The sequence below is a fragment of the Dermacentor variabilis genome, chromosome 4 (genome assembly GCF_050947875.1).
Source record: "Dermacentor variabilis isolate Ectoservices chromosome 4, ASM5094787v1, whole genome shotgun sequence".
NCBI classification, from domain to species: domain Eukaryota; kingdom Metazoa; phylum Arthropoda; class Arachnida; order Ixodida; family Ixodidae; genus Dermacentor; species Dermacentor variabilis.
This window is the reverse complement of record NC_134571.1, coordinates 59,965,267-60,108,982: the sequence shown is the minus strand read 5'-3', so window position 1 is coordinate 60,108,982 and position 143,716 is coordinate 59,965,267. Positions and strand designations below refer to the sequence as shown.

The 143,716-nt window shown below is 47.4% G+C and overlaps 6 protein-coding genes across 7 annotated transcripts; all 6 read right to left on the bottom strand.

Moving 5' to 3' along the window:
• Positions 1–5,296: 5,296 nt before the first annotated feature.
• LOC142577779 (hexosaminidase D-like) lies at positions 5,297–6,966 on the bottom strand. The gene has a single exon (XM_075687232.1). The coding sequence runs from the start codon at positions 6,919–6,921 to the stop codon at positions 5,332–5,334; it is 1,590 nt and encodes a 529-aa protein (XP_075543347.1). The 5' UTR covers positions 6,922–6,966; the 3' UTR covers positions 5,297–5,331.
• A 33,865-nt stretch (positions 6,967–40,831) lies between these two features.
• Positions 40,832–45,670, bottom strand: LOC142579235 (leukocyte elastase inhibitor-like). Its single transcript, XM_075689233.1, has 2 exons — positions 44,807–45,670; positions 40,832–43,102 (listed from the first exon to the last, which is right to left on the bottom strand). The coding sequence occupies exon 2, from the start codon at positions 43,077–43,079 to the stop codon at positions 41,895–41,897; it is 1,185 nt and encodes a 394-aa protein (XP_075545348.1). The 5' UTR covers positions 43,080–43,102; positions 44,807–45,670; the 3' UTR covers positions 40,832–41,894.
• Positions 45,671–56,818: 11,148 nt separating this feature from the next.
• LOC142578214 (uncharacterized) lies at positions 56,819–107,642 on the bottom strand. The gene is made up of 5 exons (XM_075687617.1): positions 107,480–107,642; positions 105,800–106,697; positions 103,154–103,460; positions 92,406–92,533; positions 56,819–58,668 (listed from the first exon to the last, which is right to left on the bottom strand). The coding sequence occupies exons 2-5, from the start codon at positions 106,684–106,686 to the stop codon at positions 57,444–57,446; spliced, it is 2,547 nt and encodes an 848-aa protein (XP_075543732.1). The 5' UTR covers positions 106,687–106,697; positions 107,480–107,642; the 3' UTR covers positions 56,819–57,443.
• Positions 107,643–112,729: 5,087 nt separating this feature from the next.
• LOC142579234 (iripin-1-like) lies at positions 112,730–119,143 on the bottom strand. The gene is made up of 3 exons (XM_075689232.1): positions 118,983–119,143; positions 117,357–118,222; positions 112,730–114,072 (listed from the first exon to the last, which is right to left on the bottom strand). Exons 1-3 carry the CDS (start codon positions 118,995–118,997, stop codon positions 113,757–113,759), a joined length of 1,197 nt encoding a protein of 398 aa, XP_075545347.1. The 5' UTR covers positions 118,998–119,143; the 3' UTR covers positions 112,730–113,756.
• A 3,457-nt stretch (positions 119,144–122,600) lies between these two features.
• LOC142579233 (iripin-1-like) lies at positions 122,601–130,341 on the bottom strand. 2 transcript variants are annotated; one of them, XM_075689230.1, is made up of 3 exons: positions 130,183–130,341; positions 128,993–129,861; positions 122,601–123,483 (listed from the first exon to the last, which is right to left on the bottom strand). In XM_075689230.1, exons 1-3 carry the CDS (start codon positions 130,261–130,263, stop codon positions 123,168–123,170), a joined length of 1,266 nt encoding a protein of 421 aa, XP_075545345.1. In that variant the 5' UTR covers positions 130,264–130,341; the 3' UTR covers positions 122,601–123,167. The 2 variants fall into 2 exon arrangements, with proteins under 2 accessions (XP_075545345.1, XP_075545346.1); XM_075689231.1 differs by having other exon boundaries at positions 130,110–130,325.
• Positions 130,342–136,016: 5,675 nt separating this feature from the next.
• Positions 136,017–143,362, bottom strand: LOC142579232 (iripin-3-like). Its single transcript, XM_075689229.1, has 3 exons — positions 142,231–143,362; positions 140,039–140,915; positions 136,017–137,719 (listed from the first exon to the last, which is right to left on the bottom strand). The coding sequence occupies exons 2-3, from the start codon at positions 140,905–140,907 to the stop codon at positions 137,401–137,403; spliced, it is 1,188 nt and encodes a 395-aa protein (XP_075545344.1). The 5' UTR covers positions 140,908–140,915; positions 142,231–143,362; the 3' UTR covers positions 136,017–137,400.
• Positions 143,363–143,716: the final 354 nt, after the last annotated feature.

Sequence of the window (143,716 nt, the reverse complement as noted above, 5' to 3'; positions counted from 1 at the left end):
AGGTGCTCCCGCGGATGCGCGACATGGCGTTCGCGCAACGCTGGGTCTAACGACGTTGGCCAGTGAGTGCTCCCGCTTAACTCATGATTACCACGACTGCTATGAATTCCCTAAGAGGCTACTACCCGACGGAGATGGACTTCAGTCATGTACCAACATCCCAGCAGCAGCTGATGCCGCCGCAGGATCTCCCGAAGGAAGACAACAGCCATGAATGGAACATATGGTCCCAGTGCAACAACAAAAGAGCGGCGCAAACTAAATCCACAGCTCCCAAGCAAGAGCCGGAGCAGAAAGAACGCCGAGAGCCTTCCGCACCGAGACCTCCGCGTCTACCGAGTTAAGGAATTTTCCATACAAGGCCATCATCCGACCTAAAACCACGGTGGATCTGCAATCTGTGGATCCACGCTCCTACGATCTCGAATTAGGGATCCAGGCGGCCCTCGACATCCCTCTACAAGAAAAGCCAATGCTGCGCGTTGTTAGCTAGCAGAACATTATAATGGTGTGTACTTACTGTGAGGAAGACGCGTTCCGACTGGCCAAGCTTAATAGTCTGCACCTCGACGGCAAGAGTATAATGGTCCCCGCCTACGTTGCCTTGCCAGAGGATGTTTGCAGGGGTGTGCTACATAATATCAAGCCTGAAGTGGATGAGGACTTTATCTTCCATGACGTCTCCTCACTCAGCCATACAATCCTGGGAGCGCCCCGACTGGGCAAGACTACGTCGGCAGTCATCGTCTTCGCCGGCCAGAAGGTTCCATTCACGGTGAACTACGGGTGGTCAAAGCGCGGCTGCTTCATCTACTGGAAAACGAGAGCGGCTTGCATCAACTGTGGAATGCCAGGTCAACGAGCAGACGTCTGCCCGAAACCCAAGGGCGCTGCTTGCCAGAACTGTGGAACGCTGAGTCCAGATGAGACGCACGACTGCGCACCCGTTTGCGCGCTCTGCAAGGGCCCGCACAAGACTTATGCAAGGGACTGCAAGGAGAAATTCCACAGACCGCTGAACAAGAACGCTAGTGCCACGTCATCGAATGCGGCATCAACAACGGAACTTGAATATGAAGAAGGTAGGAGCAGGCCGAGACAGAAGAGGCAGCCTGCACAGCGACGGCGAGGAGCGTCGTCATCAGTCTCCCACTCTCGTTCCGCCTCTCGCGGCCGTTCGAGCTTGAGACGCCGGGAAACCGGCTCCAACCAGAACGCCAGTCACGTGGAGGCGGGTAAAGAACAAGGGAAGGAGAACTTCACGAAGACCACCGGGGCGCTGAAGAGGACGTCCTCGGGTCAGCTCTCAGATTCGAAGGCGAACTTTGCAGAGTGGCCTCCCCTCCCCTCGTCCTCCCCGCAGAATAACACGCAGTTGGCAGCACTCAAAAAGAGATAGAAAGTCTTAAAAACAAGTCAGCGCGTTAACAATCGAAAACCAAGAGCTTAAGCGAGCCACTACTCATGGAATAACGACGGTAACTCAGCCGACTCCTCAAAACCAAACACAGCAGGTACCTAGCTCCCAGCCTGCCTTAGGCGAGGTCTACCAACAAATTATCCAAGAATTCCGATCCTTCAAGGAGGAGTTTCGAGCCTTTCCAATTTACGTGAACGTCCAATTCCAAGAATTTCGAGGGCGGATTGCAAACAACAGACGATACACGGAGACGGCAAGTTCTGCACTTCGCTAGGAACATGCGGATAAAAGACATAAGTCCAAATTCGCTCGTACAATGCATCTATCTATGCATCTATCTCAGGAATCTTACCCACTGGCAGCTATCCTAATTCAAGAACTCCACCTAATACCTATTAAACTCCAAGACTATGTCACTTATCAGCACGACCAGTTAACGGCCACGTTATTGCACAAATTATACGCTGCCATACTGCACGACCCTTTCGAGCCGGATATTGCGCACTGCTATATTACTATTCTTCCTCTCCAAAGAGGAGCGACAAGCACGCATCTATCGAATGTTTACAGCCCTCCTAAAGACAGGCACGCAAGATTGGGTTCCCTCATAAAGAAATTTCTGAGCTTAGCGGGTCATGCCCCCTGCATGATTGGGGGCGACTTCAACGCACCGCACCCTTCATGGGGCTACCCGGCGGCGACACCAAAAGGCAGAAAACTGAAAGAAGTAGTGACGCAAGAAGGGCTATCGATCCTCACCGATCCCACTTATCCTATGAGTCTGGGAAACAGTATTAGTAGAGACACATGTCCGGACCAGAGGTTCACCAAGAACATAAACAGCGCCGTTTGAAAGAGTACAGAACAGCACCTGGGAAGCGATCACTTCATCCTCTCTCTGTAGATAAGCACAAACGTGTGCAAATGCAAAATAGGTATTGCAAGAATTACGAACTGGGACAGGTGGAGACAAGCCCGGGCATCTACTGCAAACCCTATTACAGATCTAGAGGAATGGCTTAAGGGTAAGGTGCAAACTTTGAAAGCGTTTACGAAAGACGTCTGCACGATAGAAGATTGCCCAGCGGTCGATCCGCACCTTCTGCATTTATGGTACGCAAGACGCTCATTGACAAAGAGATGGCGAAGACAACGGCTTAACTTCAAACTCAAGAAAAAATAAAGGAGATAAACAAAAATGCAGAATCCTACGCCATATCCTTGGCCAGACAGAACTGGAATACGCTCGGCGATGGTATTCATTGAAGCTATATGTGTCAAAGACTTGGAATCTCCTGCGTGTACTAATCGACCCCAGCAGCAGCAAGTCGGCCACTAAAGACAAGCTCGCGAATATTGTACACAGCATCCCGCGTACCGACACAGAGTTGATGGAAAAGCTCAAGACCAGGTATCTGTGCACGGCCCAAGTCGTGGAACAACCGGAGTATTCTGGGCTGCCGAATGCCAAGTTGGAGATCCCACTCACGAAAGAAGAAATCAAAGCAGAAATCGCGGCCATGAGAAAGAAATACAGCTCCAGGTCCAGATCAAAAAACAGCAAAGCTCTTATTTAACCTCAGCGATGACACCATCACCTCGCTGGTGGAACGCTTCAACGAGCAGCATTGGGCTACAGGAACTCTACCAATATCCTGGAAGACTGCCGAGGTTCGGTTCATTCCGAAGCCGAACAAACCCCTCAAACTGGATAATCCTAAGATCGATATCGCTGACCTCGTGTTTGGGGAAGCTCATAGAGAGGGTCATCAACACGAGACTCAGTAGATACTTAGAAGAGAACAACCTCTTATCTAACACTCAATTCGATTTTCGCCCTCACCTATCGACGCAGGAGGCCCTCTTGTACCTGTACAAAGATCTCCTTGAGACACCTCCCAAGCCACAGACAAGGGCCATCCTGACACTTTATTTGAAAGGAGCGTTTGATAGCGTTCTGCATAAAATATTCTGCAAAGTCTCGCCCACACCAACTGTGGCGCCAGAACCTACTATATCAAAAACTTCTTATCAGCAAGGTAAGCCACTATAAACTTCGGTGGAATAAAATCAGATCCCATCAGTCTAGGCCCGAGAGGAACTCCGCAAGGTGCGGTACTGTCACCCCTTTTGTTCAATTTGGCTATGAAAGATCTCCCAGGCCTTCTCTCCGAAATCCCGGGTATCAAACACACATTGTATGCAGATGTTATCACTGTCTGGTGCAACTTGGGAAGTGACGCCGAGATTGAGGAGCGTCTTCAAGCAGCAGCGGGCACAGTGGACCGGTACGCCAGGGAGAGAGGCCTCCAGTGTGCGCCGGAAAAGTCCGAGTTGCTCATCCTGAAGAGCCCGAGGTCACCCCTGGCGCAGAACATCACGATGTATATAGACAACCACTCAATACCGACACCCACGGAGATCAAGATCCTAGGGCTGTATATCCCGCAGGGGCGACAGAACACCGCCACTAAGAAGAAGCTTACAACATCCACGGAGAAAATCCTCCGGATGATACATCGTATCAGAAATAAGCACCATGGCATGAAGGAAAGGGACGCCATCCGCTTAGTGCAAGCTTTCGTGATCTCTCGGATTATGTACGGGACGGCATTCCTTAACCTCTCCAGGTCGGAAATTGAAATTTGGAGACACTGATCAGGAAAGCCTACAAGGCGGCACTGGGGCTACCAAACTCCACGCCAACGGCAAAGCTCATGGCTCTAGGAGTACATAATACCCTCAAAGATATGTGGGAAGCACAATGACTCTCACAACTCACTAGGTTCGCACTCACAAAACCAGGTAGAGATCTGCTCGAAAAGATCCATATTAATCTGCCCTATACGATATACCAAAGGGAAGAGGTACCACGTGATGTGAGGAGACACGTCAACGTGTACCCCAGTCCACGGAACATGCATCCCGCATATAACATCGAAAGTAGAAAAGCAAGAGGGGAAGCTCTGCAGAAAAAATGGGACGAGTAACCTAACACCCTTTACGTGGACGCCGCAGGACCAAAGAGTGGAGTGATGACTATTGTGGTCTCAACGCCTTCAGGATCAATGGTGAACTGCGCCTCGATGAAAACATCCAACCCCACTTACGCAGAGGAAGCAGCTATTGCATTAGCTATAGCATCTAACCACAACGCCGATGTGCTCACTGATTCCCAGAACGCCTGTCGCACTTTCAATAATGGAATAATTCACAGGTCAGGGTTGTCATTGCTCATTAAGCATCCACCCAGCCAAGCCTCAGTCATTTGGTTTCCCGGTCACCTGGAACCACCTGGAACTACCAGGAGGAAACGAAGCCGCTCACAGCCATGCCCGAGCTCTTCTATACCGGGCGTCTCCCCCTGATGACCTTGAAGAGTGCTGCGACCTAACTGCTTTAGCAGTGCATGCTGACAATCTGGCACCATACAGAACAGCCAGGTAGGAGTGCCCTACAAAACTTAAATCCATCAATAAGTTAAAACGGAACACCCTTAGGAGACTACAAACCAATACATACTCAACGCCAGCTAAGTTACACCAGTGGCACCCTACACTATATACTCCGCAATGCTCACACTGTGGAGAGGAAGCTAACCTCTACCACATGGTGTGGGCATGCCAATTCAATCTCATAGTTGACCCCATTCTAAATCCTTCAGAAAAGCAATGGGAGGCTGTTCTGCTCAGCGATGATCCTGACCGTCAGCACTGGCTGGTGGTGGCCAGCGCAGCAGCAATATCCAGCGGACTATCGGACTAGGCGGCCCACCCACGAGTTCTATGAATATTCAGCAAATAAAGATGTTTTCAATCAATCAAATACTAGCTAATTTGCACCCCAAACAAGCACAGCAACAATGAATGACTTTTCTAGTTTTATTGACACAGTTGTTTTGGGCGCGTTTTTCATCTCTGAATGTGTGGGCGGCTGCGCTCGATAGCATCAGCTTGTGATCTTCTTGGCCACTTTGTTTTCCTGTACCTCGTTCCCGCCGTTGACCGAAGGTTACGAAGCGAGCCGGACGTGTCCAGGAGTTTTTGTTTACGCTTGATGTCCGCCATCACAGTACCGATCTTATCCGTCACATACTCGTCGGCGATGTCCTTGCTGTAGACCTCCTGGAGAGCCGTTCTGAGGGTCGAGTTCAGTGATGAAAGTTCCACAATTTGGGAATTCAGATTCTTGACGCACTCCTTGCTCTCGTCGTGGGACTCGTCGTAGCTGGGCTTGCAAAGCGGCAAGTACGGCAGAAGATCCAAGTGGTGTTTCAGCGTCTCCAAAGCGTGCAGCTCGTCGACAATCGCTGCTCCAGGAAATTTGCAGTTCACACCCTGCATCTTGTAGTCAACGTTCAAGTCAATAGTGCGGTTGCACTTTAGGATCTGTTCGATCGGCGATGACCCGATGTTGACAGTGGGCAGCTGACCAGACTTGCGGACTACAGCAAGGCAGACAGCCAGAGATGGCAAGCTAGTGGGTAGCAGCTCGCGCAGGGGCGAGTCGTGACTTGTTCGCTGCGGACCCATCAGGGCAACACCCGGAAAACGGACGTGGTCTTTCCACTCGCTCATGGCCCCAACCCAAGTGACGTGACTTTTGACACGCTCCTTGAGTCGGGGGTAAACGACTGGAGCTTCGCCAACGTCTTTGAATGAGGTAGCCACCCACAACGAGTCGCCGAAACGCGATGCGAAGTTCAGCCACCCGCTGAATTCCAAATCTGTTCTGTAAGTGGCTACCATGACCTCCACGTGCAGGTGAATGGGGAGGAGCTGGTACAGTTCGTTGGGGATCTTCGCGAGGGTGTCGTGCCAGACGATCGTCTTGACGCCGTGGTGCTCTTTCAGGTAGTTGGTAATGAACTGAACGTAGGACATGTAGAGCATGTACTTGTCGTAAAGGCCGAAGCGCCCGCCGGAGCGGGAGTTGCCCCGCCGGGCAGGCTCGAAGCGCCTCGCGGAGCACCGTCCGCACAGACCGAGCGCGGCCACGTCTCCACATCCGATGTGCACATAGTAGAGCTCCTTGGAGTGGTGGAAGTTCAGTATCTGGTCCAGGATGTCTTGAATGAGTTTCGCTCCGGCGGGGTTAGAGGGACACAGCGTGTCGGGCACGCTCGGGCTTTCGCGGTACTTTGCGAACTGCGGGTGCTTGAGAATGTACTCGAGCTTGTCGAAGGTGTTGATGAGTGGCACCACCGTCAGATCATAGTCTCTAGCGGTGTCCAAGACGGCGCGCAATTCCTGACGCGTGTAGGCCCGCGGTGACGCGAGAGCGTGCAGCGGCTGGCCGACGAACGGGAAGCTGTCCTCGTATTCGATCAGCAGGCCCGTGGCGCCGAGACTCTTGAGGATGGGGATGAGCGTGATCAAGTAGGATGCCTTAGGCGGCGCCCCCTTCAAGTCCAGGTGAACCAGGCGGTGAGGCGGAATCACGTTTATGGCCGCCAGGACGACCTGCGGCAGCAGGACGGCAAGCAGAGCAGCCCGCGCCATGGCTGCCAGAGACCGAGGCTTCTACTTCTTCTTCTGCTGTGTGGCAAGCTTGCTAAATAGCACGTGGGGCATTCAATCCTCTTTCTTTTCTGTATGCGCAAAGACGAATGTCCTGCTAAATAAATTTTTTATTTCTGTACTTTTAAATTAATTATTACTCATTCGATATGACTTTCCTGATATTATTTTAACAGCTAATTCTACACTATTCAATGCTAATTCCATAGATATTAGAAAATTTATGCTCCATATAATTTGGAATAACCACCCTATTCTTGGCCAATCCCCCATCGTGGGTAGGAGCCACACATGTGATGGGCAACAACAACAGCTCCACGCAGACAGTGGCTAGTGGCGCTACTCCACTGACCTAACAGGGGCGCTTCTAAGTGCTCGAAAAATGCTCTTGCAAGCGCTTACCCACATCGCTTTCTTGGATCCTAAGACCTGAAGGCATCTGTTCTCTCCGTATTATTTTGGTTGTTCAACGCGGCATTGTTTTCCACTACAAACTACGAGGCCGTTACCGTATAGGAGTGGTTGCAGTCTTGGATGCACGACAGTTTATGCTGCACAGCGATTCGAGGCCTGGCCGGTGACGTCATGAGGATTTCTGCAGCTGAAATAGCTCTCTCCTTTGCCCGCAAAAAAAAAACAAACAAAGAAATAAAAGGCCGCATGCTTTTCCCTTTTCGCTGATTCCAGGACTATGGTTTGTGTACGAGGGCTGTGAGAACCAATTGGCTCTTCTGAACCAAGCCCAGCCAGCCGCTCGCGCCAGTGGGGCTCTGGATTAGGGCCTCAACCATCGTGCCTTCTTTTATTTATTTTCAATAAGTTTTCTTCCCTCACTCACGACTGCCGATTTGAGTACGGTGTTCACGCTCGCTGTGTAGGCTTGTGTTGTCGAGATCAGACGATTCGGGTCACGATGCGAACCTTAATTGAAATCACACAAAATGCATAACCAAGAGTTGACATCGAAGCATTCCTTACCCTAATTTAAACCGCTTCTTAGAGACATAATGCAGTATACGGTATGAAAAGAAGCTGTGGCGTAAATCAGTATGCTGTATAAATCATCCCTTTGACGAACCTGTATAGTGGCCGAACCAGTATAATCCTTCCTTTGCTTTAGACTACGACAACAAGATGCAAGATGGTGCACACGAACCATGTGCGGACTACGCGAACATTTATACCCTCGGCTAGAGTGAAGCAGCGAGACAAGGTCTTTATTTGAAGGCAGATATTTGTTTCCGGTTACGTATGCCCGCTGACATACTATACTGCATATGAGGATACACGGATGGATTGTAAACTAGGATTAAAGTAGTAAAACAGTGTGAACAAGCGTGAAAAAAGAGTAAAAATAATGGCTCTGAGTAAAGTGATGAACGTATCTACAAGGGATACGATGGCGCAATTTCAGCCGCTTCTTAACCATGAATCGAACTCCGGCTACAGATTTTCGAGAAGGCCGATTTTCAAGATGTAAGAGAGCCTCGAGACCTGCCGTTGTTTTGAAGGGCAGGGCAGGAGACATAAGATTGCCAAGTATCATTAACGGGGGCGTAACAATTCTGTTATATTTCGTTCTCAAAACTATAATTTTCGTCATGATACGCGGTGCATTGTAGTTATACATATGACCACGATTTCTAAACAACAAATATTGCAGCAGAAAGCGGGGATTCACCCTGGGCGGCACAACCTTGTGAAGGCTACGTTCAGTTGAAGCTGATGGTTACATTATCTACGATTAACGACAATGTAACCGAGCAGGTTTTGATTTTCCCTGGGTCAACCAAACGCAGGAAGTTTACCTACTGAAATTATAAATTTCGGAGGCAACGCCTTTTAGTCTTCGTATTTATAGTAAGAAAGATTATTCTCAAATTTTTTGAACGGAAGAAATTTTCGCTGCGCGTGTTCGGGTAGGCGGTAAAGCGGATCGATATGTGTGCAGTTTCAATCGCCTTCGTTTTCCTAGATACCGCATTGGCCAGGAAAGAAAATACCGCATGAAAATCGTGCGCAATATGTGAAGCCTTCTATGAAAAGTTTAGGATCGGTTGAATACTACTCGCACATATATTCCGGAGCACATTGGAGGATCCCTGCTTCAGGCATACGTCTCCTTTTTTTATTTTGCACTGATTCCAGATGTAACATAGTCTGATTGGATGAGAGTGTCAATCGCGCGCTCTACCGTATTTCAACCCGAATCTAGGCAGACAGACCACTGACGGCCTTCACAAAGTTATAAATCTAGTAGATATTCTTGCAATAAATTCTTAATTTTGTGCCTTCGCGTGAACGACATGCCAGCTAGATATTGATACACAGCGTCTTTTGTGCAGGCAGCAAGCCAAGGAACAAGAATGCGGCTTTCGCTACAGTCCACAAGCAGGGTAAGACCTTCGGGGCATCGATGCGCATCCACATACAGGTGCTTCATGCTGCCTCCAGTTTCCGCTGGCTCGTATAAAAAATAACTGTTGCAGTGTCGTCAGACATCAAGAAAGGTTTGTTCAATGTGAGCCTTATAGGGTTGCACCATTGATCGGCAATTGTTACTCCACCCCGATCTGGCTGACATTAGCAAGACACGGAGATGCTAGCAAAATTTTCTCACTTAAGGTTATGATGAGAGATTTTTGGTGATCACCACTCCAAGAATAGTATTGTGCTCGCACATCTTGAAGAGCGTGAACGCCTAGTATTAATGAATAATGTTTTTTTCGGCTTTCATGAGATAGTCATGGCAACGCTTCTCTATGGATGAAACTTAGACACGTTGAGCTAAGGCAAGCCAAGAAGTTGACCGACGCTCTCTCGAGACATTGTCGGGTGGTAGGGTGAGAACATGCAGTGCTTCAAATACAGATATCGTCAGCGAACAATTATGCTCACAAGCAATGCGGCAGGTTTCTCCTCAAGTCGAGGTGTTTGTTTAAAAAATTTGCGGATCCCACGCACTGTAGGAATCGATGTAAGCGAAGCTTTGTATGCTGTTTGCATTGATTGGCGATAATTAGCGGTGATATTGGCGGCGAATGTGTAATTTTTTCAGCGTTTAGTCTGATACGAAAGTGATGACTTATGTTAACCGTTAGTTCGCGTGCAACACTGATGTTTGCGTTCCACAGAACACACAGGGAGGCACGTTTGCTTGAGGCGTTGTTGTGTGTCATTGCTCACGATCTCTGAGGGGGTTGAGCATTATCGTTGCCTCACATGGCACATAGCATCATGGCAGAAGTGTTAAACATTAAGTTAATTATGGGACTGCAGGTAATACAATTAATTATTGGAATTGTATGTATACATTATATACATACATTCACGGTCTGCATCGCATTTCGCTGCGTAGCGAAGGCGCTCCTGTTCCGCGCGACGCTTCTTTCGGGCCTGAGTGTCCACGACGTGGAGTGCACGCTCTGGAGACATTTTGCCTTCTGCATACGTGGCCAGCACGCTGTTGAGACGCCAGCTCCAAGCGCTCTCTTAAGGACATGGACTGTTGTAATGTCCACACGGTCACAGCCCAGTACGCGACCTTCACAGCCCAGCACCTGCATTTTTGTCGCATAGGAAAGCAGGCAAATCACGCGCAATGCCCACAAACCGTGAAACGCTGCCGCGGCGGTGCCGGCCACGTTGCGCCGAGGCGAGCCCCATCTGGTAGTGTTGCAAGAAACCCAGGGGTGTGCACGAGCAAGACCACAGCAGCAGCAGGAGCAGCGCCCGTAAAGTCAGGAGAAGAGGCATAGAAAGCTTCGCTTTAATAGTACTACACTGAACAAGGTAAAATGTTAGGCTAGCTGGAATGAATGCGCACTTGGAATCGGCGCAGAAAAAAAAGGATGTCAGCACGAATGTAAGGACACTGCGCGAGCACCAAATTTTGTTCGGTTAAAGTAATGCTTTCAACCACACGCGTTACATTACAATGTAATGAGAGATGTTAGGTAGACGTTCCGTAATGTATTGTTTCGCTGTTGTAGGCGCTCATTTGCGCAGTTGTTAGTGGTTTACACAGCACTCCCACACTGTGTGCTTTTTTTCGCGTTTCCGTCTTTTGGCGTTGACTTCAAGTATGAAACTCAACATGGCTTCTTGAGATGGCTCGTCATTAACAGTCTTCCGTTGTGAAAATGTGATCTCCCGAAAACTTTATAAAATGTTGTACTTTTCAAAGATAATAGTTTCATTAAAACAACCATTAAGATAGTAATTTACCTGAAGTGGTGGCATAGTGGCTTTGGCGTTGCGTTGCGAAACCCAAGGGCGCAGACTCGAATCCCAGTCGTGGCGGTGGAATTTCGATGGAGGCGAAATGCAAAAACGCCCTTGTATTGGGTGCACGGTAAAGAACACCAGGTGGTCAATATTAATCCGGTGCCTTCCAACTACGGCGTGCTTCTTAATCAGATCGTGGTTTTGGCAGGTAAGATACCCGAATTATGTTTATTTTAAAGTAACCATTCGAGACAAGCTGTCATTAATCTTTTATTCCTAGTGGTATTATGTGATTATTGTTAAGTGCTTTGACAATATAAAAAAATCATAAAGAGAAGGAGGGAAGGGGCAGGCTGACAACTGCCACCGGGAAGGGGAACAACGCCTGCGTATTCTTCAGAAAGGAAGAAATACAAGCACAGAAATGGAAGATAGGAAGATGGAAAGGAAAGAAAGAAGATGACAGATCGCTACAATGACAGAAAAAAAAATGGAAAATAGATGGCATCATGTATGGGAGCAGGAAAAATAGGAAATGACACACGAGGTCTTGTCACTCGCAAACAAAGAAAGTATAAGCTCTAAGCACAAAGCCAAATCAGTTATATCCAGAAAAATAAGCATAACGCGTCAAACATGGTTACGTCGAGACGCACAACCACTGGGATACATGCATTCATTGCAGGCCTAGTTGATAGTCCCTCGGAGGGACGTACGCTGCACAAGGAAATCAGCGCACACCATTATTAGGTGTTCCAAGTTCCTCGAAGTAACCACAAGAACATGATGAACTGTTCACATGTCCTTGTCGGGGTAAACGTTAACAAACCAGGACACAGCCAATTCCTTGTTTGAGTAGTCTGAGTATTAGAGCCTTAGCGCGACGAGGCAAGCTGTGACCACCAACACGGGGCAGAAATCGGCTGCTGGTCGCGGATATAGCGATTAATCAGCAGACCAGTATCGTCACGCTAAAACAAATTTTCAAATTGATAAGTGATAAGTTCAAGTAAATAAAAAAGCAACCTCATTTACACGAATACTGCATTTCCTCAACCAATTTCCCACCTACAGTACATGCCGCCCCACACGCCTTACCTGCCGCTCTTGGCCAGTCACCTCAGCGTAAGGCACTCTTAGCTTCGGCTCACTAATTGAAGATCGGCTTTTGCAACTCCTATAGACTAGCGTCGTCACAACGGTGCCACAAATAGGCGGGCTGTGACGAGCGTCCCAGCCCACTTCGAACTCATTCCTTATATGAGCTCTTAAACCAGCCCCGACGGAGTCGCGAAAGTCGTGGTAAATATGTATTATGGGTCAATGCTTCTTAATTTTTCGGCGCACTCCCACCATCCAGCACCATTATACCTAAGCTAATAAATGCGCATGAAAAAAGGCTGTCTTGACGACGTGCGAAACATTTATCCATGATAACCGTACGCGAGTTGATGTGGGTGCATTACGGCACGGTCCATAGGTGCCGACTACGAGGAGGCTCCGGGGCCCGAGCACCCCCCCTCCCCACCTCCTCCCGACCGATGCGCGAAGCCTACGCCTCCCCCCCCCCCTAATGTGTCATTACCAGAGTTTTGTCACCCACATCATTTGAGGTTTCTCTTGACTTGCCTCGACCTTCTCACTTAAAATTTTATTGTGGATAACAGCTTACTGCATCATTGTTGGCGCGGGCGTGCACGGATTTTAATTCATACTTCCCTTTATTTCTGCAAATCCTGACAATAGCAGGACAAGCGCACTAGAAGTACTAGCAGCGGCTGCCTCCTCCGTATTTTCTCGATTCTACATGCGTTGTTTTAAATTTCCACGGTAAACACCACGCACATACGCGGTATATTTAAATATACACACAGGACAAAGTTTATGATATCTTTTGAAAGAGAAGGAAGTCGCCAATTAAAAATTATTTCTAAAGGTATGGATAGCCTATTCTTAGAGCATGAATATGTTGCTGTGTGTTCACCTCATTTCAAATTGCTTTGCGTACTTTTCGACCCAGAAAAAAAAAACTGCAGGCTTCAGTGACCCCTTCGGCAGACTCTTTTATCAACGGCGTGTGAAATGCACGTGAATGATATATGTCTCAGTATTGCTTCTGTTTTCATTAAGCAATGCTAACGACTCATGAAAAAGAAAAACTCTTCTCATAATTTACAACATTTATTAGGAATGGAAACATCGTCGCTTGCACGCAGAAGTCATAAATATGTACGGCATGTCCCAGTTAACTATCATGCACTTAATTAAAAGAAGAGTGATTGCGTTACTCGAAGAATATCTAGTGCATATTGTTTCCGGTACAGTAGAGTAGCTGCCAGTAATTTTTTTCATTACTGAGATTTGTTTAGGTAATTGTAATTAACTTTCTCACTCAAGATGTAATATCCTAATTACCAAAGTGTCAGTGAGGCATTTGTAGGCACAGCCAAAGGACATCTGATTGCGGTAATTTCAGCAACGTACTAATTACTGACTAATCTTTTCCAAAGATAAATAAACCCCGCGAAATATCAAAAATACCACGTGACTGCGCTCCCACCTGCATCATAATGAAGCGCCCTCGCACCGGCTCCTTCAGAGTTATCCAGAACGAAATAAAGGAAATAAAGAAAAACATCGTGATCGAGATATAGTGCCTTATCTGCAGCGCCTAGGCCGAAGTAACACGTCGCGTTTGGTGTTAGTTGGAAACAAGCTGGGATAGCTGTTGCCTTAGCGTAGATAAAGTGGGCGGATGGGTCCTATCTCTTTTTTTCTTTTTACTTGTTTTTTTTTTTGCCACAAAGCCTATCACCACAAAAGCGAATTCACAACGTCAGTGCAAATGTTTAAACGAATATTTCGCTTCGACCCAGTCGCCATGTCTTTCTCTAATGAGCAGATGGTAAAAATGATCCTTGCCTTGAGAGCTGCAAATGACAAGAGGAAGGCCGCAACTATATATAAGTCATGGGAAGTGTGGCGGTATACCAAACGCGTGGACTATCATCAGAAATGACGAAAACTTGAGACAAAACGGCAGCTTCAAGAAACAGCGGCGTAGGATTCCATCTTTGAGTCCTAGCTTACGCTCGGATTTGCTAGCATTTATGGCCTCAAAGCTTCATGCTAGCGTGTGGGACGTCGACGCCCAGGGGCGGCTCGCCCGAACATTAAATAACGAAAATAATAACGAATTTAAGAATGCTTCTAGTGCGCTCTAGACATTGTCTAGGGAGCATTTAGGAACGCATTCTTAGATTCGTTATTATTTTCGTTATTAAGTGTTCGTGCGAGCCGCCCAGGTACCAATTTGCAAGTCATCAGTTTGGAGGATTCTAAAGGACGGCCTTTCACTCATACCACCTCAACCAGCACCAATGCTTGGAAATAAGGGACCTGCAGAATTGTCTAGGTTTCTCGAGTTGGATCCTCACAAAAGCCGATGAGACACCGGCCGTTTTCAGCAACATCACGTTGACTGATGGAGCCAATTTTTGCAGAAACGCCCAGGTATATTTCCATAATGCACACTATTGGAGTGACTACAATGCGCACTGGGTAAAGCGCAATCGCCACCAGTACCAGTTGTCGTTCAATGTGAGGTGCGGAATTTACGCTTGTGTTCTAATCAGTCCCATCTCCTTCGATCACACACTGACTGGACAGCGTTACGTTGACTAAATCGTTCAAGGAATGGTGGATGAGTTTCTCAGCGAAGTGCCGCTGTCACGTCTTCCACTTCCTTGGTATCAACAAGATCGAGCACCAGCACACAGCAGCAGCCGAGCACGAAACTGGCTGTATGCGACTTTTCATGCGCAATAGATTGGAGAGCACGGGACTGTAAAGTGGCCCGCTAGGTCACCTGACCTCTCTCCACTCGATTTCTTTCTTTGGGGTTATGTGAAAGATCGTGCTTACATAATCGAGATGGACGTCAGATTAGCTCAAGACAATGATAATAGATATCTGCTGTAGAACTTGAGCGTCTGTCATCAAGAAAGCCACTGAACATGGGATAAAGCGGACTCAGTATACTGCGTAGCTGCAAAAGGACACCTATTCGAACACGTCCGCTAGAAGAGGTGTTCAGTGACGCTAAGAATTCATAGATAATAAGGGCACACAGAAATCTGATGTATTTTTGTTTGTTTTTCGTGCAGTCGTCCCGACTGCCAATTCTGTTTATTTAGAAGTGGTTATTCTTCTTTCTTGAATGCATTGGCTTTGCCTTTTCTCAGCATGTGGGTCGCTTCCCGGTCTGTTTATTTCGCCTTTATTTTATGCCATGAACCTGTTTTTGCAGCACGTATACACTCTCATGAAAACTAAAACCGTCACATTAATTTGGCTTTGGTCCGAAGCAAGTTTCTGGGGCGAAATACAAAGCCGGGATTTTGAAACATGCTGTGCCTATTACATTGCTTTTTGCCTTTCGTGCGTGGTCAGAGCGGCGCTCCGGCCGCGTTATCGAGGGGCTTTTAATTGTTATCAATGTGACCAGATGGCCTTGAGAGACAAATAATAAGTGTGGCGTAGCGAGGGAGGAATAAATGCGAAGCCGCGGAACCTGCTGTTGGTGCTCCTCCCGTACCATTATCAACGTACGGTTTGGTTAGGTAAAGAAACACGTGCGTATCTCTCTGGCCACGCTCGCTCGCCTGCAGTGACGATACAGTGGCGTGAAAGGTGCATCTCTGGGTTTGCCATCCACATGTACTGCAATAGGTTTGGCGTGTAAATGAAACAAAATGAGAGAAAGCGGCCGCCAACCAGTGGTCGCAACGAACCCGGTGCTTGATTGGACTGGCAGATGTTTGGCGAAAGCGCTTGACTGAAGACGTCGCTGCATAAACAAGTATTTGTGGTATCTGTGACTGGTTATTTCGAACAGAGCGTGTGTATTGCCAATGTGTACGGTTTACGGAGCGCTTAGAGGTCGAACTTATTAGCTGTAGAAAGTAAATTAACCTAGAAAAGAACGACAGTCAACGATTTTAACGTCTTCGTGCCTTTATTTTGGCTTTACGCTCTTCGTGAATTTCAGCGTTTGGAGTCGCTGTTGATGAAACCACATAAAAGGCAACTCTACCACTGTATAGCACCCTCATGAACACCTATATCGTCACCGTGGCCCGTCTAGGTTGGTTAAAACCAGACGCGCTGCGCTGACAGCCTCGACGGCTCGATTAACCAAGCAAAGTTCTCATTCTAGCAGTTATGTCCCCTTCTAAACGATTCATTGAATTTAATGAACGCACACGCACGCACGTTGCACAACGAAGGAAGTGTTGTGTTAATATCCGCCAACAGGCGTCATTACCGCGTTAGGGGAGGAGAATGAGGTATTATTCAGACTGCAGTAGCTCAGAGATAAAACGTTGACATTTACAAAGCCCGATTGCCGTAGAAGGCATCGAGAAAAAATTTCGACGGGTTTGCGAAGTACTATCACAATAAAACAAAAGAATAGACATATTGTTTAAACATTGCGTAAATTTTGTAAAGAAATGCGTAAGACTTGCGTAAATTGAAAGCGGCATGTTGCCAATTGATCATTCTAAACGTATCAATGTCTTTTCTAAAGTTCGAAGCGCGAATTTTTTCGAAGAATGCACGTTTTTCATCAATAGCGTTTCGTTGGGCCGCGCTCGCAATTTAAGCTTCGCGTCATTTAACTTTCAGTGAATTACGCTCACACCTACGCGTTATATTTCGGACACCCATTTGGTATTGAGCTCCCCTTACTCCCACGACATAGTTATCAACCGCCGCGAAAATCCTATTTGTTAGCTACCGAGAGCTGGAGAAAGGAGGAGAGTCACCCCGCCATATACTGCCTGCTCATTGTAACCTGGCAGAGTTCTGCCTGTCTCCTCTAGAGAACGGTGCTCTCTTCTCCTCCTATCCCTGCTATCACTTCCGCGTCCCAGGGGAAGTAAAGGCAATCACCGAGACACGGCATCTCTCCTGCACAGATATTTCCAGCGTCCTTATTTCGTGCCTCAATCCACGCTACATTCCACGCAGAGATGAGAATGGCGGCTAACTCGTGAGCTGACATCGCCGTGACCGCGTTGGCTCTGTCAGTGGCAAGCAGGCAGCTCTGGGTACATGCAGTTTGATGCGCTCGCGCGTCGCTGCTGATCTTTTGAACGCGGGGGCCCGTTTGTCCAGACTGTCCAGGCTGCGGCAGCGGCCGGCCACGATTGGTTGGGTGTAAACCAATTAGGGGCCGCGATGGCCTGTGCAGCACCTCGCACAGGCGATTCCCCATCGCGGCGCGGAGGAGTCTCGAAAGGCGAAGGTGAGGCGAGGCGAGGTGGAGGGCGTACGTTAGAGGAAAGCCCGGATAGCGTGGTGGTGCGCGCGGTCCGAGAGAGCCAAGTCGTTCATCCACAATTCATGGCCGAAGGCGTTCGGTATAGGCGCTCGAGGAGCCGTGGGTCGTCATCGCGCGGTCTGCGGCAGCGGCGGCGCCTGGGCCTCCCCCTTTTTGGCGCTTGTAAACGGCCGCTATCGTAAAAACGCGCCGCCGCGAGAAGCACAGCGCGCGGCCGCGAGCAAGCGAAGAAGGAGCCAACAGCAAGGATGGGAGGCCCGCTGGCTTCTGCGGGAGCGCCGCACCGCCGGCAGGCCGGCCGCAGCGCTGGCGCGGAATTATTGATGAAAGAGCTAGACGGGTAGATTCATTTCAGGGAGCCCCCAAATGTTCGTGGCCGCGGTCGTAACGGGAGGGGGCGCGTCATTTTTCTTAATGTCGCGGAATGGTTTTCTGGGACACATCGACCGACCGACCAACCGACGCGCGCTTCTTCGGCCAACTCCGGCAGTAGTTGGCGGAGGCGAGCAGTGAGGGAACAACGCTCGTCGGCGACGGCTCTCTCTCTCTCTCTCTCTCTCTCTCTCTAGCTTTGCCAAGCAAGTGTGCGTGTATGCGTTCCTTCTGTTGTTTCGTTGCTCGAAGCAGTGACCACCTGCTAGAGCGAACACACGCGTGGCGGAGTCGCGCACCACCGGCGGGACCTGCGAGAAAAGCATCGCCCGCTGAACTGCGAACGCGGGTCCAGAGCGCGAGTCGTATACACTTCTGGGGAAGAAAGAAAGGCCGGGGCCGACCCCTGGGGTCCACGGGGACGTCGCTCAGGTGGCCCGGCAGCGCGCCAACGAGCGTTTCTCTATATAATTCAGAGAACGGTGGTGTCCGATATACACGAGCAAACGCACGCTCGACCGCATTTCATGCAATGTAGGCGCGCGAGACGGTGCGAGACCTCTTGATGGGGCGCCGGGGTGCGTATCGATGAAAAGGAATAGCCCGCGTGCCGCGTTTGCCGAGCGATTTCGTCTTTTTGCTGGGTTCATCTGCTCGCGCACCGATGGGCAGCGTTCAAGCGAAGCGCAAGCGGAAGGCCTGAAGCGATGAAGCGTTGCCCGTTGCTTTCTCTTGCCGAGGAAGCAACCTGTTGGAATGCTGTACGCCTATCACCATAAGCGGTATTTCTATGTGATACCCCCGAAGAATTTCACAAGGTCTTATGACCGAGGAAATCTTTAATAATAATAATAATAATAAAACCAGTCGACGCTACTGTCACATTCTTGAATTTGATATTTTACGAAAGGCTGGGCGGTTTGGTGGAGGCTTGAACCTTGTAACCGCAGCGCTACACAAAACGAAGGAAAGGAAAGGAAGACAGGAAAAAATAATTTGAATAGGAGCCCTAATGTATCGCTTCTATTTTCGATGTCGCACTGACTGTTACAACAGTGTAACCGCCAGATGGTCTGTGCGGTTTGTCTACTCACGACCTCTGAGTCAATACATGAAATTTAGTAGCCAGGTCCTGCTTTCTAGGTTTTCTGCATAGGCCACTCTCATTCGCCGCTTTAGATATTGACTAAATTGTTCAAAGCCTTATGATATCACCGCCCGAATATGTCGCGAAACCGGCATCCACGCTCATCCGCGACTGCTAAACTCCGCGAATTTTTAAAACTATATATTGTTAATATGATACGATATGCTCAGATGGCATAGCTAGAGATGCAACATTTTATGGATGTTTCCGGGGCGTGAGAAAAACTGGTTTTATCATGTTTCTTTTCTTTAAGAAAAATTTAAAAAATAACAAGATGATTGCGCACAGGGGAGCATAAAAAACCCGACACATTTATTTCTCTAACCCTGAAAAGAATATAAACGTAACATTATTACATCATATAAGTCCTAGCAGAAGTTCCGGGTTCAAAAATGTAGCAATATTTCACGTTAAGGCATTGATTTCACATCAAAGACCGACATCTGTATCAATCCGCGTCCGATTCATCTCCGCTTGACGCTCCAACGCTTCGCTGTGCAGCGGACGAAGCCCTCCGGACACTGAAGTTCGAGTGCACGTACACAAGTTTTTGAGCGCGATTCCCTGGGAGCCTGTTGCGTAGCTCGGTGTGCACATTTCCAATGTCGGACTAGTTTCTTTCACATGCCACAGAAGTAGCGGAAACCAGCAGTACGCGACAGGCGAGGATGCTCAAGGGTTGGTTGAAGCACAGTCCTTGCCACCACCTGGATGGATCCAGGTGCTTGTAAGAGTTGGAGTCGGCATGTAAAAAGTGGTAGCTCGCCCATGCCGTCATCCGACTCATCCACGCTGAGGACGTTGTTGAAGGGAGGAACATGTTCTCATCGAGAACGAAGAGTACTGGGTTTATTTACAATATCTACATGACGAGTGAAGAACCTTACGTCTCATCAGTCTAGCATGACTGAATTTAAGCACATTGAGGAGCCGAAAACGACCGCTTAAGCTCCCTCTGTCCTCCTTAGATCCATAGGTCAGGTAAATCTGCCTTCCCACCTTCGTCCAATCGGAGCGTCCAAAGTCGTCGAACAATCCGCGATTGAGGGCGAGGGTTCACACACTCCCTCCCGCACCTTTGTTCGCTGAACACACAGAAAGGAGGGGAGCTCCGTAGACAAGGATTGACTTGACTACGCTTGACTCAAACTGAGAATGCCTGCCAAATGCACCCCAGCCCATTCTTATTCTTCTGATTATTTCCGTCTCATGATCCGGATCCGCCGTCATTACCTGCCCTAAGTAGATGTATTCCCTTACGACTTCCAGTGCCTCGCTGCCTATTGTAAATTGCTGTTCTCTTCCGAGACTGTTAAGCATTACTTTAGTTTTCTGCAGATTAATTTTTAGACCCACTCTTCTGCTTTGCCTCTCCAGGTCAGTGAGCATGCATTGCAATTGGTCCCCTGAGTTACTAAGCAAGGCAATATCATCAGCGAATCGCAAGTTACTAAGGTATTCTCCATTAACTTTTATCCCCAATTCTTCCCAATCCAGGTCTCTGAATACCTCCTGTAAACACGTTGTGAATAGCGTGTATACAGGAGGTATTCAGAGACCTGGATTGGGAATGGCGCGTCTTGGTTCCTGGGATGACCCAGCGGTTAGCTGGAACGTCTGTCAAACGAAGGTGGTGGTTACCGGAGTCCGTGCGGAAAACCGTAGAACGGCCTTTTCCAGGAGTTTCTTACTCCCATCGTCCGTGACGGCGACAGTGAACCAAGGAAAACACTCGATCCGCCAAACGTGTCTCGCCTTCTTGCTGCCGCAGGCCTGTCCGAGTGGTGCGCATTGTTAGCTTCACTAAGCGATTCGTCGCAATAGCGCAGGAGGAGCTGGACCCTCGCTAGCCGATCGTAACATGCTTCGCAGCCTCCCAAATTCCTTCGTTTGACCAAACTTTTAGGTACGTCCAAAGGAGTGGCATCGCAACAGAAGAATTCTGCGGGGAAGCTCTGTTTTTCTCTTTTTTTTTCTATTTTAACCTGGTTGAAAAAGAAAACAAAAGAAAAATTTTTCCCGAAAGTTTGAATAATTTTTTTCAACCGTTTACATCTATCTCTATGCATAGCTCACGAAACCAATACACTTGGCTACCTTGTGATTGTTAAAGGAACACAATAATACCACTATTGTAATGATGCCCGTGAATACTTTACCTAGCCACGCTATGGCAACAATCCGCAGAGCTACCTTGGGTTATGCATTACGGCCGGTTTTCGAACATATCCGATTCCCTAACCCTAAGTTTTGAAAGTGGACCCTTAAGTTTTGCGATGCTTCAAAACCAGTTGACGAGTTGCGTGCCTTCACCCGTTCCTCGGAAACGTGGCTGATATTGGATCAGTTTGACTCGTCCGCTGTTACCGAAGTTCGCACAGGCATACCAATAGCCCCAAAATAAGATGGTGGATGGTCTGGCAGAATGGCAATGCTGAAAATGACTTTGCTGGGACAGCCGTGTTTCGCCTTGGGAAAGCGAGTTTTTCCTGCTTTTGTTATGTATTTATTTTAATCCCTCAGAAGCTCCAGTGCTTCGCTCTTGTTCTGTTTTAGGCTAGTTTCTTTCTTATTTTAAAAGCTGTCGATTTTACTGCAAATCATTCCCTGGCTCATTTCAGGCAGTTGGCGGGAGGTAGGTTCCTGTCTCGCATGTTTTCTGCCTCTTCCGTAAAAAGAAAATTACTCTCTGATGATGGGAATGAACCACCTACTGTCTTTCAGTACGACAGCCGGAATTGTTTGGCCATAACTTTTTTTCTTTGTTGATGTGAGGCAATTAACCAAAAAATTGTGGCCTAATGTCTCGAACATCAGGCTGTTGTGCTGAAAGGCAGTAGTTCAATCCCACCAGCGAAGAGTACATTTTTTGGGGGTGCAGAGACATCGAATGAAGAAGCAAATCATACTATTAAGATTATGCATCCCAACACAATGCACGCAGCTTAAATCAGGGGAGACGACGACGAAGTTACTGTGCTCGGTTGCTGGTTTTCTTCTGGTGCTGCAGTTTTTCTCTATTTACCTTATTTTCGTGCATCAGTAACAGGCAACGACGTTTGTGCTGAACCCTGCAGTCTTCTACTCTGCTGGGAGATCCTCCCCGCGGAGCTTGCCATGGAAGATATGGTCTTGGACACGTCCGGCGGTCAGCATAGACCGCCCGCGGCTCGGAAGCGGCTCAGTTCGGCAGTAGGATCCGACGCTACTGATTCCGAGCTTTCTGACTCAAGATCTGAAGATTCGGATGCTTTCATACCTGTCAAGCACCGCCGTCCACGACGGACGTCACCGGCATCGTCCTCAAGTGAAGGGACTGTCATATACAACACCATCAAGACTACAACAGTAGCTTTCATTCCCGTCGACGCGATGGTAAGCCTGAATGCTATCTCTCGACAGAAACTTAATGATTTCTTCTTCAAACTTGCCCCTGGACTAATCCAAGAGGTTCGCGTGAACCCCTGGAAAAATGTCATTGCTGTTGACACAACTGATGACAAGATGGTGCAAACTCTACTTGGTTTGTCTGAAATCTGTGGGGTCCACACTCGTCCCTACATACCACAGGGTACAAATATAGCAGCTGGTGTCGTATCTGATGTGGACTTGGATCTCAAAGACGACGTTTTTAAGAACATGATCGTTTGCACGCCACCATGCAAAATAATTAGCGTTCGAAGGCTAGGCTCGTCAAAGTGTATGAAGATACTTTTCGCCTCTGGAAAGCTGCCTAGTCATATAAAGGCTGGACTTGTGCGCTATCCTGTTCGACCTTTCGTACCACGGCCTTTGCAATGCCATAAATGTTTTAAGATTGGTCATGTTCAGGGCTTTTGCACCAGAGATTTGGTCTGTGCCAAATGCGGTGGGAATCACCATGTAGATTCCTGTGAAAGTCAGGCATATCGGTGCCCTAACTGTAATGGTGAACATTTGGCAACAGATAAAGGATGTCCCTCATTGAAGAATGAACTAAAGGCACTAAAAGAGAAAGCCAAAAAGAAGGCAGCAGGAGATGAAAGCTCCCGTCGCCGTAGTGCTGCCCCAGCGACTGGAAAGGCAGCGCGTTCAAAGAGTGACAAAGACACAACGCATCGGAAAGTAGGGGGGCGGAACTTCTGCCTCTCAGACACATCGTGGCCAGCGCTTCCATCGAAACCGTCGGAACAAGTATCTACAAAGACTTCGACCACGGTGGAAAGCACTGCAAACACATTACCTAAACCGGTATCAGCCAACGACGATGTGCAACTTGTCAATCTTCTAAAGATGCTTGTCAGCGTCATCAGATCTCTAATCGCCGGTCGCCAGACACCAGCAGCGTCAGCAGCAGAGCAACTTTTGGAGGCACTCGTTCCTGTCCTCGACGGCCTTCGCTAGACGTTTTACCGGAAACAATTCCAACAGTTGTCAGCAGCCTCGCCCCTTTGTGCTGCAATGGAATGTCAGGTCGATGCGACCGCGGCACGCGGATTTAGTCCTTCGACTCATCGCTATGAAGACTCCACCAGACGTTATAGCGCTTCAGGAAACTAACGTAAGGAAAGACGAATATCGATTGCCAGGCTTCGTGGGTGTCCACAGTAACACTCGATGCGCGGAACCAGCTTGTGGCTCTTTCCAGTGCGTGGAGGAGGCGCATACGCGCAATGCTTCAAAAGCATCAGTGTACGTTCGTGCTGACTTGGACTTCGCGGTTATTGACACAGACGGCATCTGTGACGATGAGTTTGAGTGTGTAGCTGTTACTGTGAGCCTCAGAGGTGTGTGTACGACGGTGGCAAGCATATACAACAGGCCTACACGTTCTTCCGATACCTCGCTACTTGACAGCTTATTGTCTCGGTGTGGGGCATCGTTTGTGTTATGCGGAGATTTTAATGCCCACCATCCACGATGGTGTAGCCGTCCCCAAGACAATCGTGGGACAGAGATTAACGAGATCATTATCAAGAATGATCTCCAATTACTGAATGACGGTTCACCTACATTTATAGGTAGAGGAAAGGAGCATTCCACTATAGACCTTGCGATATCAACGAGAGATGTGTGCTTAGCCTGGTCATGTGAACCCGACCCGTGGGGCTCAGATCACCTTCCCATTTGGTTAACACCAACACATACTGCGGGTCGCCAGGATGTCGTTTATACAGTGACTAACTGGGACAAGTTCCGACAGCTGATCTCAGAGGCACCATCTCAAGACAGCCTATTTAAACTTATGAGTGAGTGCTTACGGAAAGCTACAGTACAACGACGACGGAGTATCGGCAAACCAAATCCCGATCTAAAGCTTTTGCGGCTCCGCGCATGTCGACGGCGCGCTTATAGACGGGCACAGCGCTCTAAACGACGCACCGACTGGACTATATACAATCGCATTGATGCAGCCATACGGCGGCATACAAAACAGCTTCGTCGAAAGTGCTGGGAAGCTTTGTGTAGTTCGTTGCACACTGGAAGTGGTTTTGGAAATGTATGGCGCATACTGAAGGCTCTCCGCACTCCTCAAATCTGCAAGAATCCTACGGCTGCATTGAGCATAGCGACTAACCAGTCACCAAAAGTAATAGCGGAGGCATTCGCAGACATTTTCGTCTCTTCTGCATCCAGTGACACCACAATTAGCGACCTTCGTTCTTTGACAAGTCACAGCACCATAACCGCTTCCTATGGTCCAGCCTGCCAGATGGATGAGGCAGATTTCACTCTTGAGGAGCTGCGACACGCGCTGAGCCTCTCCAAACGCCGCACTGCTCCAGGCGAAGATGGTGTGACGTACCAAGCATTGCGGAACGTTGATAAGAGTTTCCATGACCGTATATTGGACGAGTATAATGAAGTATGGAGAGCCGGTGTAATCCCTGCTGAATGGAAATCGTCCGTGGTAATACCAATTTTAAAGCCCGGGCGTCCTGCAAGGCACCTAAAGTCCTACCGACCAATATCCCTAACTTCAAATGTCATCAAGTTAATGGAGCGAATGGTCTTGTTTCGTTTAGATGTCAGGCTAGAGGAGCTGAATTTTTTCCCTGATGTCATGAGTGGCTTTCGGCGCCGCCGTTCGGCTCTGGACAGCATATCAGACCTTGTCTCAGCACTCGAATTTGCTAAAGAAAACAAGCACTCTGCCTACATGCTCTTCCTAGACATACAGCAAGCTTTCGATTCAGTTCCGCATAAGGCGATTATTTTTACTCTTGCAACCGCGGGAATTTCGGGTCGTCTGCTACAATTTGTGCATAATTTTCTATCGGAGCGCCGTATGAAAGTGCGTGTCGGAGGAGTAACTAGTGAATACCGATATGTGAAGTGCGGTGTGCCACAGGGCAGCGTATTATCGCCGCTTTTGTTTAACACCGTACTCGCCGCACTTCCAAGTCGTTTGCCTCGGGACACTGATTTCCCTGTGAGCATAGCTGTCTACGCAGATGATATTGCTCTGTGGATAAGCGGCCCTTCGCACCTTGGTCCGCGGCTTCGTGCAAGCTTGCAAAGAGCTCTCAACGCTACTTCGGAGTATTTGGGTGAAGTTGGCCTGCTCATATCACCTGCTAAGTCGGCTGCAATAGCATATCACCCTAAACAACGCGCTCGTCGAACGATGAGCCGACTGTATCTTGACGAAACGCCTATAAACTGGGTGCGACAACACCGTTATTTGGGGTTAATTGTGGATGATCGCATCTCTTGGCGTCCTGCCGTTAAATCTGTACGACGCAAATCGCACTCCCTCCTTAAGTATGTGGCTGCCTTGACTGCTCGAGGTGCTGGCTGCGACCAAACAACGGCTCTTCAGGTGTACCAGTCATCTGTACTCTCAGGCATGCTGTACGCATTACCAATTTTGAACATACCACATAGTTTGATGTCCCAACTGGAGCGAGATCATCGCGTTGCCCTTCGACTAATGCTTGGATTACCTCGTGAGGCGCAATCTATTGCATTACTCACTGAAGCGCATCAGTTACCCCTGAGGCTGCAAGCAGATCAGAGAGCTCTGTATCATATTGAGCGTCTGCACCGCGCATCGAATGGTCAATCGCTCCTTGATCGTCTCATTAACCGCCCGTTATCTCGAATGGGAAAAATGGCGGCTTTATTTATGAATATCACTACCATTTCTGAACATGCTGCTTCAGATACGTCTCCGCCTCCAAAAGGTATCACGAAACACGTACTTCCCATTTACCTCACAATCCCTGACATGCACAAAAAGTCTGATATGGCTGTTTCGGCAATATTCCAATTGGCTCAGTCTCACATGTTCGAAAAGTTTCCAGATTATCTTCAAGTTTTCACAGATGCATCTGTACACAACGACGGTCAAGGCGCCTCTGCAGCTTTTTTCTGCCCTTCAACTAAAGTACGACGTATATTTCAAATACCTCATCCAGTTTCTTCAACAACTGCAGAACTAGCAGCGATTAATGTTGCATTGAAATACGTGCAAGAGGAGTTAACTACATCGAAAGTTGTCATCTTTACGGACTCCCGTGCTGCCCTTAGCAGGTTACAACGCAGTGCGCTTGATTGCCCACTTGTGCGCAGCATTACTGACTCTGCGAGCAAAATTACATCACGTGAGGTATCTGTCGTCGCTCAATGGATACCTTCACACGTAGGAATCGCCGGAAATGAAGAAGCTGATCGGCTCGCTTCCAGTTGCGCTCATAACAACTGTGACTGCCCAGAAATTCTGTGCAAGCTTGATGACGCTCGTCTCCTGATACGTCGCCACCTACTTAAGCAGCATCCAGATCAGCGTGTCGCAAATGGAACGTTCCCGCCCCGTGTTCGTGGTCGAGGCTTGCCTCGTCGCGCTAGAGCACAACTGCTCAAGCTGAGGGTTGGTTGCGTGAACGTGCACGAACGTTTATACAGACAAGGGCGTGTGGCAAGTCCATTCTGTGCGTCTTGTGGCTGCTACGAGACACTTCAGCACCTTATATTTGAGTGTCCCGCTTTCAGTGCGCAGCGCATGTCGCTAGTGAGAAACTATCACCTCCTTGGCCTGCGGTGTGCGACACTCGAGGAATGCTTATACCCCAGTGGTTGTGCATCTAAACGTGATCAGGCCCATCGCGCCCTACTAACCTTTCTGGAGCTAACTAACTTAAGTTCACGTTTGTAGCGTGAACGTTCAACATTCTGTAGTAGCGTGACCTTCAGTGACCGGCCCTACTGTGTGTGATCTGTACTGTGTCCTAACGCTTCTTCCTTCGAAGATGGGAAGTGGCGGGTTTAAACACCTTGTAGTGTATATTGTGAACCGACTACCAGTGAAACGGTGATTGCGTGCAGCTATACTTGGCGTCTCATCGTGGAGCGCACAATTAGCCGCGTAGCAAACTAGCCATGGATGTGATTGATAATTGTGGAGGCTGTTCGATGCGGCGTCACTTTAATTCCGGCTGCAGAGTCGAAACTCGGCGGAACAACGAGCTAGTGTACTGTGTTCTACTTTAGTCTTTAGATTTGTCCTGTTGCTCTTCCTTTCCTCTTTCCTCCCTTCCTTCCTATCTTCCATTTCTGTTTTGCTGTCACCTCCCTTCAGAAGAGTAGGCAGGCGTTGTGCCCCTTCCGGTGGCAGTTGCCAGCCTGCTCCTCACCTTCCCTTTCCCGTTAACTGTATATATGTGTATATGTGTTCAAAACAAATAATAATAATAATAATAATAATAATAATAATAATAATAATAAATCAAGTTCCATCCTAAAACCGCTAACACTGTGTGACTGACAAGTTTTAATTAAAGTTTTATTTACGGAGAAGCACTTCCATTCCAGGTACCCAGTGTGGTGGACATGTCTGGCATATTGTGCACTTCCAGGGAGCGGAACAAGTATTGACTGAAGCACTCGCGTAACAGGTCGTGTGGCAACATCTGCATGTCTGACAGCCGTTATAGCTATCCCATCAAAGTTACAGTGTCTAATATAGCACCTTCTACTTTTCTGCTGAGAAGTACCGAATACTATGAGCTTTAGGAGGTAAGTTTCTTGAAAGATCTGCGCCCCCCATGAGATGTCCCAGAAAAATTCGCTATTCCAACATTATCGAAATACATGCTCGATGGTATCCGGTTTTCGGTACAAGATACAACGCGTCTTCTTCGAAACCAACATACTTCTTCGACGATGTTTTAACTGGCAGTGTTACAATACGCAAATTGAAAAAAAAAGAAGGTATTCACACTTACGGGTAAAACTTATTTTACACGCTTTAAAACTAGGGGCGGGCAAATATCCGAAGCTTAGAATACGAATCGAATGTACACGCCAATTATTCGTATTCGTATTCGAAAAGAAACTATTCGGTATTTTCGAATATTCAAGGCTAACCAAATATTTCGCAACAAAAGGCTATGTCTTGTCCCTGTTCTCCGTCTGCTAGACAGTGTGTCGCAAGCTATCAGATGTGAGACAAGGACAAATGATTTTGAAGGAACGCAGAAAGAAAATTGGTAGTGCAAGCTATGTTCCAGGTTTTGTGGCTTTAGCCTACATGCCAACCTGTGATTTTTGTATCTAGACTGTCATTTAGTGTTTCTGGGAGTCTAGTCATGTAGCACTTTTATTTTTTGCGCTACGACCGGGGATGTTTTTCTTGCAACGGGCCCTTTTAAATGTGTTTATGGCGCACAAGTCCTTCAGCGGCTTTTCTTTTTAATTTTTCCAGAACTTTTGATTGTTTTTCGGCAACAGATTATTTAGCGTCCTTCCATGCAGCAGTAATTCACTCTTGTGAAGCTTGTTTCGAATCAGACTCTAAGAAAGTTGAGAGGCTTTTCATGCATTTTCTTTAATGAGTATGAGTTACCTCGTGCTTAAAGTTTATAGTTAACTCTCATTTTTTAAAAATTAACAGTACAGACATGGCACCTAATTATATAGAAATCAATATTCCGAGTGTAAATACGTATATGCATCTGCGTTTGACTATTCGGTATTCGGTTCAATATTCTCTACTTGCTGTTCACATTTTATTCACATTCCAAAAATATATTCGCCCACCACCAGTTAAAACGTTTGTGCCAGCAAGGTATCGGTGCGGTTATTTGCGTGACACAGGGCTTAAATGTTCCAATGACAATCGCGGCAATAAAAGTCAACACGATGCAACAACTTCCTTGAAGTAACCATAAGTGGATCCATGTATGTATAGTATAGAACGTACAACAAACTCAGGCAAGTCTGCCTTAACTCACTTGACGAACCACTCTCAGAAAAAGGCGCCGTTTCTTGCCAGTGTTGATCGCTGTGTCCCTGTGTATTTCACTGGAGTTGTTTGCCATTGCATATTCACGAACACGCTGAGTGTCAGTTCATGCTCCACACATACACACACACACTCGCACCCACACACATGCACGCACACATACACGCGCACATATACAGGCACACACACGCGCACATACACGCACACATGCACAGGCACACGCACACACACACATACACACAGGCACGCACATATAAGGACACGCACACACACCCGCACATACACACACACGCACCCATTTAGACACACACTCACACGCATGCACACATACAGACACGCCTTAAACATACAGACATACATACATACATTAAACATACATACAGACACCTTAAACAAACACGTTGATCCGATAACACTTTGCTGGACCCCAAATAATGCTTAACAGCCACCTACCTGCAAAATGCTTTGCAGAACATTGCTTCCCACAGTGCGTGCGATTAGAATCATTTTATATTTCATTCATTGCGAACCACCGTTCCTCCTGCTGGATCTCGTCAGAGCGAAGACCACACTCTTAAAAAAGTTTGCATTCTTTGTGGCTTATCTTGTCCCACAACAATAATCGTCATCTGCCTTGCTTGAGTTTCCTTTCTTGAAAACTCGGCGCTCACTACTTTCCTGCTGAGGATGATGTGGCAAGTTGATAACGCGCAAGCCGTTCTTGACTAGGATGTACCGGTCTCGCAGCGTTAAAGAAAGGAAATGTGGGCAAGAGAGATGACGATTATTGTGGGACAAAAAACAACCCAAAGGGGGTAAACATTTTTAAGAGTGCACACTGTAAGATTTAACTCGCTGGCCATTACGACAGTAGAACGATCGTTTGTCGTAGCGTGCAATTCTGTGCACCTGCAGCACGACGCTGACTGCCAGTGTCGCCATCGTATGGATCCTTTTGAGAACTGCGAGACTAGTGCAGACGTTCAGAACCTGGCCCTTTCAGATTTATGTGACAGCCTTAACAAAAAAAAGCGACTGGGTATTGCGGCAAGCCACTTACCTCATATGCCTACATATATACATCAGCTGTCAGAGAATCTACATGAGCTACTGAACGGGGAAATAAAAAATAAGAAGTGTGTTGCACCGTGAGAGCTACTGTCTTTCTACAACGATGATCGGAGCAGCAGCAGACAGTTTCCCATAGAATAAACCGTCGCTGTAGTCGCTGTGGACAAGTGGCAAATAAACGTACGTTATCGTGGTAGTGGCTCTTCATGTAACATAAAACCAATGACTTAGCTTTAGCTTGATTTGTTGAACTTCTTGAGTCGTGATGCCACTGCGCATTTTAAAAGGGAATCCGCAGTTCAAAGTAATTCTAGAACTGCTTTGTTGGCCTCATATGAATCGAAGCCAGATTTTTTGGGGAATAAACAAGGAGTCAATGGAGGGAAGTTCGTGAAGAAGCAAGCAGTTGGAACACGCTCAGCAACACAGAGCGACGGCTGCTCTAAGCTAAGCGTTTCATTGTTCAAGGCAGGAACAAATGTTCGGCCCAAGTACATGTTGAGGCAGGCGACCTAATACGTAAATACACCCGAATGCAACTCAAACAGAAAAGCTCCTGCGCTGCCAACGGAGATTGGTGAAGGGTGCCATCTCTTGACGACACGTTCATCAAGGTACGAGCATACTGCCTCGTCACTATTTGTGCCCACTACACCCTGACGGGGACAAAGACGACGACCGGGCCACTCGAGAGTGCGAGCACGAAAAAGAGAAGACAAAGACGTTCTTTTGTGCTGGCCTGCATCCTGCAATCTTAACTGGCAGCCGTATATTGAATCATCATCATCATCATCATCATCATCATCATCATCATCATCAGCCCGGTTGCGCCCACTGCAAGGCAAAGGCCTCTCCCATACTTCTCCAACTACTCCGGTCATGTACGACATATGTACGTCATATATTGCGACAAAAGGAGCTCGTACAATGGGCTTTTTTCCGCAAGTTAAGCAATCGAAGAACAGGTATGCGAAGAAAATCCCTCTTGATGGTAGATAAAATACACGTTCGTCCGGTGTTAGAATTTGGATGTGTTTTATTCTCAGGTGTTCCATCATACAAGCTTCGGCTGCTAGTTTTGTTAGAACAAGAGGCACTACGTCTGTACTTAGGCCTTCCAAAATACGTTGCAAATGCCGTATTATGCCTGGAAGCAAGAATCCCCACCATGTTATGCCGATTTCACCTTCTGACCGTTCAGACTTTCTTAAGGCTATATGAATTCCCATTAAACCTTCCTCAAATAAGTTTAATCTCCGATCCAGAATTATTTTTTCCTCTTCATTGGCCCAGGTTTCATAGACCACATATTATATTTGTGCAAACGTTGCTTGAACGACTAAATGTGCAAATTCGCGATGCGCTTCCTAATAATACGCGTTCAAATTACGCAGAGATCAGGTTCGATGACATTTTCCCAAACCACGCGAAACTACTCCCTTACGGCATCTTAAACATCATGTTGCAAGACCACCTAAGCACCCTAAAAACAGACATTATCATTGCAGCAGATGCCTCAAAGTGCGAGGAAAAAGCTGGCATCGGAATATTTGGTCCTGCACTCGACTGGCTTTTTTTCTTTAAGATTGCCTGATTTTGTGCCTGTTTTCCAGGCCGAGTTTTTAGCAGTAATCCTATCCTTACGTAAATTAGAACAAATGATTACACAGCTGCTATTCTTACTGAATCCCTTTCTCTATGTTCTTGCCTTACCGCTACTAATGAGTCACCCATGCTAAAACTCTTCCACTTACTAGTTCCTGCCCATGTGCAATCTGTTCATTTCATTTGGGTGCCTGGTGATAAAGGTTTGTTTTTTAATTAAACTGCTGATTCACTGGCAAGGACATCACTATACGGCCCTGTTCTTCCTATTCTACTAGTGACAGCACAGATCATGGCGGCAAGATTTAATATGCGACCAATTAGATTAGCCTTAACAAACCCACATTTGACTTCTTTTCCAGATTATAAGCACCTGGCATTTCCCTGGCATAGCGAATCCTGTTACACAAAGATGCTTGAGGTGTACCTCACCAAATTACCCTGCTGCATTCCCTCCCTGAAATTCTATTTACAGAGGTCGGGTTTGGTTCCCTCCCCCCTTTATTTTATAACGAAGAGGAGACGATGCAGCACTTTCTTCTATCTTGTCGCCGCTTTACTGTGGCAACAAAAATATTGTTGGAAATACGTTTTCGAAGAACTGGCCTGGACTTGACAGAACCTGCTATTCTTTCGTTCGGGCTAAAGTGCAAACGCGAAGCTGAACGCAAAAGTGATATTATCAAGGAAAATGACGAGCGTTTTTAAAACAGTTCACTACTGCTTCTTGGGGACTTCAATGACCCTCACACCAGCTGGGGTTACCAAACAGACACCCCCAAAGGCCGGGAGCTCGAGCGAGCGGCCGAAGCATATGATATCCAACTCATCATTCTCCCTCAGAACCCGACGAGATAAGGTAACAACGTCAGTGCAGATACATTTCCAGATCTCACATTCGCAAATAATGTCGGCGAGGTATTCTGGACCAATCTAGGAGAGAATCTAGGCAGTGGCCATTTCATCATCAGCGTGTCGGTAGGCTCCCCGAAAATTCAGCGACCCTGTGGCCAGGTGGTAATCACGAACTCGGTAAATTATCGCAAAATCCCCATGCCGGAGATATCCCCTGAGAACGCTGAAGAGTGGGCAACGCACATACGAGACGCTCATAAAGAAACATCCAAGCGGTTAGCGCTCACAGCGGAAACGCCGGTAGTTGACAACCATCTGCTACATATGTGGGAAGCCAGAAGGGGGCTGGCTAAACGATGGAAAAAACAGCGACTTAATCGCGAACTGCGCCACAGAATAGCTGAAATATCCGAGCGGACAAACGTTTACGCACAGAAGTTAGAGGCAGCGAGTTGGGCGAGTTTTTGCGACTCACTTCGCAAAACGTTACACACCTCCAAGACATGGGCGATACATCACAGCATAATGGAACCAGGAGAAATCAAAACGGCCAGTAACCGCACCCTTCAAGAACTTGCCGGAGAATATTCAGGAACAAATCAAGCCCTCCTCACTAAGCTTAAAGAGAAGTACGTAGGAGCAGTAATCACTCCCCCATGCACCTTGCCATACCATGAAAACGCGGTGCTACACACCCCGATAACTAAGGCAGAACTCTTCGCGGCAGCGCAAGCTGCGAAGAGAAATGCTGCTGCAGGACCAGATCTGCTTACAAATGCTATGATCCGGAACCTGAGCGACTAGCACCTAGAACAGCTTACTCGGTATCTTAATGAACAGATATGGGAGAGGGGCGTAGTTCCACAACAGTGGAAGGAGTCCGAAATCGTGCTTATTCCGAAAGCAGGAAAACCTCATGATCTACAAAATCTCAGACCGATATCACTAACCTCCTGTCTTGGCAAATTATTTGAGAAGGTGATTCACACACGTCTCACGTCTTACATTGAAGACCGCAAGCTATTTCCCACAAACATATTCGGCTTTCGCCAACATTTGCCGACACAGGATGTTTTCCTGCTACTTCGCGAAGAAGTTTTTTGCAACACCACGGTTGGTGCAGAACATCTCGTCCTAGCTCTTGATTTGAAAAGCGCATTCGACACGATTTCACATGAACTTATCGAGCTAAATGAAATCCATTGTGGACAAAGAATCTATGACTACGCCCGCTCTTTCCTGACCTCTCGCATCACGACTATAGGCATCGGCACTACGCGCTCAGACCCTTTTCCCATGCCCAATAGAGGTACACCGCAAGGGGCGATACTCTCCCCCCTTCTTTTCAATATCGGCATGAGACGCTTAGCCAAAACACTCGACGTCATACCGGGGCTGGGGTACGCGTTATATGCAGACGATATTACCCTATGGGTAACCAGCGGCTTGTTAGGACAAAAAGAACAAACCCTGGAAGAAGCAGCGACCGTTGTTGAAACCTTCGCTCGCAGCAGCGGAATGAGCTGCGCTCCAGATAAATCAAAATTTATCAAAATCCGAGGTCGAGACCGTCAAACTCACGAACCGGTCAACCTCTTGCTAGGAGACAGCCAGATAAGGGAGGTCCAGAAAATGCGAGTCCTCGGACTGTGGCTGCAAAGCAATAAACGAGTAGACCACACCATTAAAACCCTTAGAACTACGGTGAAACAGATCTCCCGTATGATTCATAGAGTAACTTATCACCGAAAAGGTTTCAAGGAAACAGAGACAATCCGGCTCGTTCAGGCTTTTGTGCTAAGTCGTCTCACATATAGCCTCCCTTTCCAGGACCCCACGAAAGCAGAACTAAAGGCCCTAGATGCGTTGATCAGAACATCGTACAAAGCAGCTCTCGGCCTACCACAGGGAACCTCTACTGAACGCCTGCTGGCCCTCGGAATTCACAATAACTACGAGGAGCTACGGGCAGCTACGCTCATATCTCAACGGGAGAGGCTTAGCTTAACCTCCTCTTGCAGAAAATTGCTTTGCCGCGTAGGTTACCCCACTCGTCCACAGTATGCGGGAAAAGAACTCGAATCTCTGCCCAAAGTCCTTCGTGAAAGGATCGTAGTAGCCCCAATCCCTAAGAACATGAGTCCGAAATACCATCGGGGTCGTAGAAGTGCTCGAGTGCGAAAGTTAATGCAGCAATTCGGTGGAAGCCCGGATGCAGTATACACAGATGTCGCTCGATGTGGTGCTTACAAGCACGCCCTCACAGTAGTAGGAGCGGCCGCAGGTCAAGGGCTTGTGACTTGCGCCACGGCTAGAGTTGCATCTGCGGATGCCGCAGAAGCTTCAGCCATCGCGCTAGCTATTAAAACTAAGGACGCTCTGGGACAATCGTCGATAACTCTCACAGATTCCCAAGTCGCATGTAGGCTCTTCCTCACCGGGAGGCTACCACACAGCACCGCTCACCTATTAAAGTCCAACCTAACGCAGAAACACATGATCATCTGGTGCACGGGTTACGCAGGACTCGAGGGCATTGAGAGAGCGGACGGCGCAGCTCGTGCTTTTGTCAACCGAGCGGCCAACCACTCTGACGAAAACACCTTCTTACCACGAGACATGCTTGAGCACCAACGGCGCTAGCGAAGAAAGTACAGTCAACCACAGCCTGACCTATCCACGCGGGACTCTTATGACTGGCGCTGAATACAGGCGCACACATTTCCAAACCTTTATTTGAAACATGCCATTCACCCAACGCTGTACAGCGCTCGCTGTCCTTGGTGTGGAGGCCGGCCAACTCTCGCCCACATTATGTGGGATTGCCAGAACAGGCCACCCAAAATGAATACACCGAAAATAGCCGGCAAACTTTCCGGGAGGGAGCAGTGGGAGACTTGGCTCGCCAGCGAGGATCGGGAGATGCAACTAGCGCTCCTCGACCAGGCACGGCGAACCGCTCAAGCCAGTGGGGCCCTGGACTAGGGGCTCCACCCACTCGCTTTCTGCACTTTTTTTTTTCAATAAACGTTTTGATATATATATGCCAGTGAAACTAAAGCACCGATTTCAAGTGCGGCCTACGAGTCGGAACAGTGCAAGCATTTTTAACGCTAATTTAATGTCTATATTTCCATCTAATTTGGCTAGAGCAACCTTCCGGACGATTCTTTTACTGGTAGGCAGATCAGCAACTACTTCTTGCGTGAAAGAAGATGTAAATTGTTGATATGGGCACTAAATATGTTTCTTAACCAAGAGATGCACAGCGCACAACGCTGCTTAATGATCACTGTATGCAACACTCGCTATTCCTTGATCCAAATTCACCCGCTTGCAAGGTGCGTTGTTCATCATTTGCCAGCTCCGGCATTGTTGTTTTATGAATCGATATGACTGAACATGGACATGCCGGACGTTTTCCACAGAGAGCTTGGCATCTGCTCCTCCTCTCACTGCCTTAAAAAAAGCGGGTAATGAAAGCAAAAGAAACATGCATACCCAAATAAACACCCACGGCAGCCTAGTAAACCGAAACGGCATATAACGCTATAGTGGCTGGTTATATTTAAACACGAATTCAAGACTTCTGGTTGTTATGGATCACTGTATATTTCTCACGTATGTTACTTACTGGGACATGATTTATTGTTTTGTTTCTTGCATCTTTCATATGAAAAACGGACATTAATTTGCGAATTCGCCAGTTATCTCGTATTTTCAGCATTACTTTGAAAAACAGGACGTTTGGCGCAATGTTGGAAAGCTAAAAGGAACCGGCGTGTCTATCCAGAACGACTATTCTGCTGAAGCAGTGAGAAGGCGTAAATTACTTTGGCAGTGTGCAAAAAGTGAAAGCGGTAGTGGCAAGAAGGTTTCCCTTATTCACGACAAACTGCGAATTGACAACACCTACTACGTGTGGGATGATGCATCCAGTACGCGGGCGTCAGTACCTATCAGCAGAGTTGATAGTTCTCAAAGGTAGCGGTTGCAGGACCAAGCGTAAGAACTACGGATGTTGTCTCTAAATGCCAGAAGTATTACGAATAAAACTAACGCCCTTGAACTACTACTCCTTTCCTATGACCCGCACATTCTTGTTCTTTCAGAAACATGGTTACATGATCCAATAAGTAACGGTGAGATTATTCCCCCTGGCTATCATATCTTTATAAGGGATCGTGGTCCAAGGGGCGGGGTGTCGCAGTTATTATGAAGTAGTTTGTCTATGTCAGTGTCCTTGACCAAATTCCAGATCACGAAAGCCTGTTTTTAAATGTGTCATGTTGGGGCTTGACCTTCTTATTATGCGCGGTTTATTATGCTCCTGAGTTTCAATTAATATTTCTTGAAAGCTTATATGATCACTTGTTAACCAAGCTTGAAAATAATGTGATTATTACGGGGGATTTCAATGTACCAGGCTTGGACTGGAGCAGTTTAGCTTACGGGAGCTGTGCGACCGGTGATGTAATTATGGACACCATGTTAGCTTTAAATCTTAACCTAATTGTGCGTGACTGTACCCGTAAAGATGCTGTCTTAGATTTGTTCTTTGTCAGTGAATTGTTCTCTAATGGTGAACTCAGAGTTGAGCGTGGCACTTCTGATCACCATTTGCTCTTTTTTTTCTTGTCGTACCGGTTGCGTTGAGAGTACTCGAAATTTGTCTGTTGCCTACGTCCATGATTTTGATCGCACTGACGACGCTTCTATTATTGATTATTTGGATAATGTACTGCTGCGTACCAATGAGGGTGATGTACACGGCTTATGGAAACGCCTCAAGAAAGGCATCTCATTTTCTATCACAAACATTGTACCTCGACGGAGAGTGAGACGTAAGCGTCGAAACCCTTAGGTGAGTCGTGATATTATTCCTTTGAAGCGGATATTTAAACGTCTTAGGTGACGTCATTCTATATCTTCTCAGTATTTGCAGAATTTAAAATATGAATTAGCACAGAAACAGTCCACTTCGAAATCCCATTATTTTAAGGTTATTCTTCCTTCATTCACAAAAATAGATCCCTGGAAATTTTGGAGTTACTTTGGTCATTAAAAAAAAGGTCATAAGAGAAATAACAAGTGATAATGGGAACCTCATTACCGATGAGAAGGAAATTGTACAGCTCTTTAATCGGTACTTTAAAACTGTTTTTGAGGGTCTTTTAAATATGGTTTTTGAAGCATCGAAACGATCCGTCGATCCTTGCTAAGTTCCTGTGATTACCACCTTTGCTTCGTAAAATAAATATTCGGAAAGGCCATGGTCTTGATAGCATTCCAAGCGTTTTTTAAAGCGTTATGCGGACCAGATCAGGGAGCATCTTGCTAAAATTTTCGCTTTATCTCTACAAAACAGTGAGTTGCCTAAGGATTGGAGGAAGGCTCGTGTTGTACCTACCCATAAAAAGGGGGATAAGTTACTCGTGTCTAATTACCGACCGGTATCAATTATTTCTACATCCTTTAAACTTCTAGAGCACCCCCCCCCCATCGTGGCCCGCTTTATAAATAACTTTTTAAAGGAAAAGGACATCCTATCACCTTTTCAGCATAGATTCTGGAAGGGCATGTCAACCACTACTCAACTAGTTACGACGGTTCATGACTTTCTCAGCGTACTGGATAACTCGGGACAGATCAATATTCTTTTTCTAGATTTGGCAAAAGCTTTTGTCAAGGTACAGCATTCAAAGCTTCTTTATAAATTGCAGTTGATTGGTCTTCCGCTGTAGCTTGTAGAATGGGTCAGAAGCATACTTAAGTGGTAGAACGCAGCCCTTTGATGTGAATGGCGCCCTCTCTGAATCGCTTCCTGTTACTTCCGGTGTTTCATCAAGGTAGTGTGTTAGGAACATTGCTGTTTTTAATATATATAAATGATTTAACAAATGTAATTCCATGGTCAGTGTCAATAAGATTTTTCGCAGATAACTGCTTTGTATATAAAAATAGCATCAATAGATCAATAGCAGACCGTCAATTGCTCCAACAATTTTTGCTCAAGATATATAACTGGTGTGAAGAATGGAATATTAATTTAAACATTGATAAGAGTGTGCTTTTCCGAGTTACGCGAAAAAAAAATGTTAGCTGTTACCAATATTGCCTCCCCAACGGTCACATGAGCGAGGTCTCACAATCTAAATATCTTGGAATAACTCTTAACAGCCGATTAACCTGGGGCACTAATATCTCTGAGATCTGTTCAACTGCATTCTCGAAACTCTGTTTCTTGAGGCGAAAATTAAAGCAAACTCCTAGCCATATTAAGCTCTTGGCTTATAAAACTTTCATCAGGTCCAAACTAGAATATTCGTCCGTAATTTGGGACCTGAACACTAAGAAAGACATCTATCGATTAGAGCTCGTTCAGAGAAAGGCAATACGTTTCATTTTTCATAAATAGAAAAGGTCAGACTCCGCAACACAGCTTATGAAGACAATAATATCCCGTTGCTTAGCACACGCAAAAAATTGAACCGCATTTCTTTCCTTCATAAAATGTTGGCAGTAAAGCTTAGCATTGCTCCCCCCTCATTTCTCAGGCACTCCACTATTCGAAGGACCCGTCATAATAGGGAACACTCATTACAGCCTATTTTTGCTAACACAAACTCATTTAAGCACAGTTTCTTCCTTCAAACAATAGCTGATTGGAACGCGCTTCGTGAATCGGTTTTTCACTCCCCTGACGTGGAACAGGCCCCTCAAACTTAGTTTTTTTTCAGTAGAAAGGAAACAATTTTTTATGAGGAATTTCAATATTAATTGCTTTTTGTTTTTGCTCTGTCATCTTTTAATTTTTTATTCTGTTGTATGTCACATGCAATTTAATTTTTTTTTTTGCATGTACGTGTTGTTATGATTTGTGTTTTTCTGCGCCTCCTGCTTCGGCCAATCTGGCCTGGAGTATTGTGAAATCATAAAAATAAAAATAAATAAACTGGCACTTACCTAATGGTGGTATCCGAGGCGAAGTAATTCTGGGACAAATGTTCAAAAATATATGAAGTGAGCGCACATTTCCCGGGGAAACGTTACTCGTAAGGTTAGTCCCGTATTGACAGAGCTGAAACAACCGCACGATGGAAATTATTTCATCGCGCATATTATAATGCTATAATTGTCGGATACTTCGTGAAATTACGGGTAAAATTCCCGAACTGTCATTGGCCAGCTACCTTCGTGGAAAATCTGTTCCCTATCGCGATTGGCCAGCGTCTGTTCTTACATTCTCTAAAGGTCATATTTCTCTGTACATTCTCAAAGAAACCGATAAGCTATTTTGGGCGATTCTCAAGAAAAATTCCTGTGTGCTCAAATTTTGGAACGTTCTTGAACAAAATTCACGGCATTGCGCTGCAGGCAAATCTTGATTCTGTCATGTTATTGCAATTATTGGTACTACTTGGCATGTTTAATTTACCCTTTTTCTTCTGTGAAAACTGTTCTAGACTTGCGAGTTTTGTTCAACGTAGGTTGATGCATGACGTAACAGTCGCAATCCTAGTGAACCGACGTAGCGAGGATTAATTGCGCCTTCAATTTACCATTTCTCTGTCTCTTTCATTAAAAAGAAAGCTCGCACATTAGACTATGAAATACCGGGGTAAGAGTAGAGATTAAAACGCCCAGAAGGTGCTAGAATGAGGGGTCATCTAGCGATCTCTAATATCAGCCGCCTGCAGTGCCGAGATCCGCTCACAGCTCTCACTTGGGTAAAGGCGTAGTAAACCTGGTAGCAAATAAAACATAATATGAAGCTAGCGCTCAACGTTATGTGGTGCTTGGACTCGTTTGTGGTAGCTGCATTTTGGCGCCAAAATGCTGTTCGCACTGCTGCTACTGCGCTACTATACGCGACTACGGTACCTAGCGCCCTCTCTTGGGGATTTATGTAGGCGAGGCGGAAAGGTATCGATTATTTGTCTTCGTCGAGGCTGCGCGAGGTGTCACTAGCTCCTCACTCGCATCGGCACCCGTAAAGGTACGCGCGGAGGTAAAATAACAAAGCAGAATCCTAAACAGTAAGTAAGGATGTATGCAAGCCTTTATTTACGTCTAAAAACGAGCAAAACACTTTGTTCGATTAGTTGATGAGTATGTAAGAAATGAGACATGCATGGATGAAAACAGAAGTGTGCGCGCCAAATGGCTCAGTGCATCAAGCCGTAGCAGCAGAACTATATTAACGGAAAGATTGTCCAACACACGTCCTCTATGGTCCAACATAACCAGCGCTGTGAATCTTCACTGCCATAAATGTTTTTTTTTTCTGCATAAAGTCTTACGTGTGAATCTCATTTAACCATTTAAATAATACGCATAAGAATACGCATAAAGCAAAGTAACACCGTAAATAACACTCGTATATACAGCTCTATCCTCGCACCGTTTTCCGCCTCCCCCCTTAAGTCTATCTGGAAACTGAAGTTCGTGGAGGCTCAAGTCAATAAATATGCGCGAGAATTTTTAAATCCTTAAAAGTTGTCCTGAGCGAAGAAATCGAAATCAGCTGGGCTGCATGAAGTAGTATTCAAATTTCATGTCTTCATACTGATTCCCCTATCCTCCCCCATTCCTCATATATTCAGTATTACGGTACTTGGCTCTTTGAGTTACACATTAAGCTGCATGTATACGCGGCATCGTTTGTTGTCGCGATTTATGGCGGACACGAGTCATGTCCTGCTATTAAACGAGGATCGTAGCCGTGACATTGTCACGGTTTCCGCGGTTTCGTTTTGAAATCAATAGGACAGCCACGAGTGCTCTTTGCCAACTTGCTGCTCAGTCACCGTGCACAGACATGATATATGTTTCATTAGGCGCTGTTTTCCTCATTTACGTATAGTGTAGTATAGTGGAGCGAGGTATAGTGCAGCGAGTAATGTTCAGCGCGGTAATTTACTCTCGTACACAGGGACTGAGTATATGGCAGAACTGGAACCGCGAGCATTCCTCCTCTCGCGAGCTTTCACCTTCAGCGAGTACTTGTGTTTCTCGCACGGCCAGCTGCATGCTGGGACGTCATGATTTCGGTAATGAAATGTGCGAATGTATGCTGTCGCTATGAATGTCACTCACAAGGAGCATCACGTTATCGGTAGCTTGTTGACTTGTCCCATGAAAAGGATGTCGTCCTGTCGCCCAGCCGTAACAGCGAATATGAATGGGTGGTCGACGACTACTGACTCGCCTTCTTCGGCAGCCTTTCCCGAGACCCTCAGGAGCGTTGCGCTGTCAGCCTCGCTGCCTTCTTCGTCCACCCTCAGTTTCGAAACCTGTTCGATCGCAGAGACGAAAAGGTCCCCTGTCCCTATCATGCCAGATAGATCAGCTTTGTCGGTAAATATCTTTTTGATACCGAGATACTCCAACGGCTTCATGAGGTTGTACTTCTTGGAGACGGCAAATTTTGGCATCGACAGAGCTACGCTCGTATTCCTCAACGTTCCCAGGATGCGCTTCCATTCAGGTGCAGTCAGTAGGCTGGCCAGCGTCTTTGCTCCTGCACGTTTGAGTGGAACCAAGAGGATGAACCTTGCCTTGACGTCCCTGTAGGGAAGTGAGATGACGTGGGTCTTCAGGGTGGCATCCAAAGCGTACTCGAAATGTCTCCTTTTGAACATAAATATTATCGGCGTATCGCTTCCGTCATAGTTCTTAAAGGTACCGTTGTAACCGAGCCGTTTTTCAAATTTCTCCTTCCAGTCACCCTTGAAGTGTATGGCGTTCACTAAGAACATCTTCGCATCGTCTTGTGTACCATCGCCATCTAGTATTTTGGTTATTTCTCCTTTAGTCTGAGTACTAACCCATTTGTTGGATCGGCTGGCCAGGTTGTCGTCCAGCTCATCGACTAATGTTAGGAAAGGTCCACCACCACCGAGGAACTTTAGAAACTGGGGCAGCAGTTTCGACTTTAAGCCCTTCTTGACTACGAGCAGATTCCCGAGTGACATTGAGGATTTTCTTCCGGAAGTCGAATCACCTGCGCACATTTCTTTGAACACACTCTCGATGTCCCGTTTCACTGTGGCGGCATCGGAGCCGAACGCACTTTCGATCTCCTTGCCCGTGTCTCCTTTGGTACCAGCTGAAAGGATTGCCAGCAACGCAGATATGCCGAAGGGAGAAAACAGAACATTGTCGGAGGTATCAGCTGAAAGCTGCTGGAAGAGGCCCAGCGCCAAGTTTGTCGAGGCCGTCACTTCGCCTCCACTGCACAAGCGCGTCACACACGTCCAGCAGAGAGGCACAAGGATTCCTAGCTTCATTGCTCGGGCTAGGCGTCTGGATCCTGTAAAGAAAGAAGGTCGTTTAAATCGGGAGCGCTGTTTCGAGGCGATTTCGCCTAACAGAAAGTCTGAAGTCCAGACGTGCAAGGTCTGCAAAACTGAATCAGCAACACTCCCCCACATGCTATGGGAGTACAAACGTCAATACCCAGACCTTAATCCCGTGACCCTCTCGTCGAGATGGCACGCCGCCCTGCGCAGCTCCCATCTCGACGACCAACTCTGGGCGACCCAGCAGGCCTAGAAGCGGCAAAGAGGCAAGACCTCGACGTCCCATCGTGGGAGGCCTAGGCCCAGTCGACTGAACTGCTGGTGCTCATTAAAGTTCACTCTCTCTCTCTTCTCCACGTGAGTTCATTATGCATGATGTCGGGAATGCATTCCGCTCGCTGGCCTTCTTTATTGTGATCTGATCCCGTAGAACAAATCAGTAACGTGCAGGGGATATTAAAGCGGCGTAATAGCTTGTCATTGTAGTCAACATGTTATTTTCGTTTTCTTTGGCCAGTTCCGATTCTGCTATCCTCAACGTGTGCAGGCTTGTATCAAGCATACAGTTGTATTTATCTTGCATTGATCTACATACCTGACTTACTCAGAACTTATATTATTCAAAGAAATTATTCGATGACGCTTCGCCTGGAAAACCGCTGATCATCCGAAAATGCTTGTTTTTTCTTCAGATTACTATTCTTCTCCTCTTCAAAAGTGCCCCTTATTATCTTTTGTGTCTGATCTCCTACGGTATTAACACTGGATCAGAAACAATCAAAAGTAGCTTGCATCTACGATCAAAAGCACCCGTCTTCTTTATTTGTACGAATTTCGGTCTGCGCGCTGAAGTACGAGACTCCTTTTTCTTTTAACGGCGCGTAAAGTATTTTGCAAGGATAAAATATTTTGCATGTTGCCACCGGCAGCTGTGCACCTGCTGAAGTATTGCATAAATAAACCTGCACATTGCACGAAAATGTGAAGATTACGAATAGTGGATGTCTCAAGAATTTCCTACGAAGGTCATGACATGGCGTTAGGGGCGCCGGCATAAGATCGTACTTCAGAAAGTTGCTGCTTTAAAGAAAAAGCTTGTCAGTGTCCCACTTGTGAGGATTTAGCAATGTGTCTGTACTTTTCTTTTTTCCTTCTGAGAGCTCCGCTTTCGCCATTTCGGCGCTTGCAAGGATTCCACTCCAGTCATTCCCTTTCACCGCCTTAATGAAAGTGATGCGTAAAACCACCCATTGTATTCTTCGGTATAGTATCTTCACCGTCACAAAAATTAGCAGCTATGAATTCTGGTAGCCCAATAATTGAGAAGCGCTCATTGACGAATATTCGGAGATTAAACCTCTTTTGAGTGGTCTTTAGATGAATATTTTCAACGTACAAAATAATGGAAAACCATGACGACTATGTTAAAGTAAGCATATAAAGAATAAAATATGTTTACCATACTTGCGTGTATACAATTGATTTCTACAGAATTCCCCAAACTACTGTCATGCTGCAACATACATGAGGTTGCCAGGACCCTTCACGCTGCCTCGACAACATTCAACCTGGTCGTTCAAAAACTTTTCTGAGCTGAAATTTAACAGCCATTTCATATCCTTCACAATTACCTGGCGCAGGACATACTCGCATCAATGAAGGACACACAACTCCAATCGTCCATCACGAGGAAAATCGTGGCACCAGACACTCACTCTCACACTTGCCGCTGACACATATCCATGATTTTTCGGACGTGTCTCTGCGGCGAGCCGACCTTGAAAACTTCACCACCGAACACACTGTAGCACCGTACCAGCCTTCACTTTTGAGCCACCTTTTTTCGCCGCTGCGAAGGGTGGCACGTCTACGAACCACGGCGGTGTAGCCGGAGCACGGGGAAACCACACTATCGCAGTGGCGTCTTCACTTTCGAATCGAGGGCCCACGCTTTGAAGGGCCGCACACCTTTCCTTCGACGGCTGAAATTTCGTGGGCGTTTTACGACGATTCTCGCCGCAACACGCTTGTCTACCTGCTGGAGTGGCCAGCAGCAGGAGCAGACCACGAGACAAGAACTATCTTCCTTTCTTAGAATGGAGCTGGGTTGTTGCGACGCGTCCAGCTGCTCGACGGCAAACGAGCGTGCGTGCGTGCGGGGGCGAAAGGCAAAAAATCCCTGCCGTTTGCCGCCCGGCGATAGTTCTCGGAGGAGGGGCCGCCAGTAAGCAACAGCTGCCTGCTGCGCGTCATCGTCGCCCGTGCGCTGCCGCCGTGGAAATAAGCTCGCGGGGCAGCCGTCGCTCAAGTCAACGCGTCGGCGGCACGCTGGCGTCGGGGACGCGCTTATTAGATTTTGGTCGTGAAAGGAGACTTGAAACCCGGGCTGAGTAAATTGGAAGAACTCTTCGCACTGCGACGTGCCAAATCTATTTATTTTTTTTTTACTTCTTACACCTTTGTCTTATTTTCGGCCGCGATTTTCGCCCCTTCCACGCGGATGCCTTGCTCCATTGTTCAGCAAGGCTTGTACGTGGAACCAGAAACGCACAACGTTCATTTGAACGCACCACTTCGGACGGCGTTCTGTTTCTGGTTTCCTAATTATGATTTCGTTCAGTTATCGATATTTTTTTCTTGCCTTACCTGTCGGCAAAAAAAAAAAAAAAAGGGGGGGGGGTAGATGGGAAGCCATCACCAAAGGTCGAAAAACTCAACTCAACTTGCCAGATATAAAAGTTATGAAAAGATAGTAACAGAACAACAAAGACAAGCAAAAGTATAAATGAAAACAAATCAGTGAGACAGAATTACAAAATAGGCACTGGCACAGTCAACCGCCGAGCGTCTTGATGCGGGCTGTCAGGTCTCTTCCAGATATGTCGCCAGCGCAGCGGGGAACTTCTTCGCGAGTCCACGTCGTGCCCCCAGGAAAGAGCACCGCTGTCTCGGAGTCAGCGGTAAGGCCCAGGCTGCTGGAAGTATACACAAAATATGGCGGCGCGCAGGGGTGTGAGGCACGCAGCGAAGAAACAGGATCTCGAGAGTGTCCTAGCTGCGAAGTTTGGTCGGTACAGGCACTGTACGTCGCATGACCGAGCCGATGCAAGTGGGTGCCGGTCCAGGCACACAACCCGTGCGCAACTCCTCCAGCATGGCCCGCTAATGGCAAGTGAGACGACATCGACTGGTGGCTGAAGGTGATTTCCCCGGCGTCATGGATGCGTGGGTGGCAGGCGACGGGGCACACACGAATCGCCTCGTCATCGTCGTTCGTAGGTTCACCGCAGAAGCGAGGCGATCGCGTTTGCTCTTTTAATGCGAAGGATAGTTGCGATAAGTAGGTAGGTTCCTGTCTCGCTTAGCTTTAATGAAAAGAAAATAATATGTGCCCGACGGTGAAACCGAACCTCTGCCGTCGAGCGCAGCAGTCATGCGCTCTATAACCGTTAGGCCGCAAACGCTTTTTCCTTTCTTTATTGCTTGCTATGGCTCAAATACAGTCGTATGTGTGTTGAAAATAGTAAGAAAGATTTAAAGATGTCAGCCAATCGTTCGCCGATTCAGAAGTTTTGGAATTATTTTAAGCCTTCAAGTGGCTCCAACTGGTTGAGCCATTCTGGTACAGGGTTTTACTGTGCACATAAGAAATCTTGCATTAAATTGAACGCACACTTCTCTAGTTCCAAAGCCAGCCAACTGTTTCAAAGGCTCGGCGCGTGCGTCCTATATATATTCTACGTCTTCGTCCTCTTTTCTTGTGCCAGCTCGTGCTGTGCGGCGCCGTGTTTGCACATTGCAATCTCCGGGACCGGCCCACTTCCCTCAGTTATTTTCTCGTAGCACGCTACGTAAAAATAGTGTAACGTTCTACCGACTTAATGATCGGCCACGTTAATCACGGTTCAAGATTTCTTCTCCGGAATAGAAATGTCATCGTCGTTAACACTGGCGTAATGAGAATGATTAGACAATAGTGACTACCCGCCGTGGTTGCTCAGTGGCTATGGTGTTGGGCTGCTGAGCACGAGGTCGCGGGATTGAATCACGGCCACGGCGGCTGCATTTCGATGGGGGCGAAATGCGAAAACACCCGTGTGCTTAGATTTAGGTGCACGTTAAAGAATCCCAGGTGGTCAAAATTTCCGGAGTCCTCCACTACGGCGTGCCTCATAATCAGAAAGTGGTTTTGGCACGTAAAACCCCAAATATTATTAGACAATAGTGACTAGCGGGATTCTGAACGCTTTCAATGAGTTGTACTACTGAAGTTTGAGAAGTGTCCCAGGTGTTGCCTAAGTATACTCTAGTTTAGAGCCAACAAGTGTCTTGTATAGGTTAGTTTGAGTTCACTCGATACAGGCTCACGGAGAAGGTATATTAGTGCACGATTGGCATTGTTAATCACGTAGCCCATGTGTACGTTCCACGTAAGCTTATTGGCGCTATAAAGCTCAATATACTTGTGTCAACATAGTCTTGTACCATTGTTGGTTTCTACCTATGTAGAGACCAACAACTGCCATGTCGTAAGCTTGTGCAGAACGACAAACGAAGAAATCATGCCGTCGCTGCCGTACTATCGTTCTCAACGCGCTCGTCGTCGTAGTAGCGGACTGCTTGTGCAGATTAAACGCGGGGTGGGAAACGATGGTTGCAGCGACATTTACTGTTCGACCTCTGTTATCCACTTCAGCTTCCATCTTTGTGCGAACTTCTGTCTTCTATGAGAAAAAAAAATCCCCATAGACACTTAAGACTGCTTACGTGTGAGAATTCGAAAGCATTACAGCCCCTTTGGTGAAGTGTTTTCGATTGACGTTTTCGACACGCATTAAAGTTCTTGCGGCTGATTCGCTTTGTGTGTTTGCGTATACGTTGGCCACAGACCGCAAGAAGTCGGACCATTTTGCTGCGGAACGATGAATTTTATTTAAAGCTAGACAGTCGATCCTCTCTGTCTAATGGTAGGTCTGTCGTGATTAGGTCATCTTCTTCATCATCATCTTTCCATCGCAGTAGAGACAGCACCGATGAAATCCGAAGAGCAAGTGACGCGCTGGAGGCAAGCCCGCACGCTTTATACACTCATGACGTGGCGCCACCTCCTACGAATTGACTGCGCCGTCATGTGCCCAATGACGTACGCAGTAGGCCACACCTTCAGTCGGCTGTGACGTGACGTGTGCAATGACACGCGCACTAGGCACACCTTTACTAAATCAGAACCGCGCAGCCACCGTGGGCTCGGTGAACCGTGCTAGTCTCGAATCCCGGAGGCCTGGGTGCGATCATCCCCCCCACTCACCTAGCGAAATGTCCCAAATTATCTCTTCAAAACCATTAATTTACTTCGTTCACAGAACAACCCTGAGAAATTTGACGTCAATTCGTGCAACCTTTTTAGGCGTTTTTAATCTTTGCGCCGTCGGCCATTTTCGGCACCATCACTAATATTTTTTCGCGTAATGGCGCATATAATGCTTTCGCATTATAAACCTTGAAAGCAGTACGCCCATAGCTCAACTCCGGCTCTTCCCGCTGTCTCGCACATGTCGATCTCGTTAGGCCCTTCCAGTCAAACGCAAACTAATGAAGCCGTCGGCTATCGTCTCATGCAAACGCCTCTCGACGGAAATTCCTCATTTCTCTGCTTCGGTTAGCGCTGATAGCGCTGCACGCTGAACCCGCCGGTCGCTCACAACAAGCATCACGCCAACGTCACTGGAGCGGGAGTAACAAAAAGAAAGAGCGTACAGTCGTCGTCCTTATCGCGCTGCGGCGGTTACGCGGGGCCGGACGAGCCGGCTTCTCGCTCAGCACACGTGCACATCCTTTCAACGAACTTGCGCTTGCTCCATTTTATCGGTGCATGTCGTTGTTCGCGTGCTGCTTACACCTCGTCCAATTAGGGCAGGATGCCGGCGGGCTCGCATGTGCCAGGATATTTGGCAACGTCGCCGCCTTCCCGAGAAACTTCGAACAGGCACGGGGCCGTGTTTCTTTTTATTATTAATAATATTAATATGTTTATCTTTGTCTTTCTTCATGGTAACGTTGCAACAGTCTGTGCGGGTCAATACTCAACATTGCACTTAAGGAACGCACCGTCATGTATTCGGTCTGCAAGCCGAGCCAGTTTAACGCCTCGGTGACGGAAGCGGTGATTGAAGGTCATGACGACTACAGTTGCAATGTCTTTGTTTTGTTTTTAAAGCACAGGATGTTTCGACATTTTGCCCTATACTCGCCTAATCTGTTTTGGCGATTTTCAAGACTTTATCACACATTAGCACACTTGAAGAATGAGAGACAAGCTCATTCAGGAGTTTCTTGAGAAGGAACATATTGGAATCGAAGAAGGTGGGTTAAAGTATATCCTAAATATAGGCAGCTCGCACCATCTGACAGACAAGCTCTGCCTGGAGAACCATTGACTGGTGCCGACCTTCCAAAGTGTAATTGGGAAGGATAGTGAAGAAAAGTTTCTATTTCACTATTATAATTGTCCGAATTGAAATAAATGTCTGATAATGACTGAATTATTACATGTTCCTGTTAGGCACCATTTGAATTTTTTCGCCATTATGCAGGGAGAACATTGAAGTTAAGTCGAGCTTAATATAGACACATTGAATCGTGCTATTCCCGGGATACTTAAACCATGTCGTGTCCAACTTTCTAGACAAGATGTAATTCATTCAGAAGTGCCATTGTGTATAAAGTGTCAAGGACCTTCCATCATTTTCGTACCAGCATTTGTTTCGGAACACATGGGAACAACGTCTCCTCAGAAACTCTCTCAGTTACTGCATAGAAAAATCTTGTTTACCGAAATTTTCGTAATGCGTTTGAAGGAAAAAAAGTCAGTCACAAAAGACAAAGGACAAGAAGAGATGTTCACACCACAATGACTAGTCCAGTCGTTGTGGTGTGAACATTTATTTTCCTTTGTCGTTTGTGACTGTTCTTTTTTTTTCTTCAACTATGTACCAACTGGGCCCGGATGTCAACTCTTCCGCAATTCATAATATAACCCAAATCAGCGTCTCTGCAGTGCGTGCTCATTTTGCGCATTTTTCGCCAAAAATTGTTCATAATCGTGTACCTCAACTGAACGAGCCTACATCATCTAGCGGATGGTGTTATGCAGAGTGCTTTAAGCAACGGCCGTGGCGCTGTTATAGCACTTTCGATTCGTACGCAAAAGTACCGGGATCGAATCTTCAAGCAAAATCGTAATTTTTGCTAGCGTGTGGCTCACTTCAAGTGCAATCATCGCCTACTACGACAGCAACGCCATTCCAATATAGCGAAGAGAGCCCATAACGCTTATCGCAGGCAGGCACCTCAGCATGAAGGCCATAGCCTAAAAGAACAAAAAAGAACTCTTTGCAACCTCACTTCGCATTGGCACAGGAGTCATTCAAGGTGAACCGTATCACGTAAGAAACTTGTGACGCCTGGACGTGACAATACAATGAGATCGTGGTTTTATGGCCCTCAGATGCATAAGCAACGGGCGCCGCCTCTTCGCCTACCTGCTATGCGAGCGCTGTAGCAGGATCCACGAAACGCGGAGTCAGTTCAGCCTGTACGCCACAGTTGCATGCGTGTTGGCAATGGACGGGGAAAACAAGTTGACATTCAATCACGTGCCTCGCAAAACATAGCCCTCACGTCGGAAATTCCGCGGTCGCAACACGACGGGCAGAGTTACTGGTTGGCCAATGCTATAACCCTTTTATTTTTTGTCAGGTTCGCCTTCTCTATGGTCACGCGCACACTTCATACATGCCCAGCAGCAACGCAACAAGGCGTATCCTACTCAGACACACATTTACGAAGAATGTTTACTGCCTTTCCATAGGGAGACATTTTACTTTGTGACTGTCCAAAGGCTGCGTATAACAAGGCCGCTACGAGCGACACCGGTGACACCCTGCGCAACGTGACAACCATGCAGCAAACGTTCAGCGTCTCGGTATATTCTGCTGGAAAAAAGTCGTAGAGATGCTTCATATTGCTTGGGGGTGGCTAGCTCAACTCCGATCCCTCCCTGTTGTTGGAGAAAATGAAAGTAGGGCAAGATACTCGTATGGTTACTTGCATAAAGTACAAGGGGTGGTTATGTGTGCCTGTGGAAGCGTTACCACATATGGACGCAATAACACGCAAGCGGTCGGGCGTAACTCGCGACTGGAGATATCAAAAAAAAAAAAAGAAGACGTGTACAACCACGAAACGAACGCCAAGTACACCTCTATTAATTCAGCAAGTCAGCAACACGCTGATTTTCACCTCTTTCCCGTTGTATAGCCTGAACTTCCGAACTCCTGCAGCGTTTCGTACTTAGAGTGTTTCGTACGCAAATAACTTGACCAAACTGTGGCGTCGTAATTGTGCAGCCGCTGCTGGAGACACAGGTGGTAGAGAGAAAAATTGCCGTCATGGCGCATTGTAACCGAGAGTCTATTAAAGAAACGTACACGAATCAGCACACCTTCACATTGAATCTGTTTTTGTAATCGGTGCTAATGGCAATAACACCTTCTCTCTTCATACTCATCGTTCCCCTTCATCTCAAGTGAAAGATACCAGTCAGGCCAGGAGAACATGATTAACCTCCCTGCCTTTCCTTCCCTCACTCTGCTTCTCAGACGCAGCTTGAAGCGGCGACTCATCCACAAAGAATAGCATCCCTGTACGCGAGATGTGTGGTTCAGCTTACAGGATCAAAACAGTGTTGTAACGCAAATCCATTCGGATGATCGGATATACGTTTTAGTCGAAAGTGCGTGTGTGTATCATCCTCTCTCCTGACATTCTTGTTTCTTATGTATATCAATGATGTTGTTGAGGGCATGGATGGTTCTTCTGATAAAATGAGATTAGACGCCGGTGACTGCGTGCTTTACTCCAGTGTTTGTAACCCAACTCACCATGAGAAACTAAACGAGGCGTACTCACTCTCCTGTGACGGGAGCAGGAAGTGGCAGATTGCTATTAATTTTAAGAGAACTGTATCGGTAACTTTTACAAACAAGAAAGAAATATCTGAGCTTGATATACGGTTATAACTGTAAGGTACTGGTCAGTGCTATGTGAATATAAATACCTAGGAGTAACCTTCACGTCTAATTTGGCACATAGACCTAATTTGCACGAAAGCACTGCGAAAGTTAGGCTACATAAAGCGAACCCTTAAGAGCGCACTTAATGCACACTGACCGCCTACAAAAACTTGGTAGCACCAATACTGGAATACGTGTCCGCTGTCTGCTCTCCTCATCATGTTTGCGATGTACATAAAATTAAATCAGCGCAAAAGAAAGCAGTTTTATTTATTTTTCGCCGCTATGACCGCCTCTTCTTGCCTATCTTTTATGCAGCCGAACTATCACTGCCCCTATTAGCAATCAGACGTAAACACGAGCGCATTATTCTCATGCAAGAAATTGTTAATGAACACTCCCACATTAAATCCACCGCTGTTTTCACACGTTGCACCTTATACTATTGCTTTATGTATACTAATATTCTTATTTTAAAGAATTATGTACTCACTCCTGCTATGTCTTGCATATGCAAGATGACAGTATCTATAAATAAATAAATAAATATATAAATAAATAAATAAATAAATAAATAAACAAACTCGAATCAGTTCGCGCCAGAATAATACGTAGAATGAAACCAGGACCATTATCCCTATGGAGGTATCTGTTCGTCCTGGCAAGCCGATCCTTTGTGGTTGCCTGCGCGCTTAGTACCTCTTGTAGCGTGTGCCGAGGTATGCGTGGCTGACAGGAGGTTTGGACCCCACTTCACGCAAGAGTCAGAGACGAGGAGAGATTGCTCGGTGAAGAATTTTTTTATACAATAGTTTACATGGTTTGGTGGTAACACGGAGGGCCAAGACAACAGCTGCAAGCTGCTAAAATAACATTTTTACATCCCCAGATTCCTTGGACTGTCCTTAAGGACGAAGAAAGGGTGAAAGAGAGAGACAGTGTGTGTGTGTGTGTACGGGCAGCATTCCTCGCCCCAACGCCACTTTCGCTGGTCGACACTTCCAGGAACCGCGCAGTGGCGTCGTGCTGATCTGGCGACCGGTCAGAGTAATGCGCCTGGCGTTGTTTATGGCCTGGCACAGACCAAAGGAAACTGTCACAGACCGGGTTGAAACTGAGCCTTGGTTTGCCGCAGCGGGAGTCCTCCGTGGGTGCGGTCGCCACCAAACGCAGGCGGGGGTGCATCGCTGTGCCGGCCCGGGGAGGAGTCGAACGGCAGTCCTCCGTGGGCATGCGGCCCCTTCCGTCGCGGACGCCGTGCTGCGCCGAAGAAAGCTGAGCCCCTGCACGCAGTCGCTCGGCTCGAAGCGGGACCATGCGGAGACGAATGCGACCTCCATGGTCGCCACACCCTAACTTTGGCCTCCCGACAAGTAAACCCCTTGGCAAAAACTTAACGTGGTTGGCGAAAAACGATGCTTTCTCGTGACACTGCGGCTTTTTTCAGCATACATCCCCGTAGATGCGTTAAATGGCTACTGATGTTTCACTTTCGGCGAGTTTCACACTTTGGAAATCCCCAAAATTGCTTAAATGTTACGTATATGGTTTCTTTCTCTACCAAATTCATGCGTGCTATTTTGCGATCTTCTACACGTAGAAAGGGATGGGGTGTGTGAAAGTGCTTGATCTGCTTGCTCTGATCGCGAATGTTCCTATATTGCACAGTATAATGCCGTCATTCCTGTGAATCAGTGTTCGTGGCTAGCATCCACATAGCCATGAACCACAGTTTCTGAACAGTAGAGTATTCTGCAGATTATTCATGGCACGCGACTTACTCATCACGATTTTTCTTTCTTGTCTTGACGGCACAAAAGGTACTCCGCAAGATATTGCTGTCCACGCCACTTTGTAGATGCTGAGCCTCTTGTTTACAGCCCACTGCCCTCAGAAGTTTTGAAATAGCAATTTCTGTAGCAGTGTACACGTATACTAACCTATAAAATACTATGTGAAGTTTTTAACTAGAGCTAAATGTGCAAGTGAAACTTTGCACGCGTGCGAGATCCCCTTCTAAAGCAAGCTACGCGTGTGAAGCAATTCATCAGAATACTGGAATATGTGGTAGCTTCTGACGCTAAGCAGCATACTATGGGAACAACTCCCCCTTTCGGTGACTGAAGTTCTCATTCCACTTATCAGCTAAAAGTGTTCTTAAACACACTAATTATATTATCCGAGGAGATAAGGTAGCCTGTGAACGATATTTACCTACTTTCTTCTCCTTGAATTCTCTCTCTCTTTCTTTCCTGAAAAGAGGTGAGAGTTCTTGAATAATTTGTGGTTTTGTTGACAAGACGTGCGGGGGATAAAGTCGAAGAAAGTGATGTTGGAGAAAACACTAATAAACTTGAAGTGAAATACGCAAAAAACTATGCTTAGTTTCCTAGAAGTATTTCAATTGTGCGGGAGTCTGGATGAAAAGTTTGGTGTAACTGATTTTAGGTCGCCGGACAGTTAGCTTCCAAGTTACAAAGGTAAAAAAGTTATTCGCGAATATCACGCCTTTGTTACTGGACATTAATAAGGTTGCGGCAACTTAGTGTGACTTGTGCGAACGGGGCAGTCAACTTACACAGCTTTCACTAATTCGTGCTGCTATCGCACAGGAATGGTTGAATCTCTTGCTTGAGCTCAATGAATATGTGAAGAAACTAGCACTCGTCTTCTCTTCTGACTGTTGCCGCTTCGACAAACAACGACAGACTCCCTGGTGTGCCTTGATCACATTGGACGATCGGTTTTTCATAATGACTCTTAGTTCCTAGGAGCCTGCCTTGTCCCAGTTCATTAGTATAGAAAACCGCACGAGCGGTTGTATAGTACCTGAAGGCAACGGGCTTTAATATCCGGCTTACTATAGACACGGTGTGCCTTGTCTAGCGCACGTGATTTGTCCGAACCTCTTGTGTTTTCTCTCACTCTCTTTCTTTCACTCTTGAGTCCTCCTACCCATTTGTTAGGTTAGCAAACTGGACAGTCTGCCTAACGTTCCTGTTTTCCCTTCCTTTTTTTTTCTCTCACTCTCTCAAACACACACACACACACGCCGCACGCACACACACACACTCGCATACTCAGCTGCACGCAAGCACGCACAGATAGAGAGAGGGATCGAACACGTATACTTTATTCCCGGTCACGTTTAAAAAAACAAACTATTTGAGGTAGCCGCAGGATGTAGAACGTATTCCATATTATAGATGTGAGCCATTGTATAAAATATGTGGCTGCTGCATACAGTAGCCAACTGGTTAGAACAGGATCTACATTGGACTACGTCAAGGCAAATAAAGCGTCCCTCATATGTCGGCCTCACTACTGTCACGAGATGTGTCGGTGCCGCGTAACGGATGCAAATAACGTATAGTTGACGCTGCGTATGTGGGACTGGTGTCCTACGGGGCAGCCATAAATATGGGCCTGAACTGTGTCGTATATTTATGCCCGCATTGTAAGGCATCTTGTGAGTGTAGTTAAATTCAACATGCTCAAATGCTAATTGTAAATTGATAAGGGAAGTTTCAGCCAATACAAGAACCAGCATAAAGATATTTTCCTAATCCAAGAAGTCCGTGTGCACTTAACGCAGATTATGATTACGTGAGGCGTCTGACATTATGACCGGCATGTTTCATACCATTAAAGCTTTAGCATATCTCAAATCATGCTGCACTAATTGTAAGTCGTCAAAAGGAGCAATAACAGAGGCCCTGTATTTTTGACAAAATTAACTGCTGGGCATGCATATACGACGATCAGACTGCGTAACTTCATGCATGTTGGTTCAATGCTTTTTGTAGTATTCAAGTTACGCTAAATCTTAATTGCCCATGGTTCGCAGTGCACTTCGCTACGCCAAATGCATAACGACACACGTGCTTTGATGCCGCTTGCATTCCTCACGTTTTTCTTCGTTAATGTTTCCAAAGTTGTTTTGCCTGACAGTCACCAGTGGTGACTGTCAGGCAGCGAGAAATATTTCCAGAATTTACGTGTAAACGCTCTCCTGGTTACAGGACTAAGCTAAAATGTCAAAGAAATGTCAATGAAACATTCATCAAAATAGATGTATGCGTCCGACCTGCGCAGACTCGTAAGAATCACTATGCTGCCAACGTATACACAATGTCTCTAACATCTCTTCAAAGCATGCACCCGCAAGCTTCATACCGCATCTTGCGGTCTGTATCATCGCGGTGCCATTCTCCTATGTAAGTAACTCACATCTGTGTAGGATCAGCTAACGACCCACAGATGAAAGTTATGCATGATTGTTTTGGTATTGAAATTGATTGTTCTATTTGCAAGAGCCCTACGCGTGTGCTAACACAAGTAAATGATGCAAATGAAAGTTCGGTTAAGCAGATATATAGCATTCACTAGGTTATGTGCACGCTCAAGAAACGGTAGTGGGCCGTAGCAAATATCACGATGTAAAGCATTGCGTTAAGCTACAGAACATCGCTTTCCCATACTTCTCACCACAAATAGATGGTGCTACTTTGCCCAAGTCACAAACCTATACCTGCTCCAGAACGCAGTTCTAAAGAACACTACCGTTCAGATGGAACTATTCACTTCGCCTATACTTCCAGTTCATGATTGTCACACCACGTGTTATAGGGAATGCAGAAACAGCACACTCTGTAAAACGAAAGATAGATACGCATTTTATTTCACAGCATTGTCGCAGCATTGTGACCATGATCTGTATATTGACCCGTAATTGTCCAGATGCATCGCTGTACACATATGCTATAAACACGCACGGACATGAACATTTTCACAACATCGTATTCTTGGTATTCTTATGATTATGAAGGGCTTGCAGAGACGACGCACTGAGGGCGGATGGTGAACCCCTGCATGACATGCATTCAAGACGTGTGCCGGAAGACTAGACTAAACCTTTTGGCCCTGCATCGATGCTGAAGCTTTGGTGCGCATTATAAAGCACGAGGAAAGATAAGATAAGTATATTAATAAGTCCCAGCGTAAGTAATATCAGATACAAAAGGAAATTCAAAGGGACCATCAAAGTATTGCCGCATCTAATGAAAGCGTGCCCCTTGAGAAACAGGCTGTGGACGCTAATGCTATTGAGGAAAGCAGTCACAGTTCTTATCTATAATATTTTGCACTCAGCACAAGGAAAACATACCAAGGTCGTGGTTAGGTCCAGCGGCAACACTTCACGTCGTCACCAGCGAAGTCCACAAAGTGAAAGAGAAATGGCACGATATGATGGCTTAAGCGAGTGGGACGCGGTGACTTAGAGGGCGTTGATCTCTCCCAGGAACATGATAGTGTTGGTGTTGACGTTTCGGATGAGGAATATGAACGGGTGGTCGACGTACACCTTAGGCAACGGCGGTGGCGTTACGAACGCCGCCGTGCGTAGCTGGATCACAAACCCGGTCACGGCCGCGGCCTCGCTGCCTTCTTCGTTGACCTCCAGCACAGCCTTGTGCAGCACGTCCGAGACGTACAGGTTCTTGGCGCCGCTGATCCCGGACAAGTCTGCGTCTGCGGAGAAGATCTTTTTGATACCCAGTGACTCTAGGGTTGGCTTGAGTGTGTATTTGGTGTCCAGCTTGAACTTTGGCAGCTTGAGCTTCATGTCTTTCGGGTACATCCTGCCTACGGCCTTGTTCAGGTTCTGAGTGGTGAGCGCCGACTTGAGGTGTTCGATGCCGTTGCGCTCACTGGGAAGCAGGATGGTCATGGCAATGTCGCCACCAACGTATGGCAGGTCCACGACGTCTGCGTTCAGCGTCGCGTCGAACGTGTGGTTCAGCGTTGACTTCATTTTCATCATGGGTACCAGGACCTTGGTGACGCCGCCGTTGTAGAAGGAGCGCGGTTTGGTCCGCAGTTTGTTGAACTCGTAGAGCCATGTACCCTTGTAGTAGACGGCGTTGAGCAGGATAAGCCGGGTGGAGAAATCCGGCGGCTCGTCGAAGAGGCTGTGAACTTTGCCGTGCGTCTTTTCGCTGACCCACTTGTTGATCTTGTCGATGGCCTCTTGCCCCTTCTTGCTGAAGTCGGCCTCGAGGTACTCGGCTCCGAACGAGCTCATCAGAGCCTCCGTGTAATTGGGTAGGACACCATAACCTTCTTGAGCTACCGCTGCGTTGGCGATGTCTAGCGTGTATTCGTGAGGCAAGTCGCGCGCCGCTTCTAGCTGCTCCTTGAACAGTGCCAGGACCTTCTGGTCGTTGAGTTCGTCGGCGGCGTAACCGAAGTTGAGCGTAAGCTGTTCCAGTGTGTCACCTCGAGCGCCAGCATAGGCCATGCCCATGGCCGTTGCCACGCTGAAGGGTGAGAAGAATACGTTCGTATTGGCGTTGCTTGGCAGGGCCTTGAGTAGGTTCAGGCCGAGGAAATTGTTGGCGCGGGCTAGTTTCCATCGATCCTCGGGCTCGGGATCAGCGGCCGTCGCCATCACGGTGGCAGTAGCAATCAGACACAGCAGGCGGTACATGGTGGTTTCGTTTCTGAAGAGAGAGAAAAAAGGAACAGGAGAGTGTAACGAATTATGAGTGTGCGGCAAATGAGACTTGGAGCCCCGCCAACGTCCTGCAAAGTAGGCACGTCCTGGCACTCCTACTCCTTTCTTTTCTTTCTTTGCTCCTAAGAGCGCCATTGGGTTCGTCTGCGAATAACGTTTCGACGCATGTCACCGCTTGAGAACTTCGATAAGATGTCACCCGTTTGTTCGGTCGTCATCAGCCGTCAAGAGCCGTTTTGTCAAGAGTCGATGGCATGCCTCCCAAGAGTGGCACGACGACCATTTAGAGCCCTAACTCGCCATTAAATAGGTGGCTCCAATTGACTGTCCACGTCGCGTTTTTTTTTTTTTTTTTATTCATAGAGCTCGGGCTGGTCTCGTAGGAAGCCAGCGCACGCGTGCACAGGCGCCAAATAAAACTCACGCCCGCTCTGAAGGAAGCGGGCGGCCTGGCGATCGAAAGACAGGCTCCAGCTGCGCGTCTATCAAACGGGCACCTCGGTGGCTGGCTACGCACGCGGGATCTCACAATGCCTGGCCGGAGCCTCACTCTGTTCGCGAGAAACGCACGAGACACGCCGGCTGGTGCGGTTCGTAAATCAACGCCGCTGCGCTCTTACCTGTCGGGTTGGACTGGTGGATCTCTGCTGCCGCTGCGCTCTTCACACTCCCGTGCGGGGGGCCTTCTTTTCTAGACGTGCCGGGAAATCCAGCTGCGGATGTCGTAAGCGTGCCCGCCGCGCTCGCGCCGGAGGTGACGTCCCGTGCCGACGGAAAGCGGACGCCCTCCCTCCCTCCCTCTCGCCTCCTCAGCGCCCCCCTTGCGTTGTTACTTCCCGGACAGCGCGTGGCGCCGGAACCTTCCTCAGCGCGCGCTCGACAGCGGCCACCCGAGCTAACCAGAGCCGCTTGCCGCTTTCTCTTTCCCTGCTTGACGTAGTTTCTTCGCGGCGACTAGCGAGGAGGCAGGTTTTTTTTTTTTCGTTCGTTTTTTTTACGCTCGCTCGTGGCAAGCGGGGTGCCGCCGCACGCACGCACGCGAGCGATTCTCTCCTCCGGGCGGCGCAATCTCCGGACTTCCCGATGCGAGCTGCAGCAGCATCGCCGACGACGCCGCGCTGACTCCCGCGTCAACCGTAGCAGCTCTCTTTCTCTCTTTCTCACCCTGTTCGGCGACTCCATGTGAGAACGGCAGCCCCGGTGCGGGCTTTTTCGCGGCCAACGTCAGTTGTTGTCATGTCATGCACCGCAGCAAGCACGCCGAACGTGGGAGGAGCGTCGCCCGCGCGTACGCACGTACGATGGAGGCACCGCAAGCGGCACCGCTATGCGCTCGCCCCCCCCCCCCCCCCCCCATCGCCTTATTTCAGCAGTTCCGGAGAGCACACCGGATACCGCGTAAATGGAGTACCGTGCTTTTCACATGTAAGAGCAGATTGCACTCCGCCATTCCGATATTAAGCGAACACTTATTTTGACGGCGCAAAAGTAAGAAAGAGACATGACATGTGGCTGATGTGCCTCCGGGGAAATTTAAGGGCTTGTAAGTGAGAAACTACAGCTTTCGGCTATCCGACTCCTCATGACAATGACAGCAATAAAACAAACGAATTGCACGTTACCAGATGCACGTAGACCGTTGTGCTTCTTGAAGGAGAGAAGAAGTACGCTGCTGCAGCACAACACATCGTTTTAAAGCGATGCAAACATGCTGAGACTGGCTAAAGAATAAATCTTTGCCCCAGTCCAGACAACAAATTCTTTTACAGGCTGCCTAACAGCAATAAATTCTTATTAAATGACTGAAAGATAGTCATCTCCACGTTATCTTCATCTTGCCTTCGCCCGAGAACTTCGCGCACTATCGTGATGCAATATGATGATTCGGAACGCCAGTAACTTGCATCGATCTCTATCATACGGAACCCTCCCCCCTCCCCCCTCCCTAAAAATTTTTTATTCCTTGCATTCTGACAGAAACGAATATCCGACAAAATTCGAATAGTACGCTACTCGTATCGAAAGCAAATCGAACCGCAAATAATATTTGATTCGTATTCGAAATTTCAAATATTTTCATGTACCAACTGATGATATTTTGAAAGCGAGACTAGTGCTCTCTTTCAGCTCCGCTTAGCCACGAAGCGATTCTTATGAATGCTCCTTAAAAATTGTGGGGTTTTACCTGCCAAAGCCACTCTCTGATTATGAAGCACGCCGTAGGGGAGGACTCCGGAAATTTCGTCCACCTGGGGTTCTCTAGCGTGCATCGAAATCTAAGTACACGGGTGTTTTCGCATTTCGCCCCCATCGAAATGCGGCGGCCGTGGCTGGGATTCGATCCTGTGACATCGTGCTCAGAAGCCCAACACTACAGCCACTGAGCAACCACGGCGGGTTACGAACGCTCCTGACCTATTTAATGCTATAATGCCACTTGCGTAACCTTTCGAGTTAGTTTCTTCAACTCGACCCGCCGCGGTGGACTATGACGCTCTGCTATTGAGCGCGAGGTGGTGGATTCAATTACCGCAGCCGCGAAGAATGCATTTCTACGCGCAAGAAATGTAAAACGCTCATGTACTTAGATACAGGGGCACGTTAAAGAACCGCAGGCGATCAAAATTGATCCGCAACCATCCACTATACAGACGTCGTCCCTCATGGCCCCAGTCTTGCTATGGGACGTCCGTCGCCACGAATCAATCAATGCAACAATCAGTCAACCTGCCTATCAAAAATAAAGCTTATCCTGCGATTGCAGGCTATTTACATTAGAAAGAACAGCCTTAACGTCCACATTGAACGTTCATCAAGGACTGTCAACTCTTGAGCTGCGACACGCCTACGGACTAACGCTGCCTGCGCATCTCACGCAGCGAAGACACTTTTAACCTTACTTAGTGGCACTGGTCTCAATGAGATAGTTTAACCCCTTAACTGCCGATGAGGGAGTAAGTCATCGTGAATTTCAGCAATTTTTTCTTATGTGTAGCTTCTTGTAATTTTTTAGAAATAAGTTACACACAACGACTTTTGCTATGTATTTTTGTCAGCGAGACCAGTAAAAAATGCAATAAACATTCCTGGTATCATACGCTTTTAGAAAAAAATTGATGCCCAGAACATGAAGCCCTGAAATAATTTTCTGTGCTATAAAAATTTTTTCGAAGTTCTGTCACGACAGTTAAGGGTTTACTTAATTTGTATGTTGCGCACTGTGGCATGTGTTGTGCATATGTGACGAACACTGCGCATATCATTTCATTTTTCGGCGTGCCCGTCCCTAGTAGCATGCTAGACACGACGCCAGACAAATTCATTAAAGACTCCCCCCCCCCCCCCTTCTCCCACTTCCCCTGCCTCTCTCTAAATCAATATGCCACTCCCGTTCACTTTACTTTATACATTACGCGAGAAGCATTGCCACGCGCATTAAAGCCGAATAAATGCGGTATTCACGACCGTGGGCGGGCGCGCCCGTGTCCATTCTTAGGGTCCGGACACGGCTGCTACGTAGCTGCGTGCAACTAACGAAGCAATCTACGTTTGCAGTTTCTTCTGCGGCAGAAACGGTTTCGTCTTCGCGAGCCTCCTGCGCGTACGTAGCGGAGCCGCGTGTCAACTGGGCGCGGCCTCTTTTCCGACGTCGGATGTTTTGAGAAAGGATGCGTGGTTACAGCGAGAGAGAAGTTGTGGTTCCCATTCATGTCGGTGCGCTTGCGTCGCGCTTTGCCGGCCTTGGAGCGCGAGGCCTGGCGGACCTTCGCCGTCGTGAAGGAAAGCCGCCGCGAGAGCCATTTAGCATGCGAATGAGCACGTGCTCCCACGAAACGGAGGTTGCTCGGTTAAAAGTTAAAAGAAAAAAGTACGCGGCGTTGCGAGTACGCCCTTGGGACCCCGATGTGCGGGTCGTTGGCACCCGCAAAGCAGTGAAAGAGGAATTTAGGCGGGAGAGCTTTTGGAGAACGGTGACGGCGTCGTATAGCCAACGTAGCGTTGCACATGGAGGACAAGTCGTTGCGATAGACGTCAAAGCGGGCAGAACGCAAGCAAAAAGTGAAACTGAAAGGAGAGGAGTTCAGAGGGAGGGGAGGGAGCTTTTATTACGGCTTGTATTATTTTTTTTTTAGTGCCGTTGCGACGGGTAAATGGCTTTAAACTCGTCTCACGAGCAGGCGCAGCAGAATAATAAATATGCAGAACGTAAAGCAATGAATGTACACTGCTGGGAACCCTAGGTTTGATGCTTCGGGTTACCCTGTAAGAGTTGCTGTGACTGGGATTGTGAATAAGTGTTTGTAACTGACATTCCTACATAATCGCTAAAGTGCAGAGCACTGACCAGCGACAACGAAGACGACTTGTCGGTGTCATCGGCACGAGCGTTCAGCAAAGGGTGTTTTTCTTGAGAGGTTTATGCTAGAAGATTTATTTATTCATTTATTTATTTATTTATTTATTTATTTATTTATTTATTTATTTATTTATTTATTTATTTATTTATTTATATTGAGGTTTACCCGCGACTGCAATCATTACCGCCAAATGGCAGCTTCAGTAACGAACGCTGGCGAAGTTAGTCTTCACGGGTCAGTTTATATCGCCGCACTCTGAAAAAAGCGAAAAAGACATTCTTGAGGAAAACCTTATTATAACTACATTTTCAGAGGTAAAAGTTTTTGAAATTTCAAATACACAAAATTCGGCTTCACATAAAATAATTCGATTCGGGAATTCCGTGCAAAAGCGACGATACCTATACGGTCCGCCGGCCGCTCAAAGCGTTCTTTGTGAGCAAACCAGAAACAACGGAGAAACTTCCCTATTTACTCGTTTACAAGCTGGTCAGCCAAATAGACTTCTACAGCATTGCGTTCGTCAGTGGCGCAACCAGGAAATATTTCGAGTGGGCGTGCACTTGACTGGGGAAGGGAAGGGGTAGGGAGGGGTAGCTGAGCAGGCTGTGTACTGATAAGGAAATTTAGGGGGCAAGGGGCCCTATAACGTAAAACTATTCCAATATGTTTCTATTCCGATTTCCTGACGTCAAATTTGCGTAACCGCCAACGCAAGCACTGGGCGGTCACCCGCAGGGTTGTCTGAACAGATCAATCAAACGCTCTCCTCGTTCATAGGAGGTCACTTTTGTTTGCTTGAAAAACGAATAACATTGCCTACACTGAGCGGCTTGTCGTATCTAATTGGCTGACAAGAGGCGAGAAGAACGCTCAAGTGGAGAGGGATTCGATGGGGCCGAGCCACTGCCCTGAAAGTCGATAACCGCATGAAGAAGGTGGTGCCGGCGTCTACGATTGGTCGGCTTTCCCTTACTTAGCTTGCGGTGGCTGGTCGAAAATCGTGGCGGCATGCAACGGAAGCTCAAGAATGACGCTAAAACGGACCCTCAGCAAAGAAGAGTTGGCAGAATGAGGGGGTAAACGTGCCGAAAGTGCTCGAAAACGTTACAGGGCCACGCAAGAAGTTTTATTATACGCAAATACACCCATGCTCTCCGGCAGGTGCGAGCAGCCAGCTTCTGAGCGATCGGCGGCAGCCACCTTCTATTCCTTTCGGAACGGGGCAGCCTGCTGTTTTCCGAAGAAAAATTCAGTTTTGTTCGGCATATTAATGCATCTTTATCGCGTACACGTCACTTTGACGCGGTGAGTTCTTGTGGTTTTGTGACGTTGCGTGACAGGCAGGTGAAGTGGGTGCAGCCCGAAAAAGTTTTACCAATATCCGAGGGCTAATGGCGAAAACGGGTCGAATCAGAAATAACTGTTTTTCTTTTTTCTGTCAAATCATGCATAATAAGTGTGTACACATCATATCAGATGGGGAGGTATCGCGGTTTTCGTGACGTCGCGTGACAGACAGGTGAAGTGGGGGTGGTCGAAAAAAAGTTTTTGACCAATCATGGAGGGCTGATAGCAGAATTGGAATAGAAAAGTTTGGAATAGTTTTACGTTATAGCGCCCAAAAGCTTACGCTACTGCCATGCGTTGAAGGGAGCAAAGTAGTGCCCGCATGCATAAAACGTTATTTTACGTGAATGTTATGGGCGATTGGTTACGACCGCGGCGACAGTCTAATTATCCCGCCGACCACCTTCGTGAGTGCTTGAGGACCCTACGCTTGTCATTGAAGAAACGCTCTTGCGCAATACTTTTGTAATATTCTTGTGAATACGGGTCCTGAATTACTGTGGCACCTTTTCCTTTCTACACTTGTTTTTCTGCCCACAGAAGCAGGAAGCCGCTCAATGTCGCTTCCGTATCCAATTACCTTGTTGCTTTTAATACTGTTATCTGATTATAAATATTGTGAACACAAAATGCGGACTTCATTGTTTTCACGTGCACCTAATTATTATCGTCTCGTTTCATCTTCGTCCTCGCGTTCGGCTGTTCGCGTGTTTTCTAAATAGAGCATTCGGTTGGCCTGCGTCTCTCAAGCTGTGGAAGGTACTCCTCGATCCCGGCATCTTCGTCGTCTTAGATCCTGCTGGAGCCACGTTCAGGTGGCTGTTTACTCTGCGCCTTGCATAGACGGTGCTTTGGGCAACGAGGCGCTGAATCTTTCTCCAGTCTAGATCTGAGTTCGAGGTACTGGCAAATTATAACGCGTGGGCGCTCGAACGTAAAGCTATTCCAAACTGTTTCTGCTTCATTTCTGCAATCAGCCGTAGACCATTCGTTAATGTTTTTTTTTTTCGGGCCACACCTACCACACCTGTCTGTCGCGCGACGTCACGAAATCGGCTGCTCTAGTCTGCTATGACGTGTACACACTGATCATGAATGATTGGAACAAACAAAATAGTAGTACATATTTCCAATTGTACACCTTTTCTGCGTTAACCTTCCATTATAGGTCAAAATATTTTTGGTCTGCACCCACTTCGCCTCTCAGCGATGCGACGTCGCAAAACCGCGAAAACTCGCTACTTCGAAGTCGCTTGTACGCATTACAGATGCATTAGTATGCCGAAAAAAAAAGGAACTTTTTTTTTTCGTATAACCGAAAACTGCCAGTTCCCGCTCCGAAAGCAATAGAAGATCGCCGCCCACCGATCACTCTGGCACTGGCTATTCGGGGCTGACGGGGAGAAAAGGTTTCTTCGCGTATAATAAAGAAAAAATGCGTGGCATTATAGCGTCGGCGATCCCTTTCAACACGTATGAGAAATAGCTCTGCCACCTCTTCTTCGCTAAGGACCCGTTTTAGCTGAATTTAAAACCTTACGCTGCATGACGCCGCCATTTTCGTCTAACCACCGCAAGCTAAGTAAGGGGGAGCGGACCAATCGCAGGCAACGGCACCACGCTCCTCATCTGGTTATCTACTTTAAAGAAAAAATTATGGCGTTTTACGTGCCAAAAAAACATTCTGATTATTAGGCACGCCGTAGTGGAGGACTTCGGAAATTTCGACCACCTGGGGTTCTTTAACGTGCACCTAAATCTAAGTACAAGGGTGTTTTCGCATTTCGCCCCCATCGAAATGCGGCCGCCGTTGCCGGGATTCGATCCCGCGACCGTGTGCTCAGCAGCCTAACCCCACAGCCACTGAGCAACCACGGCAGGTAGTTATCTACTTTCACTGTGCTGGCTCGGCCCCATCGAAACTTTCTCTACTTGAGCGTGCTCCTCGCCTCTTCTCAGCCAGTTAGACAAGAAAAACTGCTCAATGCAGGCAATGCTATTCCCTTTTCAAGCAAAAGAAAGTGACATCCTATAAACGAAAAGCGCTTTTGATTGGGCTCCTCAAACAAAGCTGCAGCTTACCGCCCAGTGCTTGCGTCGATCGTTACGTAAATTTGACGTCAAGAGATTGGAATAAAAACATATTGGAATAGTTTTACGATATAGAGCCCCTATTTTGACTAACACGTACAGCCTCCAGACGAGTGCTTATATTTATTTATTTATTTATTTATTTATTTATTTATTTATTTATTTAATTATTTATTTATTTATTGCGTTTGACGTCCCATAGCAACACAGGATCCTTGAATAAGGACGCAGTATCGGAAGGCTCCGATTTAGTTTTGACTACTTGGGTATCGTTAAAAAGCCCCCAAGGCTCGGTACACGAGCTCATTAACAGTCCGAGTAATGTGATGTAACATCCATGACGTACAATTGTCCTTCCTTTCTCCCCATTGTCATTTATCCCTATACTCTCACTTCCCTTCCCCCTTGCCCAGTGCAGTGCAGGTTAGAGCACACCAGCTCAGGCTGACCTTTCTGCCTTTTCGCTACTTTCTCTCCCCCTCTGTTTTCCGCTGGCTTATGCTGGCAGCCATTCTCCGTGCCACACTAGCAAGTGGAGACGAAGAAGGGAAGATAGGTTATTTTCTTTCACAATGTATGTGGTAACGGATGTATGGCGGCAGAAGTCATATACTTCAGTCAAGGACGTGTTTCTGTGAATGTCGTTTTCACGCGACGTCGATCGCTTCCTTCCTCGTCATCCTGGCACTTCCGGAAGACTAGTGAAGAGCTTTCCTGCCCATTTGTGAACACGCGGAACCGTTTGTTCATCTAGTGATGCACGCCAACTTATGGGGTGGTAGGCTTCCACTCATAAAAATATTATTGTGTGACATCGCGCGCCGGGGTGCGCTGGATATATTGCGGTTGGTGGCGCATCAGAGCATGGTTAAAGCGATTACGATAATTTTGCGCCGATTCTTATTAACATCCGCCGAGACAACGTCATCGCTGTGCATAAAGTGGCCCGTTGCCTGGACCGAGATAGCCACCAGTGAGTTCTGCCACTTTTGCGTTCGTAGGTCCTTCCTAGTATATAAGCGAAGTGTATTACGAACTCGTGCTCGCACTTGCTCGGCTCACGAGCAGGAGCGGTCGAGAAGGCTTCTATAACAGCTCATGCGATGCATTATGAATGGCTACAAGACGAACTTCGAGGTTGCCAGGAGATCGAGTCCTACACTAAAATCCCGTCGCCACTTTATAACGGTCATGTTTCTATCATTTTTGAGAAGCCATAGACGTGATCCCGGCAAGACGTTTCTATCAACGTGAACAATGAGAGATGGAGAGAGTCGCGAATACCACATGAAAGAACATAATAAAGATCGTGAGCGCGATAGTAATGCGATTTGATTGGCTGCTTTATACAGTTGGTCGCGGTGTTGGTCTTACACTATTACCGCCTGCCGTCATTTTGAGAGTTATATGCTTCGACATAGATATGCCAAGTTATTTCCAGTTATTTAGTGCGGCATTCTTTAGAGTAGAAATATCCCGCATTCCAGAGCCCTAAAAGATTGAAAATCACGAATATGTACTTTGGGTAGGATGAAAAAGAAATTTATTTACGTATCTGCTGGTTTTATTGGCTTTCACGTCATTGTTCTCATCCTGTAATTGTTGCCCCTTTAACTCGACGGTCGACCTGCACTTATTCAGCTACGAAGCACCAACTGCGCATGAGAAAATTAAACCAGGGAAAGTTGATGTCGATCTGTGATGTCACATGATGTAGTATCTATGATGTCACATGCCATCAGCAATCATGCGGAGCATCTACTACACACGGGCTCTCACTGCCAACGTTTTCTTCGCGCTTTGTCCAAACACATTAGGAGAGGGTTCGATTACCACTCGTGGCGATCGTATTCCGGTGGGCGCAGAATGTAAGAACATCCGCAGATTTGAGTTTCGATGTAATTCAAGTGACTCAAACTAATCCAGAGCCCTCTACTAAGCCGTAGCCCATAGATCAACTGTAGAAGTTTGACGTGACATTGGTCAGTTATTATTTCAGTATGAAGATTTGCTTGATGCCTTAGCACCTTTGGTTGTACGTACCTGGTAGAAAAAGAATAGAAACATCTTAAGATACAGCTCTTCTGTTGTATTTGATGTCTCTCTCTATGCTTTTCCTATGTTGTTAGTGACCGTCAACAACTAGTTACTTCTGCAACACGGGGCATTTAAAAACAAAATAAGAGCAGAGCAATGTAATTCTAATAACTTCATTTACCTAAATTCGTTCCCTGACTTGGTGGCGCACTGACGCCCACTAGTGAGGTTATATGCAGACAATAGTTGAGCAGGGTGACAGCAAGCCTTGTCTTTAATCTTTATCTCGCAAACTTATCGTCTTACATGCGTTGTCTTCACTTCTTGGAGAATCTGGGAAATATAAGGCCACATAACGCGATAAGTCTGTATATTCTACGGTATGAAGTAGGTACCTTACATTTTTATTCAATAATTATAGATAGGTGAAACTGTAAAGCATGTTAAAAAATCTGTATACATGCTTTTTTTAATGAAAATAAAAGAAAGAGACGTAGTCACCTTATATTTGTGACGGCTACTCCTTTTCGCATAATGGAAAGAACAAGATAAAAAATGTAAGAAAATGAAAAGAAACCGCGTCATAGGGTCAGAAATCTACAGCGCACAGTCCTATACACTCATGAACACGTGAATATAAAAGGCAAATGCAAGTTGCACCACAATGAGTTTTTAAACACACTCAGAAACACACACAAATGGCCGTGATGTAAACTGAGATGAGCATATAAACAGATGAGGAATTACACAGAGTTAAAATAATGCACGCACAGACTACAAAAAAATAGTATAAGACGTAATATGCGAGCGCTAATATTTACATATAATAGACGTACTTGTTAAGGTTGTGTGTCTCTTCGTAAAAAATGTTCAAGTACATTCATTGATTTTCGCTGTGCTATTTTCGATGGCCATGGGCCCAGCAATTTTGCAAGTAAGAAAGGTCGGTGAAGATCAGTGGAGTGTAGCTCTTGTTCTAGCTGCCGTCTTTGCGTCGTGTATATGGGTCATTCGAGGAGTAGATGGCGAACAACTACATCGTCGTGGCCTGAGGAGCAAGCCGGGGAGGAAGCCCGTTTTATACGATATAGGAAATGTTTGGTGTATGCTGTCCCAAAGCGCAGTCGATGAATTAGTGTCTCGGTACATGTCGAAAGTTTTACATCCAGCTAGTATTTGAGTTAATTAAGGGTCCACTTCGTAAAGAATCGATTCCTTGGTATTTTCATTAAACTAGGTTGACATACACAACTCCACACACACACAAGTTTGGTACCCTCGATATGCGTTTCGTGTTCATTGGTGATAAAGGGATGAGTAGAATTTCTGCATCTTTATGAGCCGACTTTGCCAACGAGTCCGCTAATTGGTTGCCTGCTATAACAACATGTTCTTGGACCCACTGTAATATCAATTCATGTTTTCTTTCATTAGCTTGAGTTAAACTGTTAAGTACTGCGTATGTTATTCGTGCGTACGGTTGGCTCTCATCAATATTTTCAACACATGCTAAAGGCGATAAGGAGTCCGTTTAAGTTACTCACTTTGTTGGTGTCTCATATGACTTAATAAAATAAATGACTTGGAGAATTTCCACTAATTCCGTTATTGTTGGTGACGACGTGCGTACTAGTCGACAAGCGTACTCTACCTGTAGGGATGGTACAACATAAACAGCAGTCGCACTTTCTTTAATTACAGAACCGTCCGTGTAGACGTGAATAGATTGCTGATACTTGTGAAATAGCTCATGTAACGCTAATTTTTTCGCTGTTAATGTGGAAACGTCGCTCTTATTTTTAAGCCCTTTCATTGACGTTTCTGTTTTCGGCGCCTGCAGGATGCATAGTGAGTATCAGAGGTTTGAGTGTATCTGTGCACCCGGACTGTTCTTTATCAGAGAGAAAAGTGGGTGTGCAGAATACTGGGTAGAAATTCTGAAGAGATATCGGAATGTTTCCAGGCTGCGAATTACGATGAAATGTGCTTCCCGCGCTTCTGCAATACTCAGGTGACTGGATGTAGCTTGCGGGACTCCTAGGCACACTCGTAAACTCCGAGCCTGCAACAGCTGTAGTAGGTGGAGGGACGTCGCAGATAATTTGTGCGATACAGAGGCGCAGTAAGCAATTCTCTGACAGACAAGTGCTGAGTGGAGGTGACGCAGGGATGCAGTTGTTCCACCCATCTTCGTGCGTGCGATTCTGCGGAAAACATTTATCACACAACTAATTTGGTCCTTCAAGGCAGTCGAACTATGAGTCCATCGAGGCTGGTTGTCTAAAATCATGCGTATAAAACGATGTTTCCGAACCAGCTCGATCTCATCGCCGTCTGTTGAAAGACCAAAATTTCTAGCCTTTTTTCTTGTGAAGGGCAAAACCGCTGATTTGACATATCTGCATGCTCCGTTCTCTTAAATAATCACCTCTTGTATTCAAAGCTTCCTGCAGCCGATGCTTGACAACCTCTAGAAACTTGTTCGATGTCCATATGCAAATGCCATCAGCATACATAGATATGTTTATGTCTGCTGGAAGGCATCCATATTATTCTATAGATATTTCAGCTGAAGAGAGTCCAAGATGAAGTTCAGCTTTTCGGCCTTATATACAAGGACTCGACGGTGCCTTGTCCCCTGTCTTTAGATTAAACAACCCGTGCTCCTATACGTTACCGTCTAAGGAGATCGCGAAAATAAGTCGTAAGGTGGCTGTTAACAATTGTATAAATGCAAATTTTTATTGGTCGGCCGATCCTTATATTTGCGCTTATGTTATTCCAAGTATGTTTTTAATGTGGCCCCTTTGTTTACGCCGTCGTCCACAGTAAACACAACGAAAGGCGATGTACTCGCGCTTTATCAGGATCACCGTTCCGAGAAGCGCCTAGCACGTATTCACGCATTTAATGGCCGCATATTCTCACGACTCCGCAAAGGTGGGCGTGCTTGAGACGGCCGCACAGCCCGTGTGCCAGCAACGGGGCAACACTTGGGTGTTGCATCGTTGCGCTCTCGAAGGCGCAAGCTGGCTGGCACGATCCCAGGGAGGGACGAGCCCTCGCCGTTCCACTCGTAACTCCACTAAATGCTCTCGCAGGCGTGCAGACGCCCCTTTTGGCGAATAACAGCCCACTAATCGTCCTCTCTTATGCATTTCGTTGAAACGCGCGCGTTGAAACCTCACGCTGAACGTAGTTAACGATGCTGCCTTCTGCGATGCGACCGCGATACGGTGAAAGCGTGCGTATAGAGCCTCCATATTCGACTATATGCTAAGCGTGTTAATTGTGTCCTGGAAATTCTGCCACGAGGCAGGCGCTCTAGGGCGGCTATTCAAGGAGGCAGGTTACAGTTGCGCAATCTGCCAAATGTTGAAGCAACGAGGCCTAAGCATGCACACGTACATGCCTCGAGTCGTTGACTGCCTAGGTCTGCGCATAGCCATCGGTCTTTGTGCCCAGCGAATGATGAACAGAGAGAGAGAGAGAGAGAGAGATGACGAAGAAAGGCAGGGAGGTTAACCAGATATGAGTCTCCGGTTTGCTACCCTACACTGGGGTTAGGAGACAGAGGTTAGAAAGAGGACAGAGAGGAGAGGGTAAAAAAATGATGGCCAGATTTCGTCAGGTGCAATGTGGTGTCCTGTAGGGCCAACACGAACCATTAGGGAATAACCGACGTGAAGCAAAACGGAAGACGATATGTCACTTCCAATCTGCGTAAGTACTGTAATATTTTAACGCAGCGAGAAATAGAACATGCGATCTTCTCTCGATGCGCTTTCTAAGATGAGGTTCCGGTTTTACTAGGTAGGAAGTCTCAGTCTTGCCGTGTGTAAGAGCTCGCCTGCAGGACTGGCATGCCACTTCAGTAGAGGTAATTAAATACGTGTGGTTCGCTCCATCTGTCAGATGGATCATATATTCCGTATTGAGACACCACACACTGGAAATGAAATTTCAGCGATTGGCAAATCAACCGGACAATCAGCTAACGAAAATTTCCTTTACAGTAAGGCTTGTTTGGATCCGACCGGCTGGTACGATCTGTTGGGAACTCGGCGCTGACGCCCGTGGTTGTACCTGGGTCGCAAGCCCCAAGGGTAGCGTTGGCCTGGCGGCCTGGGGTACAACTGGAAGCATCCGAAGGTCCCGGCAAAGCATGAGTCGACTGGTAACAACGAAACAACTTGTTTATTTTAACATCGCAAAGAGTTGGCGGTCAGGTTTGACCGAAGTAGAGAGACGGGAGAGCACTTCACTCAACAGAAGAAATCGGAGCCCTCCTTTTGGCGTCCGGGGGCAGCTGTTTTTATACTCTCGCAGTTGAGGGCAAGAAGGAACCCCTCAAAAGACGAGCACGTGAATGTACAATGGGCTAATGGTGACGCACACTGTCGTAGCGATGCCGTAGCACCATGTCGAGCACGATCTCGTAGCACCCTGTCGTGGCGCTGCCGGTCGGACACAATGACTGTAATGAGAGGATGGTCCCTGCTTTGGCATCGCCTGTTTCGGGCACAATGACTGGAACGAGATCCCTGCTTTGGCATCGCCTGTTTCGGACCCAATGACTGGAATGAGATCCCTGCTTTGGCATCGCCTGTTTCGGGCACAATGACTGGAATGCGAGGATGATCCCTAGGCGGTCGCATCGCCGCAGTCGCGCCTGGAAACACCTGGCGATGAGTGTTGCGGCGACGACGATCGGGCCAAAATGTCTGCCGCCCCGCCGCAGTCGCGCCGGCAAAACCACGTGTCGCAGGCGAAACGCAACAGACCGCCCCGCCGGGGGAAGGAGATCCCGATGGACAGGGGACTGCATCCGCTGTCCGGAGGGATGTCGCTCGATGATGCTCATAACCGAAGTCGGGCGTCCCTCGACGTTTCTTGAGCGCAGCGCACAGAGAAGGCCTCGTTCTCTTGTTCAGGTTCGCACGGGACACTGCAAAGTGACTTCGGGAGAGTTCACATTTTTGTTCTCGTTCCCGGCAAGCGTTAGAACTACGCTGAAACTCAACCGCTCAGTCAGCAAGCACGGCACAACCCTCACTAAGCCCTGCCAGGCTCTTTCCCCTTTTTATACCACTGCCTAGTTCCTTACAGTAGTCTAGCATCACTCAGAACGCGTCCACAAATTGAAAAATTGCACTAGAAAGCATATCATCACTTTGAAACACTAAACAAAAGCAATATGTTAAAAAAAATCCTGCCTCAGGAAGAAAAACATCAGTAACAAACAATTTTGAGGCTGATTCCTACGTTAGGGGCTTCGACTTAAGCCATCGGCGTTACCGTTGAGACTCCCCTTTTTGTAACGCACCTCAAAGGAATATTGTTGTAAAGCGAGGCTCCAGCGCAGGAGGCGGCCATTTTTGGGAGAGATGGTCTGCAGCCATTGGAGAGGGCAGTGATCCGTCTCAATGATAAACCTCGAGCCGGCTAGATAGCATGACAATTTCTGAACGGCCCACACGAGACACGCACACTCTTTCTCGGTGGCGCTATACGCCTGCTCACGACTGGTCAGCTTACGACTAGCATACAGGACGGGGTGTTCTACTTCTCCATTTTCCCGTTGGCACAGTACAACGCCCATGCCTCGCTCACTAGCATCGCACTGAACAATGAACCCTTTTGTATAGTCTGGCGATCGTAGCACAGGCTGGCTTGTTAGGGCACTCTTTAGGGCGCTAAAAGCTCTTTCCTTGGTCTCGTCCCAGACGACTGTTTGAGGCTCTGTCTTTCTTAGAGCATCCGTCAGGGGAGCCGCGATATCAGAGTACCTAGGGATGTACCTCTGATAGTAGCCGGCGACACCCAAGAACGACCGAATATCGGTCTTGGTGCGCGGTTGCGGAAAGTCTCGCACAGCGGCCACTTTTATTTCAGAGGGGCGGCGACGACCCTGACCAATCACGTGACCGAGGTAGACAACCTCGGCCTGTGCTAACTGGCACTTAGGAGCCTTGACTGTCAAGCCTGCTTCGCGCAGGCGGGTTAGCACTGCCCGCAAGTGTGTCATATGCTCAGACCAGGATGCGGAGAATATCGCTACGTCGTCTAGATACGGTAAAGCGAATTCTTGCTGTCCCCGCAACACTTTATCCATGAGGCTTGAAAAACAGTATGGCGCGTTCTTCAAACCAAAACTCAACACTTTAGGACGGAATGTTCCCATTGGTGAAATGAACGCCGCATACCTACTAGCCTCTTCTGTAAGTGGAACCTGCCAATAACCCCTGACAAGATCTAGGGTGGAAATAAACTGAGCGCTACTAACTTTCTCAAGGCGCTCCTCGATGTTAGGGATCGGATAAATTTGATCCTTAGTGATGGAATTAAGCCTGCGGTAGTCGACGCAAGGACGAGGTTCCTTGCCCGGTACCTCAACTAAAATCAAAGGGGAGGTATAATCACTCTCACCTGCCTCAATAACACCGAGCTGTAGCATTTTCTTTACCTCAGCCTCCATAATATCGCTCTGGCGGGGTGACACCCGATACGCCTTGGATCGTACTGGCTCTGGGGAGGTAAGTTCTATATCATGAGTAAGTACCGAAGTCCTACCAGGCCTCTCAGAGAACAGACCTTGAAACTCTTGTAATAGCTGGTGTAGTTCGGTTTTCTGCTCGGGCGACAGCGGTGCTTTACTGATAAGGTCACTAATGACTTGACCGGTGTCTTCCCTGTTCGTCACTGAGCCTAGTCCCGGAAGCTCGACTGGAAGCTCTTCAGGAACGTTTATCATCATGCACACCACTGCTTCCCGTTGTCTATAAGGTTTGAGCAGATTACAGTGGTAAACTTGCTGTGCTTTCCGCTTTCCTGGCAGACTTACCACGTAGTTAACGTCCGACAGTTTCTGAACAATTCGTGCTGGGCCCTCCCACTGCACGTCTAGTTTGTTGTTTAGCGATGTGCGCAATATCATGACCTCATCGCCAACCTCAAAACGACGGGCCCTGGCTGTCCGATCATAATAAACCTTGGCCCTCTGCTGGGCCTTTGTCATTGCTTCACCTGACAACTCCTGTGCCCTTCTTAAGCGTTCGAGGAGCTTAAGTACGTACTCCACCACGACTGGGTCGTCGCCCCTACCTTCCCATGATTCTCGAAGCATGCGAAGCGGAGATCGAAGCGAGCGACCGTACACCAGTTCAGCTGGCGAAAACCCCGTAGCCGCATGCGGCGCGGTCCTTAAAGCAAACATCACCCCAGGCAGACACAGCTCCCAGTCAGTTTGATGTTCAAAACACAAGGCTCTCAACACGCGCTTCATGTCGGAGTGGAGCTTCTCAACGGAATTCGACTGTGGGTGGTACACTGAGCTGTGTAACAGCTTTACCCCACACCTTTCGAGAAAAGTTGTCGTCAAAGCGCTAGTAAACACTGTGCCCTGATCTGATTGAATTTCTGCAGGAAAACCAACTCGCGCAAATATGGACAGTAGTGCATTAACTATCTCAACTGAGCTGAGTTCTTTAAGCGGCACTGCTTCAGGGAACTTTGTCGCTGGGCAGATCACAGTCAAAATGTGTCTGTACCCCGTGGCTGTTACCGGCAGAGGTCCCACAGTATCAATAACGAGCCGTCTAAAAGGCTCCGTTATGATAGGTACCAATTTCAACGGCGCCCTTGATTTGTCCCCTGGTTTGCCCACCCGCTGACAAGTGTCACATGTCCTCACGAAATGGTCTGCGTCCCGAAAACACCCTGGCCAATAGTACTCTTGCAAGAGACGGTCCTTAGTTTTCTTAACTCCTAGGTGTCCGGACCACGAACCCCCATGTGACAAGCGCAACAGATCCTGACGATAGCATTGAGGCACGACCAGCTGATCGAACTCCACTCCTCTGCGGTCTAGATACTTCCGGTACAGGACTCCACCTCTTTCCACAAAACGCGCAGTTTTCCTGGCGATACCTTCTTTGACATTGCAGCGCACGTTTTCCAGGCTGCCATCCTTTTTTTGCTCGGCTATCAAAGCCGTCCGGCTGACTTTTAGCAACCTATCAAGTCCGTCTGACGTAGCCGCGATGAGCAAATCAGTAGATAGCTCTTCTAACTTTCCCGTGTCGGGCATTTCCTCTCCAGTATCTGGCGCCTTTAACGTTACAGACTCAAGTTTATTCAGTTCGGGCGTGCTCGGAATATCAGCTTGCTGCGCCTCTGACCCTTTTTCGTTGTTTGATAACGTCGGCCCCGCAACTACCGCCTTTGCAGCGAGCTCCCGAACCTTCGATCTGGTTAAGGCCTGAACACTAGCTTCACCAAACAAAAGCCCCTTCTCGCGCAGGAGGTGATCGGACCTGTTTGAAAATAGGTACGGGTACTGGGGTGGCAGCATAGATGACACTGCCGCCTCTGTCTCAAGCGCTCCGAAAGGTCCTTCAATAAGCACTTTTGCTACCGGCAGACACACGCTATGAGCTTCCACGGCTTGCTTGATCCATGCGCACTCGCCCGTGAACATATGGGGTTCTACGTAAGATGGGTGAACTACATCCATCGTAGCTGCGGAATCGCGAAGCACTCGGCACTCTTTCCCGTTCACGAGGAGGTCTCGCATGTAAGGCTCGAGAAGCTTCATGTTCTCGTCAGTGCTGCCTATTGAAAAAAACACAACTTTTGGTGTCGTTTCCGGACACTGCGCCGAAAAGTGACCCGGCTTCTGGCACGTATAACACAAGCGCGCTCGCCTCATCTCGAACCGCTTTCTGCGTTTGGCTGCCGCCGTCTCTTTACGTTTGGTCGGACTGCTTTCGCTCGCATCCGCACTACGCGTGTCCCCCTTTAATCTCATGGGCGTGAACTTCGGCCTCTCAAACTTCGAGCCAAATTCACCCTTTTGACCGTCCTTAGCTTCGCGAGCTCGACGCGTCACAAACTCCTCGGCTAGCTCAGCGGCTCTAGCCACCGTACAAACGTCTGGCCTATCCAAGACCCAGTATCGCACGTTCTCCGGTAACCGACTATAAAACTGTTCTAGCCCGAAACACTGCAGAACTTTATCGTGGTCACCAAACGCTTTCTCTTCTTTGAGCCACTCCTGCATGTTCGACATAAGCCTATACGCAAACTCTGTATATGACTCACTTCTGCCTTTCTCATTTTCCCGAAACTTCCGACGGAACGCCTCCGCAGACAGCCGGTACTTTTTTAGCAGACTCGATTTTACTTTGTCGAAATCCTCTGCTTCCTCTCTATCCAAGCGAGCGACTACGTCGGCCGCCTCGCCGGGTAACAAAGTGAGCAAGCGCTGTGGCCACGTTTCCCGAGAGAACCCTTGCTTCTCGCACGTTCGCTCAAAGTTAACCAGGAACAAACCAATGTCCTCTCCAAGCTTAAACGGCCGCATCAGGTCCGTCATTTTGAACAATACGCGTTCTCCTGCACCGTGTGCCTGACTTCCATTACGAGCGCGTTCCATCTCTACCTCAAGACGCTTCATTTCCAAAGCGTGTTGACGGTCACGCTCTTGTTGCTCTCGCTCTTTCTGTTCTTTAAGTTCGCGCTCCTGTTTCTCTTTTTGCTCTTTAAGTTCGCGCTCCTGTCTTTTTGACCTCTCCTCAATAGTCTCAAGGCATTCCGACAGCTCGTCACCCTCAGCCTCTAACTCAAGAATAGCCTTTAGCAGTTCAGGTTTTCTTAGTTTGTCTGAGACATCCAGACCCAACTCTCTTGCAAGCTCCAACAATTTCGGTTTGCGCAACGACTTCAAATCCATGGCTGCTCTGAATGCTGCTTTCTCTACTGCTTACTATTGTCTTGCCGCAAACTAACCCGGCAGCAACGACAACCACAATTACCAGCTCTGTTTCTGACCCTAACAAAAGCCTGGCAAAGCTCAGAAGAAGAAAGTCCCGCACTCACCAAACCTCGCAGGCAGGAATTCCGCGCAGTCGTTCCGCTGCAGGCAACCAGTCGTCACACAGGGCTCGTTGCACTGCTCCCGGATCGTCGTTGAGCTGCTCAGCATACAGTCAACTGCATCTCTTTGCTGCTGGCCTCCGTTGTCGCGATCTCACCGCTGGCAGACAGTTGTTTGAAGTCGGAGGTGATCTCACCGCTGCCAACCAGATGTTTGGCTCGGACCGCTGGTACGATCTGTTGGGAACTCGGCGCTGACGCCCGTGGTTGTACCTGGGTCGCAAGCCCCAAGGGTAGCGTTGGCCTGGCGGCCTGGGGTACAACTGGAAGCATCCGAAGGTCCCGGCAAAGCATGAGTCGACTGGTAACAACGAAACAACTTGTTTATTTTAACATCGCAAAGAGTTGGCGGTCAGGTTTGACCGAAGTAGAGAGACGGGAGAGCACTTCACTCAACAGAAGAAATCGGAGCCCTCCTTTTGGCGTCCGGGGGCAGCTGTTTTTATACTCTCGCAGTTGAGGGCAAGAAGGAACCCCTCAAAAGACGAGCACGTGAATGTACAATGGGCTAATGGTGACGCACACTGTCGTAGCGATGCCGTAGCACCATGTCGAGCACGATCTCGTAGCACCCTGTCGTGGCGCTGCCGGTCGGACACAATGACTGTAATGAGAGGATGGTCCCTGCTTTGGCATCGCCTGTTTCGGGCACAATGACTGGAACGAGATCCCTGCTTTGGCATCGCCTGTTTCGGACCCAATGACTGGAATGAGATCCCTGCTTTGGCATCGCCTGTTTCGGGCACAATGACTGGAATGCGAGGATGATCCCTAGGCGGTCGCATCGCCGCAGTCGCGCCTGGAAACACCTGGCGATGAGTGTTGCGGCGACGACGATCGGGCCAAAATGTCTGCCGCCCCGCCGCAGTCGCGCCGGCAAAACCACGTGTCGCAGGCGAAACGCAACAGGCTGTCTGGTGTGGTCTGGTCCGGTCCGGTGAGATTTCGTCTACTCAGGTCTGCTGCGGCCTGTTCCATATTTTTCTGGTCTGGCTTCTGCCGCGGTTGGTTGTTTATGTTATTCAGTGGCCTTTTTCTACCGGCTAACCACTGTTACAGTGTTATCGCTCGACACAAGACGCCCCTTCATTCGGCGCAACTTTCTCGAATGTTGTTGCCCATTCTATAGCGAATATCTGTAATCTTCTTGTCTGTAATCAGATTGCATGCATGGCGCGAATAGTGGTGTACATTCTAGAACGCATGCGACCATCAGCGATTACGCTGGAATGTCGATGAGTTTTGTATAAAAAGCCGACGCGCCTGATCGGCACATGAGATTTCGATGATCGACGCCTGTGCTTGCCGCTTTCGTTGTGCTTGAGTGTTACTTCTTTTTGTAGACACTAGTTCACCCAATGAAAAGTTAGTTTGCGTCACTCTCAGTTGTGCCATTCTGTGGTTCTTCCTTGTCTATACAACGCGACATTAATTCTTCAATATTCCAATGCACCGGAATTCAACGGTTTGGCAATCGAAATTAACGGTCCTGTTGTTCCTCTGCATCTGAGCCCAACCGTGTTTATTTCGTTGCAAGGTTATTGTTCGAAAAGTACTCGTCAAAGCTGAGCTCTTTGAAAGCGGCACTTGAGCGCTTGTGTGAAATAAAAAGCGGAATACCTTCGCCGCAAACTAGAATGTGCATGAAATCGGGGGCAAGAGTTGTCGCAGTTGTCGAGTTATCGGAGCTATATCATTAGCCATCCACCTTATGAAAATATCAGTCGCCATGAATATTTTTCGATCGTCACGCATGTTTTGGATGATTCGCAAGTGTACTGATAAGGCCACTCCGGAGCAAGCAGATCCACTCGCGACCTATGAACTCCTCAAATAACTCATTCAAGCAGCCGAGAAAAACACTGCAGGTAATGTTCCAGTATTGTAAGTCACTGAGTAATGAAAGGAAATGACATGATGATTGCGTTGGCTAAGTTGTATCGTGACTGTTGTGTATACAAACGGCGCACCACCGCGGCTGCAACTGGACGTGGCACACACGAATCGAGCTCCGAGAATCCTTCGCCGTGCAGAACATCTGGACAACGGGGCACGGACAAAGCGTTTGCTCCCTCGCGCGTATGCGGCTCTCGCCAGCGTCTTTTGCAAAAGGTAATAAACTCAGTCTGTACTCTGCCACCGACCGATACGCTTCCTTTCCAGGACAGGACCAGACCCTGCAGCATGTAACCGTGGTGCCGGCACAGGAGTCGCGAAGCGGTCAAGTTTCCGAAGTTAAGCTAATGGCTACAGCAAAGATGCACGGCTCCATCAAGCCCTCCTTGGGCAAATCGTGGGCGTCGTGGATGCAGCATCTCGACATTTACTCGTGGCAAACGACGTTAGCGACGAAGCAAAGAAACGGGTGCTTCTCCTCGCCCTTTGTGGTGCCGACACTTTCGAGACAGTGCATGCACTGGTCGCGCCGAAGACCCCGGGAGAAGTCAGCTTCAATGATTTGTAACACTTTTCCGGCGGCACTTCGACCGCTGACCATCCGAACATTACCGCCGGTACGTTTTTCAAGCACGCGACCAACGGCCGGACGAGTCGAACAGCAGCTAGCTACGTCGAGGCACTGAGAAATCTGACAGCAGACTGCAACATTGGAGGGCAACTAACACCTAAAACATCGGCGACGTCACCAGACAGCCAAGCGATTGCTTCATCAGCGAATCCAACTATGCTGCCACAATATATCATGCGGCATCCGAGACGAACATCTTCAGCAGAGATTGTTCGCGGAAAGAGACCTGGCATTCCAACCCGCTCTGTTCAATTAGCCCTGTCAGCAGAAAGCGTCTCAAGACATCAGCGAGGAATCAAGTGAGTGACGAACTTGGGAGACATTAACAAGGCGACGAACATGGTGGGCAGAAGTAAGAACTCGACTCCACGACATTGATATTGATGCGACGGTTTGCACGAACCCGCAACGTGAAAGCTCAGTGTAGCAGATTGCCATTTCTGCTCCAAGGAAGGCAATACTGAACGCGCCAGCATAGCGCAGGAAAAGAAAAAAACAAGGATGCTCCAATAGCCAGCCGCAGGCGCGCAGTGTAATTTCACTACCAGCCAACGACTTCACTATATAGCCAGCGAGTTATGCAATGCTTGGACGATGACACTACCGCAGATTCCTCGGAGAGTTCGAAGTGGAGACGAAGCCGCTCCAGCTTGAGGTAGGAACTGGTGCTCATGCTGTCTGATATGCCAGGAAGAACACGGAAGAGGAACGCCGTCCGGCTTTCAAGCGGGCCCCTTGACTTGCGCACATTGTCGGGTGAAGAACTACGCATCCTGGGCTCCACACAACTTCGTGTCATGTTCACATCAAGTGATCATGAGCTTCGGTTGCTGGTACAGAAAGGCACCGGATACTTCCTCCCCGAATCGGAACGTGTAACAACGCCTTAGGAGACAGTTCACGCAGGCGTCACTAGCCCTGTAGAAGGCAAAATACTGCAAATTGTTGTGGATGCATACATCAAATGATGGTTGGAAGCGCACTTCCTCCACAATGCACAGTTTTCGCAACTCTTGGGCTCCCCAAAAAGCTTGTGACTGACAATAAACCGTCCTTCGTTTCAGTAGAAGCTGAGAACTTCCTAAAAAAGAATGGGGCGACCCACGCAACAAGCGTATGCCATGTCATTGCAACGAATTGACAAGCAGAAAGGGCTTTTGAGACGAAAGAAGTATTACCGAAAAACAAAGACGGAACGAGGACGCTCCCTCAGTGGTTGCAGAATTAGGCGCCACTTCCTTCTATAAATCACTATCATCATCAAAATCATCATCATCATCATCAGCAGCAGCAGCAGCAGCCGTGCTCACGCGCATATTCAGCCCCAAGTAAAAGAGACATATTTATTTTCAGAAAGGCGGAGCGGTTGGCTTGCTCTGCAAAAGCGAACAAAACGCATACCGCCTGCAGCGCACAGTGTCAAGGTCATCTCGGTCTAGGGCAAGCAGTTTTCTCTCGAAACTTCGCAGGGAAGCCGATCTAACTGAGGGAAATGTTGTGCGAAGGCTATAGGGTCCTGCCTCCCTGGCTCCTGGAACACTAAAGGACCCAACGGGTTAGTACGCAGCTGTTGCCATCAAATCAAGCTTGCCGTTTTCACACACAACATGGAATACTTGGTGGCACAGGATAGCAGCTGTACGCCTACCGCGAGCAGCGTTCCGGTCCCCTTTATTCTCGGGCTACAAGCAGATAACCTCACGTTGTCGGAGGGCACTCCTTCAGAAACGCCGCAGCCTTCGCAAGCACCGGCGATCGAACTAGAGATCTGCACTACCCCTGATCACGCAAGTGTGGAGACAGAGCCGAACACGACTGCGGCGTCACAACCTTAGTGGGAACAACGCGCTCCGGATCGCTACGGTGAGTCCAAATGAGAAGTGTTTGGGATCAGACTGCTGGTACGATCTGTGGGGAACTCGGCGCTGACGCCCGTGGTTGTACCTGGGTCGCAAGCCCCAAGGGTAGCGTTGGCCTGGCGGCCTGGGGTACAACTGGAAGCATCCGAAGGTCCCGGCAAAGCATGAGTCGACTGGTAACAACAAAACAACTTGTTTATTTTAACATCGCAAAGAGTTGGCGGTCAGGTTTGACCGAAGTAGAGAGACGGGAGAGCACTTCACTCAACAGAAGAAATCGGAGCCCTCCTTTTGGCGTCCGGGGGCAGCTGTTTTTATACTCTCGCAGTTGAGGGCAAGAAGGAACCCCTCAAAAGACGAGCACGTGAATGTACAATGGGCTAATGGTGACGCACACTGTCGTAGCGATGCCGTAGCACCATGACGAGCACGATCTCGTAGCACCCTGTCGAGCACGATCTCGTAGCACCCTGTTGTAGCGCTGCCGGTCGGGCACAATGACTGTAATGAGAGGATGGTCCCTGCTTTGGCATCGCCTGTTTCGGGCACAATGACTGGAATGAGAGGATGGTCCCTGCTTTGGCATCGCCTGTTTCGGGCACAATGACTGGAATGCGAGGATGATCCCTATGCGGTCGCATCGCCGCAGTCGCGCCTGGAAACACCTGGCGATGAGTGTTGCGGCGACGACGATCGGGCCAAAATGTCTGCCGCCCCGCCGCAGTCGCGCCGGCAAAACCACGTGTCGCAGGCGAAACGCAACAGACCGCCCCGCCGGGGGAAGGAGATCCCGATGGACAGGGGACTGCATCCGCTGTCCGGAGGGAAGTCGCTCGATGATGCTCATAACCGAAGTCGGGCGTCCCTCGACGTTTCTCGAGCGCAGCGCACAGAGAAGGCCTCGTTCTCTAGTTCAGGTTCGCACGGGACACTGCAAAGTGACTTCGGGAGAGTTCACATTTTTGTTCTCGTTCCCGGCAAGCGTTAGAACTACGCTGAAACTCAACCGCTCAGTCAGCAAGCACGGCACAACCCTCACTAAGCCCTCCCAGGCTCTTTCCCCTTTTTATACCACTGCCTAGTTCCTTACAGTAGTCTAGCATCACTCAGAACGCGTCCACAAATTGAAATATTGCACTAGAAAGCATATCATCACTTTGAAACACTAAACAAAAGCAATATGTTAAAAAAAATCCTGCCTCAGGAAGAAAAACATCAGTAACCAACAATTTTGAGGCTGATTCCTACGTTAGGGGCTTCGACTTAAGCCATCGGCGTTACCGTTGAGACTCCCCTTTTTGTAACGCACCTCAAAGGAATATTGTTGTAAAGCGAGGCTCCAGCGCAGGAGGCGGCCATTTTTGGGAGAGATGGTCTGCAGCCATTGGAGAGGGCAGTGATCCGTCTCAATGATAAACCTCGAGCCGGCTAGATAGCATGACAATTTCTGAACGGCCCACACGAGACACGCACACTCTTTCTCGGTGGCGCTATACGCCTGCTCACGACTGGACAGCTTACGACTAGCATACAGGACGGGGTGTTCTACTTCTCCATTTTCCCGTTGGCACAGTACAACGCCCATGCCTCGCTCACTAGCATCGCACTGAACAATGAACCCTTTTGTATAGTCTGGCGATCGTAGCACAGGCTGGCTTGTTAGGGCACTCTTTAGGACGCTAAAAGCTCTTTCCTTTGTCTCGTCCCAGACGACTGTTTGAGGCTCTGTCTTTCTTAGAGCATCCGTCAGGGGAGCCGCGATATCAGAGTACCTAGGGATGTACCTCTGATAGTAGCCGGCGACACCCAAGAACGACCGAATATCGGTCTTTGTGCGCGGTTGCGGAAAGTCTCGCACAGCGGCCACTTTTATTTCAGAGGGGCGGCGACGACCCTGACCAATCACGTGACCGAGGTAGACAACCTCGGCCTGTGCTAACTGGCACTTAGGAGCCTTGACTGTCAAGCCCGCTTCGCGCAGGCGGGTTAGCACTGCCCGCAAGTGTGCCATATGCTCAGACCAGGATGCGGAGAATATCGCTACGTCGTCTAGATACGGTAAAGCGAATTCTTGCTGTCCCCGCAACACTTTATCCATGAGGCTTGAAAAACAGTATGGCGCGTTCTTCAAACCAAAACTCAACACTTTAGGACGGAATGTTCCCATTGGTGAAATGAACGCCGCATACCTACTAGCCTCTTCTGTAAGTGGAACCTGCCAATAACCCCTGACAAGATCTAGGGTGGAAATAAACTGAGCGCTACTAACTTTCTCAAGGCGCTCCTCGATGTTAGGGATCGGATAAATTTGATCCTTAGTGATGGAATTAAGCCTGCGGTAGTCGACGCAAGGACGAGGTTCCTTGCCCGGTACCTCAACTAAAATCAAAGGGGAGGTATAATCACTCTCACCTGCCTCAATAACACCGAGCTGTAGCATTTTCTTTACCTCAGCCTCCATAATATCGCTCTGGCGGGGTGACACCCGATACGCCTTGGATCGTACTGGCTCTGGGGAGGTAAGTTCTATATCATGAGTAAGTACAGAAGTCCTACCAGGCCTCTCAGAGAACAGACCTTGAAACTCTTGTAATAGCTGGTGTAGTTCGGTTTTCTGCTCGGGCGACAGCGGTGCTTTACTGATAAGGTCACTAATGACTTGACCGGTGTCTTCCCTGTTCGTCACTGAGCCTAGTCCTGGAAGCTCGACCGGAAGCTCTTCAGGAACGTTTATCATCATGCACACCACTGCTTCCCTTTGTCTATAAGGTTTGAGCAGATTACAGTGGTAAACTTGCTGTGCTTTCCGCTTTCCTGGCAGACTTACCACGTAGTTAACGTCCGACAGTTTCTGAACAATTCGTGCTGGGCCCTCCCACTGCACGTCTAGTTTGTTGTTTAGCGATGTGCGCAATATCATGACCTCATCGCCAACCTCAAAACGACGGGCCCTGGCTGTCCGATCATAATAAACCTTGGCCCTCTGCTGGGCCTTTGTCATTGCTTCACCTGACAACTCCTGTGCCCTTCTTAAGCGTTCGAGGAGCTTAAGCACGTACTCCACCACGACTGGGTCGTCGCCCCTACCTTCCCACGATTCTCGAAGCATGCGAAGCGGAGATCGAAGCGAGCGACCGTACACCAGTTCAGCTGGCGAAAACCCCGTAGCCGCATGCGGCGCGGTCCTTAAAGCAAACATCACCCCAGGCAGACACAGCTCCCAGTCAGTTCGATGTTCAAAACACAACGCTCTCAACACGCGCTTCATGACGGAGTGGAGCTTCTCAACGGAATTCGACTGTGGGTGGTACACTGAGCTGTGTAGCAGCTTTACCCCACACCTTTCGAGAAAAGTTGTCGTCAAAGCGCTAGTAAACACTGTGCCCTGATCTGATTGAATTTCTGCAGGAAAACCAACTCGCGCAAATATGGACAGTAGTGCATTAACTATCTCAACTGAGCTGAGTTCTTTAAGCGGCACTGCTTCAGGGAACTTTGTCGCTGGGCAGATCACAGTCAAAATGTGTCTGTACCCCGTGGCTGTTACCGGCAGAGGTCCCACAGTATCAATAACGAGCCGTCTAAAAGGCTCCGTAATGATAGGTACCAATTTCAACGGCGCCCTCGATTTGTCCCCTGGTTTGCCCACCCGCTGACAAGTGTCACATGTCCTCACGAAATGGTCTGCGTCCCGAAAACACCCTGGCCAATAGTACTCTTGCAAGAGACGGTCCTTAGTTTTCTTAACTCCTAGGTGTCCGGACCACGAACCCCCGTGTGACAAGCGCAACAGATCCTGACGATAGCATTGAGGCACGACCAGCTGATCGAACTCCACTCCTCGGCGGTCTAGATACTTCCGGTACAGGACTCCACCCCTTTCCACAAAACGCGCAGTTTTCCTGGCGATACCTTCTTTGACATTGCAGCGCACGTTTTCCAGGCTGCCATCCTTTTTTTTTGCTCGGCTATCAAAGCCGTCCGGCTGACTTTTAGCAACCTATCAAGTCCGTCTGACGTAGGCGCGATGAGCAAATCAGTAGATAGCTCTTCTAACTTTCCCGAATCGGGATTTTCCTCTCCAGTATCTGGCGCCTTCAACGCTACAGACTCAATTTTATTCAGTTCGGGCGTGCTCTGAATATCAGCTTGCTGCGCCTCTGACCCTTTTTCGTTGTTTGATAACGTCGGCCCCGCAACTACCGCCTTTGCAGCGAGCTCCCGAACCTTCGATCTGGTTAAGGCCTGAACACTAGCTTCACCAAACAAAAGCCCCTTCTCGCGCAGGAGGTGATCGGACCTGTTTGAAAATAGGTACGGGTACTGGGGTGGCAGCATAGATGACACTGCCGCCTCTGTCTCAAGCGCTCCGAAAGGTCCTTCAATAAGCACCTTTGCTACTGGCAGACACACGCTATGAGCTTCCACGGCTTGCTTGATCCATGCGCACTCGCCCGTGAACATATGGGGTTCTACGTAAGACGGGTGAACTACATCCATCGTTGCTGCGGAATCGCGAAGCACTCGGCACTCTTTCCCGTTCACGAGGAGGTCTCGCATGTAAGGCTCGAGAAGCTTCATGTTCTCGTCAGTGCTGCCTATTGAAAAAAACACAACTTTTGGTGTTGTTTCCGGACACTGCGCCGAAAAGTGACCCGGCTTCTGGCACGTATAACACAAGCGCGCTCGCCTCATCTCGAACCGCTTTCTGCGTTTGGCTGCCGCCGTCTCTTTACGTTTGGTCGGACTGCTTTCACTCGCATCCTCACTACGCGTGTCCCCCTTAAATCTCATGGGCGTGAACCTTGGCCTCTCAAACTGGGAGCCAAATTCACCCTTTTGACCGTCCTTAGCTCCGCGAGCTCGACGCGTCACAAACTCCTCGGCTAGCTCAGCGGCTTTAGCCACCGTACAAACGTCTGGCCTATCCAAGACCCAGTATCGCACGTTCTCCGGTAACCGACTATAAAACTGTTCTAGCCCGAAACACTGCAGAACTTTATCGTGGTCACCAAACGCTTTCTCTTCTTTGAGCCACTCCTGCATGTTCGACATAAGCCTATACGCAAACTCTGTATAAGACTCACTTTTGCCTTTCTCATTTTCCCGAAACTTCCGACGGAACGCCTCCGCAGACAGCCGGTACTTTTTTAGAAGACTCGATTTCACTGTGTCGAAATCCTCTGCCTCCTCTCTATCCAAGCGAGCGACTACGTCGGCCGCCTCGCCGGGTAACAAAGTGAGCAAGCGCTGTGGCCACGTTTCCCGAGAGAACCCCTGCTTCTCGCACGTTCGCTCAAAGTTAACCAGGAACAAACCAATGTCCTCTCCAAGCTTAAACGGCCGCATCAGGTCAGTCATTTTGAACAATACGCGTTCTCCTGCACCGTGTGCCTGACTTCCATTACGAGCGCGTTCCATCTCTACCTCGAGACGCTTCATTTCCAAAGCGTGTTCGCGCTCTTCTTTTTCTTTCTGTTCTTTAAGTTCACGCTCTTCTTTTTCTTTCTGTTCTTTAAGTTCGCGCTCCTGTCTTTTTGACCTCTCCTCAATAGTCTCAAGGCATTCCGACAGCTCGTCATCCTCAGCCTCTAACTCAAGAATAGCCTTTAGCAGTTCAGGTTTTCTTAGTTTGTCTGAGACATCCAGACCCAACTCTCTTGCAAGCTCCAACAATTTCGGTTTGCGCAACGACTTCAAATCCATGGCTGCTCTGAATGCTGCTTTCTCTACTGCTTACTATTGTCTTGCCGCAAACTAACCCGGCAGCAACGACAACCACAATTACCAGCTCTGTTTCTGACACTAACAAAAGCCTGGCAAAGCTCAGAAGAAGAAAGTCCCGCACTCACCAAACCTCGCAGGCAGGAATTCCGCGCAGTCGTTCCGCTGCAGGCAACCAGTCGTCACACAGGGCTCGTTGCACTGCTCCCGGATCGTCGTTGAGCTGCTCAGCATACCGTCAACTGCATCTCTTCGCTGCTGGCCTCCGTTGTCGCGATCTCACCGCTGGCAGACAGTTGTTTGAAGTCGGAGGCGATCCCACCGCTGCCACCAGATGTTTGGGATCAGACTGCTGGTACGATCTGTGGGGAACTCGGCGCTGACGCCCGTGGTTGTACCTGGGTCGCAAGCCCCAAGGGTAGCGTTGGCCTGGCGGCCTGGGGTACAACTGGAAGCATCCGAAGGTCCCGGCAAAGCATGAGTCGACTGGTAACAACAAAACAACTTGTTTATTTTAACATCGCAAAGAGTTGGCGGTCAGGTTTGACCGAAGTAGAGAGACGGGAGAGCACTTCACCCAACAGAAGAAATCGGAGCCCTCCTTTTGGCGTCCGGGGGCAGCTGTTTTTATACTCTCGCAGTTGAGGGCAAGAAGGAACCCCTCAAAAGACGAGCACGTGAATGTACAATGGGCTAATGGTGACGCACACTGTCGTAGCGATGCCGTAGCACCATGACGAGCACGATCTCGTAGCACCCTGTCGAGCACGATCTCGTAGCACCCTGTTGTAGCGCTGCCGGTCGGGCACAATGACTGTAATGAGAGGATGGTCCCTGCTTTGGCATCGCCTGTTTCGGGCACAATGACTGGAATGAGAGGATGGTCCCTGCTTTGGCATCGCCTGTTTCGGGCACAATGACTGGAATGCGAGGATGATCCCTATGCGGTCGCATCGCCGCAGTCGCGCCTGGAAACACCTGGCGATGAGTGTTGCGGCGACGACGATCGGGCCAAAATGTCTGCCGCCCCGCCGCAGTCGCGCCGGCAAAACCACGTGTCGCAGGCGAAACGCAACAGAAGGGAGGAACGTGTTGTGTACAAGCGACGCACTGCCGCTCCTTAGCTGGAGGAACCACCATCGCGTCTGTAACGGGAGGCGAAACACCTTAATCGTGTTCCGAGAATTCTCCGCGGCCCCGAACATCCGGCTACTGCGCAAGGACCGGTGGTATGCTTCCTGACGCGCATGCCGCGCTCACCAACGCTTTTTTTTTTGTCGAAAGTAAACACCGTCTGGTGCTCTATCACCGACGGATGCGCATTCTTTTCAAAGACGGGACTCTACCCACAACGTAACAGTAGTGACATTCCAGAATCTAGTATTAGGTGGCAAGCGCATGAACATCAAAACCGTTGAATTTTTCGGACGACGTGTTGTAACAATGGATGCTTCAGTTGTCTGTACCTAACAAATATTGTTGAAAACTTGTCAGGTTCTGTTAAAAGCCTGTTGTATGCGTGGTTATTGGTGCGACTATTCCCACAATGGATCGCCAGCTGTGCCGTATGATATTATTCCTAATAGCCCCTATCATCACCAGCAGCAGCCTATTTTTATGTCCACTGCAGGACGAAGGTCTCTACCAGCGATCTCCATTTACGCCTGTCTTGCACTAGCTTATTCCGACTTGCGCCTTCAGATTGCATAATTTCATCACCTCAGCAAATCTTGTGCCGTTGTCTATTGCGCTTCCCTTCCCTTGGCGCCTATTCTGAACAGAACAGAATAGTACCTGTACTGTTTTACAAACAACACAAATGCCACAATATTCTGAACTTATTCAATTGTTTCGCAGTTTCCGAATACTGGCTTCTGTGGTTGAAGCGCAAAATATGCAGAGACGAAAGCTACTAGTTCAGATACACTGTCCTCTTTCATTAGTGATGCTACGTACCCAAGCTATACATGCATGAAACACCTTTCATTACGTATATACTGTCGCGAAGTGACCGAATTAGAAGATACTTCGGCTACTCCGTTTTTCTCTGTTCAAAAAATAAATGGTCTCACACAATTCAGGTAGCTATAAAAACTAACAGCTGTTTCCTCTACTACATACGCGGCATGCACAAAAAAATAAAAAGTTTTTAACCTCTTGTGAGAATTGTGAAATGAGAATGCACTAACGTGCATTCTCATTTTTGCGATGCGAAGAGGTTGCTGCGCTTAAGAAAAAGCGCCGCTCTTGAAACACTTGCAAGGTAAAGCGACATATCTACGCAGCGAAAGCACGGACCGTTCTAGTAGCCCCCGCGGCCAGCCTCAGCCCTCCATCAAGGCGTGCCAGAAACATCCCAGTTAGCATAAGTATACCGGACAGGGGCACGTGCGGGCCCACTGCTTCCTCCTGTAGATGTCTTGCCGTAAGTGCTTAAACGAAACGACGAGAGTCGAAGGTCGAAAGAGTGAAAGTAGCCCGCCTGTTGTGCGGCAGGCATTCTAGAACAGTGGGCACTTCTTCATTCGTTGCTCTCCGTGAAGACACCACTGAGGGCATCCCAATGTTTAGAACAGCTAAACATCCCGGAAACAGAACATAGCGGAATCGCTAGGTGGGTGCAGCGTTTCAGAAGCTCAGTGGCCTCAGGTGGTCTTTCGATCAGAAACGTGTAACGCATATTGCCACAACCATGGTCTCTTTGCCACCGCAGAACCTAAACGGCTATTGGTTTCTGCTGCTGAGCATGAGGTTAAAGGTTCGATGTCCATCTGGGGGCGGCGGCCGCGTTTGGATGGGAGCGAAATGCAAAACCGCTGGGGTATCGTGCTTTCGGTGATGAGCATAGCAGAATTTAAAGTGGTCAAAATTAACCCGGTAACAAAGCAACACAGCTTCCTGTGTTGCTTTGGAACGTCACAATCCGTCATTCCTTTTCGTCTCTCCACGAAAACTGCGCTGCTATATGTATCCGCCTAAGCGCGTAAGGTACACACGACATCAGAGTTACCGCCGACTGAATTTGTTTTTTACGGTCAAGATTATCCTTAAGGGGTTCTGGTTGGCTAGTCAGTTAGCCATGATGGAGTATGGCAGCGCACTTCGAAACAAGGACGTAAAATATAGTGAGAAAACACGAGCGCTGAGCAGATTATCCTGTGCTTTTTATGTATGCTTACAACAACCATTGGCCGAAATCTGCAATATTCTATTTGGCAAATATGTTACTCGCTCGCGTCGCCCTTCTCAAGTTCCTCCTTTTATTTGCAGTCATATATTCCTTACGTGAAGGAATATATGACTGCATATGACTATGCAGTCATATGCATATTACTGCATATGAGTGGAGATTAATAGAAGAAGAGAAGGTCCACCGTGGATATCGCCGACGTAGTAACAGTTCTCTGGTCTATAACACAGAGGGTCACTCAATCCGGTAACCTTCAGAAATAGCAGGCCTTATGTTGCTGCGATATGCGAGGCCATGGTCTCAAGATCTTGCTCGGGGTGAATGGCTTTCTTTCCAACTGATTTAGAGCTGTGCAGAGTTCATACCTGCTAGTAGTAGTAGTAGTATAGTAGTAGTAGTAGTAGTAGCAGAAGGAGGAGAAGGAGGAGGAGGAGGAGAGTCATAGCGCCATGCAGGTTGTGTTGGCAGAGCTTAGACAGGGTAGAATGTTTGTAAACTGAGACGTGGCGTGCAGCAATTCGTGCGTTCTCAGCAGGTAAAGCATGGGAGTTATATATGACGTGGTGGGGAGTGGCGGCGGCAAGGCCGGCGGCTGCGCACTCTCGAAAGTGCGTGTGGGTCAGCCTCGGAAGCGGCGAATCTCATCCCGACCTTCCTGCGGTGAAGGCGCCCAGAATCCAACCTCGAAGGTCGTTTCGCTCGGCTTGCGTTTCCACTTTCACCCTCGTGCCCTTCGCTGCACCGTCCTGTTTGCGTGCGCCGTAGGTGCCTCCTGGCAGCTGTGTAACAAACAGCACACCAAAGGTGCGGCGCACGTATGCGGTTGTACACGAAAATCTCCCGAGCTGTGATACAACGGGCTCGAAACATCGCCGGAATCATCTTAGGGACCCTGGACTGAGGGTTCCTCCCACACTGCTCTCGCCATTCAAATATTATTAATAAAGATGTTTTACTCTCTCTCTCTCCCAGTAAACGGCTGTTGACGCCATTGAAGCTGCCCTCCAAAGGTGTCCCTCCGCTGTCGACTAATATAGTGGCCCCCAAGGTTGTAAATTAGATGCAGGACCGTACCCTTATAGGTGTGGGCTCATCATTGTCGAAGCATTGATGGAGAACCGCCTCTGTGTATATTTATATAGACTTTGTGCGTCCAAAAAAAAAGATGGTCACGTGAAAATCAATATAGCGGGTGCTTCAGAATTATGCGCTTCACTTGTCCTTTACCCAACACGTATCATTTGCAGAACATTCACATGATTACCGCTGACCTTTGATAAAGATAATTAAGAGGCCTGCCCATGTGAACTATCAGCAAGCGTCTATTAGGACCTCTTTAGCCGCTTCGTTTCATTTGATTTCATGCGAAAGTTTATTGAGCTAGGCAGCGAAGTTTTTTTTTCTTTTTTGAATGTTTACGGAATTTAAAGAAAGAAAGAAAGTAACGATACTCTTTGCTCACGCCAGATGTATGTGCCAGCCGTGTTTATATTTTATCGTAACATATTGTATTTCTGTTAAACAACTGCATTTCTGTAGAAATTTAGTCATCTTTATTGGCCACCTATTGGGGGAAGGGCCAATATAAATTTTTTCCGGGTTGAGTAGGAACACGAATCAAGCAGTTCTAAAGCACCTGCGCTCAGGACAGCTATGTAAATATTACGTAAGATATGTAATAATATATTGTTACTAAGATAAGTTGCCGCAAGATGAACAAACGAGCTAGTTGGCCTAATGCTACCTATGTAATAGGGGTTTATGGTCAAGCTGCTTATGCAGCTCGACTCTCCCCATATTCACTGGCCAGATCAATGAACTTCTAACTTCAAACTCGGTTCACCAAAAGGTTTTGTTAGTGTCTCGCTAAGGCCTAACTACCGGAAGGCGACGTTACATAAGCGTTGAAATAACGCATAGCATCAATCGAATAAAGAACTAAATGTAACTCGGCCACACCACTTCAGCGCCTCAGGGAGTACGCGTTTGTAAGTAAATAAATAAATGAATAATACATATTGACCACCACCAGACAAATTGAGCTGAAGTAAATGAAGGCATAAGGTCAGGTTTGCTTCGACGCCCTCTGTGGCGATTTCCTCTTGCGTCATTGAGATAAATAAACATGTGGACGACTAACGCCATCCGTCGACAGCGAAAACAACTTCATTTCCGGAAGGAAAGGAGGATGGAGATTGAGGCATGCGCAACGATCAGCTGCCACGAGCAGCGCGAGTCATTCAAATCTCGAAAAGTAGCCGTGTTTCGAGATCTCGCTCCTGTGTGCCGCTGATGAGAGCAGCTGGTCCGCAGTGGCTGAATTTAATACACAAATAGTCTCGAGCGGTATGGCTGTTGGATAGAGGCATGCATCCCGGCGGAGCAGTTCTTGTAACACGAAACACGAGTATCCCTCCCATTAATAGGCATTCTATGTCCCAAGCGTTCGATATGACAAAACTAAGAAGCTTTAGTTTGGCGGCCTCCGCAGAGTGTTCCAGTGCGGATGTGTTCCGTACAACAATAGTGCAAGCTAGACTACTAACATGCAATACGGCAATACCGCATTACGGTCTCTCCTCAATTAAAAGGAAGTACAATAAGTTTTCAGGTGATCGAGAGTTCAACGAGAAAGTGTCTGGTCGCGTGTCATGATGAGGAAAAAAAGTTGCGATACCTGATGAAAGGAAAACTTATATGGGTAGAAAAGAAGACCTATTGCGGATCCATATAAGTCCCTCGGTCACAGACAATTATACCTATAAGAATACTCCTTGACTGATTACGTAATGATGTTTGCAGGCATCGATAGCTGCGGAGCTTGCTGCTCTTCGTAGCGCACTGCGCATAATTCGTGAGAAACCACCTCCAAAATGGAGTGTTTTTAGTGAATTTAAGGCAGCTCTATATGTATTGCTTATATAGTACAGTTGCTATATACTATAGTTCCAGAAATCTGAGAGCTCCCTCATCGCCTCGTCGAGCAAGGACACGATGTCACATTTCAGTGGCTCCCTAGCCACTGTGGCGTAATGGGCAACGAAGCTGCTCGATCTGCTCGCGAAGATGGCGTGCCGCATCCAATCCCACTGTCAATTAAAAGCAGGTGCAACAGCGAAACTTGGAGTGCTTGCGAATGATGCCACACAATCGTTGTGGAGCACACCTAGATTCCAGCACACACGTCTGCATCTACTGGGCCCCTGTCTTCGACTTCGTCCTCCACCGTGGTGACTATCCTGACCCTAGACAACAATATACTTTGCCGCGTGTGGCTTGGCATCGCTTTAATTTTTTTTTTGCATTCTGTTTCAAAAGAGGAGATAGTGTTGCGTGTGACTACTGAGGCAGCGAGGAAACTGCTGAACACGTTGTTTGCCATTGTCCCCAGTACAGCGCACACAGGCAGTCACTCGCAATCGCACTAGGCCGTCTTGACGACTGGCCGCTTTCTAAGCAGGCGGTCCTGGAACAGAGTTTGGGTAGGGGCTAGTTGGTAATCCATTGCAAACATGACGTACAGCGCATGCATACGCAAAGGCGTGCTCATGCCGGTTTTGTGCTTTGGTGGGGGAGGGGGGGGAGGCGCTTTTGTCTTAGGTGTCTTGGTATATATGCGTGCTACTCAAAATAAAGATCAGTTGGAAGCCTTCACTTCGTCGTTCTTGTTGTCCCTCTGTGTGTGCACGCGCTGCAAGTCAGGTCCTGGAACGCTTACCTATACAATAATTACACCACAAGTCAGTCAAGGCACTCTTGAAATCTTTGCGTTCGAGTGGCCTATTAGTGGGACTATAGTAATGACGGACGTTCGCCCCCTCCTACATTTTTTTTCGTGTATTTGCTTTATCTATCCTCTATTCATCCCGTCTTTCAACTCCCCTTCTTCCAGTGCAAGCTAGCAACGCAGGATCTCTTCCGGTTAACCTCCCTGCCTTTTCCACCACATTTCTCTCTCTCTTTATTTTGCCGAATGTATTGTGCACGTAAAAAAGGAGTAACAAATAAAAAATGTAATTCTAACCAACTTTCAAGGTGTTTGCATGATTTGCATTGTCCCCCGCCACAACAGCAGTATGCTGCCCATCGCTATATTCCCCCTTTTGAGCGGCAGTGCATTTCGTTGCCGTTGCTTAGCTCCTGCAAGTGCTCGTCGTAGTCGAAAGGGAGTTAAAGGAACCCTATATGTACAAGCAATAAATCAATTCAGAGGAATAATATATTCTTTCAAAACTTCATTTTTCTCAATATGGCCGTAGAAAGTTGATTACTCGAGCAGATAATAAAGGTCAAAATTCCATTTTCTAAACTTAGTGGCGAAACTCCTGCACGGGTACGTCAGGGTAACGTCACGAATTTCAAAGTACCTTCTTTTTTGGATTCCACAAGTTGTGGCTCAGCAGAAGTGCTTGAAACTTCCAAAATTCAGTCTTTGGTCATTCAGTTTAGAATACGATGTGCAATCTACCTTTCACCGATAAAAGAGTAACTAGGCTCGAGCAGTCGCGTTCAAAATCTATGACGTCACGGTGAGCTAGTGCGGAAATTTCAAGGTGGCGCCGCCACCTGTCTTTCGTTTTCGCGTCTTTTCTGGCTTAGCAAGCCTCTTCTGACGGTATACGAGTCGCTTATTTTTCTGTCCTTTTAGTGTAAGCGTAACATACTAATGCAACCCAAATAATTTTTTCTTCAGTGTCCTTGCAAGAGAAGAGGTGGGGACAGGTTGCAGGGCTGGAAGACATGGATGGTATGTGGTATTCCGACTTCGGCATTGAACTCCCCAAGGTCAACTGACTAGTGACCTCGACAAGAATATCGCACTACGTATGCAGTCGGTGTAACGTAACTGTCGACAAGTTGGTAAGCAAAAAGGGGGCTCAGTTAACTATTTTTCATAGCTTTAAAACAATAAGTTTAGAAATAGTACTTATTAGGAAAATTTATAATATTATGGTACGCGGTCTTTGATCACTCGGTCACTCTGCCCTGAACTGTCCAGAGCTGTGCAGAGGTTCATTGTCCTTCTCATTTCACAGTCACGGGTAACAGTTACCGATGAAGAATTTCGCAACAGTGCATACTTCTCACGGAGGCAAATTATTCGAAGAATACGTACGCGGTTCACAAAGCAGTACAGATTGTAGGAATACGCGCAGAGTTGTGGAGTGGAAGCAGTGGGAATTCCGCCTCGCTGGAGGGCTACCTCTTGCTATACAGAGTGAACCCGCATGCGTAGGCCGTAACGATGACCATGCGATGAGACGGCATCCGGCCGATCGCCTAACGAGGTGACGAAATTTTTCTGACGGCTCTCAAGGACAGCGCAAGAGCTTTGTTAGTGCCGCTTTAATGACTCCACGGCAGCGCGATCCTACAAGAACGCGCATGCAGGCGGCGAGGCTGGAGATTCGAGGCGTGCAATAGGTACGAGGCACGCAAGCACTCGAGGATAGCGTGGCGTCATGTATGGGGCAGCGGGCTTGTAAATAACTGACGTAGTTCGTGATTAGCCGGTGCAATGACGGCGTCATTGCAGTTTCGGGGTGATCACGAGAAGGCGCACGCGAACGGCGCATCGTAACGCTATATCGCGTTCGTGTGTAGCCCAAATAGTGAAAAACCCTATGAGTAGGCGCGAACCACGTGCAAGGACAGCGCCCTCGATAAACCGACAAAAGCTGCGGTGAGGTCTAATAATTCTCTTCGTAGGTTCGCTCACACGTCTTGATAGCTCGAGGAGGGAAAGAGGACTCTTTGCAAAGAGACGACAGGAAACGCGGATGAATTATTGCAGCGTTTCCGGCAAGGTGGATCGAGCACGCAGGAGGGGTGAGCAGATCTCACAACCCTCGAAAATAGGGGGGGGGGGGGGGGTACAGATTAACAACTGCCGGCACAGCGGGACGTCAGGCGGACCATGATGAATCCACACGGAAATCGCGGGGATATCCTAGCACTTGCGAGGTTTCCACGGCAGCCGGCCCTGGATGGCCGCTACTCAGAGCAAATCGGAATCCAAGAAGGGCTGTTCTGCAAAAGCTAGAACAGTCTGCTGATAAGAGCGCAGTTTCAAGGTGATGATGCAGATACGTGAAGTCTGACGTCGCCTCGGCGACGCGGTGGGCAACTTCGATATGCCGGGCGCTTAGCCGTTTACCTGTCTGTCTACTCTAGCTCTGAATGTAAGGCTAGGCAGCGTACATACCTAAATGCGTAGCCGCAGGTGTATAGCTCACGCTGCGTCATTGCCATAGTTTTGTCGTCGTAATCGTGTCGTCGCTGTCGTACTATAACTGCTTTGTGCGGTATTGAGTTACGGAAGCTAACTCTGCGTCTTTCCATGCGAATAGCTTTCTTTGGCTCTTTAGCCCGTTTTCGTGTTGGTAGGCGGTCGGAAGTTGGTGGTGGTTGGACTTTCACCGCCTATACAAAGGAGCCGATTCAAAGGGCAGCTGCTTTGGCGAAAACCTACTGCAGGCCGCATTCATCGCCGAACTTCTTTGAGGGCTTGTTTAGATGATGTTTTGGCGCGCTGTGTCTATACTATACATACCGCTGCAGATCTATCTCCCAGTTAACGGCTTTTTTGTCTACGCAGTTAAGGAAGAAAACCACAAAGGCTACATAAATATCGATTCTCACTGCAACAGATATCCGCCTTCATGCACATTGTCCCTTTAATAAAGCGAATACTTTTCCAGAAGCGTTCGGTTATTCGCTTACATTGACAATCGTCGTTGGTGGTTTCTGCATAATATTTTTAACATAATGAGATTGGTCAGAGAAAAAATGAGAATAACGCGTTTATAAAAGTCTTAGCAGCCTTCTTTTTTGGCGACACGGTTCAAATGCAGCAGCGTTCCCCAGTTATCACAAAATTTGAGCCGATGTGCTCGTTTGTTTTTCTTTGAACTAATTTTACTGAAGCAGCCATATGGCACTGGCGCCATCGCGTAGAAAGAAAGAAGCCGCTGCTATGCCTTTTTGGCTATGGCGCTGTTCCGTTGAACACGAAGTTGCTGATTCGATTCTCAGCAGCGTTGGTGGTATTTCGATGCGGGCGGAATCCGATAACTTTCGTGCAACTTTTGTTACTTTTGGTGCACGATAAAGCGCCCCATATAAGTTGTCAGGATTTGTGCTTAGCCCTACCTTCCTATCCCCCCAACTACGATGCCTTGGGACGTAAAACTCCCAACAACAACAACAACAACAACAACAACAACAACAACAACAACAACAACAACAACAACAACAACAACAACAACAACAACAACAACAACAACAACAACAACAACAACAACAACAACAACAACAACAACAACAATCGGGGCACGCAACGAGTAGCATCAGACTACTGAACTAGCCGCCGTGATTTCCAAAAGGTCTCGCTGTTCCGCTCCCACGTGGCCCAACCTTCTGCATCGTGACCTAAAGATACATACACATGCTGGGAAACGAAATCGTAATTGGTCGGTAGAAAAAGTATTGTAGCAATTTATTTAGCACTCTCTAATGCTTGGTAGTTTTTGCTCGGGGATTTCGAACTTCGAAATTTATATAAAGCAAAAAAGAAAAAAAAAGAAAAGAAAATCGTAAATCTGAATAAGGTCCTACTGTAATATGAGCGGATTTGGATTTATATTTCCTCTCCCCTTCTCCCTCCCCCACATTTCTTACACATCTACAGAGCATAAGAAATCATGCTACCTGACGCGATTGCGTTCTTCTTTCTTTTCTTTTGTACTTAATGCTAATAATTTTATTTTTTCTGCGCTCAGCACCCTTATCAAACTATAGTCGACCGACAATACGCCGGCAAATGGTTATCTGAAGTTGTTCACACGATGTTTTGGGAATCGAGAGAATGCAGGAAGGAAAGGCAGGGAGGTTAAAGAAACGAATTTTTTGAGATTCTGTACACGCTTAGTGCACCGCCTATAGAGGCGTCACTGGAAGCCACCTAGCATGCGCTTTTAACAGTACCCTCGGGATCAGTATCAGACGACAGCAGCAAGAATGGCTGATGTTCGCGGCTGCGATTTCTGCTTTGTTCGGGTGCCAGACTGCTTCTTCTGCGGTGACAGCTTTAGGGAAGACGTTGGCCTCTATGGGAGCGGGTATGAACACGATGTTACCGGTGTTTGGGACAACCTGGTCCACATACGTGCCACGTGCGTCCAGCAGACAAACGCCGTGAACCCCATTTACATGAAGTAGAGCTCATGTTAACTAGCCGCTAAATTTTTTTTTTCAATTCCACCTTGCCGTAATGCTGCTCCTGTACCTCAATAATAAGCACCCGTCGTTAGTGCGGTCTTATATGACAAACAAATCCGCACGGTGCAATCTCTGCATATGCCGTTGTGATTTTTCTGCCGATGAATACATGTGACATCGCGGAATAAGTGCAGTAAAAGCCGCCTCAAGAAGAATAATTGCGAATTGATTGATGGAAACGCGTACACAAGTCAACGAAGTCACCAAGCGCACGGGTAATAAAAGCGCTTGTTATAGCGTTGTACCGCCGATGCAATTCTGCTGCATACACCGATGAACTGCCGTTCCCGCTGCAGTTTTTGCAATTTTAAATTCCCCAAGGAAGCTGCTGGGAAACGTGCAAAGCTAAAGTCTGACCAACCTTTCAGTACTTTTTTTTTTAATGTTACTAGAGAGAGATGCGACATTATATATTTAGAGGTAGAGCAGCGCCAGTCAAATTAGATGAGCGCTGGCGGCAAGACCGGGTTTAGTCTTCTACGGCGTATAAGCATAATAAGAAAGAATTCAGTTGAGTACAAAATTAACATGCAAAAAGGGACTATGTTGTGAAACAAACAAATCACTCGGCGTGGTAAGTCTGCTCAGACAGCATCGAGGTTTGATGACTTTCCAAACGTGACGCGAACTTTTGAGCGAAAATGGAACAAAAATGCAATATGCAGCAACTATTAGCGATTCTCGCCATGAACTACCTATTCTCTAAACGCATTTCCCAAAAAAACCACAATATCTAAAATGCCTTCGGGCGATAACATAAAGCTGTTAAAAAAGCACTTGCTTGGTATCATTCCGATAAGACACAGTGCGATTTAGACAATTAAAGACCGAGGCAGGGTGAAAACCTCGCACCTCAAAAAAAAAAAAATGAGCAGTTATGCATGAAGCAACTAGCAACAGTTCAACATGCGCGAAGCCATGCATAACATAGATGCAGAAACATGAAGTGCGCGACAGCTGGAGCGGGGATTTACTGATTTAGCGGGCCGCATAATACCAACAATTTCAGTTCTTGCAAGTTTCAGTAGCTTTAACATACTACACAATGTGCCCCTGCAGTCGTGCTGCCTAGCTAGCGCAACGCGGTTAAGAAGCGGCAAACGGCATTCAGAACTTTAGCGAAATGCCTTTGAACCGCGTGCTGCACTGCAGACGAACTCGGTCGCTTACCCGTCTAAATAGTATCGATTGGGCAAAACATCGACACGACAAAGCAAAGGATGAGAACAGAAAATTTCCCACCGAACGGCGGCGATCCATTGCTACCGTTGCTCCTGCTGATGAGGCTTTGCGGGGAATGATTAGAACCGTATCGCCGGCACGTTTTTGCCGGTATTTGAGGCCCCCACCGTGCAACAATTACTCTTCGACATTCCTTGAAGCTTTGGCCGTCCCACGCATGCGAAGGGTGTTGCTTATTTTCCTCTGAAAACGTGAATAAGGTAGAGAAGCACGATCAGCGACGCAGCAAACTGCGGCGCACGGTTGGCTCCTTTCCCGAGTGTTTTGCGCAAGGCTGCCACCAGTGGTGCGTCCATCGGCGCGCACTACGCGAATAGTAGTTTGCGGCTTCTGTATATTGCCCTGGGGGGCCTGCTAAAGTTTTCTTTTCTTCTTTTTCAGTCAAGCGATGGATTTAAGTATTGCTAATGTGAGCTTTCCTCTTTATACGCCTTCTTTAGCTTGTACGGGAAGGGTGCTCACTGGAATTGGCGTCTCCTGTTGTTAGAAGTACGATCAAACGGCAAAAACGTGTCACTTTAGCATTAGGCGGCGTGGAAAACTATTACAGTGACCAATTTCGACTTTATCTCCGTTAATATTACATGCGCATTCAGTGATCCGGAACACGCATTGCGGCAGCGAGGAAACTATTGAACACGTTTTTGCCGTTGTCCCCGATACAACGCGCACGGGCAGTTACTGGCTACCGCGCCAGCCCGTCTTGACGGCCGGCCTCTTTTGGAGCATACAGTCCTGGAGCACCTGCCTATACAGTGGTCACGCCACATATCGGTCAATGGACTTTTGAAGTTTTTGCGTTCTGATGGCATATTAGATAGACTGTAGTTCTTACGGACGATCTCCACCTCCTCGATTGTTTTTGTGTCTGCTTTATTTCCACGCTATTCTTTCTGTCTTTCATTTCCACTTACCCTTCCCCCAGCGCTGGGTAGCAAACCAGAATCTCTTCCGGTTAATCTCCTTGCCTTTCTCACTTCGTTCCTCTCTCTCTCTCTCTCTCTCTCTGTGTGTGTGTGTGTCTGTGTGCATTAATGCTCCAAATACGAATGTTCCAGATAAAGTGTTATCTGTAAAGCAGGAAGAAAAATGTGGTTTATCAGTGTTTCTCAATGTTTAAGTGTACCGATTGTTTCGTACGGTTTTCGTCCCCATGGCGCTTCTTATCTCGGATGCCTATGACACGCCTCATCCCCTTGTTTGCCTTGCTGTACATGGTCATTCTACTGCGTCGAAGCTTGAAGACGGCAACGATCACCGGTATGACGGCCGTAGACAGTGTTAGCCTAAAATGCAGTGGAAAATATACCTCTATTTAGTTCGGAGAGCTTGTATAGATCCGCCAGCCAATTACGTTCGCTCATTCCCGTGACATCACGGTGGAGCCGGAGTCCTTTCCATGTCGCTGTCTCTCGGGAACAATGTTTTGGAGCACGGAGGCGTGGATTAGAAGTGCGGTGCCGAATTATGGGCGGAGCTCATACTGGATTCTTAAACTGTATCCGATTGCACTTTGTTTCTCTTACTCGAAGGCACTTTTATCGTTTGCAGATCATTTGCAAGCGCAGCGCCTTTTTTTTTTTTCACAGGAGCAGTCTTTCTAACAGCTTAGAATTCACATTGACTAGGATGGGTAATTCCGGACTGCCTGTCTAGCGCGGTTGTAGAGCAGACTCCCTCCCGCTCGCCGCCTTTACCTAAGCAAGTCCCCACACTCTTCGGAGTTGTTTCTTTATTATGTGAAAGGAACGTAATTTCATTTGACACTAATGCCACGATTGCTCAACTTGCCACAAGCCGCAAGAAAAACACGCATATTTGTACGAAACTTCCACAGGTTTTGGATGATAATGTACGGCAGTCATGCCTTCTGCTCAGAGCTTGTTCACTTGTCCGGCGAAGAAGATCTCGTTGGTCTTGCGGTCGCGGATGAAGAACATGAACGGATGGTCAGCCGTGAAGGGGAATGGCTCGATACCAATGCGGTTGACGCCGACGACGCCGGAGACCGCCGCCGCCTCGGTGCCCTCCTCGTTGACGTCGACCACAGCGCGCTGGAGCACGTCGGACACGACTAGCTGGCGGTCGCCCGTGATGCCCGACAAGTCCGCGTCGCCGAATATCTTCCCCAAGCCCAAGTGGGTCAAGTTGCTTTTCAGCGGGTTGAATTTGTCCAGCTTGAACCTGCGGCGGGAATAAAAAGAGGCTTGGAATGCCGCGCACTTTGCTTGAATCGGGGAAAAGATCAAAACCGCAGCAGCCATCTTCACGGGGAAAAAAAAATATTTGGATATTTCTCAATAGGCTCTGCAATTCCTGCATTAAGTGTTGCGTTTAAAAGAATGTGTTGAGGATTGCTTAATTATTCGTACTGGCCTAAGCGTGTAGTAAAATATACCTTGCGTGGCTCCAGAGCGCAGTGAGCGCCAGAAAAAATGCTTGCATTCTAGTAGCGCACACGTGTATTATTTAAGGCTTGGCACAAGTTAGATGATGTAGCTGATGTACGTGGTTGCTATATAGCGCGCGCATGGTGACTTAGAGGCTTGTTATAGGTTATTCTGGCTCGAGGCGATTTTACAGTAACGCCTTTACACAGCGCTTCTTCTTGTTTTCTTGTTTCTGTTTTTTGCTTGTTTCTCGCACTGTCATGTCACATGCTTCTACAGAAATGACCCACAGTAGTCGAGTCGAAACGTTGGCTACAGCAACGTCCATAGCTCGCTCACTGTCATGGTTGTGCGAGAGATTCGATTCATGAACTTACTCCTTTTCGTGATTGTTAGTATCGAAGCCTGCATTTCTAACGATAACTCGGGGGCGGGTGGAGCCAATTCGTTATTAGCACAACGTAACACGAATAAGGCTATACAGAAAGCTGCGTAAACACCTCGCTCTGGCCTTTACGTTACTTTCTAGCAGAACGGATTGTTGACTTTAATATACATGTAGCAGTTTTTTAAGACAACATTAATATATTGATTCAAGGTGTCCCTTCTTTTTTTTTTTTTGCTTATAGCTAGAAGTTTACCAGCATGCTCAAGTCAGCTTTGCTGTAAGGTCTGTGTACGATTTCTGCCCTACATGCACTTTCAACTGCGGTATGTGTAGTATTCGCCGAAAGGGAAGCGGAGAACGTGAGTAGCAGTACTGATAATTAGTGTATAGTCGTGGCTGACGTCGTATTATGCCGGTGAACCCTGGTGCTAGGAATCTACCGAGGAGGAGAACGGCAGTTCACTTACCTTTCCAGAAATTTAAGGTATTGCGAAATCAATGGGAGGCTAACTTGAAGTCCTGGAGTCAGCTAGGTTCACGCGCACAGTGGTTTTGCTTCGTCAAGGAAGAATACAGCCCAATACACAGGAGAGAGAGCTGGACGAAACAACGACCACCGTGGTGGCGTAGTGGTTTTGACGTTAGGCTGATCAGCCCGAGGGCGCGGGATCGAATCCCGGCCGCGGCGCCCTCATTTCGATGGTGGCAAAAATGCGATAACTCCCGTTTACCGTACGTTGGCTGCACGTTAGAGAACTCCAGGTGATCAAAATAAATCCGGAGTCCCTGCTACGACGCGCCCCATAATCATGTCATGGTTTTAGTACGACTTTGTCGCAAGGTAGCGAGCGCTACCTTGCAACTAAGCAGATATTGGGAAGCTGTCGCTCTGTCAAACTATCAGGCATGTGTACATCGAGCCTTCTTCAACATAGTGTATTCCCTCTTTCATTCACATCACCTTAACCTATGGATAATACCTTGATATATACGCATACGTGGCTCGTGTTTCACAGTGTTTCACAGTTTCTGTGCTGCGTATGGGAAACCAGGGGAAGTATTCTGTAAAAGTCCACCTAGTCGACATGTCTATTTCGTCTGTTGCTGAAGTGGTGATTGGCTGTGCCGCCTGTCAGCTGCGGACGCGCCGCGCAGCCCAGCCAATCAGAACTTCAACAGCAGACGAAATGGACATGTCCACTAGGTGAACTCTTACAGAATACCTCCCCAGCGTTGAGCAGAAGGCGCTGCGGCGGTTTGAATGAGCAACTAAAGCATGCTGTCGCCGTTCAGTGTAGAGGAATCCGCGAAAATATAAAGCCATTTTTTAAGGATAACAGATGCGTGGCTGTATCAGTGTTTGCTTTATCCCGTTGCGTCCAGCCAAGGTCTGTTCACGCGCGTTGCCGAGGAGCGCACGCGCTGCCAATTTCGGGCACAGCGGTGCCGCGTCAGGTCAGAAGCTGGACACATGTGCCTGAATGTGGGCAGTGAATTTGCCGAGTCCGTTTTTACTTTCTTTTGTTTTGTCGATAAATAATGCAAGTACTTGGTCGTTTCTCAGGTGTGCCACCTGTTTACCTCACGGAAGAAAGGAGAAATTAATATGACTTCGACGTATTCGAGACTTCACTGGCCTGTAAATTGCAGCCAAATTGTAATTACTTAATTGCAACTACTTTAAATTCCACTTGTTCCGAGTCTCTAAAGATGACGAGTAAAATGTACTTCAAGGTGGCACTCACTTAGGAAGGGAAATGGCCACCGGGAGGCTCCTCAGCGACGCAATGGCTGCGTTGAGCTTCTCCATAGTGAGAACCTGCTTCACAGCTTCCACGCCGTCCCGCACCTCGGGAAGTACGATGACCATGCTGTAATCGCTGTCACGGTACAGAAGCTCCAGTACTTTCGACTGCAGCGGCTCCGAGAAGCCGCGGTTGGTCGTGTGCCGCAAGAACATGGTGTCCACCTGAGTGCCCTGGATGCCGCCGTTGTAGAAGACGTGCTTAGTCGTCTGGCTTGGCTCGAACTCGCGTTCCCAAAATCCCTTGAAGAGTATCGCGTTCATGAGCACCAGTCGCGTGTCGGTGTCCAGCGGTGCGCCGAACAGCTTGTCGATCTTGTTGTGCGTCGCCTGCTTGACCCATTCGTTGATGGTGTCCACCGCCTGCTGACCGTTGTGCTGGAAGTCAACGTTAAAGAGGTGTGCGTTGAAGGTGCGATTCAAGGTATCGTAGTAACTGTCGAGGACCTTGAAGCCCTCCTGGACCGCTGCGCTATTGGCCACTTCGAGGCCGGCTTGCCGGGCGTGCGCCTGCAGCCTGGAGTTTTGGTGGGAGAAACCCTCCTGAACGTCGCTCTCGGTGAGCGAGGCCGCGCTGTATCCGAGCGCTTGGGCGAGCTCCTGCAGCGTGGCACCTCGGGCCCCGATGAAGGCCATGCCGAGGGCTGTCGAGAGGCTGTACGGCGAGAAGAAGACGTTGTCGTCCGGTGGGCTAGGAAGCACCTTGAGCAGCTGAATGGCGAATTCATTGTTCGCTGCAATGAGCTTCTGTTCCTTCTCCGTCTGGCCGAGAGAGAGCTGGAAGCAGCTCACCGCCAGGATAGTGGCCAGCGTTGCCAGTGGCTTCATGATGCTTCAAACTGCATGCACAGCAACAGCACGAATGAAATGATGGGCCGCTACAGGGGGCCCCGCCGCATTTAGTCACGCACGGAGGCAAGAAGCACTTCGTTAATTAACTGATAATCGAAAATGTCTAAGGATTACCGTTACAGACTGGATTTCGAATTTATGATGTACCATAGTGCAGTGACTTAAGCTGAGATGTAACCACCACTACCTTGAAATAGTAGGTGAGGGGAATGCCTGTGACGTCAGAGGAACACGACGCCATTCTATAGCACGGGTATTTAATCTGATTTACCTTAAAATCCTTCGAGTGCAAAGAAAATACACGCATGCATTTTTTAAAGAATTTTGATGAGTTTATCTATAATTGATAAATATACTATTTACCATTGTGACAGAAACAAAGATTACAGCCAGGATAAATGGGCATATTGTTCACAGATAATAGCGCAGTGGCCGAAAACTATGGTAGCTGACATTAGGCTCGCGCCAAGCGTTCCACCATCGTCAACATCATCGCTTTGCCGCGCCCCTCCTCCCGCCCCTTATTAGCACATTCTTAATTTATATCGCGCTGGGGTTTGGTGGCACGGTTTCGAAGAAGACAAACCTAACGACGCCTTCCTCTGACCACAATATCTACAAGCCATCGCGAGTGTTTTCGTACCCGTTGTTTATAACGTTCTTTTTCCCTGTGCCTCTGTCGCATAAACAACGCGATACTTCTACGCTAATTACGACCGCACATTTCTTAAGCTTTCATCACAAAATAGCAGTGGGTCTCAGTGCGTACCTGAGCAGCCGCTCCGCTCTCGGTGGTGGTCTGTTTACGAACTGCCGAAGGCCCGCAAAGATATGAAAATTGGTCGCACTTCTCCACCGCCTGACTCGTATACGCCACGTGTGCGCAGAGCCGGTTCCAGGCGTTGCTTATATCGGGACGCTCGATTCGTCGCGTCTAGACGGTCAGGGGGCGACTTGCAAACCCTTCGCGACACTCTCTCTCTCTCTCTCTCTCGAATGTCTTCAAAATAGCGTCTAATCTGGCGACCCCAGGCGACAGCGTGTCGTCTCCATTTGTTTCTTATTACGCTTGCTCGGGCTATGATTAGACAGAGTTTTGTTTCAGCGAAGCGTTGCGAAGAGATTAAGAAAAAAAAGGAAAAAGAAAGTCAAGGTCCTTCGATGCCTCGGGCCGTTTCCTTGCCCTTGTGCTAGGCGCCAGTTCTTCGCGGCAGTATTTTCTTTTTCTTTTTTCTCGGATGTGCCTCTTCGGAGTGTTTTGCTGCTGACTTCAGAACGACCTATAGTGTTTCCTTTCGCGCTTCCTTATCACGTTTCTCGCCCCCGAGTGTCCGGTTTAATGAGGTGGTTGAACGCATTGAAACTTTTTTAAAATTTTGTTTGTTCATTATTTATTACTCTTATTTTTTTGAAGCCTGATCTGGTGAAGGGACTTGATGCCGGCTTGATGTATACGCGCTCCTAGACTGCTGACTCATGACACGTACTCTTGAGTTCCTCGTATCGCGCGCAACATTGCACGCTGCAAAGGCACGCGATGGAAGAATACGTCTTGGAGTTTGAGAAATTTCACAACGTTTTATATGTTTGAATGTGGCACGTGCACAAAAAAATTTTTTTAGCCGTGAGTATCCTAGATGCTTTATGTCACACTTATACAACGTGCTGGTGCATAACAAAAAAAATAATAATAATCAAAATAAAAGAAAACGTTTCGCGCTTATTCACAACGCTAGATTTGTGACATACCGCGGAGTTGGAAAAAGTGCAACTGCATCCGTACCGTCAGAACCGCTGACATTTCTGCAACTGCTGTGATGCAAAAGATTTATTAATACAAGTCTGGTGTGCTAGCTCAGACGGCGCGGGTATATGTGTCATATTGTGGGTCCTGCCAAGTCCGCCCGTAGCTTACCACCAGCATCCTCGTCGTCCTTTCCAAGTGAAAGCTATGTAAGATAAATAGCAGACAGTTCTGCAGCAATGCTTTACGAGGACAGTGCTCTACGGCGGCTTCAAATCGTGATGATTTGTTGCTTATTTAGAAACTGTACAGATGGCAAGGCCTGTCCTTGTGAAGCGTGTTACGAGTACTGATCAGTACAGGTAGTAAGCGAGTCATCATTGCAAACATTATTACTCCGAATTTTTCATTAACCTTGCCTTAGAAAAAAATAATAATATTCGCTATTTGACAACATTCGAGGAGTTATTTAGTCTATATCTACCTCAAAAACATCTGTATTTGCACTGCCTTAAAGGAAATGTCCGGTGACATTGTAAACATTATGAACTGGCGCACGTGTCGTGTGCTTGCGCATGTCAAAAAACACAATGATGTTCTTTTAAAGCAGATATCTGAGCCTACTGAAACTTTTTTTTTAATTTAATGTCAACTCAGATAACCCGATGAGCGGCGGCCATGGTGCCCCGACTTCACACGGGACTATCGAAACTGTCTTCCGTGTGCTTCGTTGCGTACTTCGCTCTCTGTTGGTGCACAAATGTGTCGCAAACATTATAATTGTTATTATTATTATTTGCTCACACCCACGCTTTATTAGTTAAACATATGTGAGTAGACGCCCACTCTTCGCAACGGCTGCCGAGGGCGAGTAGTTTTTGAGGCGTTCATCACCCTTGTAGACGCGTCTGGCTTTCGGTGCAGTCCTCATTTCTGTTTTGCCGCTATTTGCCGGCGGTTGGCGTGACGCGGAAGATAGGTGGTACACGTTGCTGCAGGCCCCAATCGCCGTGTCGTCCGACGAAACGGAGAATTGTGCGAGCCCTTCTGAGGCGTCAATTAGAGGCAGCTCTAATTTACTCTGTTTCGGACACTCTAGAAGCGTTGGTTTCAACGGCGATGAAGAAGATTCGAATTCGAATTTGGCTATCGAATTTATGCACGTCGACGCAGAGCAACGCCGAGTGGGAGCGCGCGAGCCGACACCGGCATTAACGCCGACGCCAAAACCTTGCACGTGTAGCCTCCGACTTCTTCTTTTTTTTCGGCTCGCCTCCGTGCTCTGCTTTAACGCTGAATGACGCTGCTAAGTGACGCTTCGCCTGGCGGCGGAAAAGCTAAACGTGAGTTGGTCTTCACGTTTATACAGCCGTAGCAAACTATCGCGACTGTGTCGTTCCAGGTGCACATGCGGTAACTGTCGGTCATGGCATTTAGACACAAGTTGGTTGTGCTGCCGGCGAATCCCGGTGATTCATATATTTTAAGGGGTGAGACGTGCATTTGTCAGCGTCGGCGTTTTTTTTTTTTACTTCGGTGGCAACCTGATCGAATTTGTCAAACGCCCAGTTGAAATTCTACAGCCCTGCTTATTAGGACAAATTGTGAAAAATAATGCTTAGTTTACTTGTTAACACACTCCACTGCACAGCACCTGTACTTCTTCATCATGCTGCCTTATTGAATGAACCATCTTGCAGTGCAAAATTCAGGGGGGAAAAATGTTGCGCTACTGAGATCTACGTGATGAGATTATCAAAGCAAAGCATGGCCCGACAGGCCGACCCAGGCACATGTGACGTCACCCTCGCTCTGGCTGCAGTGTTCTGTCCCCATCGCGAGATCTTCAACAGTGCTGAGTTCAATAACTTGAGAATTCATTAAACAGCGCTTGTCTTGTCGCTTCTATGAGTCTGAAAAAGTAAATAAGGCACCCGGTTTCTTCTGAGACTGTTATTACAGCGAAGCTGTTAAAGGCTAGTTCCCCCCTGATCAAAATGTGGACACAAAATCCCCAAGATGGTGCGATGCCGGGCCGACCCGCGGCGGAGGTGAAGCAGGCGTTAAGCACTCCTCATACGTGGGCCGATCCAGAAGACAGTGAAACTCCGTGCCGACCCGCGGCGAAGGTGCAGTTCACCATTAAGGGGCCCATATACACAGCTTCGCTGGTCATCCTTCTTCACAGAGGGGAAGGGCACTAGTTCTTTTCTTTTTTTTTTTCGTAAAATGGTCATCCAATCTTTTTTAACGCAGATGATCACACCATTGATTGACTTTCACACTTCGAACCGTCATCACAAAGTAGCCATCCTCGAGCAGTTTAGCAATATAAAACCGATCTTCAAACTTCCATGTTTTGACGAGGCCCCTCTCTACCTCCCCCTTCCTCTCCCACCTCCTTCCCCTTCACAATCAAGTAACCGGCAATTCGAAAGACAGACTGCAGCACATTTTACGACGCGGGAAAGAAAAGGCAGAAAATAACAGATATAACTCACCAGCATCCTCACTTCCTCTTCCACACCTTCGCTAGTGATCTTAAGCGCTTCAACAAAAGTCTATAGTCAAGGTTTGCTTCTTTTCATTTTTCTTTACAGCGATAGCCTGTTAAGGGTACTTTAAGCAGTTTTCATTGCGCTCACGCAGGTATCGACATCATGTGTACCATAATCTTGTTCCCTGGCAGAAGGAGCCCCAAAATGAAAAAGAAACTGTCGCCCCCACAAATTAAGTAGAGGGTCTGCGACTTCTGAACTTGTAGTCATTGTGTCATTGTTGTTTTAGGGCTAGCTTTCGCTGGTTCCTTTGGCGCTCGGGGATTTGAATTCCTTAGAGAGGCCCTTTAATGTCGCTCCAATTCTTGTAGCTTACTACTAAGTATATGTCGAAAGGTAGCTAGACCACGCTTACACAACGATCCAAAAAAAAAAAAAAAAAACTAGGAGGTGAGTTAAGTAGAAGCGTTGCTCCCCAAAAATGTCGAAAAGTGGATTAAAGAATTCAGCAGAGACATTCAAAACTGCTTACGTGTGCGGTAATGCGAAAACATTCTAGTCCCTTTGGTAAAATGTGTTTTTTTTTTTTCGCGGCGTTCTAGCTGCGATCTAGCTGCGCCTAGGTAAGGGCCAATCATAACGCCCTCGCTTGCCCGCGTGAGGCGTTACATGTGCAGTGAAGCACGCACTAGGCAAACGTTTACTCAACCAGATCCGTGGAGCCTCCGTGGTTCCGGGGAACCGTGCTCGCCTCGTACCCCGGAGGGCCGGGTTCCATTCCCACCCAGACCGAAGTTTAACAAATTTTCTTTTCGAAAGCATTAATTTCCTTTGTTCACAGTAACGTCTCTGGTTAACTTCACGTCGATCCCAGCATTTTGTCACGTGTTTTACTCTTTGCGGCGTCGCCAATTTTTGGTGCCATCTTTCGGTCGCTACGACGGATTTTCGCGTAATGGGGCATATAATGACTTGGCATTAATAATTCAAGCGGATGCACAGGAACAATTCAACCTCTCGTTGTCGCCTACCTGCGCTTGATAGCTCCATAGAGTGACGAGGACAGCATGCCGGTAGCGCAGGGTTCGATTAGCACACTGTTAGAACATTTTTCGAAGTACAAAATTTGCTTTTAACGATATGAACAAGAGTTGCTTTCTAAAATGTTCCTGAACTCGTTTAGGTCATGCATGATTCTCTTTTATTCAAAACGGGATGAAATATTGACAAGCTTTTCTTCATTTTTCGTTTCAACTCACTCATTTCTTTAAGCAAATTTATATCTTCCATACATGTGGAACGGAGTAGCTGGCGCTTTACTGCTTCCAGCCTCTCGAGTTGGACCCCGTTTAAACTTATACCTGCCTAAACACAGCCTGTTTCTTTGAATGTATAAAATTACAAAAGCAATTCTCTGCAGCCTCGGCTGACGCGGATGTTTACTATTGTGAAGACCACGAAACGCGAAGGGTGTGGCCATGAAAGAATATTGTTACGTCAATAGATGTTCTGGTAATCGAATAAGGGATATGTAAGATAATCAGACCAATGGTAATTCTGGACTGTGCTTTTAACACGGGCGTCTATCGATGATCTTCTCATAAAACTATATGTGTATACGGACAATGTGGCAAGCTTCCGTGAAGAGACATACTGTTATATCTCCATGTTCCATGAAACTTACCGCCTCACCATTATTTCAGGATTTTACCTCAGACACCCGGCAAAGCCGGTATGCACCATCTATTAGCAGCAGCAACAAAATGAAGGAAAGAAATGAATCTTTGTTGCGTTTCTTTATTTGCAATGCAAAAATGAACAGCATGAAACAGCGCAAAAAAGAAAGAACTGAGAAGAACTCGTCTCTTGTCGAGTTACTTCATTCACGAATGAAACATAAATTGATGCTTCATCGTAAATCAACAGCTCCTTATTACTAAGTTCTTTGTCTCTAACAACTGTGGGTTTCTGTGTTTGCGGTAACTTGAACCTACAAGTGTACGTGCAAGTTAGTCGCTTCATTGGAGGAAACAAGGACTCCTCTTGCGTACAGTATTTAGCATTACTTATTTAATGCAGTTTATACAATTATGCAATAATACAATTAATACAGAGTTATACAATCATGGCAGAAAGCGCTATGCACACCTTTTTTATACTTATTGTATAAGCAGAGTACACAGAATGTACCCTCCTCGAGATCGCAGGTAAGCAAACGTTTATTACTGCACGCAGCTATATTTCTCGACTGCAAGCCCTGCTCGACAAGCTTGAGCTACTTGTATCTAACGATAATAACGATTGCAAGTAACTACTGGAAATATGGTACTAATAATGTCGCCTATAATTGTGTGATGTGTTAAACGATCTCTTTTCCAATTTTGTGTTCCCGTGCAAGTCATGTTTCCGTGCGATTACGTTTCTTGTCTTCCATATATGCCTCGGGTGTTCAACACGGTAACTCCCACTGCAGGCGGGATACTGACCTTGTTGTGAGGAGGTCTTTGTTATTCGCAGTAACGATATTGTATTGTTTCTGCAAATGAACAGCTTCGCATTTACGCGGCTTGACTAGGAAGCCACCTAATCACTGGAGGTCCCACCGACTTCGTTTGGACGCTCGTTTGCAAGTTAATGTCATCTATCGAAGAGGATGAGCAGCGCAGCGTGCTTGCATGGGTTTCACGATTTATCTCGTCATAAAGAATGAATTCAATTCTGCCGTCAGTGTCGTTAAACGATTCGACATCTACGGCGTTACCCCAAGCTTAGAAAAAGTGCACCTTGGGCCGCACGCTAGAAGCCTAGAGATGGTTCACTTGACCCGCAAAAAGAATGTCTCCCGTACGTCTGTTGTGGATGAAAAACAGGAACGGGTGGTCGACCACGAATGGCGTGCTTACACTGAGGCTCTCAACGTGAAAAATAACAGCCGTGGCGCCCGCCGCCTCGCTGCCTTCTTCGTTCACCTCGACCACGGCCTTGTGCACCACGTCGGAGACGAACAGATCGCGAGACCCGCTGATGCCCGAGAAGTCGGCTTGTTGCTTGTCGAAGACCTTCGATGCTCCCAGCTGCGACAGAGGTCCCTTCAGCTTGTACAGGCTTTCACTCTTGAATCTGAGCGGGGAGGGAGAGAGTGCGTGACTATAGGATGAAAACAACAAAGCTTTCGTTGACTGAACGCCTTGTCCGTACATCGGTAAACCCTATTCTACAACGAGAGAGAAAGAGAGAAAGGAATACTTTAATGATAAGAAGGGTGGATAGGTCGACGAATGAGCCTCCCCTTGGTCGGCTAGTTGATCTCTACATACATGTTCTTATTGCTGTGCTGACTGTGCTGACTAGACACGTATTACTCGTTGTCGTAATGCTATTATTCATTTTGGCTACGTCTGCCAGCCTTGACTACTGTCAAGTGTGGTGGAAACTGTAGGGAAAATGAGAATTGGGGACTGCTATACATTGTACAACAGAAACCTCACTGACGCCTACTGCAGCACATCATCGTCACCTCTCATCCTTCTCTTGTTCCTTTTCTCTTCCTCATCGCAACAAAGACAAGTAACCGACAGACAGGATGGAATGTTGCATTGGTCGAGATGCACTTCGTAGTGACCAACAGGCTCATTTTGTTCGGTCTTGCTGCAGCTCCAAAAAAAAATCATGAGCCATTCCACAATGTGAAGGTGGTTGAACAGCGAACGTGTTTATCACACGACACGGTGGTGACACATAATTTTGAACAAAGGTACGAACTCATTTATTATCTTGATGGGTGGTAATCTTGGCGAAAGGTACGCATGCTCATTTATTGTTTTGATGGGTGGTTATTATTTTACTCGCAACTGCAATCACATTCTTTGATAATGTCAAACTGATGCACGTACGCAGCTCGGTGGTCGGTTGGGCCTGATCGGTGGGGCATCGCAAGGGATATGTGGGATATATCTGCAACACGGAACCCGTAAACCGCTCCCATTTCGGTACCGACAGATCCACATTGAAATCACCGACAATGACAACAGGGGTAGGGCTATCGCAGATAATTAACGCAAAGTGAGTACAGTATGCTTTACTCAGATTGTTCTGTAATCCATTGTAGTTCCTACAAGCGTTCTACTTACTGTGTATTGCGCCTTACCTGCAGAAAGGCGCAATATACAGTAAATAGAACGCTTGTACAAACTACAGTGCATTACAGATATATCTGAGTAAAACATGCTGCTGTCGTAAGAAGGCAGAAAAGGTGCTTGAAACATAGGGCTAAACAAGCATGCTGACAAACAGTAGCTTACGCTCTGACAGCTATTGCGAAAATAATGTCGCACCCTCATACGTAAGGTGCGATAAAGCGGTGCACGTTACAGTGACAAAGCTACCAATACACGTTGTTGGCAATTTGCATTGCCCGCTGCGGTGGCTCAGTGGTTATGGCGTACTGCTGCCAAGCATGAGGTCGAAGGTTTGATTCTCCGCCTAGGCGGCCTCACATTGACGGGCGCGAAGTGCAAAAAAGCGCTCGTGCACTGAAAGTGGTCAAAGAACCTGAAGCCGTCAAAATTGATCCGCAGCCCTTCAATACCGGCTTCCTCATAGCCGACTGTGCAGTTTTGGGACGGTAAGCTTCGGAGTCTCGCTGAGGACAATCGCGTTTGGCTTATGTTTAGCACGTCGTACGAACCGAAGGCGGAAGTCGTGGCATCTACGTTAACATCCAAAATGACATTTGAACTGCGCGCCACGGTGACATTTCAAAGGCGGAGCGTTGCTGGCATGCCCCACTGCGCCGTAGCCTTCGCAGGAACGGGAGCGCAGTGGAGGCCGTGTTTGATTGCCAATAACTCCGCTTCTGCTGAACGCATTGAAGTACATCTTGTGCCAAAGTATTTCTTCAATAGCCTATTTTCACTTCAAGTGCGTTTATCCACTTCGATAAAGAGTGATTCAGGGCCCCTTTAGCACACACTATAAACAAAACAAAACGAAACAAAACATATGAACAATACGTGATAGAATTTAATTGAAAGAAGGTTGTTAACATTAATTAAAACTATCTGACCAATTTGCTACTAAGACATCAAATAGATATTCAAATATGTTACTTGAAAGAGCAATTAATCACAAATTCAATTAAAGCTTATTTAAAACATAACAAATATTTCGTAAGGGTACCACCATTTAGCACCTGTGTACCTCTCAACCAAATGCGTTGTGATAGTAATACTTCCGAATTTTATACGAGTCTTAATATATACTGACTTCCAATGTCACCCTAAGTACAGAATATTTTATTGCCTGTAAACATAGGTATAAAAGTAAGGATGGAAAGTAAAGACGCTGCAAGAAATTATTTATTTATTAGCATACGTGGAACGCTGTTTGCAATTCAGTTGGTTTGAGAGGCTTGCAAATGCGCAAAAAGATCAAAGTTCATGGTTGGCTCAGTTGAAGTGGCCAGTGTACCTTATGCACAGAGTCTGTTTTCATGGAAGCGAGTCTCCAATAACCGTAGTAACTCGTATATATTCGCTCACAATGGAACATCTTGCGAATAAACCGAACATCAAACTTTTCAATAATATATTTTGCTTCCAAGGGAAGACATGGAATCCTGTTCCAAATTTCGAACGTTTACACATCCCAACTTTCAACCTACTTTCGCTAGTACATGATGAAACTGCGGACAAGCGGTTGATTTTGGCCAATTTTGTTCACTCTCTCTCACTCTCTCTTGAACGCGTGAAGTAAAAAAAAATGCAATGAACGTTTGAGCCAGCAGCCCGGCAAGCAATCCACATGATGGGGATGGTGACACGATGCTGACGACAATACTTATGATAAAAAATGCTTCGATATTTGAAGCTACTTTCACATTGTTTCAGTTCGGGTCAAACTGAGGTATAGCTGCGTGTTAATTGCTTTTGTCATGTGTTGCATTATAAGAGCTTCTTGTAAACCATGTGCTGCGAGAAAATCTGCTTTTAAGACGTTTTATTTCATGCCGCCAAGACGGCACTTTAGAAAAGCTTTCATACTTCACTGCCCCTGCATAGTTATTTTTCTTGTGTGTCGTGTTATTTGCTTTGGAAGAGCTATATGTCCGGCCCCTGGCACAAGACGCATTTGTAAAACCTTAGCAGGCCGGTGGATGACCGGCATGCTAACTTACCTTCTACATCTATACTTTTAACGTTTTGCTTCATCGCATAAAGTCTCGTATTATCGAGCATTATCAGTGTATAAAGTATTTGTACTGGTCACGCCTTCTTTATTCATTTATTTTTATTTACGTACGCATTACGTTGTTCTCTATATGGAGACATCGTTTGCATGTCTCTTTGTACCCTCTATACTTCCTTTAAACCAATATATTTTCGACGTCCAAACTTGCTACTCACTTGGGCAGCGCGACATCGACCTCTCTGTCCCTGAGCTTCAACAGCAGACGATGGTAGAGCGGCAACGAAAAGTTACGCCTGAGAGCATCCGCACCGTCTCTCTCTCGTGGCAGGACAATAACCATACTGTAGTCAAGTCCAGTGTAAGCCAGGTCGACGACCTGCGCGTTCGTCTCGTCGTCCTGAGCGTACCCCGTCGTAAGCTTTTGATGCATCGTGTCTACCTGCACCAGCTCTGTTCCTGCATTGAAGAAAGGAGCCTTGGACGTGGCCTCTGCATGGAAGGGGGTGTTCCACAGCCCCTTGAAGTAGATGGCGTTCAGAATGACCAACCTTGCGTCCGAGGAAAGGGGTGCATTGAGCAACTCCTCTATTTTTCCGGCCGTTTTGTTCTTGACCCAGTCGTTGATGGTCGTCAAGGTATGTTCATCTGCCAAATTTGCTGTACTTACTTGGGCGTCGAAGTACTGTCTGAGTGAGTCTAGGTACTGTTGTTCCACGTTGTAGCCCTCCTGAATAACAGCTGCGTTGGCGGCGTAGAGCGTTGAATTTGAAGCCTGCTCGCGTAGCCGACGTGTGTGCTTGGCGTGGAGGCTCGGTACGAGGTCGGGACTTAAGCCTACTGACGAGTAACCGAGCGCCTCGTGCAAGTCTTGCATAGTATCGCCTCTGGCGCCAACGTAGGCCATAGCCAATGCCGTGTACACGCTGTACGGTGAGTAGAAGATGTTCGTCTGAGACGAGACCGGGATCTCTCGGAGGAGCTCGAAACCGAACGAGTTAATGGAACTGGAAATCTTGGTTTCATCTTGAGCGACGCAAACCGCCATGAGCCACGCGATGCAGATGGCTGTTTTCATGATGGGCTGCCGAAGAGAACGGAAGCAAGGCGATAATGCATAAGTCTCTTCACTTGAACATTTCTTGCTTTCAGTAAAGGCAGTACTTGTACTGGACACTCGCGTATTTAAAAGAACCACACACAATCAGCACTGAAATATCAGCGTGATATCGTCATTGTCAAAGGAAGCGGGAGGGGTTCGACTGACGCTAACTTACGTGATATTCCAACCTTCGGTTTCTGTTGTAAATGCATGTACTCATGAGTGAATTCGACTGCTGAACTGACCCTTGCACCTTGTTTGGCATGAGGGTCAATGAAACGGTAGAAGGAAGCTTATGCTCGCAAAACACACAGGGCTACTGTTTTACCATTTTTTATGCCATATGGAATATTTCGAGTGAACAAACGAAAACAAAGGTTAGATGATACGGCCAAGCGACGGTTACAGTAAATCCACTTACGTGGACTTATTTTTACATTGTTAAGCCTATACTTTCCCAAAAATATCGCCTGTCTTAATTCACTTCGACATGTAACGTAGATTAGTGAACATGGGATATGTCCGTGTACGCTACCGATGGCATAACCACAATGCATTGCACTGAGCTCTGCTTTCGATGTACGAAGTTATGATTCAAAACGAGGCGTACGCGTCGATGAATATGTGCGGCCAGATTCAGCAGAGAAGCGCTCCTTAACTGTAATGGGGCTAAACTATGGACTCGTCGAACTTATATTTATCTGAGCCGCAGTGCGTAAATGAGCGAAAATCATATACGTACCTGACGGCGTTCCATGCTTTAACGCTAAACACTAAAATGAAGCGAGAGACTCAAGTGTACGCAGAACTTGTTTAGAGCTGCAAAAACTGCCACATAAGACCTCACGGGAAGCGTGTGAGGGGACTTTTGAGCTTGATGGGCGCAGGAGCTCAGAGAAAGAGTGAGGAGAACGTGAAGGCTGCGCTTGTCGGCATTTGAGACATTATATATCTCTGCTGTTGCTGAAACCAGAGGAGGCGACTGAAAAAGGAGCATGAATATTATCTGTTGACGATAATTTTAACTCGCTTTCGACTCCCAGAAAGGTCACGTTCAACCCGTTGTAGGCTGGAAAAAAACAGCCTATAATCACAACTACCAAATGCTTTCTTACCTTGACCGACTTCAACACTGCGCTTCTCAGTTCTTATCAGTGGAGAGAAGGGAAAGAGGCAAGGAAGACTTCAGTTTGAAAAGTAAAAAGAATACGACTTGCATCTTATTAATGCTGAATGAAGATGCGTTATAGATGCAAGTGCGCCTTCCGAGTACGTGCGCTACTGAGACTTGTTCGAATATCTTAAAAGTCGTCAGTAGTTTGTTCGATTGTATCTCGATAGAAAGCAACATCCTAGTCCCATAACCTAAGTGCGAAGTCTCTCGAGGATCCATTAAAAACCACGTGGAAGGTTTAGTGTCGTCCGCGCTTTCATCCACGTGCCGAGCAGTGTCAGTAATTTCACAGGGAGCTCGTCCGGTTGACCTTCCTGCCTTTCCTCTCTTTGCTATCTCTATCTATCTTTCTCTTTATGCACGTGAGGTGAGTAAACTCGTCGAGAGCATTTGCAAGTTCAGTTTGTCCGTGCACCGTGAGCCATGTTGCAACATCAGCACATCCAGCGAGTGTTCAATTCAGAGTTAGTGACCTTGAGAAGGTAACATTTACTGCTGTGGAAGACTTCTTTATTAATACACGAACCTCTGCTCAGACTATTAGGTATGATTTCATGCACAGTGACCCACATTCTGTGTTGTTGTTTATTCTTTTCTTTTTTTAAGTTCCTTCCCCTCTTGTTCGCGTTAGTGCTCGCGCTTCCTAAGGTGTCCGCCTTATTTTCACTGTTTTTAATTTACATTTAAGCAAATATATGTTTTCCTTCTAAGTGAAATGCAGTAGGCGCAGTGCTTCATTTCTCTCCAGTTTGACTCTAATTCACCCTATAGCCACATGCTTTCAACTTATCTATACATATGAAAGTGCTACTCCAAACCACAGACGGACTAGCGGGGCTCACTCATGTCATGGAAGGTGCTCCTTTCTATACGCACTCCTTTTCTTATAGGAATGGCCAATAGCCAGCTTTGTGACTTCTGCGGGCGCAGTTAAACGATAGCCCACATTCCTTGCGAGTGCTCTCGTTTCAACCCGCAAAGGGCAGCCCTCTCAGCCAATCTAAACCAACAGGACAAGAGCCCACTTACAGAAATTACGTTTCTTAGGAGCTGGCCTACAAAAACATCAGCGAGAGCCGCTATGAACGTGGTGCAGCGTTATTGAAGAAGTACTGTGCATTGTGTGACGTAGAATGTATTAGTGGGACGTTGACACTGTGACTATGTGATGGCGTGGCAGACTGTGTGTGACAGCGCCCACATAAACAGTTCTGTATCGTGTTTGCTTTGTTCTTCTCTTTCTCTCACATTTCGTACCTCTTTCCCCTCTCCCAGGTACGGGGTAGCCAACCAGTAATATCCTTTCGTTAATCCCTCCCTGTCTTTTCTTTGCTTTTATCTACCCCAATATGTCTTAGCTATAAATTCGAAATTCGCTCTATCTCCTTTAAAGGTCACAGTGGGCTGACGAGAATATAACTGCAACCCAACAGCCAAAACTATAATGACTAAAAGGTCTAAAGTGCAAGTTTGTGAGTCGACGCGTGCCTGCTTCGTATAAGGGTGCGATAAAGGTAATACCCACGCAAAGTATTTGTTTTAGCTTGTTGCCGTGAACGATAGGCTGGTGGTTTGTGAAAACCGTATAGGAAGACCCAAAGAAACCTTCTACTTAGCTATTATTATAAGCCCCCGTCGCAGTCCAACCGTTAGCGCGAAACTTGATACTTTTGTAAGGGTAACGCGCTTGCTTTTCCTGCTTGGTTGACAGTTTTAAAACAGTTAAAACCACCAGTGCGCTAATTCGTACAATAATATATACAGTGCTCGAGAGCTCTTAAGATATTGTCTCTTCGTACATGAGCATGGCAAAATGCACCGGCGATAACTGCTATTAAAGCCTAAGAAATGCGTAGCTAAGGATGTGGAATACTTCAGTGTGTGTTGTCTTCGCATCTCCATGGATACGGCTGTAACTGAGTCACCGTGTAAGGCCCGTAATCCACTACTTCTTTCCAGTGGCATCGTACGTCCGCAGGAGTTTTGAAGACATCTGTAGTCTATATACCATGTTAGTGCAACTCAGGCTGGCGTCGGCTGTGAACGGGCGTAGAAGTGCGACCTGGTGTGGTGCGTTAGGGTTTTTATTTTTTTAAGTTAGAGACAGAAGGAAAAAAAATCTAATTGTTGCTGATTGGCTTCCTCGTTCTAGTGCTGAAAGATTCTCTTCTAGACTTTTCTTCTTTTCTACTCATATTTTCTATACGTTCCTCATCTTCCAGTGAAGAGTCGCTAACCGGACAGTTAACCTGATTAACCTATCTGCTGCTCAACTATTATTTTCGCTCTCTCTCTCGCTCCTTCTCTGCGCCCTATCCGTACCCGCGTCGCAGTCGGCAGGCGAAATATTGTCATCGCGAAACTGCTAAATTGAATTTACTGGCTGAAATAAATCGGCATATACACGTGTTTTGCAAGAACGCGTGTTTTGAAAGACGACTCCCTTCACTTGAGATCCTGGCGAATCTTGACGCTGACTGAATGTGCGCTATACAAACTGATCAATACGCGCTGTACAAACCAAACCAATATTCACTGCGCAATCCTGGTAATTTTGCGCTTCGCACTGCCAGTCTGCATGCAATGTAAAACCCAACAGGAACTGCCTATTGCGCGAATTGTGTACGATAGCTCGGTGGTTAGCGAGTCCTTCTCGCAATTTCCCATTTGCCGACTTCTCTCGGCAGTTGACATTTCCTGCCTCCCGCCGTTGGCATTAGCGTCGTGCCATTAGCGTCGTGCGTGGTGTGCCGGAACCATGGCGTTCCGGCACACCACGCCATGGTGCTGGCCACTGTTCGTTCTTCATCTCGCAAGCGCTCTGGTACGCCTTCAGCACAACACTAAATTTTACTATCACTTGCAATTCTTCACCTTCGAGCGAAACTGCAGCCACTTTGTTATCCCTGATACGGCGAGGATGCGGAATCGCCTGTACGACGTAGACGACGACGACGACGACGACGACGAAGACGACGATGAATGTGTGAACGAAAGGATCGACGGGCGCACCACACCCCAGTTTTAGAGCTTTTAATTGTTGTCGCAGGAATTCTCAGTCCCGGATTGCGGCGGCACACGTCTTTGTACTTAGCATATGTTTTCTGCGTTGGTCAGCTGCCATGGCTTTTACGTGAGACGAAAAACTAAGCCGGCGAGAAGTCGACTTCCCACGAACTCTAGAAACACCATTTCACAAGGACACGTTTTATTACAGTTTGCACAGCTGCCGGTCTTCTGCGTGTTTAAAAATATGCCGAGAAAAAAAAAATACGTGCCTATAGGTTTCCATCAAAACAAAAGTAAAATACAAAAAGCAACTTCCCGAGCACCGCAGTCACGCACGCAGTATATGTACAAGAAGGATTGCTGAATTTCCTATGCGTGTTTTCTAAATGAGTGTCGGTGTCTTGATTGCTCAAACCGCTGCTCAGGAGCTGACAACTTGCGGTCATTCCATAAAAAATTCGTGTTTGTGTGCAGCGGCTACTCGACTGTTAATCGTACCCAGTTGGTTAGCTATCTATCAGACAAGCTAATTCTCGCATGTGTTCAGCACGTGTTACGGAGTAAAAAGTGTGGTCGCGAGAAAAAAAAAAACAGAGGCTTATAAAGCGAGCTTCCCTACCTTAGTTAAGGTGTATTTCAAAAATTGTGTCTTCATCGGCGGGACGAACTCTATTTGTACCTTCCTTGCGCCCAACTAAACGCGAGTAGAAAACACAGTAACAGAAGCGACGCGGCATCGTTGCTCTAGAGGTGGTTCACTTGACCCGCGAACAGGACGTCTCCCGTTTGCCTGTTGCGGATGAAGAACAGGAACGGGTGGTCGACCACGAAGGGAATGCCAAAAGTTGCGCTCTTGGTGTAGGTGATGACTCCCGTCGCGGCGGCGGCTTCGCTTCCTTCTTCGTTAACCTCGACCACGGCCTTGTGTACGACTTCGTACACCACCAGGTCGCGGGAGCCGCTGATGCCGGAAAAGTCGGCGAGGCGCTCGTCGAAGGCCTTCGAGGCTCCAAGCGCCGACAGGGGCGCCTTCAGTTTGTACGAGCCTTCGATCTTGAACCTGAGATCGGAGGAAAAAAACATGTTATTAGGCCATAACAAGACGCTTGCAGCGTAGGGCACGCGTTATTTCTGGTATAGTATATAGTTAAAGTACACGCCCCTTACCGCGCGGTATAACATGCGGGCTCTGTGATGGGCGTGTCAAATAAGCGCATTGATCGACAACGTCCGATCTTGAGCGGTTTTGTTTATTCCTTTAAGACGTACCAGGGGGCTAGTTGGTTAGTCATGATTGAATAATTTGGCAGCGCACTTTGTCGCCTTATCTGACAAAGAAAAAAAATGCCTTTTTGTATCTGAACTTGTGAAGTATGAAGTTTTGTGCAGCATGATGTCGGCTAGCTGGTATGAGTGGTCAAAAATATGTGTCGTTCTCCTCTCTAAAGTGCTCCCCGAATACTTTGGAACCAGTATTATTCTTATCCAGCAATAAACCAACAGTTGCAGTACAACGCTCGTGTTTATTCATTCTGTGTTGCATCGAAAGTTTCGAAGTGCGCTGCCATATTCCATCTTATTTACTCCATTTTTGTACAACGAACGCTTTGTATATATAATGGTATTCACTTTATCGCGACATTATAAGTTGCTCATCGATCGCGCTATTTCTGCCCGAATAGCTCTTACGAACTTCTAGCACGTACGCTTATATTGAGTGCGCAAACTAACTCCTTCATTTGTTCGTTTGTCTTGTCTGTCATCAGTTTCCTCATTGTTCGAAATATGTGTTTATTTGCAATGACATCGGGACTAGCAGTAGGGTGGGATATTTACTGGAACAGAGGCCAGCTTTGCCGTTCAGGTTGCCATTACTCGGCAATTTAGACCGGAGTGAAACTCGACAACCATGACCGCGGAGCTCGTTGCTGTATATGATGGCTTTTTTCGTTTCATCACATCTCAGGCACCTCAGACATGGACGGCGTCCTGTGATGCAGGTCAGTGCTGCAGGGCAACGTAGTAGTAGTAGATTTTAATGAAGAGAAAGGAGGAAAGGTCGGCCTGGAGAGCGCGTCTCTAGCCTGCTACTCCTCACTGGGGAAAGGGGAAGTGGGAAATACAGGGAGAGGTAGGTGGCGGTTGATTATGTTATGGTACAATGATATACTATATACACGTTGTCCAATATGCGGATGCGCACTGTAGACGCAATACACGTACGAGTAATCTTGTCCATACAAAAAGTAATCTTGTCACAAAAAGTTATTGCGCAAACACATTTCGCACTGACTGCACGCCTCACAGCTTCTAGAGGCGATCGTCTAAACCAGTCTCACTTCAAAAGTTCAAAAGTGATTTTATGGCACGTTGGGCACAGTGAACACTCCTCCACGCGCCCAAAAGCTTTTCTTCAGAAAAGGGGCGGGAGTCCAAGCTGTCAACAGTAGATTTGAGTGTTCTTCATTAGGCCGCATATTGAGGACACACGCAAAGTACGTGAGCTATTGTCTCCAGAGTGTGACAGACGCTACATTCAGGGTCCTGTGCTTGTCCAATCTTGTGAAGGTATCGGTGGGTGTATGCCACGCCCAGCCGTAATCGATGAATGAGTGTTTCCTGGCTTCTACGCAACCGAAGGGGAAGCCGGAATTGTAATCCAGCGTCAAGTCTATGCAGGCGCTCTTGTCGATGTTCGGGGCTGTCCCAATGTCGCGTCGTAGAAGTTTTAATAGAGGTATGGAGCAAGTCGTTAATGTCATACCGGGAAAAATGAATTTTTATAATGTTTCCGTCAGTGTGCGCCTTTTTTTGCTTCCGCGTCAGCCTGTTCGTTTCCAGCTATTCCACAATGGCCAGGAATTCACTGCAGCACGATGGTATGCCCGGAATGAGACGCCTCAGCAAGCAGAGGCGAGACATGAAGCAGAAGCAGAAGCAGAGACATGATGTCATAAACCAGCTTACTATATGCGGTTATGTCACTCATATAATTGCTGATGAGTTGCAATGCTGGTTTTGAGTCACAGAACACTGTCCACTTCTCGAGACTAAGTTGCAGTATGCAGCGAACTGCTTCTCGAACTCCGGTCAACTCAGCTGCTGTAGACGACGTCCTGTGTCCTATCTTGAACCGTTGTGCGATCCCCATTCCTGGCACTGTATAGGCCGCCGCGGAAGAGGTCTGTATCACAGAACCATCTGTAAAAACATGTTCGTAATATCCATACATGTAAGCAATGTATGATAGCGCGAAATGCTTGAGCCCAGCAAGCGGCATCTTCGACTTCTTCGTTATTCCAGGGATTGAGAGTCTCACCGTTGGCTTTGCCATCGTCCAGAGTGGAACTTCGGGTATGTCATACGGTTCGAAGTCCGACGGCAATAAGTCTTGCTGCGACAACACGGCTTCTGAGTAGGCAGACACAGGCCATACGCTTGTGACGTTCGCGAGTGAATGATTCCTTTGTCTAGTCAATAGCCTTAGATGCACTCGCAATGGCTCATGCTGCAGATAAACTCGAGCTGGGCACGCACGTGCCTCTGCAATAGTGCCCCAAGTAGACGCACATCGTGGTAGTCCTAGGCAAATTCTCAGTGCGCGAGCCTGAGCACTTTCAAGTGTGCGTAGAGCAGTTGTACTAAACCGAGAAAGTACAGGCGCACTGTAGCAGAAGTAGCCAACAAAAAGTGCCTGGTAGAGCTGCAGAAGAGATGACTTGGATGGCCCCCATGATTTTCCAGACATATGTCGAATGATCGGAGTAAAGCTGTCCAGCTTTTTTCTTAATCCAGAGAGATGCTTCGACCAAGATAAGTCACGGTCGATGATGACTCCGAGAAACCTGTAGTGGGTTACTGAAGGTATAATCTTCCCATGAATCATAACGAGGTAGCAGGCCATTGAATTCTGTATAAATGCCATGGTTACACTTTTTTCCGGTGAGAGCTGCAGTCCGCGACTGTTTATGCATGTCGACGTTATTGACACCGCGCGCTGCAGCTTCGTTACGCTCGTGTTAAGCGCGTTACGCTCGTGTTCCATATACAGATGTCGTCTGCATACACAGAGACCGAGACTGCGCCTGCGTGTTCTTTGACCAGTCCGATGAGAACGATATTAAATAAGGTTGGGCTCAATACACCTCCTTGAGGCACTCCACGATAGACGGAGGGGTTCTTTGTTTCACCGTCTGGAATTGTCATGAATATCGTTCTCTCTTGAAGATAGCTGGCTATCCATTGATGCATACGTCCCCCGACGCCACATTCTTCTAGGGCATTTAAAATTGCATCATGTAGAACGTTGTCAAAAGCACCCTTGATATCTAGAAAGACAGCAGCCGTTAACCGACGGCGACGTTTCTGATGTTCAACAGTTGTTACTAGGTCAATGACGGTGTCGATTGACGACCTACCCTTTCAAACCTGTCATTGCGTCTGGATATATATTACGCTTCTCTAAAAACCACTCCAGGCGCGTCAAAATCATGCGTTCCATGGTTTTATCTATGCAACTGGCGAACGCCACAGGTCTGTAGGAAAGCATAGCATGGGGTGTCTTGCCTGGTTTCAATAATGCCACAATTTTGCTTGTCTTCCAGTGTGCAGCCACAGTTCCCGAAGACCAAGATAGATTGTATAAAGCCAGGAGCTCTTAAGTCGCTCGAGGGCCTAGATGGCGCAAGGTAGAATAGGTAATGCCATCAGGACCAGGCGCACTTGTGTGTCTTGAAGAGGAAATCGTGGCACGTAGCTCTTGCAGCATGAATGGGAGGTCGAGACGATGGTCAATTGTTGGAGAGCGCACCTGAGCACTGAAGCTACCGATGTTGTAGATCCAGAGAGGTGTATGCAGAAATCTTCCGCGATTTCCTTCTCACTGCGCGTCTGGATGATAGCCAAAGCTCGGAAGGAACGTAGCTGCAGGGCAACGTATCATTTATGAACAGTGGGCCCTAATACACCGAGGTTCATAAATTTCAGAGATTCGCGGCAGTGCCCAGTGAAGTGCCCATATCATATGGTTTCAATCCGTGTTGGCCACTATGGTATTGGCGGCAATGAACTCGCTGACAGTGAGGCGAGGTAGGCATTTAAACACTGCCGTGGCAGCGTAGTGGTTGTGCGTCTCGTGCTGCTAAGCCCGAGGGCGCGGAATCAAATCCCGACCGTGGCGGCCGCATTTCGATGGGGGCGAAATACAGAAATGCCTATGTACCGTGCACCTGGTGCACGTGAAAGAACCCCAGGTGGTCAAAATTAAATCAGGGTTCCCCACTACGGTGTGCCTCATAATCACATTGTTGTTCTGACACGTAAAAGCCGAGAATTTAATTTTAGTTTTATGATCTGCATACAGTGCATATCTCCTAATCGCGACTGAATAACAACTATCTCCTTGCGTCACTCATGCAAGATGGCACTGTGAAGCAGAGAACTCATGCTGGTCTCACGCACAGCCATTTGCGTGCATTTAGTGCCCACGGAAAAGCACGTCTATCCGTAAAGGTTACGTGCATGTAAGGTATGCTTGTTGCACAAGGTGTACCGGACACTGGATGGCTTTTTATCATAATCGGCAGGAAACCACTGTCGGAGGGCGCTTTTATGGCCCCATGGTTTAACACTGCAACTGCGAAGCTTACAAGAGCCTCATTAGAATTTTTGCACGCCACGGTGCAGGACGCACGGATTTAGTAACGCCGCTGGATAATGTAGATCATCTCTTTCTTACCTCCTCATAATTACTCATCACCTCTTTTCTGTCCGTTTCATATTTGTAGTGCAGAGCAGCACGTTATAAAGCGCATCTGGGCACGTTTTCGCAAAGAAGTACTGATGCTAGAACTGTCCGCAGACGGGGCGCCAACCTGTCGACATGACGGACATAGTATTAATGACGGCAGCCTGAGAACAGAGGGCACTTCCGAACTAATAGTTTTGCGAATTTGGTCCCTGATCCGGCCGGCGCTTTGCTCAAACGAGTCGCTATCTTCATATTTACTGCGTAGTCTACGACAATAACAACAGTAAGCGTTTTCAAAGTCACCTACCACGATTTTAACATATTGCAATATATAGGTTTCGAGGCCTCTTCAGTCGCTCTTAAATGAATACGAAAAAAAAATGCGCAGCCACCCGCTACGGAGTCTATCACAACCAGTTTCTTGCTTTGGGATTTGAAACCTGTATTTTAAGGAAAATCAGCTGACAGAAACGCTCAGGCGTTCAGTTTTTGACAGAAATGGCGGAATTAAAAAAAAAACATGTGCAGGAATTGAATTATAGAAACGACAAGAGTAAGCATGGAGTTGGGAATGTGCGAAATGCTCAACCAAAGCGGACCTTATATCGTCTTGCGTAGAAGCGGAAACACAGCTTGAGCACGTGAGCTCTTGCCTCTGCCTCTGCTATATGTCGCGCTTTCCTGTCAATCTTTGCACGCGACATTCAGCTTCGCGTGCCTATGGCTGTGAATCTTGGGCGGAGACAGGTTTAATATTTTGGAAAGACTACTTTCAGAATATAATATTACCTACACAATATATCGAGAACGCGGGACTCACTTGGGCAGCGCCACTTCAACGACGGCATGCGCGTTGAGCTTGGACAGGAGGCGTTGGAAGACTGGCCACGAAAGGTTCTGCCTCAAGGCGTCCACTCCGTTCCTCACTCTTGGAAGGACGATTGTCATACTGTAGTCGAGTCCGGCGTAAGGCAGGTCGAGAACGTCAGCGTTGGTCTCGTCGTCCTCGGCGAGTCCCGCATTCAGCTGAGCGTGCATCGTGTCCACCTCAACTCTCTCGGTTCCCGCGTTGAAGAATTGCGCCTTCGACGTTCCTCTCACTTCGAAAGGCGTGTTCCACAGACCCTTGAAGTAAATAGCGTTCAGGAGAACCAGTCTCGTGTTAGGAGGAAGAGGCTCGCTGAGCAACTGCTCAATCTTTCCTTCTGTCTTGTTCTTGACCCAGTCGTTGATTCCTCTCACGGACTGCTCATCGTTCAAGCCTGCACGATTGACCTCGGCCCCGAATGACGTGCGCAGCAGTCCGAGATACTCCTCCGTCACAACGTAGCCATCTTGGACGACGGCCGCGTTGGCGACGCGGAGGGTCGAGTTTGAGGGCGCACGCAGAAGGTGCGTGTGCTGGGCGTGGGCACTCGGCACGTGGTCGGGCGTCAAGCCTACGGAGGAGTAACCGAGCGTTTCGTGCAGGTCGTGCTGAGTCTCTCCCCTGGCACCAACGTAGGCCATGGCCATCGCTGTGGACACGCTGTACGGCGAGTAGAAGAGGTTCACCTGTGGTGAGACTGGAATCTTGTCGAGGAGCTTGAATCCAAACTGGTTGTTGGCGCCGGTGACCTTGTGCTCCTCTTGGGCGGCGCACAGAGCCAGGAGCCCCGCGAGGCAGATGAGAAAATTCATGGCGTGCAACTGTGGTTAGAGGAAAGATGCTGAATGAGGAAAGATAATAACTTCCTACTCCTGTAACTGAGTCAATTTTATAAGCTTCCGAAAAACAATAACTCTTCAAATAATTTCGATTAAATCATGTTCCAAAAAAGCGTATCTCAGCATCGGATTGTATAGATTCTACATTATGTACCCATGTCAGAGCACGAGCACCGAAAGCCTTTTATAAAAAGTAATATATTATGATTCAGGGGGTGTACATAGCCTACCTTTCAGCGTACGTCTTCCTTGGCGCAGAAGCAAAACGACAGCAGACGACTGTTAACAAGCTTTGAGACTGACCTTCCTTCTGAGGGCGTGTAACTCCGCAGAACCAGGAGAAGGGGCCTTGCCGACGAGTTTTATAGTGCCGAGAAGTCGCATCTACTGGGTCAGAAGGAACGGAGGATCTGATGAAGCATTTGGAACCCCCTAGCTCCTTCTATCTCCGCGTCCCCGATGTAACTAAAGAAGGCCGCCTGGCAGAAGAGCTCTACGTTATCTGTCCGCTCTGCTTTGAGCTGGCACCCCTCGTCGCTCAGCAATGACGAAAAACAGCGCATGGAACAGTAGGCGCGTCATGTCGCAATTTCCCCTGGCGCGCACGTAAATTTGTTATTTGCTATTTTTGGCAGCAGCGTATCAGTCTCACACGCTACAGACAACGATTGCTTCTGTGGGCAGTACCGGATCCCGTAAAAGAGTCTTTGCACTCTTCCTCTTCCGATCTTGCCGCTGATGTAACTCACCTGCTCCTTCTCAATACCGACAGACGTGTTAATCGCGACGAATAGAACTGGCGGCGCATCTATTGGAGATTGCTTGGCGACAATAATGTGATTAGCGTTACTTCCTATGATGCGTGAGTAATTGGTGATGATAAGCTTTATATGTGATAATAATTATTATAGAGAGAGTTAAACGTGACGGGAAAGGCTGGCAGATTAACCGGATAAGACTCTTGTTTGCTACCCTGCACTGGGGGATGGGTAAGGGAAATGAAAAACGGAAATAGCAGCGGAGGGAAAGGCAAAGAAACGAGAAAAAAGAAAAAAAGGATTGGGAAGGTCGTGAACGTCCCTGATGATTATTATATTGATTATTGTTAAAAAATTTAATTGTGGAGCTTTACGTGCCAAAAGCACTTTCTGATAACCAGGCACTCCGTAATGCAGGACTCCGGAAATTTCAACCACCTGGGGTTCTTTAACATGCACCTAAATCTAAATACACGGGTGCTTTCGCATTTCGCCCCCATCGAAATGCGAATGATTATTGTGGTTATTATGACGACGAAAGTAACAAGGAAGATACAGAGTTGTGATATGTACAAATCAGTTCCGAGCGTTTATTAATGAGCTGGACGAGTCATCCTTAATTGTTCTTCTTTACATTTCATATATATATATATATATATATATATATATATATATATATACACACGTACCCATCTCTATGTACATACATTTTCTCCAAATACACATAAGTACACACATACTTTAAGACGAAGTGTCCGTTGGTTCATCACGTGGCCATCTGCCGACTGCACCGCAAAGCGGCAGCGAGTGGCTTCGGGGCTGCGGTGCTTTCGCTCTTCAAAATCCGGAGCAGTAGGCATGCAGCTTCTCTGGCGGAACCGCGGAGACGGTAAAGAGAGCTCACCGAATGATTGACGTGTAGTGGCGTTCATGCATGAGACGTGTACTGCAGCCTGACTCGTCTCTCGCCCTTCCCTCTGGACGCACTGCGTTATGTGATGTAGCGGCGCAGCCATTAAGCCAACACGTGGCCTCCGTGATGCGTGGTGCGCCAGTGCGTGCGAACGCTGAGCACTGTTCCCTCGCCGCCTCGGCGCATTCGTGCCGCAGGGCGCCACAGTGTGTCGGGCTGCTGTGATTGCGGAACTGTGCGATGTGGGTTCGATTCGGCCTAGATGCGGAGAACCGTTATAGGTTTTTTTTAAGAGTGTGGGAGGTGCCCATTTTCTGGGATTGACCAGAATCCAGCACATACGCAGTGACACATACCTATCTGAACGTACCCATTGGTAAATGTTGAAGTTCTTGTCTATTCGGGCATAGATGCAGTGGTGCATACCCACAAACCCAACTTGTGGCGTACTCCCGAAGAGTGCTAATCGCATTAATAGTTGCTCCCGTCCTTCCACCCGAAGAATACCTTATCTTGTAAAACGAATAGATAATGCCTTTGAGACTATATATAAAGAAAGCCTACAGCTCCTCGAAATTTTTATTAGATTTATGCAACATTTAGTAAGGGAGAGAGAAAAGGAATGAAGGAAAGACAGAGAGGCTAGCCAGTGTAAGTATAGCGGCTGGTTACCCCGTGCTGGGGTAAGGGGTAAACGGAATAAAAGGTTATAGAAGAAACATGACAAAGTGAAGTCAGAAAAATTCACGTCATAACGTGATGTGAACATTTAGTAAGATTACACCAAAGACTGCACCTGTTGCTAACCGGAATGTCTCAACTCCCATCTACGGCAACTTCCGCGAATCTCCTTAATCTCCAACTACGTCGAGCGAATTTCAGCATCTCACAGGTGTGCCACTACAGCGCCAACTATTTTCACTGTACGTTTAATAGCGGCATTATGTATCCGCTGGGTGTTTCAAGGAGCCCAAGACTTCCTTTTTCCTGCGAACTTTGCACAGGTCGTCTTCAAAACCGTTGAAATTCTCTGCAACTCTTAGGAAAAGTTCCCTCCAAGTTCCTCGAAGCCCCATAGCAGCGCGCCCAAGGTCTCCTTTATACGCACTCCGCCGACAGTCTCGGGCTACTGTGTGCTCCATAAGATAATTTAAAGCACTGTCACAATTTTATCGCGATACCAATAATATGGACACTCCAGGCGCATTCCTGCCGTCGTCTTCGTCGTCGGTGTCGGCGTCGCCGCGATATTCCGTATGAAGCCCAAGGGTCGAAGTCCTTGGTCAAATAAAGCTCTCTCTCTCTCTCTCTCTCTCTCTCTCCAGGGGCAATGACATAATCGCCGCGCGCCGTATGCTGTATGTGAGAGCCCAAGCGTGCGAGGATGAGCCGACGATGGTGGCTCAATCTTGTGCGCGCAAGGAGGAGGGGAGAGAGGGGGACGTTCTACTCCGGCGGCGGCTGCGTATGGCACGGCCGCGCGGGCCCTATCTTGAAAGCAATCTGCGATGAAGGCAGAGTGCACCGATAGCTGTATGCGCTGTGTTCTCGCCGCTTAGTTCGAATTGAAGCGAGAGGCTGCACGAAGATGAATTCGCTCGCTGCTGCTGCCGCGCTTTCGCGCTCCAGCGTTTTGACAGCCGGTGTGCGCGGTCATCGAGTGAGATGTGAGCCTTTTTGCTTGTGCGCGCGTGACACCATGCTTGTTAGTTTAGTTGGTAAGCAAATGTTTACAAGTTCGTACGGCCGATAAAACTGCTGTCCTTACTTCGTATAACTGTCGAATAAGTTTCTATCGCAATCGATGCTTCGCCTATCGGGCGAAACTGCGACATTTTTGTTACGCCTACAGTGTTGGCCATTTCACTGATATTGTGAATATTTAGGCGAATTCCTTTATTTAAGCGCGAAGTTTATAGGTCGCAGGTGCGTCTGTCTTGTAACGACGAATGTATACACGCTGTAGAAACTCTCCGACACCTGTTAAACTGTAATTTATTATTTTTTCAGTGTTTGCGATTTCCTGTCTACAATTAGTGTTTATCCGCGAAACATTCTTTACCTAAAAGATGCTGTATGCACATTTTTTTCACAGGTCCTACAATTCGCGCGCCGAAACCTTGTCTGTTTCTATTGTAGTAAATTTGATGTAAATATGCACTGCACGTCTCGGCAGCATTGTTATGCAAAAGAATCTGCGCTAAAGCCATGTAAATAGGCGCTGAAAAACATCCGTCGTTCGGCTTTCTTTACAGCCTCATTTATAACCTTACGGCCACATTCATTTTTTTTTCATTTATATGAAAAATGTTCATATTGTAAAAGTAGTGTTAGTGTAATAAATCTTAGGAATGAAGTTTAAGGTGTGGCCTTGCTGTGGTTAAAGGGACGCCCTTCTTGAACACCTACAAAGAAAAGCCTTCCACATGCGTGCCTGCCACACCTTGTGCTTCCGGAAGAGTTTAACATAGCCTGGAAGAAAATTTCACGCCTTCTAGCACTTCTGGAAGACACTCATTTCCTAGACAGATGCGTTTGTTATTGGCCAGTGAATTCCTTCGAATAGTGAAAGAGGGAAACAAGCGGCATAAAAAGCGCTATAAAAAAGCGGACCTGCGCTGCTGTGAGGATGGAGGCTCGCACATGCAAAGACTTTAGCATGTAGTGTGCTCCGAGAGATAGAGCCGTTTTGTAAAACTCAACCATGTACATTTGTTCATTAACCTTTTTCTCATCTCTTGATCATCGCTCGGACCCTTTCTTCCTCCCTCCACATCGCACGGCACCATCCATGGGACCTTCGTGGCCGCACGGAGCCCCTACTTTACAACAAGGCTAAACCGGCCTGTAGCCACAACACACTATCACCACCATCACCACCATGTGCGCATGTGCGGCCTGAGTGACGCATCAGCAGGCCTAAGTTAGCATTCGTTGATGAAACGCTTGCGTAACGAGAGTAATTAGAAAGTATGCAACGAGCGGCGCGTTTTTTATTAGACTCTAAAGCGTTTATTAAGATGGCATTAGGGGGATCCCAAATGGAAGCAACACTTTCTAATTTTGATTTAACTATAGATTTATACTAAATGAGCTTCTGATGGGAGAGAAAAGTGCGACAATTTTAGCGTAGCATTGTTAATTATATTTTGAACATGCATATTCCTTAAGAGGTTTTGAATTGTATATATTCCAAAGTATTTGTACGAAATGACGGATATTAATGTTAGGTGAATAACAATATAAGCAAGGATAACACTAGGGTTATTACGATGTCTTGCTCCCATCATTGTACATGCAAAAATATTAGGTTCTTTAGCAATGTGCCATAACAGCTGGAAACTGTATTGTCACATTGAAAAGTGGGAACATATCGTAAGCTATTAATTATACAGTACAGCATATAATCCTCTGCAAAAACTTAATGGATGAAGCGATACCGGTGTTTAATGGATTAATATAAATATAAAATAGCAAAAGACCCAAGTCTTAGCCTTATGACCTACCTCACGTGACAAGAATGTAGAGGGAGTCATGATCATAAGCACCGCACAGTGAGAGCTTAGTCGAGAAACACTGAATCTAGTCAAGAACTTTGAAAAGAGTATTTAGTTTGCTCATTTTTAGGAGTAGGTTGTTGTTTATAGTTGCTAATGGCCCCATATAACACATTCCAGGAGCTTGTAATCCCTCCTAATCTCACTGCAACTCTACGGGACTCAGGTGGCGACATGAGCATGCAGCGTCCAATTTTTAGCCTCACTGTCACTTTAGAAAGCTGGCATGTTCTCAATCAGAACAATGAATGGGACTGAACATTGTAACAAATTTCTTATATTTTGATTGCTCGTACTTGGAGAAAAAAAGCGTCTGCTAATAGTATTTCAATCACATTTAAAGGGAACGTTGACAGGCAAACGCAGTGAACGTAAATAAATCCGTTATAGCTTTTCCTGTTCTTCTTCTATAGCGAAAACCGTTTTTCAAGCAATCAGCTAAATTTACTGTTGCAATTACCGACATTATGTAAAGATCAGTATAAAGGGAAGTTTAGGCAACCATGAGACGACAGAAGTGTGTTTATTTTTTGTATTTTTGCACTTTTGTATGTGCTTACGGGAAACCCAAAATCGAGCTCCATCTGCGATACTCGTGAAACTAGCTTAATTCTGTGTGTATGCGTGCACTATTTAACGAAAATGCATCCTTCATCACAGGCTTGGTCGATGGCGGTGTTGTCTACGGAGTTCATCCAAGTGAACAAAAGAAGTAAAACGATAGTTTCCCGGCTCGTTAAGCTGAGATTAACGAAAATCAAAAGTTTTCCGCTATGTCTCTTTATCATGTTCTATCTGCAAATATGATGTAAAGATTAGTAATTATGTAGATACGCATGAATAGTGTGTACGATGATTCATGATCGTGTTCTACCTTATCACTACAATAAAGATGTTTCCATGGCAAAATAAATATACACCCTGTTTTTATAGCATTGAGCAGACGACACGTGCTGGGAGCCAACGTCCTCTGCGCTGGGAAGGCAGTCATAGGAAGTTCTATCGGCGGTTTCCACTCTGGCAAACGCAGATAAGGTTCTCAAAGAAGAACAAAAGAATCCAGCGTGCTTCCGTTACGTCCTTTGAAGTGATAGCCGTTGGAAAAAGCACAATAACAAAATACATCCTTTATAAACTTGGGTGGGGGCAGTTACGTATCTATAAGGGGGCAGAGAAAGGAGTGGATTTGTCGTGCGGGAAGAGATCGAAGGTCTAGCACGAGCACACCATAATACAAGCTCAAAACCTTGAAACCCCAAATTCTGCTCAACACGCAAGGTAGAATTTATGCGTTTTCTAAGCAACGCTGCCTGATTCGGTACTGTATTTTTACTCGCACACCTTTGCTTTGACCAATCGCACATTTATGCATCTTCTATATAAGGAACTAAAAATGCTCCATTATTTTTTACATGCTTACGTTCGGATCATAAAAAAAGCGTTCTAATAATCTTATGAACAAGCTTGGTTGAGCAATAATGTCCTCGTTCTGCTTTCCTTTGAAGCCTCCACGTCAGGGTTACTGCCACAGAAATGCTTGCAAGCCGGTGGCCAGTTTCACTTGCATTCTAATCTCCTACGATCCTGAATAACTTGTAAAAACGTAACGTGTGGCTTAATGACGAACGTCATATTTTATTTCATGGAATTAGCCTTCACCCAAAACTTCTTTGTGCATTTCTCCTTTTCTAACGTACCCAGAGGTAGGTAGGGGCTTATGCTGCGTATTACAACTCTGAAAGCAGCGGAACGAATACACTAACGGGAACATCTGTACTTTCCTGTTCTTTTATTCAAATCTCCAGTTCTTTTTCTGTCTTTTTTTAGCTGTTGTTTTGTTGTATTATGCTCATTATATCATGACCACAGCACGCGTAAGACGGTGACGTAGATCGAAATTGGAGAGTCATCCTAAGGAAAGACAGTCGGGCATTATTTCAGAGCAACATTCAAACGACTTACCCTGCCTCGACGCGAATGAGATAGAGTAAGAGCTGAATATAGTAGAAGAGCGGCAAGTGGGGCTATTTGGTGGAAGCCCATCTTGTAATAAAGAGGTTACTGCGCTATATGCACATGGACAACAGATGTACAAGCGGCGCGCCTCTTGTCCACTTCTACTTCTGTTGTCCACGTGTTCATAGCGCAGCAACCCCGCGAATATAGTAAGAAGATACGCTGAACAACACTGAAAAAGCGCAGAATGGACGCAAGATTTGGTGCACGGTTTGAAGCAAAAGGCAGTTTGTAAAGGTGAAACACTGTTGCAGTTAGTGCCAGGACGGGTAGAAGCTCATTCGACTTTGTTGACTAGTCCAACGAAGAGGATATCTCCTGTTCGTCTGTTGCGGATGAAGAACAGGAATGGGTGATCGGCGCGAAACACTTCTGGACCGGACGTGGTGCGCGTGTTGATCACCACACCGGTGGTGGCGGCCGCCTCGCTGCCTTCCTCGTTGACCTCCACCACGGCCTTGTGCACCACCTGGTCCACGAAGAGGTCCATGCCGCCGTTGATTCGGGACAGGTCGGCCTCGCCCGCGTTGAACATCCTCCTGATGCCCAACCTCGGTAGCACCTCCTTCAGCTTGTATTCCTCCTCCAGCTTGAACCTGCATCGTACGTGGCCAGAAAAAAAGGCTCTTCAAGGTTGTCCTTTCCGTGCGACTACTTTTCCCTGAGCCTTGTCTCAAGTTTCCCTGTTATTTGCCACGTCTCGTTCCGATAGGCTATTATACTGGCGAAATGTACTGATTATACGCTCTACTTTCGGTATAGCGGTGAACTCCCGTTTGTGACTTCAGAATGCCTGCCATACGCGCTCCAAGCCATTTTTATTCGTCTGGCCATTTCCTTCACGCGATCCGAGTCCTCCGAGTATGAGTACTTGGAACGGATGCAGGTACTTATTCATACTTTTAAAAGTCTAAGTACTAATTACGAACTGTACGCTAGCCTATAAGAAAGAGAAGGTTGTCATCTGTCCGCATTTCCACGAAGCTAAAAATAAACGTAATAACCATACGTGTTTCTCAGAAACAAGGCTTCACAGTTGAGCAAGAATTCGTATTGTTCCTTGGATCAAGCCTATGACCAACGTCTTTCTAGGGCAGTCGCTCTACCAACTGAGAAAAACAGGACCTTAGCAGATCGCAAAGCGAGGCAGAAATAATTGAGAACTCGAAGGTCAGTGCCAACTCGAAGGTCAGTACCATTGAATTAACCTCCTTTCGCCCTGCAGCCTTCGAAAGAACTGATCTGCAATAACCAGGCTAGTAGAAGTATTTTTTTTTTGTTTTAGGCATAATAATATCCGAATTTACATTTTGTCCTTAATGTTTCAAATCTTACGTCATTTGTTACATTCATTGTTGCTGAACAGAACAATTTCATGTGCAGATCACAAGTTGCTGAGATACTGCCCGTTGACGCTCACACCTAGCAGTTCCCCATTTAACAGCATCAATGCTCGAGCTAACAAGTGACCTTGAATGCGTTGCGACATTCCATTCATCAACCACGTCAAGTGCTTGTCGGGGATTTTCCAGCGCATAGAGGTGAAAGAGTCCTTCATAGAAAAAAAAACTTGACATAAAGAACATAACAAACGCAGACTCAGAACTCTACTCGAAAGTGCTGAGGCATTTGTCTGTTGGTTAGTACGGTGGATGAACAAATAAAGTTAAATCATCCCCTGAGAACCAGCTTCGGCTGGTGGACAGGGCCAGGCTATCGACAGAGAGCTTTGGTTTACTAAAACAACGAGGCCCCACACCTGGGGCAACATGAGCCTGGTCATCAAAGTAAAATTATTGCCATTCTTCATGTATCCATGCCGTGACATATTGGGGGTTTATCCAGATACAGCTTCCTCCTTTCTAGTACAAAGCTTCACATTTGCATGGCTTGTCAAAACTGGCGACAACCTAAAAAACGACTTTAAGTACCAAAGTTAAAAGATAATAGAATAACAGAGAGAGGGGGGGGGGGGATAATATTCATATGCAGTGTCTCTAAGCCTTTTTGTATTGCGCCTAAGGAAAACAGTGCTAAACAAGTGTGACTCGTTATAGAACACGTGGGCAAAAGGACGCGAATTCGAAAAATATAGACGCCTAAAAAAAACAAAGGTGAGTAGGAGAGGGTAGCTAGAAGCTCACAATACAGTTAATGCGTTACAGTTCCATTGACCTAATTCCGAAGTTCGCTGATGGTAGACTTTATTCTCAGGAAATGCGCACTTTCTCAAATGTAACAAACCGGCGCGATGGAGAAATTTTGCCAATACATTCCGTAATTGTGCACCTTTCTCATGTGAACCAACACATTCAACTCCTTGCCGCTTTTGATGCGCTCAAAGTGATTCATCGAGTTCTCACTAAGCAAAATGAAGGATGTTCATGGTTTCCTGTACTAAAGGGCACCTGCAGATTAAACCATAAAACTGAATCCTCAATTTACAGAAGTTAGGTCGTGGCACTAGAATCAAGCATTCTTCTACCAAAGCATGCACGTTTACAAAAATAATGTCTGCAGCCTGCAAGTATACAGTGTTTAGTGATGGCATGAAGTTATTATCCGTGTAATTAAATTTACATAAGGAATGTTATATGCACTGTAACCTGACACGTTTCGCGGTGGTAACGTACACTTCGCCGCTGTCAATTTTGGTCGGAGTGATGTCGATTGAACTTCTTAAGAATGGTCGTCGCAACGTTCCAACTCCGCGCGGTTATTACCATTAATTAAGTTAAAGTACGCCGGCTGCCTATAAGATGCTCAAATGTGCAACTTTGCAAAAGTTACCGAATTTAGCGTGTACACATGATGTATTGTTATTCATATCTAGCATAGTACAGCAATTTTTCATTGACACTGTGTTCGTTAGAGTTACGTAGCTTATTGATTTCAGTTGAAAAATGCTAGCTTACCTCGGGAGATACACTTCAACAGTAGCTTCGCTGAGCCGGGCCAGAGCGTCTCTCAATGTCAGCAGAGTCAGGTTCTTCCTCAGCGCTTCGACACCGGTCTTGTTTCGTGGAAGCAGTATCGTCATGCTGTAGTCGAGGCCGTTGTAAGGCAGATCCAGCACAGTGGCTCCGATATCCCGGGCGTAGGCGTATCCCGCCTTGACAGAGCCCTGCATGGTGTCGACGCTGGTCGAACGGCCGTCACCCGTGTAGAAGGGGGCCTTCTCCGTTTTCGACCTGGCGAACTTTGTACGCCAGGTCCCTTTGAAGTATATGGCATTCAGAAGTACCAGTCTGGTGTCCTTAGACAGCGGCTTGTCGAACAACGTGCTGATCTTGTGCTGCGTCTTCTGATTCACCCACGAGTTTATGACGTTCACGGCTGACTGGCCTGCTCCAATGAAGTCAACCTTGAGAAGCTCGGCCCCGAAGCCGTTATTCAGGGCGTTCACGTAGCCCGGCAGAGCGTTAAGCTTGTCGTCCAGTACCGCTGCGTTGGCGATCTTCAGCGTCGTGTTGGACGGCGCGAGCAGGCGACGATTGTGCTCGGCGTGCGCGCGCAGGACTTTGTCCTGTGCGAGCCTCACTATGTTGTACCTCAGGGATTCGTGTAGTTCGCGCAGCGTCGTGCCGTTGGCGCCGGCGTAAACCATGGCCAGGGCCGTGGTCACGCTGTACGGTGAGTAGAAGACGTTGTCGCTCTGGGAACCCGACAGCAGCGGGAGTAGTCGGAAAGCGAAGTCGTTGCTTGCGGCAATCACCCTGACGAAGTCTTGCCCCGAGGCCACAGCGAGGAAGGCGCCGACCAGGAAGAATACTGTGGGCTGCATTCTGGGGACTTTGTGAGAAAACGGAGAGAATGGAGGCGTGCCTTAAATATGGCGTGTTCTGGCACCGCAATGCGAATCCTCGTTAAGCATCAAATTGCCATGCCTTACGGCGTTTCCCGGAAAAAAAGCGCGAGCGAAATGGGCCGTATATTTTTTTTTCCGGTTGCATTTCAGAGTCGACGACGAGCTGCAATGACCTCCCTTCAAGAAAAGTAGTCACAGTAGGAACTCCTGTTTGCATACGAGACAGATTAGGGGAAATCTAACAATGCAAGGAAAGGTAGAGGCGCTCTTGCGAAAGCGTTGCCTCTGTTTAGCGCGCCAGCCTTACAATGCAAGCTTCGACACCGAAAGGGACTACTAACAATATATTTAATCTTTTGAATATTTCAAAGTGACCAATTTGGTGTGATGTTGTTCTAACCCACGAGATACTCCTGACACATGGCTTTACGACTTTTAAAGAATAGTAGTTTTGAGAAGGTTAAATAATGCTCAATTCGAAGGCAGTATATATTGCGCAACTAATCAACTCCGTCGCTATACAATACAGCTTACTGTAGCGCTTTAATTCATTTATGCAGCGGACGGTGTTGCTTCCTATATATAGAGAAAGCTTATTTGTTCTCATGCACAACTCCCTACAAAATGCACCTCTTCTTGTGTTGTCTGAAACAAGAAACATACAAGAACCTCTCTTGCAACATCTCATTATGCATCCGAGTTCCGCGGACGTCTCTATAAAATAAACATTATCCGCGAATCGCATCTAGGCGGTTAGATAAAGCTTACGCCATCATGCGGCACAGGAAGAATGCCCTAGTGCGACTTACTAGCAAGTAACATGCGATGGCACTGTGCTTTCAAATCAGCAAAGACGGTATAAGATTAAGCGCAATATATTTCTTTTTGTCCCGCTGATCACACAACTGAAGTAGTATTGCTGCTTTGGCCAATATTATCTCAACGCGTTTCCTTAGATTAATGAATGAAGTCCCCCTTCACGAAAATAGCTACAAGTTATGACCGATGCTAGTAACTAAACAAAATGCCGGGAGCGAGATAGGTGGTGGCCAGCAGTACGACGGCAATTACGTGAACGTAGGGTCACAATTACAGCGCGAGCTAAAAATCAGCGCTGTGCGGCGGATTCCACTATCGGCCTCCATTAGATAGGCTTCAAATGAGCAAGCTTCGCTGAATTCATTTGCCTGCTAAAGCCATGCGGGCGTTTGCACTCGGATGTTTATTATCGCGAGTTCCTCGCCAGAAAACTCGTTATGTTAACGGCAGCACCCGTTGCAACAAGCCATGAATACGTACCTACGCACGACTCGATCGCACCTGGTTGGACTCGTCGGCACCGGAAGATACGACGTGCGGTTTACTTTCACGCTGTCTCGGTGGTCGCTGCAGGACGCGCCGGCATGTACCGTGAATGGCGCAATACACCGCGTGCGTCTTGTGGGACGGTTGCGAAGCTCAGCGGCCGACGCCTAGGCGTGAACTGCTTGCATACAGCCGGTATAGTCTCGCGCGCTTGTTGGTGTGCGTGTGCTTGCGGGCGTTCGTTGAAATCGGACCGGTTTTCTTTTTCTGCCTCGCGGAGGCTTCGTAGAAGTTGGAAAGTGGAATGTGTGGGAAAGAGCTGGGGGAATTGGGCAAGGAGATGCGTCGCGCAGCGGCGACGTCTTCCTTTTCCTGTAGACAAGAGGAAGTCCAGGAAGTGCTGCTCCCACTGCGCGGACTCCGAGCTCTATAGTTTTGCTTCCGAAATCATGCAGACACATTGGTTCGTGGTAGCCAACTAAGAAATCCTGACTTGACTCCTGCTTAAATTCCCAAGCTTAACTGTTATTTGCGTTCTCTAACATAAAGAATAACAGCTGAAACGGATGAGAAGTTGGCGTAGAGGCATAATTATAGCCCTGTGCCCTCTTGTCGCCTTTATTTTTGCATTCTTGCCGCTTCATTTGCCGCGCCAGCAGATGACACTCACGCCATTTTTGCTTTGTATCGGCGTCTGATTTTTCTGATTCTATTGTTTCTCACACTACACATTCTCAACTAGTTAATTTTTTTCTTCGTGTCGTATATCGCATATATTCCATTACATTGTGCTACATGATTTTTGGCCAATCCCTTAAAGAAGGTCTGTGTCATTGGTACATAAGGCGTTGCATCTACATCTGCATGCCACATTTTTAAGAGCTCTGCTAGTTTTCTGAACTCACGCCTCCGGCGTCGATCGCGACTGTGTCGTCAAAGCGAGTGAAAGTGTGCGACCGACACTGATAAAAACACGCAAAGTACGAGTTGTGTGGCTCTCGAGCCCGCACGTGTACGATGGTCGAAGCAAGGAGGCCTTTTTTCTACTTCTTCTTCGATAAATAGCAAGCAAAACTCTTGTTCGTCTGAACAGGATTAACGCTAAACTCAACGAAACGCCTAAACGACATCGGAAGGGACTCTCCGCAGCTCGTTTTCTCCAAGTCTCTTTTTTTTTTACATTACGAATGCCAAATCGTATTCACATAGATCATAGCTATTTGCTGAATGCAGTTACTCTAATTAACATTGACGCAATGACTCAAATTAACATCATCATGCTCATTTGATTGGGTATTGACAACCTTAATGTAACATTTAGCTAGCGCTCATTGAATCCGTGCTGAAGGGACATAGCGTATAATTTTATGAACTCTATTGTGGCTTTCTTTTTGTTTGACGTGTAGCTCTATAAGCCTAGAAATACGTACTCGCAACAACCTCAGTGGATGACGCATTTCTAGACGGCACCAAATGGACG

Coding starts and splice junctions, on each gene's coding strand:
- LOC142579233 (XM_075689230.1), bottom strand. CDS start 130,263: ATGCGACTTCTCGGCACTATAAAACTCGTCGGCAAGGCCCCTTCTCCT. Junction 129,862..130,182: donor TACACGCCCTCAGAAGGAAG/GTCAGTCTCAAA, acceptor CTCTAACCACAG/TTGCACGCCATGAATTTTCT. Junction 123,484..128,992: donor GTTGAAGTGGCGCTGCCCAA/GTGAGTCCCGCG, acceptor CTCCGATCTCAG/GTTCAAGATCGAAGGCTCGT.
- LOC142579234 (XM_075689232.1), bottom strand. Junction 114,073..117,356: donor GTCGATGTCGCGCTGCCCAA/GTGAGTAGCAAG, acceptor CTCCCCGCTCAG/ATTCAAGAGTGAAAGCCTGT.
- LOC142579232 (XM_075689229.1), bottom strand. CDS start 140,907: ATGCAGCCCACAGTATTCTTCCTGGTCGGCGCCTTCCTCGCTGTGGCC. Junction 137,720..140,038: donor GTTGAAGTGTATCTCCCGAG/GTAAGCTAGCAT, acceptor CGTACGATGCAG/GTTCAAGCTGGAGGAGGAAT.
- LOC142577779 (XM_075687232.1), bottom strand. CDS start 6,921: ATGGCGCGGGCTGCTCTGCTTGCCGTCCTGCTGCCGCAGGTCGTCCTG.
- LOC142579235 (XM_075689233.1), bottom strand. CDS start 43,079: ATGAAGCTAGGAATCCTTGTGCCTCTCTGCTGGACGTGTGTGACGCGC.
- LOC142578214 (XM_075687617.1), bottom strand. CDS start 106,686: ATGAAGCCACTGGCAACGCTGGCCACTATCCTGGCGGTGAGCTGCTTC. Junction 103,461..105,799: donor GTGGCCATTTCCCTTCCTAA/GTGAGTGCCACC, acceptor TTCCCGCCGCAG/GTTCAAGCTGGACAAATTCA. Junction 58,669..92,405: donor GGCGCCTTCACCGCAGGAAG/GTCGGGATGAGA, acceptor CTCTCTCTTCAG/AAACGAAACCACCATGTACC.